This window comes from Sorghum bicolor, chromosome 5, assembly GCF_000003195.3.
Source record: "Sorghum bicolor cultivar BTx623 chromosome 5, Sorghum_bicolor_NCBIv3, whole genome shotgun sequence".
In the NCBI taxonomy this organism is placed as follows: domain Eukaryota; kingdom Viridiplantae; phylum Streptophyta; class Magnoliopsida; order Poales; family Poaceae; genus Sorghum; species Sorghum bicolor.
In genome coordinates, this window is record NC_012874.2 from 70,129,581 (window position 1) to 70,254,365 (window position 124,785).

The 124,785-nt window shown below is 43.8% G+C and overlaps 15 protein-coding genes across 19 annotated transcripts; 7 read left to right on the forward strand and 8 right to left on the reverse strand.

Annotated features, from left to right (window-relative positions):
- On the forward strand, positions 1,217 to 4,901 carry LOC8082108 (laccase-15). The gene is made up of 6 exons (XM_002449937.2): positions 1,217 to 1,440; positions 1,726 to 1,877; positions 2,073 to 2,323; positions 2,460 to 2,579; positions 3,095 to 4,126; positions 4,569 to 4,901. Exons 1-6 carry the CDS (start codon positions 1,330 to 1,332, stop codon positions 4,703 to 4,705), a joined length of 1,803 nt encoding a protein of 600 aa, XP_002449982.1. The 5' UTR covers positions 1,217 to 1,329; the 3' UTR covers positions 4,706 to 4,901.
- LOC8083095 (Bowman-Birk type trypsin inhibitor) lies at positions 8,359 to 9,261 on the reverse strand. Its single transcript, XM_002451220.2, has 2 exons — positions 9,101 to 9,261; positions 8,359 to 8,954 (listed from the first exon to the last, which is right to left on the reverse strand). The coding sequence occupies exons 1-2, from the start codon at positions 9,174 to 9,176 to the stop codon at positions 8,698 to 8,700; spliced, it is 333 nt and encodes a 110-aa protein (XP_002451265.1). The 5' UTR covers positions 9,177 to 9,261; the 3' UTR covers positions 8,359 to 8,697.
- LOC8070229 (Bowman-Birk type trypsin inhibitor) lies at positions 24,674 to 25,709 on the reverse strand. The gene is made up of 2 exons (XM_002451221.2): positions 25,513 to 25,709; positions 24,674 to 25,180 (listed from the first exon to the last, which is right to left on the reverse strand). Exons 1-2 carry the CDS (start codon positions 25,583 to 25,585, stop codon positions 24,915 to 24,917), a joined length of 339 nt encoding a protein of 112 aa, XP_002451266.1. The 5' UTR covers positions 25,586 to 25,709; the 3' UTR covers positions 24,674 to 24,914.
- LOC8085979 (Bowman-Birk type trypsin inhibitor) lies at positions 28,148 to 28,919 on the reverse strand. Its single transcript, XM_002451222.2, has 2 exons — positions 28,729 to 28,919; positions 28,148 to 28,602 (listed from the first exon to the last, which is right to left on the reverse strand). The coding sequence occupies exons 1-2, from the start codon at positions 28,799 to 28,801 to the stop codon at positions 28,361 to 28,363; spliced, it is 315 nt and encodes a 104-aa protein (XP_002451267.2). The 5' UTR covers positions 28,802 to 28,919; the 3' UTR covers positions 28,148 to 28,360.
- Positions 34,967 to 35,720, reverse strand: LOC8085980 (Bowman-Birk type trypsin inhibitor). Its single transcript, XM_002451223.2, has 2 exons — positions 35,531 to 35,720; positions 34,967 to 35,404 (listed from the first exon to the last, which is right to left on the reverse strand). The coding sequence occupies exons 1-2, from the start codon at positions 35,601 to 35,603 to the stop codon at positions 35,157 to 35,159; spliced, it is 321 nt and encodes a 106-aa protein (XP_002451268.1). The 5' UTR covers positions 35,604 to 35,720; the 3' UTR covers positions 34,967 to 35,156.
- Positions 41,769 to 42,517, reverse strand: LOC110435383 (Bowman-Birk type trypsin inhibitor-like). Its single transcript, XM_021460881.1, has 2 exons — positions 42,333 to 42,517; positions 41,769 to 42,206 (listed from the first exon to the last, which is right to left on the reverse strand). The coding sequence occupies exons 1-2, from the start codon at positions 42,403 to 42,405 to the stop codon at positions 41,959 to 41,961; spliced, it is 321 nt and encodes a 106-aa protein (XP_021316556.1). The 5' UTR covers positions 42,406 to 42,517; the 3' UTR covers positions 41,769 to 41,958.
- Positions 48,910 to 49,760, reverse strand: LOC8085982 (Bowman-Birk type trypsin inhibitor). Its single transcript, XM_002451225.2, has 2 exons — positions 49,603 to 49,760; positions 48,910 to 49,452 (listed from the first exon to the last, which is right to left on the reverse strand). The coding sequence occupies exons 1-2, from the start codon at positions 49,676 to 49,678 to the stop codon at positions 49,190 to 49,192; spliced, it is 339 nt and encodes a 112-aa protein (XP_002451270.1). The 5' UTR covers positions 49,679 to 49,760; the 3' UTR covers positions 48,910 to 49,189.
- On the reverse strand, positions 50,676 to 51,547 carry LOC110435382 (Bowman-Birk type trypsin inhibitor-like). The gene is made up of 2 exons (XM_021460880.1): positions 51,388 to 51,547; positions 50,676 to 51,240 (listed from the first exon to the last, which is right to left on the reverse strand). The coding sequence occupies exons 1-2, from the start codon at positions 51,461 to 51,463 to the stop codon at positions 50,978 to 50,980; spliced, it is 339 nt and encodes a 112-aa protein (XP_021316555.1). The 5' UTR covers positions 51,464 to 51,547; the 3' UTR covers positions 50,676 to 50,977.
- Positions 54,234 to 55,686, reverse strand: LOC8085985 (acetylserotonin O-methyltransferase 1). Its single transcript, XM_002449940.2, has 2 exons — positions 54,774 to 55,686; positions 54,234 to 54,664 (listed from the first exon to the last, which is right to left on the reverse strand). The coding sequence occupies exons 1-2, from the start codon at positions 55,560 to 55,562 to the stop codon at positions 54,362 to 54,364; spliced, it is 1,092 nt and encodes a 363-aa protein (XP_002449985.2). The 5' UTR covers positions 55,563 to 55,686; the 3' UTR covers positions 54,234 to 54,361.
- On the forward strand, positions 64,355 to 65,825 carry LOC8085983 (acetylserotonin O-methyltransferase 1). Its single transcript, XM_002451226.2, has 2 exons — positions 64,355 to 65,270; positions 65,380 to 65,825. The coding sequence occupies exons 1-2, from the start codon at positions 64,482 to 64,484 to the stop codon at positions 65,680 to 65,682; spliced, it is 1,092 nt and encodes a 363-aa protein (XP_002451271.2). The 5' UTR covers positions 64,355 to 64,481; the 3' UTR covers positions 65,683 to 65,825.
- LOC8070230 (splicing factor U2af large subunit B) lies at positions 69,972 to 75,472 on the forward strand. Of its 5 annotated transcripts, none has more exons than XM_002449941.2 (11): positions 69,972 to 70,163; positions 71,197 to 71,450; positions 71,650 to 71,742; positions 72,136 to 72,209; positions 73,172 to 73,248; positions 73,362 to 73,403; positions 73,473 to 73,532; positions 73,625 to 74,245; positions 74,336 to 74,471; positions 74,819 to 74,886; positions 74,999 to 75,472. In XM_002449941.2, exons 1-11 carry the CDS (start codon positions 70,089 to 70,091, stop codon positions 75,134 to 75,136), a joined length of 1,638 nt encoding a protein of 545 aa, XP_002449986.1. In that variant the 5' UTR covers positions 69,972 to 70,088; the 3' UTR covers positions 75,137 to 75,472. The 5 variants fall into 5 exon arrangements, with proteins under 5 accessions (XP_002449986.1, XP_021317107.1, XP_021317108.1 ...); XM_021461432.1 differs by having other exon boundaries at positions 69,998 to 70,163; positions 72,133 to 72,209; XM_021461433.1 differs by lacking the exons at positions 69,972 to 70,163; positions 71,197 to 71,450 and adding an exon at positions 72,849 to 72,996 and having other exon boundaries at positions 71,689 to 71,742.
- On the forward strand, positions 78,873 to 81,357 carry LOC8070231. Its single transcript, XM_002449942.2, has 2 exons — positions 78,873 to 79,036; positions 79,405 to 81,357. Exon 2 carries the CDS (start codon positions 79,454 to 79,456, stop codon positions 81,044 to 81,046), a length of 1,593 nt encoding a protein of 530 aa, XP_002449987.2. The 5' UTR covers positions 78,873 to 79,036; positions 79,405 to 79,453; the 3' UTR covers positions 81,047 to 81,357.
- LOC8070232 (UPF0481 protein At3g47200) lies at positions 85,628 to 87,274 on the forward strand. The gene is made up of 2 exons (XM_002449943.2): positions 85,628 to 85,720; positions 85,822 to 87,274. Exon 2 carries the CDS (start codon positions 85,825 to 85,827, stop codon positions 86,791 to 86,793), a length of 969 nt encoding a protein of 322 aa, XP_002449988.1. The 5' UTR covers positions 85,628 to 85,720; positions 85,822 to 85,824; the 3' UTR covers positions 86,794 to 87,274.
- Positions 94,905 to 96,694, forward strand: LOC8070233 (UPF0481 protein At3g47200). Its single transcript, XM_002449944.2, has one exon. The coding sequence runs from the start codon at positions 94,995 to 94,997 to the stop codon at positions 96,558 to 96,560; it is 1,566 nt and encodes a 521-aa protein (XP_002449989.2). The 5' UTR covers positions 94,905 to 94,994; the 3' UTR covers positions 96,561 to 96,694.
- On the forward strand, positions 108,522 to 113,045 carry LOC8070235 (splicing factor U2af large subunit B). The gene is made up of 11 exons (XM_002449946.2): positions 108,522 to 108,677; positions 109,375 to 109,416; positions 109,903 to 109,944; positions 110,152 to 110,214; positions 110,309 to 110,368; positions 110,494 to 111,117; positions 111,313 to 111,372; positions 111,449 to 112,066; positions 112,199 to 112,331; positions 112,498 to 112,565; positions 112,661 to 113,045. The coding sequence occupies exons 1-11, from the start codon at positions 108,624 to 108,626 to the stop codon at positions 112,796 to 112,798; spliced, it is 1,902 nt and encodes a 633-aa protein (XP_002449991.2). The 5' UTR covers positions 108,522 to 108,623; the 3' UTR covers positions 112,799 to 113,045.

Consider the following 124,785-nt stretch of genomic DNA (forward strand, 5'->3'; position numbering starts at 1 on the left):
ATGAGGTCGTGCCAATTACAAATCATCCTCACAAGATGAAGCATGTAGAAGCCTGCTTCGATAAGACCAAGACGATGCATTGGATCCGCATTGATGGAGACGAAAAGACTATAGCTAGAAATACTGCATAAATCTATACAATATAATGATCCGCATTTTCGTCAGATATTATAACTATAATTCATTATATTTTGAAGATATATGCACTTGACACTTGAGAGCCATATATATATTTTAGTGTGACACTTAATGTTTGATATGATATGACGTACTTTGTTACATACATGATAGTATTTACATAGTTTTTCAGAAATGGAAGGACAGCATGTTTATGTTACATGAAAGTATTTGGAGGAGAGAATTAGTATGCTAAACATTTGTGTATTAATGTGTTACATTATTTTGTGAGAGCTAAATTGTGAGATTCATTTGTGAAAATTTATTCGTGTTACTAGTTTTAGATTTCACATGTGAAAGTGTTGTGATTAAATGGTGAGAATATATATGAAACATAAAGAAATTCAATAAAAAGAAATGAAAGGATTTAGTGCTTGCAACATAATATGTCTGCTTGGTAAATGATCAATATAGGCGGGAGACATAATAAGTTTGCCTCTGTAAATCTTTTCTATATATATTAATCATTTCCTGGCCCCAAATTTTCCAAGTTCTCTCTGCACATCTTCATTCTTCACCGCGAAGGGCAGCCCAATTTTTTGGCACTGCCGCTGGACTTTGGAGCCAGTTAGATGGCTAAATCTAGGGAATGAATTAGTATGACTAGAAAGGTAAAAATATTATTGTGTTGACAAAATACAAGTCTTGCGTTGGAACTAGTTGGATGGCCAAAATTATCTTGCATTGGTTGTTCTGTTGTTAAATCTTATTGGCTTCAGAGTTTCATGGTCAAAAACAAACTCGAGCAATCTTATAAGTACTTTGATAATAATATGCAAGGGTGATTCACGGGACAAGGCAGTGATTGGTGGCGCCGCAAAGCGTCCGTTAAGATTGATTACAAAGCCACGTTAATTAAGCTGACCTCCGAAATCAACTGTGATTGCGCAGGTAAGTAGGTAACTACGTAGTAGTTTCATCTTGACCGGATCAGGTTGCTATTTATTTTATTTAGTCGTATAGATCATGCTACTTCCTGAGGACGCTACCATGTCTGCGCTGCTATATATTCAGCTCCAACATACATCCTGCCACAACATATCTACACACACCACACATAGAAGTAGCTAGACTGCTCACACGCTACGTAGAAGTAGACGTGCAGAGCATCTTAAACAAAACTATACAAAGCTTCAAACATTGTTGTCCCCCATGGCAGCAGCAGCAGCAGCAGCCATCGCCGTAGTTGCCGCCACCATCATCCTCTCCGCCGCTACTACCATAACGCCGGCGGCCGCGGCGGCTGTCGAGCACACGTTCGTGGTACGAGCATGAGATCCACCACGTACTTCGATCTCTTGTTAGCTTAGGTCTTGTTTAGATGCGATTTTTTTATTTCGTTACTGTAGCACTTTCGTTTGTTTGTGACAGGTAAACTGTGTAATTAGTTTTTATTTTTGTCTATATTTAATGCTTCATGCATGTGCCGCAACATTGGGAAATTTTGAAAACTTTTAAGTTTTTGGGGTGAACTAAACATATATATTACTGATCAATATTTGGGCATGCATGCACGCATGCACTCGTGGAATAATTGATGATGAGCAGGTGAGCCAGGTGAACATGACGCACATGTGCAACGAGATTCCGGTCACTGTGGTGAACGGGCAGCTGCCGGGGCCAACGATAGAGGTCACTGAGGGAGACTCGGTGATCGTGCACGTTGTCAACAAGTCGCCCTACAATATGACAATCCATTGGTAGATATATTTTCTTTTTTTAATTTATTCCTCTAATAATCTTATTATTCCTAGGCTATATAACAAAACAGCAGTACAGTTATTTTAAATACTTCCATCATAACTTAACGTGTATATATTCATAGATATTCAAACTTTGCTAGTCCATCGTACGTACATATATGTATATTTGAGCCCGTTTTCGTTCATCCACAGGCATGGAGTGTATCAGATGCGAAACTGTTGGAACGACGGGGTGCCAATGGTCACCCAACGCCCCATCCCTCCCAACGGCAACTTCACCTACCGGTTCGACGTCGCCGGGCAGGAAGGCACCCTTTGGTGGCACGCCCACGACGCCTTCCTCCGGGGAACCATCTATGGCGCTCTCATCATCCGGCCCCGGCAAGGCGGCGCCGCCGCCTATCCGTTTCCCAAGCCTCACAAGGAGGTCCCCATTCTCATAGGTACATGAATAGTTAATATCAGCAAGCATATATATATATATGCATTTGATGATCTTCACAAGATATATATGTATGTGAGCACATGTATTTAGCAGAGTTTTTGAACTGAGCTGCTGTGATGATGTGTGCATGGCAGGGGAATGGTGGGAGAAGGACCTTGCAGCGGTGGACAGGAATTTTTCCAAAGGTCTATATGACGAATTCTCCAGTGGGTCCACAATCAACGGCAAGCTTGGAGATCTCTTCAACTGCTCCGGTATGGTAGTCAACTCTCTTACTCTTAGGCCATTTCCAAGACTCTCTTGTACATTAGAAACAGTGTAGACAAGTTCTATTCTATAAAACTCATTTCATCCTATCAAATATTTATCATATCTCTTCATCTATATTATGATATGTCACTATGTCAGAATATTTAAATAGCCATAAAATTTATATGAAACACCCACTGAGACCGGCCTTACCTATCCCTTTTCATTCAGGATGTAAATGTTTGGTTAAAATTTTATTTCATTTATGTTGAGAGTAGATATTTGAAAATGATATGAACAAATTTGTGTAAATAAAGCATGCACACTTCATCTATTAAAATGTTTGTTTACCAACATTTTAATTAGTATGAAATATTATTAGTCAAAGTCTCATTTTGTATACGATGTTGTTGTCTAAAAGTCTAAACACATCATTTATTTTGTAACTCAACGAGTATACTAGACACTGAAAAGGTGTATGAACAAATTACTTACTGAAAAGGTGCCGAATTGCATGCAGGTGTGTTTGAAGATGGCTACGTGCTGGACGTGGAGCCCGGCAAGACATACCTGCTTCGAATAATCAACGCCGCGCTCTTCTCCGAGTACTTCCTCAAGATCGCCGGGCACAAGTTCACGGTGGTCGCCGCCGACGCCAACTACCTCACGCCCTACACCACGGACGTCATCGTGATCGCGCCCGGCGAGACGATGGACGCCCTGGTCGTCGCCGACGCGGCCCCCGGCAGGTACTACATCGCCGCCCAGCCTATCCAGGCGCCTCCGCCGGACACGCAGACGCCGGAGTTCGCCACCCGGGGGACCTTGCAGTACAACACCGGCGGCGCCACGAACTCGAGCCGTGACGACAACGTCGTGGCTCTGGCACCTGAGATGCCTGACGAGCACGACACCATCAAGTCCTTCTACTTCCACGGCAACCTGACGGGCCTCCGCCACCGGCGGCAGCGCGCGCGTGTGCCGGCGAGCGCCGACGAGCGGCTCTACGTCACGCTCGGGCTGGGCTCCATCTGCCGGCACGGCCGCAAGACGTGCAAGAGAGGGGACGAGCCGGAGAGCAACCTGGTGATCGCGAACATGAACAACGTCTCCTTCCACGACGCGACGGCGACGCCGATCCTCGAGGCGCACTACTACCACCGCCGCCGCGACGACGACAACGGCGGCGAGGGCACGGCGGCGGTGCTCCCCGACCATCCGCCGAGCGCGTTCAACTTCACCGACACGGCGCTGATCCCGTTCGGCCCCGAGGAGATGCGGCTGGAGCCGACGAACAGGGGTACGGTGGTGCGGCGGTTCAGGCACGGCGCCGTGGTGGACGTCGTGTTCCAGAGCACCGCCATGCTGCAGAGCGACTCCAACCCGATGCATCTCCATGGACACGACATGTTCGTGCTCGCGCAGGGGATCGGCAACTACGACGCGGCAAGGGACGAGGCCAAGTTCAACCTGGTGAACCCGGCGAGGAAGAACACTGTCCTCGTCCCAAATCTTGGCTGGGCGGCCATAAGATTTGTCGCCGATAATCCAGGTTCGTACGTGTTTTTTTTTTCGTGTGCGTCCGTTCTATCACTGGTTCAAAATTTGTGGCATTTAGCGTGACATCGACATATAGTCTAAAAAAATGATACTTTGACCAATTATATATATTCATTATTTAGATGTTTATAAAGAAACCACTAAAATGTTATAACGTAATTTATGGTTTTCTTTAAATATATATACTCCCTCCAACGTCCCAAAAAGAATATAAATCTCGCTTTCAAGGAGTCAAACATTTTTAAGTTTAACCAATTGTATAAAAAATATTAATATTTATGACTTAAGAACATTAATTTGACTTCTCGAAAACAAGATTTATATTCTTTTTCCGGAAAAATGGAATGTGGTCCTAATTTTTTTAATTGGACAAAAAAGTTGAACTCCAAGGATATGATGTTTAATTCATGGTTTGCTTTGTTTGGTATATACAGGGGCATGGTTCATACATTGCCATTTTGAGTTCCATTTGGCGATGGGCATGGCTGCAGTGTTCATTGTAGAGGATGGACCAACGCCAAATACATCCCTCCCTCCACCACCACCGGGTTTCATGGAAGGAAGTCCATGACAATAATCTCCTGTTCCAAGTTATTTCTACCTCATCCAAAAAAAAAAGAACTGCGAACTCTCAAGAGACATGGAGTCAGCGTCTATCTAGAAGATAATCTTCTACTGTTAGTAGTTTCTGAATAAACCAATTAATTTATGAATTAATGATGTATGTATTCTTAGAGACAAATAAACGTATGTGTCATTTTCATGTAGCTTGCTCAAATATTCATTATGGTGCTTGATTGCATGTGTAAGCATCTTTGTCTGTGTGGGGGTATAAAACCCCTATACCCTTACGGCTAGACTTGGGCCAGGAAGCTTGGCCCATTACGAGACGAGTTTAAGGCTTGATCCGACAGCTTGGAGTCTTGCGCAAGGAAACAAGACGTGGAGATCAAGCAAGATTCTAGTCGGTTAGGATAGGAATTGATATCGAACTATCTATGGCAATTGTAACCGACTAGGATTAGTTTCCAGATCTGTAACCCTGCCCTCCGGACTATATAAGGAGAGGCAAGGGACCCCCCTAGATCATCATATTCTCTCAACACAAATCAATACAACCAGACGCAGGACGTAGGTATTACGCCAACTCGACGGCCGAACCTGGATAAAAAGCTTGTCTGTGTCTTGCGTCACCATCGAGTCCGTAGTTTGCGCACCGTCTACCGATAAACTACTACCGTGGGTATACCCTAAGGTAGACTGCCGACCAGCTTTCGTCGACAGTCTGTGATGTGTTCATACATAAGAAAAGAAATACATACATATTTGCTACAATGTTATCTGAAATAACTCTACTTTATAACACCAACTGTGACGGTACAAATGGTGTCTTGCAAACATGCCCGACGCCACGAGAATACACAAACTCACTTGCAGCTACGCCGCTAGCTTCTATGCTTAAACAAATATACTCATAATGACCTCAACAATGTTTACCCTCAATAGTTAGGCAGTCTCAGTCGGGGTTTCACCAGGATGTCATGCACATTTATTAGAGCGCCATATCAGCAAAATTGCACTTTTTGCATTAAACGAAGAGGAGAGAGAAGGAAGTAGTTTCACCATGGTAAAATCCTACTGGCGTTGTTTTCCACGCGGTGAAACGGGATGAAATCCCCACTGAGGGCTAAATCGTTTCACCATTTTGCATGTGATCCAATTATTTTGCAGTAATTAAATGTTTTGCCCAGCCTAAGAAACGTCAAGGTGAAACTCATGCATTGTGGAGGTTGTTTCATTATTCGTTTCATTGATGCCCTGTCTAGCGGATTTATTTTGGAAACAGTGCATTGAAACGGGTCACTGAGACTGGCCTTAGTAGGCAGGCACACCACTGCAGCTAGCAGTATTATCTCCATCCAATGTGGGCAGTTCTAACCCCTCCACACCTCTGCTACTTTTTCATACCAATAAACACTTTTGTCACCATGTGAATTAGATAAAAAACTTCCATATAGATCTAATATATAGGGAGCAATTTCTCTTCCCACATATTAGGTTTTCCTCATGTTACATTAGGGAACAGGCCAAGTAGTATTGCTCAAGCTGAAATTTTTTTTCGAATGCGTGCATTAGCATTGCTTCATTAAGTAGTAGGAAGTTTTACACACTCCAAGGACAGTCGTGGTGAGGCACTATTCACATCTTTTTTAATGGGAAATATAGATTTCCATTACTCAGAATAAGCTGAATCTTCAGCAATTACAGACTGAATAGAAGCCGGTATATATGGAGACCAACTGTGGTTCTTCATCCAGATGACAGACACTACCAAGACTAGCCAACTCGTGAGCTACCCTATTACAAGAACGGGGTCGTTGTTGGACTTGCCATGAAATAAAGTTCCAATCTAGGAGACTTCGAAATTCTTTGACAAGGTTGCAAACATCACTAAGCACATACTCCTCCGAGTAGACAGCTTGCACCACAGCGAGAGCATCCATTTCGACGACAATGTGGCCAACACCAGCTTGAGTACCTTGGATACAGGCGATGAGCTCCCCCTACAACGCATTCATCAGCATTTGTACCCTCCCACGGTGAACGCTGATCACATCACCTGACGAGTCCTGGAGGATGCAGCCCTACCCGCCATTACCCGAAGCCTCGGCATAGGCTGCATCACAATTGACTTTCACAGAATCTCCTGACGACTTCTCCCATCTTGGAGCCCTACCGATCCTCCCCTCACCAGGGTGGGGTGTTTGTCGGCACCACTCTGTGGCCGTGGCTTTGATGCAATGTGCTAGGCTTAGAGGATGTCTTCCTTTTTTCCCCTTCTCGGATTCTATTGCGTTCAGTCCAACACCACCAGAGCGCAATGCTGCACAATGATTTCTTCTCCTCCTTCATAGCCATGATTGTTTCAGTAACCTCCCTTGCCGAGGCTTTTGTGGCCAATAGCTGTCTCTCCTGACTAAGGACTAAATGCTCCCAGACATACACCATGGACCTGCACTTGAAGAACAAATGGGCTTCATCCTCGTCCAGCCTATTGCAGACAATACATCGAGTATCTAGAACCATGCCTCTTCTTTTTAAGTTCATGCGGAGGGGGTGACTGTTATGACAGAACGCCACATGAAGTGTTTCACTTTTTTTTGCACACTAAACCTTCCAAATTTTGCTCCACACCAGACTCTGGGGTCTGGGCAGGATCAGGATTAGAGGAACATATAACACAAGTCACCACTTATGGTGGAAAAGTAAGGTTGTACTGACTAAGTAAATAACTGAGATGGCGCGACAAGAAGGGGTGGATCGTAGGTCCTGCAACTAAATAACTGATGATGACTCAAGCTGCATTTTAAAGATATTTATAATTTCTTTGTTTTTTTAGTTTGTTTTTTCTTTTGTACAATACTAATTTTCTTACGTCCTTGCCGTTAGATTAATTGGGCTTAGCCCATAACTAGTCTAGCAATTAATTAAATAATTTTAAAGGCCCTTTATTAGTGCTATGTGGGAGTGACATGGGAAACCACGATGAATGAGCTCAACTTAAATAAGAAGACAGTGTGCTCCTATTGAGCAGTTGAGAATGAGACTTTTTTTCTTTTTGAAAGTGAGTTGAGAATGAGACATAAGGAGCCACATGCATGCGCGCCACGGTGCCATATATGCCAAGCTGAGCGCATGGCCTTTGCCTTGGCTGGACGTGAGATGATGTGATGGGGCAGCTTTTGGTGTGCTCAGCACTGAGTATTATATCTGCTATAGATCTGTTCTATCTTGTTCGATAGCAGATCAGCATATGCAGTGGATTGCTCCATGTTTCCTTTACCTCATCGTGTATGTAATGTCTTTTTTTTTCTGATTTAAAGCATTGCAGTAAAATAACCAAACTATTCAACACTGGCTCCCATTTTTATGTCGACCGGGACATGTGTGCTATCTCTTTATATTATGTTTGGTCGGATATATATCTATTAAAAATGGTTGGTAAGATAAAAAAGAATGTTTGATGCCGGACCCATTCGTTTCGCTGCAGGGCTGCATACATGTGGGTGCCTCTCTCTGCCCAAGGACCCTTGTTCAGACGCCCCGTGTGACCCCTGTGGAAAGAATGATGTGCAGCATCGATCTGGTGCGTCCGGACATCACAAAAATGTTTTGGCATTTGGCAGATGTGACATCGCATGAAGTTGTGGCAATACAACAAGGTAACAAAGATAATTGTCACGATTGATTCGACACGATAATAAACAGATTCGAAGGGAACAAAAACCAAAGGACCTCACGAACTATATAGCTAGCTGGTAAACGAAAACCAACACCAACAGTGCTAGCATGCATGCATGCATGCATGCATATGACTACTAGCTCTTTATTCGGTAAACACTAAAACACTGACGACGAGCAAGAGCAAGCATACGTAGCCAATCGAGCGGCGACATTTATTTATTTCTTCTCCGACGAAGCTCGATCGAGAGAAGCAAACTCGACTTGGCATGGCATGCCGGTTGCAGCAGATCGACGGCGGCGTCCCATCGACGGATGCCATCAGAAGACCTCACCCAGGAACGCCGCAGCCGGCGCCGGCGAGCAGCGGCGCTTACAGAAGTTTGTGATCATGTCCGCGCAGTAGTAGGCGCGGACGGGGCCGGTTCCATCGTCGTCGCCGGCGGCGGTGAGCGTGTTGGTGACGCACTTGTTGCACTTGGGGTGGCACCCGTGCGGCGAAATGTCATTGCACCGGCACTTCGGCGGGATCATCCTGTTGCAAATACCGCAGTTGTCGCAGCACGGCCATGACGAGCCTGGTGTGCCAACGCATGTTTTAGTCAAAATGTCTAGTAGTGTGCATAACTGCATATGCATATGCATCCTAACAAGCTAGTGATGTGTATAAATCCTGATGAAAATTAAACTAATAAACGGTAAAAGGATTCTGATTATTCGTCACCTTCGCCGAGCGGCAGAGCTGCGAGGACGCCGAGAAGAGCCAGAGTGACGACGACGAGTATCACCTGAGACCTCATCTTTGTTTCTCCTCGCAAGAACGGGCCACAGTGTGCTATTTTTTTTCCTTCGTGTACTGGGTACTGACGATGGCTATGTAAGAGGCTAGAGGGGGCTTCTTATAGAAGGGGAGGGAAGGCTTACAGCGTCACAGATGCCGGCAAAGTTAAATCTGCCCTTCAGAGCACATGCCCTACAGCGGCCGTTGGATGAACATCTCGTGAGGAGTCCAGACTTCACTAGTACTCATTATTTATTTTTTTTGAGGAAACAGGAGGAGCTGTGGCTCCTACTGAAAATGAATTAAAGGAACAAAGGTTACAGACACAAGTTTGTAAAAGAAAAAACAATGAAAAGACCAAGATCTCTATTGGAACTTCTGCTCAGGTCTGATCTGCTCAGCTCAGAAAATTAGGGAACAAAAAAAAGATACTGTTGGGTGAGACTATTTACACAAGCATGGAGAGACAAAATGAGTTCAATTGGATTTCATTTTAGATCCAGGGGTATTTATAGATGTCCTGACCTTCGTTAATCCGTATACAAAGTCTAAAATATATACCCTTAGTGAATTTCCTACAATTCACGTCACATTTTGGGGCACACTAGTCATTACATTTTCGATTCAACATTCTACATCTTCTACTTCTCAAAAAAAAACATTCTACATCTTCTAAATGATCTCTGGTAGAATAATTATCAATAGACAAGCCATATTGTCAACACTTGCCTTCGACTTCGCTCATGACAGCGAAGTGGATCAACTAGCTTCATCATCCTTTAATCTTTGTCTTTGGTTTCCGGCAAAGTGAACCAAATGACTTCACCTCCTTCTTCTCTCTGGGTATGAAGTCCTCTTCTCTTTCATTATGCGAAGACGATATTCCTGATGAGAGGTGAGTACTTACAGAGAATTCATTAGTTTCAAAAACAAAGCGTCGGGGACTGCGTTTGTCGGAAGTCAAATCCCCAACAAATACCGCCAATGTTTTTTTTTTGTCGAATATGCACGAGAGTGCATATCATTGTATTAGAAGAGAAGAGTTTGGAACTTACATGAGTGCCGTCAATATGGAGCGTACTTTCTCAGGTTCTAGTTTTCCATCACCACTGTAAAGGAATTTTTCACCGGCGGTAGTTTTCAACCACCAGAGTGAGGGATGTAAAGTGATGATCATGGTTATCTTCACTAACCACTCATACAAATCAATAAAAAAAACAGAGCGAAGACATAGGAATGTTTTTTTTTTCTGCATCGGACCGTACACTACCGAATAATCCCACATGGCCATGCCTTTCTAGGATTGAAACCCAGAACCTCATCACCCGCTCACGTGAGCCTCCTTACCATCATCAGAATATAATATACACAACTAACAATACACAATTACTCCTTTTGAACCATCAGCGATCTAGTGAACATTTTTCTTTGTACTAATACTTGTCTTTAGCTACTGTGCCGATTCCATCATCACTATTTACGAGGAGAAATAAGGAGAAGGTCACGGGTAATCACATGCGCTATATATATATATATATATATATATATATATATATATATATATATATATATATATATATATATATATTTAAAAGAGGATTAACCTCTGCTTTTTAGAAAGCAAATCGGAACGATACAAAGCCTGTAGACAGGTTCAACATGCGCTATATATATCTTATATTATTTATTTTGTCGTGCTTTGTCGGATCAGCGTGTTTCACGGTGAATCATTATTCTTCGCTGGCGAAGTGGGAACGCATGTCATTGGCATCATTCTTCGCCACGCGCAGCAGCAACATCATCCCTACTGCAGAGTGCAGACGATATATATACACACAACACGTGCATATGCACGTGCGTGCACGTGCTTTCTCTGCAGCAACATCTAGTGGAGACGATACAGTACACAACACGTGCTTGCCGACGCTCTTGCTCGGTGCGTGCGCGCTAGGAAACAAGGCGACGCGCGCTGCTGCAGCTTTAGGTACGACGCTCGAGTCTTTCCATGGACCTTGCAGTCCGCTTCTCCTATCTAGATTTATCTTAACAATAATGCAATGCAGCATTTACATGCTCAGCATTGCTTGTGTTGCTACACTTCTCTCAACTGTGTTCACACTTCTCCTCACTGTTTCACACATCTCGATACATATTTAACGGTATAAATAAGCAATGCCCAGCATGTAGACCTAAAAAACTGCCTTCTTATCTTAAAGGCTCATTTAGTTTGTAGAGTTCCAGTTTTCTCCGGTCTAGATTCTAAGCCAATAGACTAATTTAGATTCTACGAGTTTTTGTTTTCTCGTAGATGCATCGGCCGGTAGTAATACCCTGTATAGAGGTGATGAAGGGTTGAGATGGCGGACTAGAGAGAGATGAATAGTCCTTTCTAAAAATTAAATGCACCGGCTAACTAAGAATATATGTTCTCAAGCATCTTATAAAAGATCCTAATTAGGCAACAAAGGTGCCAGCTATCTAGAGCTTACCTAAACAATTCTAGCTACCAAGATCACACAAACCCATGTAACTAGTACATCAAGCCACGGAGGAGCTCTATTACACAAACTAGTATGCAAAAACAAAAAACCTAAGCTCACTAGCAATTCTCAATAACAAGGCTACTCAAGCAAAATTAGAGAGAGCAAATTACTTAGCTATACAAACTAAGTAATGTGACTAACAAGGCTACTCACGCTAATTAATCGTGCAAGAGAGCAACCAATTTACTACCAAAGCAAACTAGCTACACAAGAGAGCTACAACTTCTAGACTACACAAGATAAAAGTTAACTAGCTAGCTACACAAGCTAACTAATTACAACAGAGCAACTACACAAGCGCAATATATACGAAAGTAAATACAGGCTTGTGTATGCGAAATGCAAACCAATAGAAAGAACAATGTTGACACGGTGATTTTTCTCTAGAGGTTTACATGTTTGTGTTGACCCCTCACTTAGTGATTCGGTGGCTAATTAGCATCACCCACCAAGCCCACACATTGGGCACCACAAGAATATACCCAAAAGTGAGTAGCTCAATAATGACACACGCTCAACTAGAGTTGCTCTTCATGGCTCTCGTAGGGTGAGCACAATACCCCTCACAATCACTTCTCCGGAGCACCGAACAACCTTCCTTGCGTGCTTCGACGGAGACCACCACCATGTCATCTAGGAGGTGGCAACCTCCAAGAGGAACAAGCACCATTGGTTTGCAACTCGATCACCTAGTGCCACTCCATGCAATCTCATGATGCAATCACACTAGAATCACATTCACACTCAATCATATGATCACTATCAAGCATATGTGGGTTAGAGACTTCTCAAACCAAGCACACAAAATGGCAGCACATCCACAAGGTGCTCAACCTCAACCAAGCCTAAGCTCTGCCTCTACTTATAGCCCCCAAGCCAAATAGAGCCATTGGAGTCTTGGAGCAGCTTCCTGTGGGTCACCGAATAGCAACATGTAGCCATCGAACAAGGGGTGGCAGTGCCCCAATGATCGAATTGCAATGGCAAATTTGAACTAGCCATTGGGAAACTTGGCACTAGACAAGGGGGCGGTGCTCCTGACCATGTTCCCCACTCTAAAAAAAGTGGTAGTATGCCATGGTCACCAACAGTCTGGAGATGTTAACTTGCTCAAAATTGATTTCCACCACTTCAAGATTGTTGGGCATTTCATTAGCTTTTTGAAGAGTCCTAGATCATCGAAATCGGAGTTTCAAGCTAAAAGTTATGCCCAAAATACGTGGTGAAAATGGAGCCATCTGGATTTTGCAAGTGTGTAATACAATTTCTTCGCGCACGCTTAACTATTGAGTGGTGAAAGAAGGAGGTACTTCTATCGACATAGGTGGACTAGTTTTTTTGTATCTTTGACGATGGAAAGCTTCTTGTTTTGCCAGAATGATGCGGCGGTGTTGGTGACTGAGCACTTTTTGGAGGTTTTGGTTTTGTTTTTTTGGAGGTTTCATTTGCTGTAGGAGAAGTTGATGCTCAATAGCTGAAAGTTGATCATAAATTTTGGCTTGCATTTCCTCCAACACCTAAGATCGGCTGCTAGATAAGATATTTTTGATGAAAAGATCTGTGGCTGGATTTATGCTAACTTTGAGTGACAACCTGATGGAAGTCTTGCTCAAGGAGTCACCAATTATCAAACCTGAATGGTTTCCTTGTCCTAGAAGGGGATGATTCAGGGACCACCAATAGGCGCATGGTCACTCTTCATCGTCGGCAAGTGGTACACCATGGTTGTCGGGAAAGTTGTACACCAATCTGCATTAGCAAGACATCTATCCAATCTTTGCTAACCCCACTTATGAAAGATTGGATAGATGTAGTGTATATTTGTCCACGTGTAAGCTGGTCCATTACAACCTAGATCAAACGGACCACAATCTTTTATCATACAACAAAATTCAGAGATTCATTTAACATTAGTATGTCTAGGACCCGTCTTCTCATTTGCATTCATAATGTTGTTAAAGGTCTCATAAATAATATAGGCAAGTTCATATATGTTACAACAAAATTTCGAACATGAGCCCATACGCTAGCAGTTCTTTGGTGATGAAGATCACCATACACACAAGCTAAACCAAGCTTCTTAGTTAAGAAGAACAAGTGACTACTCGTATCGACAACATCTACTTCTACTTAATTTGTGCCCGCACAGGAAGCCAGAGAGACCACCCGATTGTCCTTGCGCTGGAACAATGTGAGATCGGTTAATGTTGAAGCAATATATATAATTGACTAAATCAGTTGGAGTAAACTTTGGAATTTATGGTTCCAGAGATAAAGATTATCTACGCTTTCTGGTGCCAAAGCCTGTTGTAGTAGTTCGTGAGTAGGTTGGCTGTATACATGCGTCAGTAAGCTGGAGATGTTGAGAAGAGGAACAGGTGAGCCATCGTGAATGATATGATTTGCCTTTTCTTTGACCAGTCAAATCTGAATGGGTGACAAAGGCCGTGCGGTCAGCGTTTAGTCTGCTGCTCGGGCCGGGCGAAGCCGTGTTGGACTGAGCCCCCTCCTGTAGCTTGTTTTGTAGAGCATGCAACGTGCAATCAACATTAAATCAGGTGGGAACAGGGGGGGCTTCACGGTCAACGTACGTGTGTGGCCAAAACGAGAGGAAAGCAAAATGGAATGGTCAATATTCAACTGTGAAGGGGGGGGAGTAAGAAAAAAAAATGGGACAACAAAATGGTTTGACAGTGTGTGTTCAGCAAAAGCTTAGAGTTGTCCAACAATGGTCGATATTCATATATCGCCCCAATGCAATATGCATGCATCACATTTAGAGCAAAAGCAGGCGATGGATTAGACATCATTGCTATCATTGTTATATCCTGTGAAATTTTTGCAATTTGGCCCTTTTTTGAAACTTTTTTTGCAAAAAGACCCCTGGCGAAACAATTTTCAAAAATAGACCGTTTTTCGGCGTTATGTGACCGCACGCCCAGGATTCGCGTCTCGGCGTTTTGTCAGTTCACGCCTAGGTTATGCCACATCATCGACGACCTTGGTCGTCCAAAACACGGGGATGGGACCTCGGCGTCATCTCAATTGACGCCGAGCCGCGGATGTCGGCGTTAGCACTTGGCACGCCGAGGTCGGGGGCGCGGGGTGCACGGCCCATTTTGGCCTTGCGGCCCAAACAGCTCGGCGTGCTGCCATTTAGCGCCGAGCCACTGACCTCGGCGTTGAGTCGTGTGACGCCGAGGTCGGGGCTATACAGAGCCGCGCGCGGCCTTCTTCCTCCTCCCTCCATTCAGTCTTTCCTCTTCCCACCTCTCTCTCTCTCCTTACCCCGCCGCCCCCTCAAACCCTAGCCATTAGGGAGTGGCTAGGGGCCCAAATCAGCCCCTTCAAGTTGGTCCCGAGGTAATACTCCTTCCCCTCTTCCATTCTATCCGTGTAGATTTTGCTGCATTGCTTGTTTTCGTTGGAAATCCTAGGATGAAGGTGGTGGTTGTTCATTTGGTCATTGTGTTAGGGTTTGTATGAGTTTGATTGAAATGTACATGCTTTGGTGTTGTGGAGAACGTTAATTAGTATGTTGTTATGTTCAAACCTTAATAGGTATTGCTTTTATCATTGTGTTAGGGTTTCTTAGTTATTGTTATTTGTTTTTAATGAAGTAGATATTTATATGATGATATATATATGTATGATAATATTTCGATGTGTGATGGTTGTAGATGGATAAATTAGTGAGGTTGCATCATGGAGGCCGTGTTGTTAGGACAAGAGATGATAGTGTCAAATTTGAGAAAATGAGTGAGCAATTGTTGATTTTTGGTGAATCGCCCACATTGGCCCAATTGTTAGAGGAAGTGAAATTAAAGTTAGGTTGGAATGATGTGGATTTTGTTCAGATTCAAGGCGTGATAGATGTTGGGTCGGCAAATGGTCCACGTATCAAGCGTTTGTTGCCAATATCAAGTGACTTAGAATGGACTCATTACAAGGCGGTTGTTTTGGCCTCTGAAGTCCGTTCTTTGGATTTAGTTGTTAGCAAGGAGTCATCTGTAAGAGTAGAATGCCGACCGTCCCCCGCTCGCGTAGATGTCGGTCCTTCTTTGGAAGAAGAAATAATTGTCACACAACCATGGTATGGTGATAGCCAAGTGGTAGTATCACAGGAGCATGATGAATATGGTGGTGCTGAAGGGCTAGGTTTTCCCGAGCATGGTGTTGGATGGGCTGAGGACGATAGATATGCTGAAGACAATACAATGGAGCATAGAGATGTACAGGGCAACACTGACAATGAGGACAATGATGACTCATATGTAATAGGTGACTCAGAAAATGGTTTAGATGACGCTAGTGGTGATGATTCCATTGATGATGACCTTAGTGATGAGGATGATCTTAGTGCTGAAGAAGAATTTGGCGATGCTCGGGCCACCAATCGATTAGATATCGAAGTAGATGGAGATGATGAGATATTTGAGGATGTGGCGGATGTTGACTCCGATGACGATCGCCCCGTTCGTCGTCTCACTGAAAGGGAAATAGAGATTTTGAGGACGGTGTTGCCTGATAGAGAGCCTTCAATTGGTGATTTCGAGGACCTTAGCCATGGTCATAGGGCTTTTGCTGATGGTGGGCTAAACGAGAGCAGCATCCCTGATGTTAGTGTTTGTCCCATCATACGCAAGGGTTTATTGTTTGCCACAATGGATGAGTTGAAATCATGGTTGCAAGAGTACTCAATTCTCCACCACCGTCCATTTCGGGTGATCAATTCATATAAGGAGAAGAGGTACATCGTGGCTTGTGAGGAACAATTGTGTCAATGGAGAGTATGTGCTAGGAAAACAAGGGCAGGCAAATGGAAGATTACCTCAGTTAATCAACCACATACTTGTGCTAGTGCTGACGCAGAAGACACTCATTTGCAGCTCAACTCTAGGTTCATTGCAAGGCAATTGTCCCCTATTGTGAAGCATATGCCAACCATAACGGTGTCCGCGTTGGTTGAGACAATCTTCCAACTATACAACTACTACGTGAAGTATGGAAAAGCATGGAGAGCAAAGCAGCGTGCATTGGAAATAATATTTGGTAATTGGGAAGAAGCGTATGAGCGCCTACCGGTAATGTTGAACGCAATGAAAGCGGCAAATCCCGGGACGCACTTTGAGTACGTGCCTAAGGAAGGTGAATCAAGGAACGGCCGGGAGGTGTTTGGTAGGGCTTTCTGGGTTTTCGGTCAGAGCATTGAAGCATTCAAGCATTGTAGGCCCGTTGTATCAATTGATGGCACATTTCTTACAGGGAAGTTCGAGGGCACAATGCTTATATGTATTGGGACAGATGCCGAAGACCAGCTTGTGCCGTTAGCCTTTGCCATTGTTCGGAAGGAGGACACCGATAGTTGGTGCTGGTTCCTTAGACTCGTTAGACAAGTTGTAATCGGCCCTGGACGTGATGTTTGTGTGATATCCGACAGACATGCTAGGATTCTGAATGCTGTAGAGGAGGTGATGCCTGGTTATGGGCAAATACATCATCGTTGGTGTACAAGACACCTTGCTCAGAATCTTATACGACGTGACCACACAAAAGACAACTTCAAGTTATTCGAGGAGGTTTGTAGGCAGCAAGAGGTTAAGCTATTCAATGCGAAGCTAGAAGCTCTTAAGTTAGCTACAAATGATGATGGTAGACAGTTTTTGAGTGACTTGATGCCTTCAAAGGAGAAATGGACCTTAGCATACGACACATGTGGTTCGAGATGGGGTTTCATGACAAGTAACATGGCAGAGATGTTTAATAGTCTTCTTAGAGGTTGTCGTGGGCTGCCTGTTACCGCTATTGCCTCATTCACTTTCTACAAGCTCAACTCTTGGTTCGTTGCGCGGAAGAAACATGCTAGATCCCTATGGTTGCAAGGGAAAACTTGGCCACTTCTAGCCACCGAGCAACTAGCTTTCTCTAAGAGAAAATCAAAGCGACAGAAGGGTTCATGTTTTGATCCAATAAGACATGGCTATGAGATTCTTGAGGGAGGAGGAACCAACATTGGTGGAGAGGATCGAGGCGCTCGAAAACATAAGGTCATAATCAATGAAAATAGATGCACCTGTGGGAAACCAAGAATATACCAGAGGCCTTGCTCTCATATGATCACAGCTTGTCGTCTTAGGCGTGTCGACGCTGAGATTCCTCCCCGTATGGCCGTGGAGTTCTCATTGACAAATCTAAGAAGTACATGGCACCCTCAATTTGAGCTATTTCTAGACGAGAGCCAATGGCCCACTTATGATGGACCCAAGTACGTGGCTGATTTAGGGTTACTATGGAAGAGTAGAGGCCCGAGGAGACGGAAGCGGTTTAAGATGGACATGGACCGAGCTACCAAAGGTCGGTCCACTAGTAGCAAGGTTGGCACTCATTTTGTAGAAGACACCCAAAAATCTCGTTGCTCTAAGTGCCACAAGCCGGGTCATAATAGAAGGAAATGTCCACAATTGATAAGAGAGGAGGTACTTTTACGTAGTTTTTATATGTGTTATAATTTCCACAATTGTTAAAATTTCACTACTTTTACATGTGTTATACAATTGTTTAGGTTTCCTTTTTTTAATTTACATAATATGTCTTATTTATGTAATGTTACTTTCATACTAACTTTTTGTTCTCACTTATGTTACAGTATGGATCGAACCCTGCTTGACCCGAGGTTCGATGAGAAACATCGAGCTCGGAGGATCGAGGATGGAGAGGTACCCTTCTTTTACCACTTGTATTACTTGTATTACTTATTACTTGTTTTCATCCATTTTTCTTTTGAATAACTTTCGTTTGTTTCTCTTTGTTGTTTTCATTGCAGGTGCTCCACTGTTTGAGACCCATGACCCACGAGGCTGCTACAAGCATGGTGTACGACGAGAGGTACACGCCCCTATTGAAGAGGGCCAACCTTGCTGCAGTCGCTCGAGTGTGCCGTCGCGGTACTCCACCTTTCAACCCAGCGGCGTTGACAGCTTTGATCGATAGGTGGCGTCCTGAGACACACACCTTCCACCTTCCTTGTGGAGAGATGACCGTCACTCTAGAGGACACAGCCCTGATCCTTGGAGTGAGAATCAGAGGTTTTCCAGTGACCGGAGACACTGAGTCCGAAGGGTGGGAGAACCGAGTGCATAACTTCTTGGGACGTGCACTACCAGAGCTTGAGGCAGGGAAGAAGAGAAGGAGCAGCGGGGTACCACTGAGGTGGCTTCGAGAGTAGTGGCATCAGTGTCCACCAGACGCTGATGAAGCCACAGTGAACTACTACTGCAGAGCATATGTTCTTCACATGTTCGGTACGGTTCTCTTCCCGGATGGCACTGGAGACACGGCTTCCTGGATGTACATCCCGTGTTTGTAAAATTGGGATGACGCTGGGAATAGAAGCTGGGGCTCAGCCATCTTGGCTTTCTTGTACCGCCAGCTGTGCGAGGCTTGTCAGAGGGCTGGAGGTACACATTCTACTATGTCTGGGTGCATGACACTTCTACAGGTACATAATTTGAGTCTTTCCTTTCACTTGCAAGGCATTAATTTCATGATAGACCTATGATACTCAGTTCTTCTTCCTTTTGAATGCAGATTTGGATGTGGGAGAGGCTTCCTGTTGGAAGACCACATAGGATGCAACAGCCACCTGCTTGGTTCCCGGAAGGGGACACAATCGTTGCTCCTACGGTGGCTCACCTCTACGAGCGTACGAGCGGGGTGTACCACGTCTCCCATCACGCTTACATTAGCTACACCAATGAGATGGACACCCTTCAACCACAACACGTAAGTCTACCAGCAATTTATTTGACTTGTAGCAATCTATATGGACATAGTACTCAACGCAATCGTTGTTTTCAGGTTGAGTGGAGACCGTACAGGAGGGAAAGGATCCTTGGCTTGGCACTTAGCACAGTGTGCAGGGCGGATGAGGATTTGTGGACTATGAGGTGCCCCCTCATATGTTTCTACGCGGTCGAGTACCACCTCCCGCACCGTGTCGCCCGGCAATTTGGTAGGCTCCAACCTTGTCCACCGGAGGACTTCTCCACGAGTTGGCAGCTACATAGGTACCTCGCTTAAATTCTCAAAGTTGACTCTTCCATTTCGTTAATTGTAATGGTCCTTGTACTAACCATTTCCCGATTTGACAGGTTGAATCGTCAGCAACAGAAGAAGATTACGAACTGGCAGGCCGAACACCAGAGATACATTGATGAGTGGCTACGTTATGAGCAGAATAACATGAGAATTCATGCCGTGCACCGCGACAATGCGTTCAATGAGTACCTCGCGTGGCTAGGGCCAAGGACAAGGTTGTGCTTGAGGCCTGCATGGACGGAGCAAGACATCGCTGACATTGCTAGTGAAGATGAGGGCGACAACCCCTACGATGAAGCCACCAGGACAGGCCGACAAGTTGAGATTGCTCCTGTGCTGTCTAGAGCGGTTAGTCCTAATGTATTTGTATTTTGTTGACAGTTGTCTTTTGTCAAATGATTTATACTCATAGTATTTATGAGCAGGGTACCGAAATCATGAGGACAGTCGCTGAACAAGGAAGGGCATTGATGATCCCTCCAGGTGCTCCAGATGAAGCTAACGAATTACGAGCAGCCCTACAGGTAATCCAACATCGAGCTCGTATATATTTGTTCGCCCGTATATATTTGTTACCCAATTATAATATGTATTCCATGCAGCGTGCAATGCATGGCCTGCGCAAGGTAGCCGCCCGCCTTGGTTGTCGACAAACCACCGGCGTAGTGGAGCCCCAACAGTTTGGTGGAGCAGGCGGCTCTGAAGGAGCTGGCCCGTCTACCACGCATGGAGCTGGGGCTTCTATAGAAGTTGAAGAGGAACAAGGACAAGGAGAAGGCGACGGTTATGGGGTTGATGACCAAGAAGAGATTGGCATGTCACAGCTGGGTGATGCTCCACAAGGTACGCAGGGTGCCTCTACCTCTGGACGTCCACAAAGGGCGACCCGACCTGTCGAGAGGTACAATCCCGGTTCCCATGCGCTGCCAAGGGAAAGGCGTGGTGGTCGGCGTCCACGTTAGGGTAAAAACTTAAACCTTTCATCCTACATGTTTCTTCGTTGTCCCATATATGTGTGTTCCTAAGGTGCCCCCTACATCTTGTTCACAGGTCACAATATGGATGAGCGGCTTCTTTTGTCTTCAACGAGTTTGTGGATGGCTCGACAATGTCAAATGAACTATGTGCAAACTCTATGTGTGAACGCCAATTAACAATGTGTAATTAACTCATGTATGGACTATGTGTGAACGACTATGTTATGTATGAGCTACTCTAATATCCAATCAAGTATGGACTATGATTCGTGCGCTCATGTATGGAATATGTGTCGATTATTTATTTACGTATGTGCGTATATAATTTGTATTACTATGTGACTATGGTTTTCTATTAACAATTTGTATTAATTTGTCAATGGCTAAAATATTTGGCGAAAATAAATAAAATGCTGAGCCAAGACCTCGGCGTTTATTCATTTGACGCCGAGCTAGGGGGCCAAACCTGACCCTCTCTGAGCTGGATGTGCACGACACGCCGAGGTAGCCAACCTCAGCATGCATCTAGGCCACACCGAGCATGAGACCTCGGCGTTTATTCATTTGACGCCGAGGTAGGGGGCCAGGCCTAGACCTCCCTGAGTGCGCGGTGGTGGCCACGCCGAGGTTGCCAACCTCGGCGTGCAGCCAGATCACGCCGAGCCTGATGTCTTTTTTTAACTTCGCTTTACATTAATTTTTTAGTTACCTTTTCTAACATATGGAAATTGGACTCGTTTTTAGTTACTACTATTTAGTAAATTTTAATTTTACTTAAGTATTTACAAATTATAATATATACAGATTGTTTAATTAGGTTTTATTTTTTCATTTGTTTGGAGACCAAACTATTAAATTTTTATTTATAAATTAACTTATTTAATAACTTCAAATTGGACTCGTTTCCCCTCAACAAATAAAGGCTTCGGCTATAAAAATCCTACCTAATGGGGAAGGAGTTGGCGAAGTCACAAGGACATGTACCACTAATGGGAGAAGCAATCCATGGCGTCGCACAAAAGTCCTCAACATACATAGACATGTACCACTAGTTCGGACTAGCACATAAAGAATCCATTACATCCTCAAATATTATGGACCTCTAACCAGAAACATAGCCAGGTAGCAAATCGTCGTCGTCGGACTCACAAGCCTCCACCACCACTCCTTTTGCCTTTTCCGCCTTTTGCCTATAGTAAGCAGCCTCAATTTCATCCACGGCTTGTGTTAACCATTCATCGTCCTCCTCCTGCTCTACCACCAAATTCTTTTGGCTATAGTAAGCAGCCTCCGCCTCATCCACGGCTTGTGTATACCATTCCTCCTCCTCATCTTCCTCCACCTGCAACACAAAGTCCGTAGCGCGGCTGGTTTCGCCTGCATTGTGCACATGTACATTATGCTCTTGTTGAAACATCTTAGAAGCATCATGCTCAAGCACAAGTTCGGCGAGAGCGTCCAATCTTGAGTTGTCCTCCTCATCCATGTTGTCGTCCGCCTCTTTGACTTCATCCTCCTTCATCTTGTCCATAGCTATCTTCTCCAAATAACTTGAACGAGCCACATCAGCGGCCCAATCTCCGGTGCATCCAATCTCTTAAACAATGAAGTAGCAATTGTTAGAAAAACAAAAGACATGAAACATACATTAAAATTATTATTACTTACTAGCACACAATCTTTTCTCTAAACCCTTCATTTCATCATACTCTTGAAGTACAGCTCTCCAAGAGTTCTCCTCTTCTTTTTGCTTGATACCTTCAAGCCTCCATTTCTCCCACATTACTTTTGCGGGGCTGTTGTGACGGCCCTCTCTTGCTTCACGACGTGTGTCTTCTTTGTAGTACTTCACATAGTTGTCCAACAGTTGGTTCCCGCATCGAAGCTTAATGCCTAGTGCTTTCTTTTGCTCGCAGGTTTGGTAGAAGTCTCTTTTCCCATGCCAATACTCCCAGCCACATTTCCTAGTGCTCTAATGTTGAATAAGAGATGATAATTAGTAAGAACACATATTGTTGTTCTAGCACTATCGAAAAAAAGGAGCTCACCACATCGTAGTCTACCATATGACCACAAAAATATCCGACTCCTAGTTCGGAAGGAAGTAAGCCGTAGCTAGCCTCAACACCACACTTGCATTTAACCGGAGGCGCTGCGGTAATAATCCTGTCATTCTTTTTCTTCTTTTCCTCCGGCCAATGAGACTTCGGACCATATAGCCACTCTCTAAAACGACACTTTTCCATAGAATAATCCTGCCACAATTGAAAATCAATGGACTTCGAGCAAACTATATAAATTACTTGTAAGAAACCAAAAGTGGTATACTAGGAAAAGTGACTTACTGGATGCTTGTTGGGACACACAAACTCAAGACCTCGCGTCTGCTCTACCATAGCTTTGTCACCACAAAAGCACTTAGGAGGGTCATCAAGGCGTCTTGCCGTAGCTACTTCCTTCTCCTCAGAAGTCATTGGTGGGGGGTTTGGTGGTGGCGGCACCCAACGTTTGAAGCGATCACGTGGAAACTTCCCGTGGCAAATACCCGCAAAAAGCAAGAACCGTGGGTCAAACTTGTCGGGGCCGTCGATCCACTGGAAGAAGAAGCACTTCTCATGGTCCTAGAAAACCAACCAAATAAATCATGCAAAGCGTTGGTGCAACCATAACCTACATTTTGAAAATTCAAATACAAATTCATAAACTTACATTGAATTGGCCACATGTGTAGAAACACCGTGCAGCGGTGTCAGGATGCCTAGATTGCATCACTTCTGCCGGCTTTTGACAATCACAATTTGGAACCGGGAGGTCCGGAGGTACCGGGGCATCCACACAAGAGGCGTCCGCATATAGCTCCCTCGGTCGACCGCGTTTTTTCCAATACTCTACTCGATACAGGTTCATCATCTACATAAACAAGTGTTACTATAACTAATGCCACATCTAATAGCACTAAGACATACAACACTAAGAGAGGACATGAACCGTACTTACTAAAAAGTTAACAAAGTGGCCCAATGCACTAAAGAGTAGCAAAACCCTAAAGAGTAGCAAACCCTAAACCATAATCCACAACATACAACACTAAATGAGGACATGAATCGTACATACTATACCATAGTAAACACGCATTTGAGTCAAATACTCATTGGATAAAAGACATTTCACAAATGACATGAACCAAACCATTAATGACATATTCCATAAAAAACCACCACTAAAAACAAGATCCCAATGGATAAAATGGAAGAGGGGAAGGAGTAGTACCTTAGGAAACCGTTATAAGCCTCGATCCAACACCTCTATGCTTGGTTTTAGGATTTAGGGTTCGTGGGAAGAGAGAGGAAGAGAAAAAAGGGGATGGGCACAAAGGCAGAATGAAGAAAGGAAGAAGAAGGGGCCTTAGCTCGGGCTGGTTAGCCAGAGCTCGGCGTCGAGTCGTGTGACGCCGAGCTATGAGGCTAGGCGATAAAGTGCAAAACGCCGAGGTATGTGGGCCGCCGTGCGAATTGGGCCTCTCTGTGTCCAACCGCTGACCTCGGCGCTAGGTCATTTAACGCCGAGGTATGAGGCTCGGCGCTACGTCACTTCACGCCGCGCTCCGGCCACGTGTTTTCGACGACCATGGTCGTCGATGACGTGGCACCACCTCGGCGTTGCGTCATACGACGCCGAGCCACATACCACGGCGTACTGTATGAGAACGCCGAAAAACGGTCTATTTTTAGAAATTGTTTCACGAGGGGTCTAATTGTAAAAATTGTTTTGAAAAAGGGCCAAATTGCAAAAAAACTACGTTATATCCTTTTAGACTCACATATATATATGCTGGGCTTAAAAACATGAGAGTATATGTTAATATTGAAATATGATCAGTTTAGCTATACACAAACAGAGGTAACCAAGATATTGTCATGACTTGACACGATAACTGTGCTTTGAGCATAGAATGCATCATGCATGGCTCTTTATTCCAGAAACAGTACTAATACACTGACGACGTACAAGATCAAGCACCGATCGAGCAGAGCAGCGACATTTATTTTATTTCTTACATTAATTTATTTCATTTCTTTCTCACACGAAGCTCGAAAGAAGCTAGCAAACTCGGTCGACTTGTCGCATGCATGCATTCAATCAGAAGCCTCCACCGAGGAATCCCGCTTCCGGCACCGGCGCCGGCGCCGGCGTGCAGCGCTGCTCGCAGAAGTTAGTGAGGATGTCATCGCAGCGGTAGGTGACGACGGGGCCGTGGCCGCCGCCGGGACGAATTCCGGCACCGACCTTGACGCAGTTCTTGCACTCCGGGTGGCATCCGTCCACCGAGACGTCATTGCACTGGCAGTCCGGCGGCAGCTTCCTGTTGCAAAAACCGCAGTTGTCGCAGCACGGCCACGACGAGCCTGGTTTGCATGCGCCCGGTACGGTGTGGCCGTACATGTTTAGTAAAAAAAGTCTATGTGCATATGCATACATCCTTTAATAAGTGATAAGTGATATATATATATATATATATATATATATATATATATATATATATATATATATCCTAGTGAAAATTAAAAACGAAGAATTTAGGATTGTGGCTACCACTAGTAGAAAAGGGTACAACACCGACGTCCTCTTTTTATACCACAGGCGGTTATAGTTATCACGCGCCTGTGTTATAAAAAGGAGGCGGTTTTCGTAACTGATGGAAATGAAACTAAACGGTGCATGAAAGGATTCTGGCTACCTTTGCCGAGCGGCAGAGCTGCGAGGACGCCGAGAAGAGCCAGAGTGACGACGAGTATCAGCTGAGGCCTCATCTTTAATTTGTTTCTCCTCGCAAGAACAGGCCTGAATTAATCAATGCCAAGTTTGTTGCTTGGATTTCTTTGCTACGTGTACGTGCGTATATACGGCTATATATGTGCATGTATGGTGGAGGCTGGACTGGAACTGGAGGTCTTCTTATAGCAGTGGCGGAGGGCGGCTTCCAGCGTAGAAGCCCGGCCATGCGATGCGATGCGACACGGTCTCAAGCGCGCGCACGTTCCATGAAACAACTCTGCATGCATGCATGTCGTATTTTCCTCATTCCATCATGCGTTGCATGGAAAAAAAAAACAACGTGATGCACGCGTGCGCATCCCTACTAGATATGATATGATGATGGACGCCACATGCATGCATGGATCTGGGCGGTCGTGGGATATATAAGCAAGTCGCCGGTACGGGCGACGGTGACATATATGATGGGAGGAGGATTGCGATGGGAACGATCGAGTGGCCCCGGGTCAAGATGGATAAGCGTCTAGTGGTGCTATACAGAAACGTGCACGTTATTGTCTGCATGCTCTTCTACCTTCTGCTTGTAGCGTGAGCCTTGTTTAGTTCCCAAAATATTTTACAAAATTTTTCACATTTTCCGTCACATCGAATCTTACGGCACATACATGAAGCACTCAGTGGCGGATCCAGGATGGAGACAAAAGAAGGGGTTAAATAGTGAACATATAAGGTTAAAATTAGATATTAATAAGAATTTAAGGGTAATTAACACTAATTTAATGGACAAATCAGACTCGTAGGATCCGCCCCTGGAAGCACTAAATATAGATACAAGAAATAACTAATTACATAATTTACCTGTAATTTGCGAGACGAATCTTTTGAGCCTAGTTAGTCTATAATTGGACAATATTTATCAAATAAAAATAAAAGTGCTACTATTCCTATTTTACAAAAAAATTTGGAAGTAAACAAGGCCTTAGTTTAGTTCAAAAGTTTGTAAAATTTTTCAGATTTCCTGTCACATCGAATCTTGCGTAACATGCATAGAGCATTAAATATAGATAAGTAATTTAGGTTATCCATGATTGGACAACGTTTATAAAATACAAACGAAAATACTATTATGTCCATTTTGTAAAAAAAAAATGGAACCAAACAAGGCCGATGTTGGTTGACCGAGTACAGGGTGCATCACTGCACATGTGTTTGGGGATCCTTACCGGGCCTATTTGATAAATATTATTTAATTATAGACTAATTATGTTCAAAAAATTTATTTTGTAAATTACAGGTAAATTTTATTTCTTTTATCTATATTTAATACCCATGTGATACAAGATTTGATGTGATGAAAAATCTAAAAAAAATTATAAAATATTTTGGGAACTAAACAAGGCCTTGATGTCTTTCTCTATTTGCCTAGCCATTTCAGGTGGGAACGAAAGCCCAGCACGGTCAGCATGCATGTGCTCAGTCAGGCCTCGCCCTGCCACGATTCTCAAAAAAAAAAAAAAACCCTAGAACGAAGGCGACATTCTGTCCTGTTTTAGAGCTGATTGTTGACCGTGGAGCCATGGAGCTGCCGTCTCAACAGTACTATACGAGTTAGCAGCTATTTTATATATAACCATGTTATTGTCACTTCATTATCTCACATGTAAATGATTTTTTATTCTATATTTTTTCTTCTTCTTCTTCTCTTATTCTTTATGTGCAGGCCACAAACTATCTTGTTTTTTCTGAACGAGATAAGCGTAGAGATAAGAGATAGTCTCTTCTCTTTTCCATTTTCTCTCTTTTTGACATCACAAAAGTGCTCACATGAATTCTTATGAGCTAATTAAGGTGGCACTGTTATTGGTACACCCGGAGTAGCACGAGTGGAGAGGGCAGCAAAGTGTAGCCTTTAGCTCACATAGAAGAGCAGACCTGGTTGGGCGATCCGATTGGATTGGATCCCTCTCTACGTGTTCTATAGGTTTAGGAACTCTTCCCAAAAGGCCGAGTTTCTGTCCGAATCGAAATTCGTGCACATTTTCTTTCTTCTTTTCTTTTCCCTAACCGATCTACACAACTAGATGTAAGCAACCTAGCTTTGATACTATTGTTAGAACTTAGAATAGTCTAGAGTGTAGATCTAGCAGGTACTTTACTTCTATTCGGGATAAACAATTTGGAATTTCATAGATCCGAGGAGGAAGAGAGGATGGGGCTGATGGCACTGTAGCAGTGAACCTAGTGTCTTGTGCCCTAGCCCCATCCTCTCTTTTATACACTGCGCGACGGGGCCCACCAGCCAGTAGAAGGCTGAACGTCTCCGGTCAGGACAGGTCAAGGGTCCGGTCCAGTATTTGGACTTGAGCCAGTGGAGATCGATCTAACATGACAGTGTTCGGCAAACTAGATGTAATGCATGCATCACATTTAGAGCAAAAGCGGGCGATGGATTAGACATCATTGGTATCATCGTTATGTCTTTTTGAACTCACATATGCTTCGCTTAAAAACATAAGAGCATATGTTAATAACGAAATATGATCGGTTTACCTAAACGCAAACAGATGTAACAAAGATATTGTCATGACTCGACACCATAACACAGTGCTTTGAGCATAGCGTGCATCATGCATGGCTCTTTATTCCAGAAACAGTACTAATACACTGACGACAACGTACAAGAGCATAAGCAAGCATCGAGTAGAGCAGCGATATTTATTTTATTTCTTACATTAATTTATTTTATTTCTTCTTCTCTCAGACGAAGCTCGAGAGAAGCAAAACTCGACTTGTCGCATGCATGCATGCAATCAGAAGCCCCTACCCAGGAATGCCGCCTCTGGCGCTGGCGCCGGCGCCGGCGTGCAGCGCTGCTCGCAGAAGTTTGTGAGAACATCATCGCAGCGGTAGGTGACGACGGGGCCAGAGCCGACCATGACGCAGTTCTTGCACTCCGGGTGGCACCCGTCCACCGAGACGTCATCGCACTGGCAGTCCGGCGGCAGCTGCCTGTCACAAAAACCGCAGTTGTCGCAGCACGGCCACGACGAGCCTGGTTTCCACCCGGTGTGGCCGTACATGTTTAGTAAAAAATGTCAAGTGTGCATGCATACATCCTTTAACAAGTGATATATATATATAAAAGAAACTAAACGGTGCATGAAAGGATTCTGGGTACCTTTGCCGAGCGGCAGAGCAGCGAGGACGCCGAGAAGAGCCAGAGTGACGACGAGTATCAGCTGAGGCCTCATCTTTGTTACTGTGTCCCGGCAAGAACAGGCCTGAATTTATGCCAAGTTTTTTGCTTGGATTTCTTTGCTACGTGTATGTATATTCTCGCGGCTATATGATGTGTATGGTCGAGGCTGGAGGTCTTGTTATATATAGCATAGCAGGGGATGGAGGTCCAGCGTGCCTAGAGATGTCAATCCCCACACGATCGAATATATAAAATTCCACTACTAGCTAGGCGGCGGCAAGTGCCACAACTTTGCACTCCCATGCGATGCGACACGGTCTGGATGAGTTTCCAAGCGCGCGCACGTTCCATTCGTATTTTTCTCATTCCATCATGCAATGCACATGCCACCTGCGAGGGCGATGGACGCCACCCGTCGACCTTTCCAAAATATTTTGTAAAATTTTTCAAATTTCTTGTCACATCGAATCTTACGACACATGTACAAAGCATTAAATATAGATAAAATAATAACTAATTACATAGTTTGTCTGTAATTTGCGAGACGACGAATCTTTTGAGCCTAGTGAGTCAATAATTAGATAATATTTATTAAATATAAACGAAAATGCTACAATAACAATTTTGGCAAAAATTTTGAGAGTTAACAAGGCCCTGCTTGGTTGACCGAGTGCAGGGATGACGCAGTGTACATGTGTCTGGGATCCTTTCATATACATATATAGAGCATTAATTATAGATAAAAAATAACTAAATATATATTTTGTTTATAATTTAGGAGACGAATCTTTTGAGTCTAGGTAGTCAATGATTAGATAAGTGTTTATTTTGTTAAAAAATTTGGAATTAAACAAGGCGCTGGTTGGTTGATCGAGTGCATCAGTGCACATGTGTCTGGAGATACTTCCTGGATGTCCTCTCTATTTGCCTATTTGCCTAGTCATTTCAGGTGGGAACGGGAGCCCAGCACGGTCAGCATGCATGTGCTCAGTCCTCGCCTTGCCACCTGGAACGAAGGCCTTGTTTAGTTTTCTCCAAAACTCAAAAACTTTTCAAGTTTTCGTGTTATATTGAATTTTACGGCTGCATTAAATATTAACGAAAACAAAAACTAGTTATACAATTTATCTATAAATTACGAAACGAATCTTTTAAGCCTATTTAGTCTATGATTAGACAATAATTACCAAATACAAACAAAAATGTTACAATATTTTAAATTTTTCCCCCACTCAACTGAACAAGGCCGAGCTGATTGTTGACCGTGGAGCCATGGAGCTGGCGTCTCAACAGTACTGTACGAAATTAGCAGCTATATTTTTTTAAGATAAAGGATAGAAACTATCCGGCTTCATCTACCCATAGGTAGAATCAGGCCAAATTAATACAACGGGAGAAAAAAAGAAGATAAATAACGGAAAAATTACATCCCCAACAAGGGCTCAAGTAGTCCTAGGCAACAAACCGTCTTGATCCAAGATGTCAACTCCTATGGAATACGATCGCCAGCGTCAAGACAAAGTCGTCGAAACACGTTTGTCACACCTTAAAAAAGATAGTGAAAACGTTGGACACCGACCACCATTGACGATTGGATGCTTCTTCCAAGGCAACAGCGCAAAGAACTTGGAACAGAGACGGACCTGCCATCCAAACTCCAAGCAGTTATACCAATGAACACCTCCTCCGACAAGAACAGCACGACGGAGAGACGTGGTTCCCGGCCATGACGAACAACCACTTCGACGACGAGCCAACACGTCGCCGCCGGCCTGGAGAAACCAGGCTAGGTTTTCACCAAGTTGTTGGACGACCACAACCGCTACAGCTCCAGCGACACCTTCAACAAGGTGAGTAGCACCGTCAGTACCACCGTCGCCGGCCCGGCGTAATGCCAGGTAGGGTTTTCACCCAAACTGCAGCCAGACGAAGATCGCTGCGTGCCTGGGACTGGCACCCGCCGGATCTGGGACGCCCATCGGATCCCAGTGGACTCAGGGCCCCGAATCTAGGAGGTGCACCGCCGACTTCCAGGCAGCGCCGCGCAGACGCCCACCCCGGCGCTAGCAGTAGGACCCCACTCGGAGAGAGCGGATCCATGTCTCCTAGCACTGGATCTCGCCAGGCACGGGGACGTCATCTCTCCACCTCAGGTGCCATGGAGGCAGATGGACAGAAAACGAAAAAGACGACGCACGAAACTGCACTACCGCCAGGATCGACGAGATCCATCCCGCACGGAGGAGCTTGCAGAATTCCTGGAGAACACCTCGCCGCCGCCATCACAGAGGGTCGCGCGGGCCTCCCGGCGTTCCTCTCCGGCAGCAGCGAGGGGAGGGAAGACGGGGTGGGAGGGTGTGGCGGCTGCTAGGGTTTGGGAAGACGGGGTGGAAGACGAGGAATATAACTCTTATAAAGCAAAACTCTAATATCTATTTCTCTTGACATCCAATGCATCCACCTCAGCAGTTCACTATTAACTCCACTATCTATTTTTCTTAAAATGCAAAGCGTCCACCTCAGCAGTCTACTATCATTCGCTACTATAAATTTCTCTTGACATGCAAAATGTCCACCACAACAATCTACTATCATTTGCATTAAATTTTACTAGCACAAAAATTATGACATCCACATTAGTGAAACACATCATCCACTATGAATATAATTTCTATGATTATGCTAATAAAGGAGTTATATATTTATATTCCTCCTTCATGCCCGCGGCAACGCGCGGAGAATCCTCCTAGTTTTATATATAACCATGTCATTGTCACTTCATTACAGAGTCTCACATGTAAATGATTTTTATTCTTTTTCTCTCGTTCTTTATGAGCAGGCCACAAACTATCTCGTTTTTCAGAGCGAGATAGGTGTAGAAATAAGAGATAGTCTCTTCACTTTTCCATCTTCTTTCTTTTTCACATCAGACGAGATAGGTATAGAGATAAGAGATAGGCTCTTCTCTTTTTCATCTTCTCGCTTTTTCACATCAGAAAAGTGCTCACATGAATTGTTATGAGCCAGTTAATGTGGCACTGTTGGTACACCTGGAGCAGCACCAATGGAGAGGGCAGCAAAGTGTAGCCTTTAGCTCACATAGGAGAGCAGAGCTGGTTGGGCGATTGGTAGCTGTGGGGTTAACTTGAGCTTCAACTTGGTGCATGGAGATCTCACAAATTTTTGTCATCCAAGGGACATGGATATCAAAAAGGATTTGCTGATTGTTCCTATTTTTCGAAGCAGATAAAATTCTACTTTCATGAATCTGACAGTCGAGAGTATTGTGAGAAAAACTTGCACAGTAAGTGTAAATCTTGCAGATTTCCATATAATGGACAACTTTACTAGTACTCTTTAACAAACGAGCAGTGTTTTCAGCTCATATTAAATCAGCATAAGAATGAACATAAGCTAATTTTTTTATGAAATAAGCATAAACATAAATCAAATTTCAGTGAAACGAGCAGCAAGTTGTGGCAATACAAGTACAACAAAGGTAACCAAGATATTGTCATGACTCGACACGATACCAGTGCTTTGAGCATATAGCAGCTTCATCACGAATGGCTCTTTATTCCAGAAACAGTACTAATAATACACTGACGGACGACGTACAATAGCAAGCATCGAGCTGAGCGGCGACATTTATTCTATTTCTTCTCTCAGACAAAGCTCGAGAGAAGCAAACTTGACTTGCCATATGGATGCTTGTAGCAGATTTGCATCAGAAGCCACCACCCAGGAACGCCGCCTCCGGCGGCGGCGCCGCGTGCAGCGTTCTTGCAGAAGTTTGTGAGGATGTCATCGCAGCGGTAGGTAACGACGGGGCCGTGGCCGCTGCCGGGAGGAATCCCTGCACCAACCTTGACGCATATCTTGCACTCCGGGTGGCACCCCTGCACCGAGACATCCTTGCACTTGCAATCCCGCGGGAGCCACTAGTACAGAGACAGACTATACAGGCGGTTGGTAACCTATTTCTACTGGCGTTTTTCAGCACCGCCTGTGCTAGAGGCCAGTAGAAATGGGCCAATTTCATGGCGGTTCCTTATGAGCCGCTTGTAGAAAACATTTCCACAGGCGGCTCTCTTTGGTAACCGTCTGTGGAATTTTTTTTATAGAAAATATGAAATCGCGTTTTTAAAAACAGGGAAAAAAGATTTAATTTTAGGGAAGGCCTACTGGCTAGTCGACCGCTTCGCAGCCCCCAAGTCGCGCATTTTTTCACGTAAAATCGCATGCTACGCGGCCGCTAGTGGGATTCGAACCTAACACCTCGCCCTCGCGCGTAACGTCCTCTACCACTCCACATATCACTCAGATGTGTCTATATTAGAGTTTTGTTCACCATATATTATCCTAAACTCAGCATACATTGATTATTTGAGGCCTTAAACATATTCAAATAGAAAAGTTGTCAACTACAAACTTTGATAACTTTTCAAGATCTACAACTTTTATATTGGTAGTTTCTCCATCCGATGTCATTTATAAAATTTGAATTTCAAATTTGAGAAATTCAAACGTTGTTTTCGACGACAAGATGATCTCAAATGAAAAAAATTATCAACTATAAAATTTCATAACTTTTTGAGATCTACAACTTTCATTTTGACAGTTTTTTCAAACGAGGTCATTTAAAAAGCTCAAAAAATTCAATTTCAAATTATTTTTATAGGCGATTTTCTTAAGCAACCGTCTGTAGAAATATGATTTTTAGTGGCGGTTCCTTAGGACAACCGCATGTAGAAATACATGATTTCTACATGTGGTTTTCTTAAGCAACTGCCTGTAGAAATATAATTTTTAGTGGCGGTTCCTTAGGAAAACCGCATGTACAAATGCATGATTTCTACAGGCGGTTTTGTTAGAAAAACCGCATGTAAAAATACATCTTCACATACGGTTGGTAGTTCTGACACCGCCCTTTTTATACCACAGGCGCGTGATAACTAAAACCGCCTGTGATATAAAAAGGGGCGTCAGCGTTGTACTATTTTCTACTAGTGAGCTTCCTGTCACAAACACCACATATGTCGCAGCATGACCACAACGACCCTTGTGTGCCACTACTACGGAACGCTCTATCACTATCGGTGACATCACAGTTAGAAATGACAGAATCGACAGTGATGAGTCTTCACTGTCGGTTCAAAGCTTTGAGAGGCTTCGAATGATTGAAAAGGGGAAGAGCCGACAGTGATGGACAACATCACTGCCGGTTTGTTACTAGGACCTACAGTGTTGCCTTCTTCATCTTTCACTGTCGGTCCGACACCTGAGCTAGCAATGATATTGGGATATCACTGACGGCTCGTGTCGCCAACTGCCAGTGATATCCCCTGACAGCACAAAAAGCCTGCAGGCTTCCTCTGCTTCCGCCTCACTCCCATCACGAGAACATAGGAGCTTGCACGTGCCATTCCCTCCATTGTTACGGCTGCTCTTCCCCATGACTCTCTCTTTTGGATTTTGAAGAATGGCTTGATCTTTTTACTTTAAGGTTAGTAAGGGCATCCACTTCATCGATTTTGGTGCTTAATTATCTTAGTTTGAAGGCTACATTGCTTGATTCTCATTCTAGTTCTTCCTCCATCCGAGAGAGCAAGCCATTGGATTTTGTGCAAAGCTCCCAAGCAATTTGTGAGGAATATATACATCATCTCCATCATCCATAAAAGCTACATGTTTTTGTCTATATATCATGACCTCATTTGAAATCTTTGGAAATTTCATGGTTTGATCAAGATGCATGATTGTTAGTATGTGATGCTCGAATTAGTTCATATTATTTAGGAGTAGAGTAGATTATTTTACAATTTTGTTAGGAGTTGACACATTGTTTGGTGTTCATGATCAAGTATCCAATTAATTTTGTTCATAATCAAGATGATTGACAGTGTTCGGCAAGAAGCTTAGAGTTGTCGAACAATGGTTGATATTCATATATCGGCCAAAGAAAAAGTAGCCAAATGCATGCATCACATTTAGAGCAAAAGCAGGCGATGGAGTAAACAACATTGCTCTCATCATTGTTATGTCTTTCCAAACTCACATATATGCTTTGTTTAAAAACATAAGAACATATGTTAATAACGAAATATGATCAGTCATTCAGCAATATTTTTCCTCTCAGAATAAATTAGTAAAGAGTAATTTCATTTATGACTCTTGTATTGTCATGACTCGACACCATAACACGGTGCTTTGAGCATAGTGTGCATCATTCATGGCTCTTTATTCCAGAAACAGTACTAATACACTGACCACGTACAAGAGCACAAACAAGCATATCGAGCAGAGCAGCGACATTTATTTTATTTCTTACATTAATTTATTTTATTTCTTCTCTCAGACGAAGCTCGAGAGGAAGCAAACTCGATCGACTTGTCGCATGCATGCCATCAGAAGCCCCTACCCAGGAACGCCGCCTCCGGCGCCGGCGCCGGCGCCGGCGCTGGCGTGCAGCGCTGCTCGCAGAAGTTTGTGAGAACGTCATCGCAGCGGTAGGTGACGACGGGGCCAGAGCCGACCATGACGCAGTTCTTGCACTCCGGGTGGCACCCGTCCACCGAGACGTCATCGCACTGGCAGTCCGGCGGCAGCTGCCTGTCACAAAAACCGCAGTTGTCGCAGCACGGCCACGACGAGCCTGGTTTCCACCCGGTGTGGCCGTACATGTTTAGTAAAAAATGTCAAGTGTGCATGCATACATCCTTTAACAAGTGATATATATATATAAAAGAAACTAAACGGTGCATGAAAGGATTCTGGGTACCTTTGCCGAGCGGCAGAGCAGCGAGGACGCCGAGAAGAGCCAGAGTGACGACGAGTATCAGCTGAGGCCTCATCTTTGTTACTGTGTCCCGGCAAGAACAGGCCTGAATTTATGCCAAGTTTTTTGCTTGGATTTCTTTGCTACGTGTATGTATATTCTCGCGGCTATATGATGTGTATGGTCGAGGCTGGAGGTCTTGTTATATATAGCATAGCAGGGGATGGAGGTCCAGCGTGCCTAGAGATGTCAATCCCCACACGATCGAATATATAAAATTCCACTACTAGCTAGGCGGCGGCAAGTGCCACAACTTTGCACTCCCATGCGATGCGACACGGTCTGGATGAGTTTCCAAGCGCGCGCACGTTCCATTCGTATTTTTCTCATTCCATCATGCAATGCACATGCCACCTGCGAGGGCGATGGACGCCACCCGTCGACCTTTCCAAAATATTTTGTAAAATTTTTCAAATTTCTTGTCACATCGAATCTTACGACACATGTACAAAGCATTAAATATAGATAAAATAATAACTAATTACATAGTTTGTCTGTAATTTGCGAGACGACGAATCTTTTGAGCCTAGTGAGTCAATAATTAGATAATATTTATTAAATATAAACGAAAATGCTACAATAACAATTTTGGCAAAAATTTTGAGAGTTAACAAGGCCCTGCTTGGTTGACCGAGTGCAGGGATGACGCAGTGTACATGTGTCTGGGATCCTTTCATATACATATATAGAGCATTAATTATAGATAAAAAATAACTAAATATATATTTTGTTTATAATTTAGGAGACGAATCTTTTGAGTCTAGGTAGTCAATGATTAGATAAGTGTTTATTTTGTTAAAAAATTTGGAATTAAACAAGGCGCTGGTTGGTTGATCGAGTGCATCAGTGCACATGTGTCTGGAGATACTTCCTGGATGTCCTCTCTATTTGCCTATTTGCCTAGTCATTTCAGGTGGGAACGGGAGCCCAGCACGGTCAGCATGCATGTGCTCAGTCCTCGCCTTGCCACCTGGAACGAAGGCCTTGTTTAGTTTTCTCCAAAACTCAAAAACTTTTCAAGTTTTCGTGTTATATTGAATTTTACGGCTGCATTAAATATTAACGAAAACAAAAACTAGTTATACAATTTATCTATAAATTACGAAACGAATCTTTTAAGCCTATTTAGTCTATGATTAGACAATAATTACCAAATACAAACAAAAATGTTACAATATTTTAAATTTTTCCCCCACTCAACTGAACAAGGCCGAGCTGATTGTTGACCGTGGAGCCATGGAGCTGGCGTCTCAACAGTACTGTACGAAATTAGCAGCTATATTTTTTTAAGATAAAGGATAGAAACTATCCGGCTTCATCTACCCATAGGTAGAATCAGGCCAAATTAATACAACGGGAGAAAAAAAGAAGATAAATAACGGAAAAATTACATCCCCAACAAGGGCTCAAGTAGTCCTAGGCAACAAACCGTCTTGATCCAAGATGTCAACTCCTATGGAATACGATCGCCAGCGTCAAGACAAAGTCGTCGAAACACGTTTGTCACACCTTAAAAAAGATAGTGAAAACGTTGGACACCGACCACCATTGACGATTGGATGCTTCTTCCAAGGCAACAGCGCAAAGAACTTGGAACAGAGACGGACCTGCCATCCAAACTCCAAGCAGTTATACCAATGAACACCTCCTCCGACAAGAACAGCACGACGGAGAGACGTGGTTCCCGGCCATGACGAACAACCACTTCGACGACGAGCCAACACGTCGCCGCCGGCCTGGAGAAACCAGGCTAGGTTTTCACCAAGTTGTTGGACGACCACAACCGCTACAGCTCCAGCGACACCTTCAACAAGGTGAGTAGCACCGTCAGTACCACCGTCGCCGGCCCGGCGTAATGCCAGGTAGGGTTTTCACCCAAACTGCAGCCAGACGAAGATCGCTGCGTGCCTGGGACTGGCACCCGCCGGATCTGGGACGCCCATCGGATCCCAGTGGACTCAGGGCCCCGAATCTAGGAGGTGCACCGCCGACTTCCAGGCAGCGCCGCGCAGACGCCCACCCCGGCGCTAGCAGTAGGACCCCACTCGGAGAGAGCGGATCCATGTCTCCTAGCACTGGATCTCGCCAGGCACGGGGACGTCATCTCTCCACCTCAGGTGCCATGGAGGCAGATGGACAGAAAACGAAAAAGACGACGCACGAAACTGCACTACCGCCAGGATCGACGAGATCCATCCCGCACGGAGGAGCTTGCAGAATTCCTGGAGAACACCTCGCCGCCGCCATCACAGAGGGTCGCGCGGGCCTCCCGGCGTTCCTCTCCGGCAGCAGCGAGGGGAGGGAAGACGGGGTGGGAGGGTGTGGCGGCTGCTAGGGTTTGGGAAGACGGGGTGGAAGACGAGGAATATAACTCTTATAAAGCAAAACTCTAATATCTATTTCTCTTGACATCCAATGCATCCACCTCAGCAGTTCACTATTAACTCCACTATCTATTTTTCTTAAAATGCAAAGCGTCCACCTCAGCAGTCTACTATCATTCGCTACTATAAATTTCTCTTGACATGCAAAATGTCCACCACAACAATCTACTATCATTTGCATTAAATTTTACTAGCACAAAAATTATGACATCCACATTAGTGAAACACATCATCCACTATGAATATAATTTCTATGATTATGCTAATAAAGGAGTTATATATTTATATTCCTCCTTCATGCCCGCGGCAACGCGCGGAGAATCCTCCTAGTTTTATATATAACCATGTCATTGTCACTTCATTACAGAGTCTCACATGTAAATGATTTTTATTCTTTTTCTCTCGTTCTTTATGAGCAGGCCACAAACTATCTCGTTTTTCAGAGCGAGATAGGTGTAGAAATAAGAGATAGTCTCTTCACTTTTCCATCTTCTTTCTTTTTCACATCAGACGAGATAGGTATAGAGATAAGAGATAGGCTCTTCTCTTTTTCATCTTCTCGCTTTTTCACATCAGAAAAGTGCTCACATGAATTGTTATGAGCCAGTTAATGTGGCACTGTTGGTACACCTGGAGCAGCACCAATGGAGAGGGCAGCAAAGTGTAGCCTTTAGCTCACATAGGAGAGCAGAGCTGGTTGGGCGATTGGTAGCTGTGGGGTTAACTTGAGCTTCAACTTGGTGCATGGAGATCTCACAAATTTTTGTCATCCAAGGGACATGGATATCAAAAAGGATTTGCTGATTGTTCCTATTTTTCGAAGCAGATAAAATTCTACTTTCATGAATCTGACAGTCGAGAGTATTGTGAGAAAAACTTGCACAGTAAGTGTAAATCTTGCAGATTTCCATATAATGGACAACTTTACTAGTACTCTTTAACAAACGAGCAGTGTTTTCAGCTCATATTAAATCAGCATAAGAATGAACATAAGCTAATTTTTTTATGAAATAAGCATAAACATAAATCAAATTTCAGTGAAACGAGCAGCAAGTTGTGGCAATACAAGTACAACAAAGGTAACCAAGATATTGTCATGACTCGACACGATACCAGTGCTTTGAGCATATAGCAGCTTCATCACGAATGGCTCTTTATTCCAGAAACAGTACTAATAATACACTGACGGACGACGTACAATAGCAAGCATCGAGCTGAGCGGCGACATTTATTCTATTTCTTCTCTCAGACAAAGCTCGAGAGAAGCAAACTTGACTTGCCATATGGATGCTTGTAGCAGATTTGCATCAGAAGCCACCACCCAGGAACGCCGCCTCCGGCGGCGGCGCCGCGTGCAGCGTTCTTGCAGAAGTTTGTGAGGATGTCATCGCAGCGGTAGGTAACGACGGGGCCGTGGCCGCTGCCGGGAGGAATCCCTGCACCAACCTTGACGCATATCTTGCACTCCGGGTGGCACCCCTGCACCGAGACATCCTTGCACTTGCAATCCCGCGGGAGCCACTAGTACAGAGACAGACTATACAGGCGGTTGGTAACCTATTTCTACTGGCGTTTTTCAGCACCGCCTGTGCTAGAGGCCAGTAGAAATGGGCCAATTTCATGGCGGTTCCTTATGAGCCGCTTGTAGAAAACATTTCCACAGGCGGCTCTCTTTGGTAACCGTCTGTGGAATTTTTTTTATAGAAAATATGAAATCGCGTTTTTAAAAACAGGGAAAAAAGATTTAATTTTAGGGAAGGCCTACTGGCTAGTCGACCGCTTCGCAGCCCCCAAGTCGCGCATTTTTTCACGTAAAATCGCATGCTACGCGGCCGCTAGTGGGATTCGAACCTAACACCTCGCCCTCGCGCGTAACGTCCTCTACCACTCCACATATCACTCAGATGTGTCTATATTAGAGTTTTGTTCACCATATATTATCCTAAACTCAGCATACATTGATTATTTGAGGCCTTAAACATATTCAAATAGAAAAGTTGTCAACTACAAACTTTGATAACTTTTCAAGATCTACAACTTTTATATTGGTAGTTTCTCCATCCGATGTCATTTATAAAATTTGAATTTCAAATTTGAGAAATTCAAACGTTGTTTTCGACGACAAGATGATCTCAAATGAAAAAAATTATCAACTATAAAATTTCATAACTTTTTGAGATCTACAACTTTCATTTTGACAGTTTTTTCAAACGAGGTCATTTAAAAAGCTCAAAAAATTCAATTTCAAATTATTTTTATAGGCGATTTTCTTAAGCAACCGTCTGTAGAAATATGATTTTTAGTGGCGGTTCCTTAGGACAACCGCATGTAGAAATACATGATTTCTACATGTGGTTTTCTTAAGCAACTGCCTGTAGAAATATAATTTTTAGTGGCGGTTCCTTAGGAAAACCGCATGTACAAATGCATGATTTCTACAGGCGGTTTTGTTAGAAAAACCGCATGTAAAAATACATCTTCACATACGGTTGGTAGTTCTGACACCGCCCTTTTTATACCACAGGCGCGTGATAACTAAAACCGCCTGTGATATAAAAAGGGGCGTCAGCGTTGTACTATTTTCTACTAGTGAGCTTCCTGTCACAAACACCACATATGTCGCAGCATGACCACAACGACCCTTGTGTGCCACTACTACGGAACGCTCTATCACTATCGGTGACATCACAGTTAGAAATGACAGAATCGACAGTGATGAGTCTTCACTGTCGGTTCAAAGCTTTGAGAGGCTTCGAATGATTGAAAAGGGGAAGAGCCGACAGTGATGGACAACATCACTGCCGGTTTGTTACTAGGACCTACAGTGTTGCCTTCTTCATCTTTCACTGTCGGTCCGACACCTGAGCTAGCAATGATATTGGGATATCACTGACGGCTCGTGTCGCCAACTGCCAGTGATATCCCCTGACAGCACAAAAAGCCTGCAGGCTTCCTCTGCTTCCGCCTCACTCCCATCACGAGAACATAGGAGCTTGCACGTGCCATTCCCTCCATTGTTACGGCTGCTCTTCCCCATGACTCTCTCTTTTGGATTTTGAAGAATGGCTTGATCTTTTTACTTTAAGGTTAGTAAGGGCATCCACTTCATCGATTTTGGTGCTTAATTATCTTAGTTTGAAGGCTACATTGCTTGATTCTCATTCTAGTTCTTCCTCCATCCGAGAGAGCAAGCCATTGGATTTTGTGCAAAGCTCCCAAGCAATTTGTGAGGAATATATACATCATCTCCATCATCCATAAAAGCTACATGTTTTTGTCTATATATCATGACCTCATTTGAAATCTTTGGAAATTTCATGGTTTGATCAAGATGCATGATTGTTAGTATGTGATGCTCGAATTAGTTCATATTATTTAGGAGTAGAGTAGATTATTTTACAATTTTGTTAGGAGTTGACACATTGTTTGGTGTTCATGATCAAGTATCCAATTAATTTTGTTCATAATCAAGATGATTGACAGTGTTCGGCAAGAAGCTTAGAGTTGTCGAACAATGGTTGATATTCATATATCGGCCAAAGAAAAAGTAGCCAAATGCATGCATCACATTTAGAGCAAAAGCAGGCGATGGAGTAAACAACATTGCTCTCATCATTGTTATGTCTTTCCAAACTCACATATATGCTTTGTTTAAAAACATAAGAACATATGTTAATAACGAAATATGATCAGTCATTCAGCAATATTTTTCCTCTCAGAATAAATTAGTAAAGAGTAATTTCATTTATGACTCTTGTATTGTCATGACTCGACACCATAACACGGTGCTTTGAGCATAGTGTGCATCATTCATGGCTCTTTATTCCAGAAACAGTACTAATACACTGACCACGTACAAGAGCACAAACAAGCATATCGAGCAGAGCAGCGACATTTATTTTATTTCTTACATTAATTTATTTTATTTCTTCTCTCAGACGAAGCTCGAGAGGAAGCAAACTCGATCGACTTGTCGCATGCATGCCATCAGAAGCCCCTACCCAGGAACGCCGCCTCCGGCGCCGGCGCCGGCGCCGGCGCTGGCGTGCAGCGCTGCTCGCAGAAGTTTGTGAGAACGTCATCGCAGCGGTAGGTGACGACGGGGCCAGAGCCGACCATGACGCAGTTCTTGCACTCCGGGTGGCACCCGTCCACCGAGACGTCATCGCACTGGCAGTCCGGCGGCAGCTGCCTGTCACAAAAACCGCAGTTGTCGCAGCACGGCCACGACGAGCCTGGTTTCCACCCGGTGTGGCCGTACATGTTTAGTAAAAAATGTCAAGTGTGCATGCATACATCCTTTAACAAGTGATATATATATATAAAAGAAACTAAACGGTGCATGAAAGGATTCTGGGTACCTTTGCCGAGCGGCAGAGCAGCGAGGACGCCGAGAAGAGCCAGAGTGACGACGAGTATCAGCTGAGGCCTCATCTTTGTTACTGTGTCCCGGCAAGAACAGGCCTGAATTTATGCCAAGTTTTTTGCTTGGATTTCTTTGCTACGTGTATGTATATTCTCGCGGCTATATGATGTGTATGGTCGAGGCTGGAGGTCTTGTTATATATAGCATAGCAGGGGATGGAGGGCGCGCGGCTTCCAGCGTGCCTAGAGACGTCAATCCCCACACGATCGAATATATAAAATTCCACTACTAGCTAGGCGGCGGCAAGTGCCACAACTTTGCACTCCCGTGCGATGCGACACGGTCTGGATGAGTTTCCAAGCGCGCGCACGTTCCATTCGTATTTTTCTCATTCCATCATGCAATGCACATGCCACCTGCGAGGGCGATCTTTTGAGCCTAGTGAGTCAATAATTAATTACATAGTTTGTTTGTAATTTGCGAGACGACGAATCTTTTGAGCCTAGTGAGTCAATAATTAGATAATATTTATTAAATATAAACGAAAATGTTACAATATCGATTTTGCCAAAAATTTGGAAGTAAACGAGACCCTGCTTGGTTGACTGAGTGCAGGGGTGACGCAGTGCACATGTGTCTAGGGATCTTTTTATATATATAGAGCATTAATTATAGATAAAAAATAACTAATTGTATAGTTTGCTTATAATTTGAGAGACGAATCTTTTGAGTCTATGTAGTCTATGATTAGATAAGTGTTCATTTTGTAAAAGAAAATTGGAATTCAACAAGCCGCTAGTTGGTTGACCGAGTGCATCAGTGCACATGTGTCTGGAGATACTTCCTGGATGTCCTCTCTATGTGCCTAGTCATCTCAGGTGGGAACGGGAGCCCAGCACGGTCAGCATGCATGTGCTCAGTCCTCGCCTTGCCACCTCGAACGAAGGCCTTGTTTAGTTTTCTCCGAAACTCAAAAACTTTTTCAAGATTTCCTGTTATATTGAATTTTGCGACATATGAATGGAGCATTAAATATAGATAAAAATAAAAACTAATTATACAATTTATCTATAAATTACGAGATGAATATTTTAAGCCTATTTAATCTATGATTGGACAATAATTACCAAATACAAACAAAAATACTACAGTATTCAAATATTTTCTCTCCAGGCCTTGTTTAGTTCCAAAATTTTTGGCAAAATGACCACTGTAGCAATTTCGTTTGTATTTGACAAATATTGTTCAATCATGGACTAACTAGACTCAAAAGATTCGTCTCGTCAATTCCGACTAAACTGTGCAATTAGTTTTTATTTTTATCTATATTTAATACTCCATGCATACGTCTAAAGATTCGATGTGACGGGGAATCTGAAAAATTTTGCAAAATTTTTGGGAAACTAAACAAGGCCCCACTCAACTAAACAAGGCCGAGCTGATTGACCGTGGAGCCATGGAGCTGGCGTCTCAACTATCTATAACTCTTATAAAAGCAAAACTCCACTATCACTACTACAGAATGAGGCATTGGTCGATGTCCAAAATGGCCCAAAACCTCGGCCTTTTTACGGCCCGGGGTTAAAGACCCCTTTAACACCGGTTCGTAACACGAACCGGTGCTAAAGGGTCCTGGCCAACGGCTACTGACAGGTGTTGTCGGGGCAGGGACCCTTTAGCACCGGTTCGTGTTACAAACTGGTGCTAAAGGGTCTCTTTGAGCACCGGCCAGTGCCACGGGCCGAGGCAAAGCCTTTAGCACCGGTTTGTAACACAAACCGGTGCTAAAGGGTCACCCTTTAGCACCGGTTTTTGCCATGAACCGGTGCTAAAGGTCCGGTTTATATGCCGGATCCCTCCTTCTCTCTGCCCATTTGAAACCGAGAGCAACATTCACCATATCTATTTCTCTTGACATACAATGCACCTACCTCAGCAGTTCACTATCAACCCCACTATCTATTTCTCTTAAAATGTAAAGCATCCATCTCAGCAGTCCACTATCATTCGCCACTACAAATTTCTCTTGACATGCAAGGTGTCCACCACAGCAATCTACTATCATTTGCATTAAATTTCACTAGCACAAGAATTATGACATCCACAGGGACGAAGCCAGGAAAAAATTTAGGGGAGCTGAACAAAAGTTCTACATCGACTTAGCTCTGCTATTATCCCTCTTAAATATATATTAATGATGAAGTTTACAAAATATATCTAAAAAATAAAGTTCTCAACTCACCCTACCTTATAAATTTGTGTCTAAAATTAGAAGGAGGGCACTAGGAATTCCACTGGGCCAGCAGCGGTAGGGGGGGCTGGAGCCCCCCTAGCCCCACTGCTGGCTTCGTCCCTGGACGTCCACATTAGTGAGACACATCATCCACTATGAATATAATTTCTATGATTATGCTAATAAAAGAGTTATATATTTATATTGCTCCTTCATACCCGCGGCAACGCGCGGAGAATCCTCCTAGTTTTATATATAACCATGTCATTGTCACTTCATTACGGAGTCTCACATGTAAATGATTTTTATTCTTCTTCTCTCGTTCTTTATGAGCAGGCCACAAACTATCTCGTTTTTCTGAGCGAGATAGGTGTAGAGATAAGAGATAGTCTCTTCTCTTTTCCATCTTCTTTCTTTTTCACATCAGATGAGATAGGTATAGAGATAAGAGATAGTCTCTTCTCTTTTCCATCTTCTCTCTTTTTCACATAAGAAAAGTGCTCACATGAATTGTTATGAGCCAGTTAATGTGGCACTGTTGGTACACCTGGAGCAGCACCAATGGAGAGGGCAGCAAAGTGTAGCCTTTAGCTCACATAGGAGAGCAGACCTGGTTGGGCGATTGGTAGCTGTGGAGTTAACTTGAGCGTCGACATGGTGCATGGAGATCTCACAAATTTGTGTCATCCAAGGGATATGGACATAAAAAAGGATTTGCTGATTGTTCCTATTTTTCAAAGCAGATAAAATTCTACTTTCAAGAATCTGACAGTTGAGAGTATTGTGAGAGAAACTTGCACAGTAAGTGTAAATCTTGCTGATTTTCATGTGACGTACAACTTTACTAGTACTTTTCAACAAACGAGCATTGTTTTCAGCTCATAATAAATCACTATAAGAATGAACATAAGCTAAAATTTTAATGAAATAAGCATAAACATAAACCAAATTTCAGTGCAACGAGCAGGAAGCTGTGGGCAATACAAGTACAACAAGGTAACCAAGATATTGTCACGACACGATACCAGTGCTTTGAGCATATTGCAGCTTCATCCTGAATGGCTATTTATTCCAGAAACAATACTAATAATACACTGACTGACGATACAATAGCAAGCATCGAGCTGAGCGGCGACATTTATTCTATTTCTTCTCTCAGACGAAGCTCGAGAAGCAAACTAGACTTGCCATATGGATGCTTGTAGCAGATTGGCATCAGAAGCCACCACCCAGGAACGCCGCCTCCGCGGCGGTGGTGCGTGCAGCGTTATTGTAGAAGTTTGTGAGGATGTCATCGCAGCGGTAGGTGACGACGGGGCCATGGCCGCCGTTGGGATGAATCCCTGCACCGACCTTGATGCAAATCTTGCACTCCGGGTGGCACCCCTGCACCGAGACATCCTTGCACTTGCAGTCCGGCGGGAGCTTCCTGTCACAAACACCGCAGTTGTCGCAGCACGGCCACGATGACCCTGGTGTGCCACTACTACGGAACGCTCTATCACTGTCGACGACATCACTGTTAGAAATGACAAAACCGGTGATGAGTCTTCACTGCTGGTTCAAAGCTTTGAGAGGCTTCGAATGATTGAAAAGGGGAAGAGCCGACAGTGATGGACAACACCACTGCCGGTTTGTTACTAGGACCTACAGTGTTGCCTTCTTCATCTTTCACTGCCAGTCCGACACCTGAGCTAGCAATGATATTGGGATATCACTGACGGCTCGTGTCGCCAACTGCCAGTGATATCCCCTGACAGCACAAAAAGCCTGCAGGCTTCCTCTGCTTCCGCCTCACTCCCATCACGAGAACATAGGAGCTTGCACGTGCCATTCCCTCCATTGTTACGGCTGCTCTTCCCCATGACTCTCTCTTTTGGATTTTGAAGAATGGCTTGATCTTTTTACTTTAAGGTTAGTAAGGGCATCCACTTCATCGATTTTGGTGCTTAATTATCTTAGTTTGAAGGCTACATTGCTTGATTCTCATTCTAGTTCTTCCTCCATCCGAGAGAGCAAGCCATTGGATTTTGTGCAAAGCTCCCAAGCAATTTGTGAGGAATATATACATCATCTCCATCATCCATAAAAGCTACAGGTTTTTGTCTATATATCATGACCTCATTTGAAATCTTTGGAAATTTCATGGTTTGATCAAGTTGCATGATTGTTAGTAAGTGATGCTCGAATTAGTTCATATTATTTAGGAGTAGAGTAGATTATTTTACAATTTTGTTAGGAGTTGACATATTGTTTGGTGTTCAAGATCAAGTATCCAATTAATTTTGTTCATGATCAAGATAATTGACAGTGTTCGGCAAGAAGCTTAGAGTTGTCGAACAATGGTTGATACTCATATATCGCCCTTAGAACAAAAAGTAGCCAAATACATGCATCACATTTAGAGCAAAAGCAGGCGATGGAGTAAACATCATTGCTCTCATCATTGTTATGTCTTTTCAAACTCACATATATGCTTCGCTTAAAAACACAAGAACATATGTAAATAACGAAATATGATCAGCCATTTAGTAGTATTTTTTTCTCTCATAATAAATCAGTAAACAGTAGTTTTATTCATGACTCTTATATTGTCATGACTCGACACCATATAACACAGTGCTATGAGCATAGCGTGCATCATTTATGGCTCTTTATTCCAGAAACAATACTAATACACTGACGATGTACAAGAGCACAAGCAAGCATGGAGCATAGCGGCGACATTTATTTATTTTATTTCTTACATTAATTTATTTTATTTAATTTATAGCTCGAGAGAAGCAAAACTCGACTTGTCGCATGCATGCCATCACAAGCCCCCACCAAGGAACGCCGCCTCCGGCCCCGGCGCCGGCGCCGGCGCCAGCGTGCAGCGCTGCTCGCAGAAGTTTGTGAGGATATCATCGCAGCGGTATATGACGACAGGGCCGACCTTGACGCAGTTCTTGCACTCCGGGTGGCACCCATCCACCGAGACGTCATCTCGGTCGTCACGCCGAGAAGAGCCAGCGTGACGACGAGTATCACCTGAGGCCTCATCTTTGTTGTTACTGTGTCCGATCCCGGCAACAAGAAGAGGCCACAATGCCAATAAGTTTGTTGCTTGGATTTCTTAACTAACTACGTGTTAACTCGCGGCTATATATGTGTCGAGGCTGGAGGTCTTGTTATATATAAATAAGCAGGGGATGGAGGGCGGCTTCCATCCAACGTAGAAAATTTAAAGCCCAGTAGTCCCCACACGAATAAAATTATCTCATTCTTCATCATGCCACGTGCGAGGGCGATGGATCTGGCCGGTCTATCGTGGTATATGATGGGAGGAGGTCAAGATGGATAAGCGTCTTGTTGCAGCGGCGCGTGCATTATTACAGAAACGTGCGCGTTATTATTGTCTGCATGCTCTTCTGCCTTCTACTTGTAGTTTCCTTCAAAAATTTTCAGACTTTTCGTTAAATCAAATCTTGTGTCACATGTATAAAAAACATTAAATATAGATAAAAAAATAATTAATTGTACAGTTTACTAATAATTTAGGAGATAAATCTTTTAAACCTAAATAGTTTATGGTTGAATAAGTATTCATTTTGCAAAAGAAAAAAAAAACTAAATAAGACATGGTTGGTTGACCGAGTGCATGGCGCAGCACATAGTCATCTCAGGTGGGAACGGGAGCCCAGCACGGTCAGCATGCATGTGCTCAGTCCTCGCCCTGCCACCTGGAACGAAGGCGACATTCTGTCCTGTTGGCCACCGACTTGAGCTGAATGTTGACCGTAGAGCCATGGAGCTGGCGTCTCAACAGTACTGTACGAGTTAGCAGCTATTTTATATATAATCATGTCACTGTCACTTCATTACGTGTGCGAGTCTCACATGTAAATGATTTTTTATCTATATTTTCTCTTCATGCCACAAACTATCTCGTTTTCTAATCTAAGCGAGATAGGTGTAGAAATTAGAGATCGATAGTTCCTTCTTTTTTTCATCTTCATTCTTTTTTCACATCTGGAAAGTGCTCACATGGATTCTTATGAGCTAGTTCAGATGGCACTGTTGGGGCACTCGGAGCAGCACCAGGAGAAGGCAGCAAAGTGTAGCCTTTAGCTCAGGAGAGCAGAGCTAGTAACGGGCGCGATTGGTAGCTGTGGAGTTACTTTGAGCGTCGACTTGGTGTATGGAGATCTCACAAATTTGTGTCATTCAAGGGCCATGGACATCAAAAAGGATTTGACAGTTGACAGCACTGTGAGAAAAACTTGCACAGTAAGTGTACATCTTCCTGATTTGTTTTCAGCTCACAATAAATCAGCATAAAACTAAATTTTTAATGAAATAAGCATAAACATCAATCAATTTTCAGCAAGATGTGGGCAATACAAGTACAACAAGGTAACCAAGATATTGTCATGACTCGACACGATACCAGTGCTTTGTGCATATAACAAGCATCATGAATGGCTCTTAATTATTCCAGAAACAGTACTAATAATACACTGACGACGTACAATAGCAAACATCAAGCTGAGCGGTGACATTTATTCTATTTCTTCTCTCAGACGAAGCTGAGAGAAGCAAACTCGACTTGCCATATGGATGCTTGCAGCAGATTGCCATCAGAAGCCATCACCCAGGAACGCCGCCGCCTCCGGCGGTGGTGCCGCCGTGCAGCGGTGCTCGCAGAAGTTTGTGAGTATGTCATCGCAGCGGTAGGTGACGACGGGGCCGTGGCCGCCGCCGGGACGAATCCCGGCACCGACCTTGACGCAGTTCTTGCACTCCGGGTGGCACCCCTGCACCGAGACGTCATTGCACTTGCAATCCGGCGGGAGCTTTCTGTTGCAAACACCGCAGTTGTCGCAGCACGGCCACGACGAGCCTGTTGTGCCCACACATGTTAATTGGTTTAGTCAAAATGTCTAGCAGTGTGCATATGCATGCATCCTATAATAACTAATAAGTGATGTGTGTGTATATATCCTGATGATTGATGAAAATTAAACTAAACGGCAAAAGGATTCGTCGTCACCTTCGCCGAGAGGCAGAGTTGCGAGGACGCCGAGAGCAACCAGAGTAACGGCGGCGAGTATCACCAGAGGCCTCATCTTTGTTTCTGCTGGCAAGAACAGGCCAGAAGCTTGGATTTCCTTCCTATGGGTATCTCTAAGAGGCTGAAGGTCTTCTTATATAGGAGGGGAGGGAAGCTTCCAGCTAGCGTCACAGATGATGCCCCGGACTCAGGCCTCCAGACTTCACTACTCACTAGTACTCAGATGGTTTTTACTAATGATAGTATAAAGCAATTAATTTCTGTTAGCAGTTGTTTTGATACTGCTGATGTGAGAACATTTTTATAGTTTGTAGTTTGCAACCGTCAGTTTTAAAGGAATTTACACTGGCCGTAGTTTTCAACGGCTAGTGTAGAGGTCTACGTCCAGTGTAAAAGGGAATTTTCACCGGTGGTCGTTTTCAACCACCGGTGTAAATAGAAGGGATCTAACTGAATGGTCAACTTCAATCGGAAAAAAAACTTGGCGAAAAAATAGGTAAGTTTTCTTTCTACACGTGATCCTACACTACCCAATAATCCCATGGCCATACTACCTTTCTGCGCACCGCTGGGTGGGGAGAGTTTCTGCACCCATCATCTTGGTGCGTAAACCTGTTACCTTATCAATAGCTGTACTACAACCTCATCCACAGCAAGCCAAAGACGAATGCATCGACCTTCTCCTGTGGAATTTGTTCGGAATTTTCCACACGTACGCAACCACACCGTGTTGGCGTGTTCAGACGCCCCGTGACCTCCCCGGCCGTCTGTGTCTACTCCGTATGTCCGAAAGATTATTACATCGCGAAAACGTTTTCGCATTTGGCAGATGAATGAGAGAAGTTGTGGTAACAGAGAACAAAATCAAGGGGCTGTTTAGTTGGTGAAAACTTTTGGTTTTAGCTAATATATATATAGTATTTTTATTTGTATTTGATAATTATTGTCAAATCATAGACTAACTAGGTTTAAAAGATTTGTCTCGCAAATTACATGTGAACTATAAATTAGTTATTTTTTATCTATATTTAATTTTCTATACACGTACGATAAGATTCGATAAACCTTGTAAAATTTTTCAGGAATAAACAGACCCCATGCATGGACATAACGCACTATAGCTGGTATAAACGAAAACCACAATGCTTTGAGCACGGCATGCATCATGCGTGGCTCTTTATTCCAGAAACAGTACTAATACACTCACGACATACAAGAGCAAGCATCTTTCGAGCAGAGAGCGGCGACATTTATTTTATTTCTTCTCTGACGAAGCGAAGCTCGAGAGAAGCAAACTCGACTTGATTGGCTTGCATTCTTGCAGCGCAGATCGACGGCGTCCCGGCCGATGCCATCAGAAGACACCACCGACGAACGCCTTAGGCGGTGGCGCCGGCGCCGGCGTGCAGCGGCGCTGGCAGAAGTTTGTAAGAACGTCGGCGCAGGTGTAGGTGACGACGGGGCCGGGGCCGCCGCCGGGAGGAACGGTGAACTTGTTCTTGACGCACTTCTTGCACTCCGGGTGGCACCCGCGCGCCGAGATGTCGTTGCACTGGCACTCCGGCGGGAACTTCTTGTTGCAAACACCGCAGTTGTCGCAGCACGGCCATGACGAGCCTGGGTGTGCCAACGCATGTTTTAGTCAAAATGTCTAGTAGTGTGCATAACTGCATATGCATGCATCCTAACAAGTGATGTGTGTATATAAATCCTGATGAAAATTAAACTAGCTAAACGGTAAAAGGATTCTGATCGACTTGTCACCTTCGCCGAGCGGCAGAGCTGCGAGGACGCCGAGAAGAGCCAGAGTGACGACGACGAGTATCACCTGAGACCTCATCTTTGTTTCTCCTCGCAAGAACAGGCCTGAATTAAAGCGAAGTTCCTTGCTTGGATTTCCTTCCTACTGACTTCACTAGTACTCAAATTTGAAGGTCTTCTTATAGGTGGGGAGGGAGGCTTCCAGCGTCACAGGTGCCCAGGCCCCAGGCCTCCAGACTTCACTAGTACTCAAATGATTTATTTTTTACTGATGATATAAATCAATTAATTTCTAGTGGCAGTATTTTGATGCCGCTTATGTTAAGAGTATTTTCATGGGTTATACTCTCTCTGTCCCGCAGTGTACTCTAGCATTTAAAATTTATCTATAAATATAATACATTATAGAAGACAAAAACTAATTTTGTAATAAATACTTGTCATTTATCGATCAATCATCATTAATTATATTGAGGATAACATCTGATTAGGATATATAAAATGAGAATACATGCATCTTTTATATTCTTTCTTAATTTGTCTTAAAATTCTTAGAATGTTTTGTATTACAAGATTTTAGAGTAGTTTGCAACGGCCAATTTTAAGAGAATTTTCACTAGCCGTAGTTTTCAATGGCTAGTGTAGAGGTCTACTTCCAGTGTAAAGGGAATTTTCATCGGCGGTAGTTTTGAACGACCAGTGTAAATAAAAGGGATCTAATTGACGGTCATCTTCAGAACACGGCCCTGTTTGGTTGAGGGAGTTAAATTTTAATTCTCATCACATCGAAGATTTTGAACACATGCATAAAGTACTAAATATAGACTATTTATAAAACTTAAAATACAGATAGAGAATAATTTAGGAGACAAATCTTTTGAGCCTAACTAATCTATAATTAAACACTAATTGTCAAATAAAACGAAAATATTACAATACTCATTAAACTTTAACAGATCCAACCAAACACCACCAGTTTTTTCTTTATGCACCTGATCCTACACTATCCAATAATCCCATGGCCGTGCCACTGGATCGGAAGAGTAGAGTTTCTGCACCCTCGACTGACTGTCTGCACGTAGAGTTACCGTGTGTAATGTTGGGGTGATACAGTACATGTTGACTTGATCAATAGCTGTACTACACCTAATCACGGCATGCCAAACACGAATGCATCATCTTGTGGAATTTGTTCGGAATTTCCACACGAAACCACACCATGCATGCCATCCATAGTACCAACCGGCCGGCGACCTTCAACGTCGTCATCAATCGCTGCAAGGACGCGCGCGCTGTGGCCGGCGGCCCTCCCTGCCGCCGCCGGCGCTCGCCTAGACCTAGGCAGGACGTGAACCACACAGGGTGCGCCTTCGATTGCAGCGGGCCGGCGCGGGACGTGGCAGACGGGGACGACGGCTGCAGGTCTGCGGCGGCGCGCAGCAGAACCCCCGCGACACTGGTCGAGTACATGCTGAATAACAACGGCCCGAACCTGCTGTTCGCTTCTATGATAAGTCATGGCTGGAAGTATTATTCGCTGGTAGAAAAAATACGGTTTATAAGACAAACGAGAATGGAACTTACATCAACATATCTGCCACTTCAACGGCTTCAACGTGCCCATATCCTTCCGATGCAATAAGGGACCGAGCTGCAAGGATATACTTAAGCAAGTGAAGGTACATAGTTCAACTAGAGAGCGTCGTGCACCCATCGACCAGGGCGACATTGAGGAGCCTGAGCCTTGGACGCTCGACAAACAGGCTGACGGCACTCGGGGCATAGGATTTCTGTCTGGGCACTAGATCGAACTAGGGTCAAGCTTGGGGATCAGGCTCGGGCCACCATTGATTGAGAGCCCAGGGTCCCTAGCAAACCCTCGAGCCTTGATTAGAGGCCAAGGGTGTGCTTGGGATCCTTTGCTAGAGAGTACACATGAGCGTACCCGATGCGTATAGCCCTTGAGCGATTGTCGAAGGGTAGGTTAGGGGTTGTTTCGATTGGGAGTCTATATCTCCCAGGAACTTCGCATACTCGTATGGTTGATCCTCATCACTAACCAAGGCTGATTTTGCTTGTCCACGGAGGTTTTGAGCTGATCTCTTCAGGGTTTTATGTATAGACAGCATCAACCCCCTGTCCCCCTGTATATACATGAGAGTTTCATAGCTGATGGATCAAAAACACAGTTTATCCTCTTCCTTATTACTTTCCAAATCTACTATTGCTTCTCATTCTTCGCTGCTACTAATGTTTGTTGGTTAAACAACGTGAAGCACAAAGTGATGAGGCACACTATGGCAGCCGGCCAAATAGTTTTCCCTCTCAGGTATGTGGGTTTTCAGGTAAGAGTCTTTGCTGGCTTGTCTTGCGTATCATATATTCTCTTTTTTTTTTGGAGTAAAGTGTAGCACATACTCGCTCTCTCTTTTGAGTAAAGCGTATCACATACTCTACAAAGCTCCCAATGACATGTCTTAACCTATCACACTCATCAGTAGAGGCACACGATAATGACCCAGCTAGCTAGGCTTAATCAGAATTTGGGCCCAGTGTTGGCGAGACCCAGGACGTGGAGCCTGATCCCTCCTAGCTAGGCCGCACTGGAGACGTACACGGCGATCGACAAGATGGCCATATCTGAAGACAATAAATTCAAGCGTCAAGGGCCACGGCCAAGTGTGGCTCGATCGCTGGCTGTCCCGCCTCCCGCGGGCCCATCGTCCTGCCATGTCACCGCTCGTCGTCAGTCCTGGCCGACATGGATGTCTACTCTGCTATATGCTCTCGTACGCACGGGAACAAATTAGACACGACAATAATGATTCGGTTGGATGAAAATTTAGATATGCCGGAAATTTTGCCTCTTTATTATTAGGTACATATATAGATTAAAACAAAAACATATAGGAAACCCACAATTACATAGCAGAATTCGTCTTTAAGGCAAAATTCGTTTCCTCTTCCAATGCAAGTATCAAGGGTAAACCTCGATAACCGAAAGCGGGCCCATCACTGGAGTGATTTTGTAGTCACTGAATCCAGCATCGACGAAAATCTTCTTCCACTCATGCTCCTCTCGCCCCACGCCGGTGATGCACGTGAGGAACAAGCTATGCATCTCTTCAGTCTCAGCAACGTTTCTGTCACGACGAGGCCCGGACCCTAGCACCATCTCTGTGATTACCAACTTTCCTCCGGCGTCTCTTGCAGGGATAGCCTCCTTACAATTCTTAAGAATCTTAACGCAGTTGTCGTCGTCCCAGCAATGCAAAACATACTAATCACACATAAAACATATTAATCATTAGCTCTGCTAGTTATAATAACTATATATTGTTAGTAGCAAAAAGGGTCGACGTACGCTGACACAACACGTACTTAATTACCTTGAGTAAAACAGCATCGGCTGGTGGAATGGACTCGAACATGTCTCCGGCAACAAACTGCACATCATCACCGCCACCAGCGGCGACGGGGGCGTCGGCAACGACGTGGGGCAGATCCATGACGGCGCACTTGATGCCCGGGAACGCCGCCGCAATGGCCTTGGCGAAGGAGCCCTGGCCGCCGCCGACGTCCACCAGCGAGGTGAGCCCGCGGAAGACGTCGGCGTGGCCGCCGAGAACGGCCTCGATCAGCAGCTGGCTCTCGATGAAGGCGGAGACGATCATGGTGTCGTTGTCGGCGTTGGCTGGGTCCCACCGGGTGCGGCCGTGCGTGAGCTCGAAGAGCGACTTGGGGGCCTCCGGCCCCGGCGCCGTCCGGAGCCACGTGGGCATGTCGAAGAACGGGGTGAGCGAGACGGGCCCGCAGTCGAAGCGCACCATGTTGGACAGGCCGCGCGGGCCGACCACGAGGCTGGACGCCGCCGTGAGCGCGTACGACGACGCCACCTCCTCGCCGCCGTCCGCGGCGGTGGCTCTGAATAGCCCCGACGTGGTCAGCAGCTTCATCAGGCACCGCAGGTCGGCGAGCCTGGACTCGTGCACCCCCGTGTCGGCGGCGATCTCGGCGAGGGTGGCGGCGCCGCCACGGCCGTGGATGGCGTCGGGGATGGCGAGCTCCACGGCGCATTTCAGCGCCATCGTCTTGATGTAGCTGAAGACGTGCTGGTAGACAAGGGCGAAAGCTCCGACCATGTCCTCACCCTCTTGCTCGCCATGGACGAACGCCATTCCTTCTCCTTCGCTAATAATTGGAGTCTTCAACTACGTACGTACTGCTCTCAACTACGACTGTAGCTAGCTTGTTTGTGTCGTGTTTGTGCTGTACTAGCCAATACAATACGCTGGTACTTATAGGGAGTCTGGCCTTTGTGTTGGAAATGTCTTTTTTTTTCTCCTGGATGTCTACCATTTTAAAGCATATGAAAATTGAAGCCTTATAACGACTATTACTCCAAAGACATCTTAAAGGATATGAAAAATTCAAACCTTAGCTTATAACAACTTTCAGTTTAGAATAATAGAGTAATATTCAACACAGTTGCGACTATTAGTCAGCTAGCTAGCCTGTGTGTCCTTGTCAGAATTTTATACAGCTGCAGGTCCCTACTTCGTGACATCCTAGCTACTAGCGATGGCAAGCCATCCATGCATGACCGTGGACTTGGAGCAGAGACTTTTCCATCAGGTTTGGGTTGGGTCAATAATTCTGCGTTTGTTTAGCAATTCATCGACACCATGGATGCATGGATGATTGCACTCCGTAAGTAGAAATAGCTCCAATCTTATTGGTATGTGTGATGTGTCTACGTCCAGCATTTAGCTGCAGGTTACTCATAGATAAGATTTGGGCACATCTCAGTAACTTCAAATAAAATATTATGAACTAGCTAGTATTTATTTAGGGATCCCAGAGAGCTTATAAAATATATCTCCATCCAACTTCATACATTGAAGCTGATACTTAATTTCTGAATGCAATAAGTTCCAAACAAAGTATTAGTTCTGTCATAGATAAGATTTGAGTTAGCTCAATTAGGTTTGTCATAGATAAGATTTGGGCACATCTCAGTAACTTCAAATAAAATATTATGAACTAGCTAGTATTTATTTAGGGATCCCAGAGAGCTTATAAAATATATCTCCATCCAACTTCATACATTGAAGCTGAGACTTTATTTCTGAATGCAATAAGTTCCAAACAAAGTGACTGTTGTCATTCCCACAATTTTGTGGAGTAGTTCAAGAGGATGATGTTTGACCAACAAGAATGTGACTGTTGTCATTCCCACAATTTTGTACTTGGAAAACCCAACGAATGGAAGGCCACTAGTTAGCCCGCAGGACAGTGAATAGTATATGCCCATCCTTGTTTCGCGCTGTCGTTTACCCTCAATTGGATAGATGTCGTCACTAGCTGGACCACAAGGCACGGAGTAGTACTCTCAGCCGCCTTTTTGTCTGATCTACTTATGGAAAACCGAACGAATGCAAGGCCACTAGTTAGCCCGCAAGACAGTGAGTAGTACGCCCATCCTTGTTTCGCTCCATTGTTTACCCTCAATTTGATAGATGTCGTCACTAGCTGGACCACTAGTACGCTCAGCCGCCTTTTTTGTCCGATCTACTTATATTATGGAAAGCTGAACAAACGGAAGGCCAATAGTTAGCCCGCAAGACAGTGAGTAGTACGCCCATCCTTGTTTCTCTCCGTTGTTTACCCTCAATTTGATAGATGTCATCACTAGCTGGACCACAAGGCACGGAGTAGTATGCTCAGTCGCCTTTTTTGTCCGGTTAGTTGTAGGTCTCAGATCATCACTATGTTAAAAAAAATAATTTACAGACATGTGTTTAAGCGCATCACAGACGCGCCAGCGCGCGTCGGGATAATAAAGCAGATATAAATATTGGAAAAGAGGTTGGTGAATACAATTATGAAACCCTAGTCATCTTTGGGCCCAGCTATTTACTCACCTTACCCTTTGCCTCGGGATTCCGGCTGGGTGAATCGCCATTTCCAGCATTGATGCCCACTGCATGTTGGCCAAGCAAAACCCATGATGGCAAAAAAAGAGAGTAGCCTCCACCAAGGCGATAGCAAAGCCCGTGGCAAGGGGAAGACCCAGTCTGCAGTTATTAGTAGTGATGGGTCTGGTGGTAATTATGGCATAATGTGTGGGTATCAAGAGACTCTCTGGATAGAAACCACCATAGTCTGATTAGCATTCACAAAATCTCAAACTCGGTTGCACTCATGAAGCGATCATGAATAGAGCTGATGAAGGAGCCCACAGAACGAAGCATTGCATTTTCCTGGCTAGCATGTGGACATGTTCTATGGGTCATCATTGCGGAACCTATGCATATACCTCTAGGGAAAAAAGTTATGTAGTTGATTTTGTCTTGGCGACGCGTGGCGACTCAAGAGATGTCTCCTTCCCTGGCGACTAGGGTTTTGTTCCCTGGCGACTAGGGTTTTGTTTCTTCCATCTCCATTCCATCTACGTGCCTAGATCGGATCCCTCATCCCAATCTGATCGTCGAGTACACCTTCCCATCTACCCCCTGTGTCCAAAGTTTGATCTCCGGTTTGGAGCCTAGCCTTCATCTGCTAACCTATTTCTGGTTACTAGGAGTTAGGGTTTGTGTTTCTAGCTAGCAGAGGTAGGGATCCCATGGATTCAAAGGGGGATGGTGTGGCTGGTTTAATGGAGAAGTCGAAGTTGTCAGAGAATGAGAAGAAGGGCATCAAATTTGGGGGTCAAGGGCGGTGATCCGGGGGCGTAGAGATCCCCAGGCGGTGGCAAAGGTTTTGGCGGATAAACCTGTCAGAGCGGAGGATTTGGAGATTTCACTAGGGAGGATCTAGTGTCCCCTAAAGGGAGTGGATTGCAAAGATCTAGGGAAAATTGTTTCTTGTTTACTTTCTTGCAAGGATCTAGGAGTGCCGGTAGAGAAGAGCCAGAGGTGATGAGCCCGTTAAAAGAGGCAAAATCTCTCCCCAGCCTTGGCGGAGGGCTCGAAGAAGGCTCTCACCTTTGATTCTGAGAAATTTGAATCCGAGAAAGGTGAAGGAGCTGAGCCAATCGGTGAATCTGCTGGTAGCTGCCGATGGGCGGACTGAGGGAATTAGTAGTGATAGCAATAGTACCATGCAGGCGGCGGTGGGTGAGCTTGTGCCATGTTTGGAGAAAAATAAGGGGGGAGTGGCACTAGGAGGGGTTTAAGAAGATCCCCGAGAACACATGAAGGAGTTGAAAAGGGAGAAGTCATTAGGTGGCTGGATAAGAAAAGGACACGTGACAATGAGGATATGGACATTGATGAGATGGTTAGAGCTTCAAAACTAGGGAAGAATGAAGGTGAAGGCTCGTTTGATGATTTGAAGAAAGCGGGGCCGGCGGACTGGTCCTGCAAGGATCAATGAAGCTCTTGGCTTGGAACTATTGGGGGTTGGGAAATGCGCCGGCAGTACATGGGCTTCTTCGGTGTCGTAAAGTCGAAGAGGTTGATGTCCTTTTCTTGTTAGAGACCAAATTAGATGAGAAGATGATGACAATGTTTAAAAAGAAGTTGGGCATGGCAAACATGGAGGTGGTGGATTGTGAAGGTAAAGGCAGGGGTCTTGCTGCATTTTGGTGGGGTGGGATTGATGTGGTTTTGAGAAGTAAATCAGAAAATCACATTGATTTGGAGGTCCAGGAGACCGGCGGGGACAAATGCCATGATACAGGGATTTATGGTGAACCCCAAGCTGATTTGAAATATAAGACTTGGGAAAGGTTGGTGTGGTTGAGAGATCAAGATGACGAGCAGCTGCCATGGGTGTGTCGTGAAGATTTTAATGAAATTCTTTTTCATCATGAGAAGGAAGGGGGTGTTCCAAGATCTCAGGCTTGCTTAGATCGTTTCAAAAATGTCCTGGAGGCTTGTGAGTTGGATGACCTAGGCTTCTTCGGTGATATCTTCACCTGGAGAAACAAACAAATTACGGGCAGTACACATATAATAGAAAGACTTGACCTAGCGGTGGCAAACCTAGGTTGGCGAGTGAAGTTCCTACTGATGCAAGTCAAAAATGGAGATTCTTATCACTCTAATCATAGACCAGTTGGGTTGTTAACAAAGATGCTCCCCTAGAGGAGATGCGGTGGTGGGGGGGGTTAAATTTGAGGCAAGCTGGATTAAGGAGGAGAGTTGTCGAAGGGTGATAGAGGAGGCTTGGGATGCTAATGATAGTGGAGAAGCTAGTATGACAGCGAGTTTGAGTGGGGTAGCAGCTAGTCTGAAGGACTAGAGTGTGAATGTTCTAGGTGATTTAGAGAAACACTTAAAAAGGGCAAAAAAGGAGCTGGAGAAGTGGAGAAGGGAGGTTATTAGTGATGACTTAGTTAGAAAGGAGGCAGCTTGGTGGATAGGATGGAGGAACAAATAGACCCCTATTGGAGACAACGAGCACATTTGAATTGGTTGCATATGGAGTCTGTAACTATTTTTCCACCATATGGAGTCTGTAACTATTTTTCCACCCTTTTCAGGTCTAGTGTGGATGACTTAGTTATTGCTAACTATTTTCCACCCTTTTTAGGCCTAGTGTGGATGACGGTGGGGAGCATCTGCAGCAGCTCCTGGCTGCAGTGCAACTCAGCGTTAGTATAGAAATGAATAATTTGCTGACTGCTGAATTTACGGCAGACGAAATAAAAATGGCACTAGAGGCTATTGGTGACCTCAAGGCCCCTGGCCCGGACGAAATGTTGGTCATCTTTTTCAAGAAATATTGGGACATTGTCGGTGAACAGCTGATCAAAGAAGTACAAGTTGTGTTGTGGGCAGGCGAATGACCCCAAGGCTGGAACGACACAATTATTTCAGTGATCCCCAAGGCTGAAAAACCCCAAAAGGTGACTGATCTTAGACCCATCAGTATGTGTAATGTGGTTTACAAAGTGGTGTCAAAAGTTTTCACGAATAGATTAAGGGCTATTCTTCATGATAATATAACCCCAAACCAGAGTGCATTTGTTCCGGGCAGGCTAATATCTGATAACATCCTAATTGAGCTAACTCACTACCTGGATAATAAAAGGGATGGAAATATGGGCTATGCTTCCATTATACTAGATATGAGCAAAGCCTATGATAGGGTGGAGTGGAGTTTTCTAAAGGCAATGATGCAAAAGATGGGTTTTCATAACAAGTGGATCTCTTTGATCATGGAGTGTGTCACAACGGTCAAGTACTAGGTAGAGGTGAATGGGGATCTGACAGATAGCTTCAAGCCAGAAAGAGGGTTGTGGCAGGGGGGGCCTCTTTCCCCTTACCTTTTCCTATTATGTGCTGAAGCCTTTTCTCCCTTGCTAAAAAAAGGGGAAGAAGATGGTTTAATTGCTGAAGTTAAAATCTGTACTGGTGCACCAAGCATTTCACACTTATTGTTCATTGATGATTCTTTAATCTTGATTCGGGCGAATGAGGGGGATTGCAGGCATCTACAGAGTATTCTACAAATATATGAGTCTTGTTTAGGCCAAGTCATTAACAATGGAAAATCGGCTATATTATTCAGCAAGAACACAAAAGTAGAGCAGAAGAGAGTGGTTTGTGATCTGCTGCAGGTTACTAAGGAAACCATGAATGAGAAATACTTGGGGCTACCGGTGCATGTGGGCAAGTCCAAAATGAATACATTTGCTTATCTGAAGGATCGTATTTGGAAACGGATGCAAGGCTGGAATGAAAAATTCTTGTCATGGGCAGGGAAAGAGATTGTGGCTCAAGCGATACCCGCCTTTGCAATGGGATGCTTAGATCTCTCAAAAACTCTATGCGACCAAATTGGGTCTATGATTTGCCGGTTCTGGTGGAACCACGAGGAAGGGAAGCACAAAATACATTGGTTGAGTACGGAGCAAATGCTTAAACCAAAAGAGGAGGGGGGGGGGGTCTTTGGTTCAGAGACATCCACCTCTTTAATATGGCCATGCTAGCGAAATAGGGATGGAGATTGTGGCAGCAACCTGATTCCCTTTGTGCTAGAATTTTGAAAGCAAAATATTTTTGCTAATTCTTTTGTGTTGGAGGCTAAGCCAAAGTCTGGTCTGTCGTACTCCTGGAGAAGTATACTGTGGGCAGTCTGGATGTTGTGAAGAAAGGCATGACATGGAGAGTTGGAGATGGTGAAGGAATCAAAATTTGGTCTGACCCTTGGATCCCAAGAGATTTTTCTAGGCGACTGATTACTCCAAGGCGTCACTCCATCCTAACTGAAGTAAAAGATTTAGTTGACCCCCCACACCGAAAACTGGATGATGAACTAGTTCGCGATACTTTTTGGGCCAAGGATGCTAATCTAATCCTTGCTCTCCCTATCCATCAGGGCCAAGAGAATACTCTAGCTTGGCACTTTGATAAGCATGGTGTCTTCAGTGTGAAAAGTGCATATAAAGTTGCTCGGGAGGATCGATTACGGTGTACAAATAACAATGGCAACTAGGGGAGTAGTAACAGGAACCAACAAAGTTTGTGGAAAGCAATATGGAAGTTAAAATGCCCCAATAAGATAAAGCATTTCATCTGGCAATTTGCTCATAATAGTCATCCTTTGCGGTGCAATTTGGTGAATCGAGGAATGAAAATTGATATCCGATGCCCAGTCTGCAATCATACTGGTGATGATGGTGCTCACCTGTTCTTCAAATGCCAGCCTGCTGAACATCTATGGGGATTATTGGGACTCGAAACCGAAAGAGCACAATTGGCGATGATTCGGTCCGCCCAGGAAGTTGTTGATGCTATACTAAAGGCCACACAGAAGAGGAAAATCTTGATGATCATCGCTCTGTGGTTCACTTGGTCTGAACAGAATGCAATTAGGGAGAAGGGAAGGCGGAGAGGTCCCCATGCTACTTGCTAGATGTGTGGAGCAGTATGCTAAAGAGAATGAGGTACCAACCACTACTGTCACTTCTCTGAATCAAATTTGTATCAAATCCGACAACAGAGAAGATGGGTCAGACCACCAACACACTGAAACTCAATTGCGACACTGCTTTCTTCACTGAAACACACAGTGGCAGTTGGGGAGTGATCATTAGAGGTGCTGATGGTGATGTGGTGAACACAGGAAGGGGGAGGGTTAATCACCCCCTTAGTCCGTTCCATGCAAAACTCATAGCATGCCTCTAGGGGATACAGTTAGCGGTGAATATGGGCATTGGTCAGATCATTGTTGAAACGGATCCGCAAGAGGTTGTAAAAGCCATGAGATCCATGGCATATGATGATTCAGTTGTCAGCCATCTTATTGCTGAAATTAAGTCGCTGTTAGGATTAAATTATCTTAGACATGAGTGTGTGTTTGTGGGTCGTGATTGTAATCAAGCCGCTCACAAGCTGACTGCGTTGGGGTATTTGTGCACTGAGGGTGAGGATTTAGTCACTTGCTCCTTACCCGAAAGTGTATCTGTAATTGTTGCTAAGATTTGTTAGCCAATGAGTAACGAAAGTACCCAGTTTCAAAAAAAAATTATGTAGTTAAATATTTCTTTGTGCTGAAAATCATAGTTTTTAAAAATACTATCCTTGTACGAAAGAATGAAAATTATGATGCTTATTATTTGAATGGCCAAACATATATATATTTATAATAAACTAATAACCTATCTGGAGATACAATTGCTAATAGTATTTTTTATAAATATAAACCTAGTAAAAGTTTGATTTAACCTAAATTTAAAGTGATATTTTTAGACAAAGGGACTAGTATATATCACAATAACTTTTTTTTGTAAAATTATAATGATTTGATAGGTATAGTCAGTCTAGGCGGGCAATGTAATTAAAATTAGCCTTGCTTGGATGGAGGAGTACACGATCAGATCCTGGTTGTGAAAGAGTTAGTGATAGACACGTCGTTGTTAAAAGATGAACATGGACACATACGAATTATGAACCAACCCTGACCCAATCGACAAGTCTGCTCCACGGACCACGCTCACGATGGACGGCTTGACCCAATTCTTGTTGGTCAAACTCTTGAACTATTCCACGAACGCAATGGCTTTGTTTATTATCAGTCAGTTGCCATCATGCATCATGACTAATATTTTCCGAGTTGTATAGTTTGCCTGGTTTTAGCCAGAACTAATACTAGCTTTGTATAGCAGGTTCCAAGTTTGGAGCTTATTCCCTTCAGAAATAAAGTCTCAGCTTCAATGTATGAAGTTGGATGGAGGTAAATTTAATAAGCTCTCTGGGATCCCTAAATAAATACTAGCTAGTTCATAATATTTTATTTGAAGTTACTGAGATGTGCCCAAATCTTATCTATGACAAACCTAATTGAGCTAACTCAAATCTTATCTATGACAGAACTAATACTTTGTTTGGAACTTATTGCATTCAGAAATTAAGTATCAGCTTCAATGTATGAAGTTGGATGGAGATATATTTTATAAGCTCTCTGGGATCCCTAAATAAATACTAGCTAGTTCATAATATTTTATTTGAAGTTACTGAGATGTGCCCAAATCTTATCTATGAGTAACCTGCAGCTAAATGCTGGACGTAGACACATCACACATACCAATAAGATTGGAGCTATTTCTACTTACGGAGTGCAATCATCCATGCATCCATGGTGTCGATGAATTGCTAAACAAACGCAGAATTATTGACCCAACCCAAACCTGATGGAAAAGTCTCTGCTCCAAGTCCACGGTCATGCATGGATGGCTTGCCATCGCTAGTAGCTAGGATGTCACGAAGTAGGGACCTGCAGCTGTATAAAATTCTGACAAGGACACACAGGCTAGCTAGCTGACTAATAGTCGCAACTGTGTTGAATATTACTCTATTATTCTAAACTGAAAGTTGTTATAAGCTAAGGTTTGAATTTTTCATATCCTTTAAGATGTCTTTGGAGTAATAGTCGTTATAAGGCTTCAATTTTCATATGCTTTAAAATGGTAGACATCCAGGAGAAAAAAAAAGACATTTCCAACACAAAGGCCAGACTCCCTATAAGTACCAGCGTATTGTATTGGCTAGTACAGCACAAACACGACACAAACAAGCTAGCTACAGTCGTAGTTGAGAGCAGTACGTACGTAGTTGAAGACTCCAATTATTAGCGAAGGAGAAGGAATGGCGTTCGTCCATGGCGAGCAAGAGGGTGAGGACATGGTCGGAGCTTTCGCCCTTGTCTACCAGCACGTCTTCAGCTACATCAAGACGATGGCGCTGAAATGCGCCGTGGAGCTCGCCATCCCCGACGCCATCCACGGCCGTGGCGGCGCCGCCACCCTCGCCGAGATCGCCGCCGACACGGGGGTGCACGAGTCCAGGCTCGCCGACCTGCGGTGCCTGATGAAGCTGCTGACCACGTCGGGGCTATTCAGAGCCACCGCCGCGGACGGCGGCGAGGAGGTGGCGTCGTCGTACGCGCTCACGGCGGCGTCCAGCCTCGTGGTCGGCCCGCGCGGCCTGTCCAACATGGTGCGCTTCGACTGCGGGCCCGTCTCGCTCACCCCGTTCTTCGACATGCCCACGTGGCTCCGGACGGCGCCGGGGCCGGAGGCCCCCAAGTCGCTCTTCGAGCTCACGCACGGCCGCACCCGGTGGGACCCAGCCAACGCCGACAACGACACCATGATCGTCTCCGCCTTCATCGAGAGCCAGCTGCTGATCGAGGCCGTTCTCGGCGGCCACGCCGACGTCTTCCGCGGGCTCACCTCGCTGGTGGACGTCGGCGGCGGCCAGGGCTCCTTCGCCAAGGCCATTGCGGCGGCGTTCCCGGGCATCAAGTGCGCCGTCATGGATCTGCCCCACGTCGTTGCCGACGCCCCCGTCGCCGCTGGTGGCGGTGATGATGTGCAGTTTGTTGCCGGAGACATGTTCGAGTCCATTCCACCAGCCGATGCTGTTTTACTCAAGGTAATTAAGTACGTGTTGTGTCAGCGTACGTCGACCCTTTTTGCTACTAACAATATATAGTTATTATAACTAGCAGAGCTAATGATTAATATGTTTTATGTGTGATTAGTATGTTTTGCATTGCTGGGACGACGACAACTGCGTTAAGATTCTTAAGAATTGCAAGGAGGCTATCCCTGCAAGAGACGCTGGAGGAAAGTTGGTAATCACAGAGATGGTGCTAGGGTCCGGGCCTCGTCGTGACAGAAACGTTGCTGAGACAGAAGAGATGCATAGCTTGTTCCTCACGTGCATCACCGGCGTGGGGCGAGAGGAGCACGAGTGGAAGAAGATTTTCGTCGATGCTGGATTCAGCGACTACAAAATTACCCCGATCATGGGCCCGCTTTCGGTTATCGAGGTTTACCCTTGATACTTGCATTGGAAGAGGAAATGAATTTTGCCTTAAAGATGAATTCTGCTATGTAATTGTCGGTTTTCTATATGTTTTTGTGTCAATCTATATCTATATCAAGCTATACCTAATAATAATAAAGAGGCAAAAAATTTCTGGCATATCCAAATTTTCGTTCAACCTAATCATATTGTTGTATCTGTGTCTAATTTGTTCCCGTTTCCTTCTCCAATTTCATCTCTTTTTTATTTCTCTTTTTTTTCCCCTCTCCCTCTGATGGTAGGTTGGGCTCCCTATATATGCTCTTTCAGTTTCCATATCCCAAACAAAAAAAATTCTAGTCTGATGCGCACATAGTGTAGGCCGAGCGACGTTGGTTGCAACAGAGCTGGGCGAAGAAGGATACATGAGTGGCTCTGATCCTTCGTGACAGGACGGCGAGGTGAGAAAAGAAGCAGGGTGCGGCTTGGTGCCCATTCTAGTCGCCCACGCGCGTGGTGACCGCAAACTCTGACTCAGTGACATCAACGGAGAATGAGCACGCTTCTTAAACCCACCATTGCTCCAGCACGAGAGGGTTGAGGTTTGGCCAAAGCTTCTGTCCTCAAGCCGACACTCCTAACGATCGGGAGAAACCTTTGCCACGACCCAGGAGTGACCAGAGAGTTGGATAGGCGAATGCCAAGGTGAGCTCGTCACTGAACATCAGTGCACGAACATAGAGCCCAAACAAAGTTATTGACGTGTTCTAGGGACGAGGCTCGGACAATTTTTATGAGAGCAAAGCAATACTCCACAAACATACAACCTTTACCAAGCTCAAGCACTCGCTTTGATGCAAACAACTATGCAAAAACGTAATATAAGTGCTTAGGTATTTTTGTTAAATTTTAAATGTCAAAAGAGCATTGTCCACTATGATTTGGGACTTAACGAATTTAAGGTTTCCGCTAGAACTAACAATCATCAACACTTTTGACGCAATTTTTAAAAGGTCTAAACCTTCCTCATTTCAACTATAAGTATTTCATACAAGAGTCCACACTTTATACTAACTCATAGAAACAAAACATATAGACATCACATGATAATTCTCCAAAAATAGATCTTTTTAATCATAGACCATATTATTCTCTTATTTATAAAAATAGTTTTTCATGCTGAACAATTAAAACACTTATTTTATTCTTCTTATCAGGATCTCACTAGAATGTTTGGTGTGGCTTTGGAAAGCTCTAGGTCCACCTCCTTGCACACTGTGCAGCTCTATACACTCTTATAGCAAAAGAAAAAAAGCTCCGACTCATACGCAGACAAGAGATGAGCAAGAAGAGCTACACTTGGGAGGCTTCTCCTGGCTCCGCTACAGTGCGCTACACTAGCGGAGCCGGAGCTCCTTAGAGCCATGTCAAACATAACCTTAGTGTACATGTGATGATATACTATGATGTATTTAGTGATGTTTACGTAATATATATATGATGTTCTATAATATTTTTAGTGATATTCTATGGTGTATTTAATCAAGTTCACTTAGTATGCATATGATGTTCTATAGTATATTTTAGGATGTTTGAAAAGTATCCATATGTTATTCTTTTATTTTTTGTCTGTTATATAGTTTCTTTTTTTTCTTATACTTTGCTTTAGATCTTATTAAAAAATACCTTACCGTAGGTGGAGCGCTTGCCGGGGCAGACCTAGGTGCATCGGGGCTGGAGCTAGGTGCGAAACGATGGGACCCGTTCGTGTGGTGACGGTTGAAGAAGCACACGAAAAGGAGAGGCAACAGAGAAAGAATATAAAATAACTCGAAGCGATATGTTTGTGTAACAAGGTAGTGATGGGTATTCTGTGCTAATATATAAGACATAACCACCTCGAGTTCAAAAACCAAAAACACATTTAATTCTCTTTCAGAGCACATACATCATTAATGCATGAGATATAGAGCACACCGATATTATGAGACATGAACACAAGTAGTTACACCTTATATATTAGGATAGAGTGAGTAATTTTCATTAATTCTATGAAACTAGAGTTTTTAGAGCACTCTTTGAGGTGCCCCATAGTTTTGGTGGATCTCGAAGCTAGATCCACATCTTTTTTACAGATCTAGAGTTTACGGAACTAGAGCGTTTGGGCTGGAAAAAAAAACAGAAGCAAAGCTGTTCTTTTGGATCTACAACTGCATGGACCTATGCCAAACACCCTCTAAATGCACCTTATTTCTCTATGAAATCCTGGATCTAGAGATCTAGACATTTCAAATTATTATAATAAAATATTTAGATATCTTTAGTTGTCGTACAAACTAAAATCTACTCCTAATTGTTAGAGCTATACGCAAGAATCCTTTTTTTTTTATCACAGAATCCTTTTTTTAGTTCAGTTTGGCCCTCTTGGCCTTTCATTAACAAACGTAGACTTGACGAAATCATGATGGGAGTGACTACGCAACTTTCAGTTGATTTTGTTTTACTAAATCAACCAGATTTTTAACCAACCAAAGACTGACACGTCACAAATCAAACTGATATAAAATCTAGAAGATACGGGGCAATAAAACAACCAGAAATTAACCAACCAAGCACAATAAAAAAACGTGATTGAAAAACTAAAACCGCTAACAACCAGATCTCAAACAATGAGTGGATCACATCCTACTACCGATCTCCACAAGATGTGATCCATTCACTTGAGAGAAAGGAAAGAGATACATCACATCCTCATGTGAAACATAAAAAATCAACTTGACCGCCAGGAAAAAAATGATGAAACAAGAAAACCAAGACAAAACTTTTAAGGATTAAGAATAGTTGAAAGCAAAACAAATTAAAAATTATACTTACCCTTACAAATGATTTAGCAGAATCCAAACCACCAAGAATTTTGTTAGCGTATTTCACAGGTGCATTTATGGGGTTATTTTGAATAACCTATATTTTTTTAAAAAAATAAACACAATATGAAGCCAAATAAATTATCAAACCATCCAAAGTGAAATCAATTTTCTCAAAGTCTGAACAACTAGGATAAAATCCACAGAACTTTAAAAAGGTTAAATTAGGTTGAACTGACCAATAGAAACAAGGAGAGAGAGAAAAAACATTGCTGATAACATCAATGCCATCCTTCTCAACTTCTTTTCTACTTAGAGGATGAATTGGATTCATTGGGGGCAAGTCTTGCCTTAATCTTTTCTACAAAGACGTCGCATGTTCTTAATTTTTTTTTTAAAAACACCTCGGATGAAGAAAATAAAACATAAAAGAATACAACATCTTTGTCTGCCTCTAGTAGATGAGAGAAGAGGAGGGAAATAGAAGGAGCAGAGGGGTTGCAGCTCTTGCCTTGGCAACTACATAAGTTGGGCATTGGATTCTTCCCAGAGCTAAACCTCTGCTCCCCATCAAAAATAAAAATAAAAGTGAAAATGAAAAATAAAACGAAACACTAAATCTTAAAACTCATTGAAGAAATAACTTGACTAAACAAAAAAACAACTTCTGAAACTCAACCGTTGACACAACTAGTAACAAATGGAATCCGATTACCAAAAACTTACCCTCTGCATAAAATAAACTACAAGTTAATGGAACCATCCGACTAAAATATACAAGACAAATTTAAAAGATAACACAAAAGACTACACTCAAAAAATAAATGGCAATGGTACTAGGTAACAAGTTTTATTTAACTCCGATAAAGCAAGCTTTCTAAATAACATAAATATTGAACCATTGACACTAAAAAAAAACAGAACTGAAACTGAATAAAAGAACAACTGACAAATGAACCAGATACTGAAACAGATTACTGAATTCTCATTTCATTTACAAATGGCAACGTGCTCAAGCAGTGCTATACTTATTTATCAGGATCCAACCATTTTTTCCCCACATTTTCACATTGCATATCTGCATACAAGCACTATTCCAAAAAAAAGTCTGTACAAATTTATGGTTCTACCTTGTAGGGAAACATATCTAGTATTGTCCCAAGATAGCACGAATGACAACAAAATCACAGCCATAGAAAACTGATTGATTAAAAGACAAAACAACAACCGATAGATGAATAGAAATCCCGAATCATGATCAGGAAAAAAAAAAAACACACCTTTTCTCTTCCAGATACAATCAGGCTCTTGACCGTGCTTTTAAAGGCCCATCTAGGCCTATATACCAAAAAAGAAAAAAAAAAACTTGCGTTTCACGCGGCGTGGTCGACTGCGACCTCGCAAGGCCCATCACGTGCACGGGCCGCTAGGAGCAAAAAGAGGCCGCGGCATCCCTCTCGTCTCGCGTTATTATTAAATTAAACAAAACAAGCAGATCCCGGGCCGAAGAAGCTCCCGAGCAAGCCGGCGAAAGCCCCCCAAACCCTCCCCTCCCGACCCTAGAGCAGCGGCGCACGAGATGGCCGACGACCCCACCACCGGCGGCGGCGGGGGTGAGGGCGGGGACCGCGTCGAGGACGTCGTCCGAGCCGAGGTGAGCGTCCGTCCCCCGTGTCTCCCCTGATCCTTGCCTTGCGTGGTGACCCGATCTCTCTGCCTGCGGTCCGGGCGTCCGCCCCCCGTTCCGCGTCGGCCTGGCTCGGCTCGCCCCGATCTGTCCCTGCCGGCGGCGGCGGCGCCTCGCGCGTGGTTCAGTTTCGGGTTAGAGATGTCGGCGGCGTGGTGTTTGGGCGGGGGGAATCTAGGGGGCGAGGCGGATTGGTGCGGACGCGGTGGGGCTGATGCGCGAATTTCTGCCCGTTTCGTTTCGGGTGCATGTATATGGGGACTGGGGTGGCCTGATTTGGTTTATAACGTGTGATTCTCTGCTGGGTAGCTTATAGTTATTGTCAAGGTAGGGTTTTCAGTGGTGCTGACAGATCCATTGCAAATTAGCAATGCCCACTGCTTGTCTAGCAGGAGACGTCGATTGGTTCGGATTTGAGCCTTGGGATGTGCTGAGTGGTTCACATAGCTTCACTATTGATTGAGCTTTTGCGCTCAAAATCAGATAGGAAGTGAGACTGGGCCTTGTTCAGTTCGCGAAAATTTTTGGCTTTGACTACTGTAGCACTTTTTGTTTATATGTGACAATTATTGTCCAATTATGGAGTAACTAGGCTCAAAAGATTCGTCTTGCAAATTACAGGCAAACTGTGCAATTAGTTTTTGTTTTCGTCTACATTTAATGCTCCATGCATGCGTATAAAGATTCGATGTGATGGGAAATCTTGAAAATTTTTGGAAACTAAACAAGGCATTGCTGTGCCTTTGCTGTAGATGTCAACTGAAATTTCCTCAATAATTCACCTACCCACTTGCGGCAGCCATCCCAGGTTCCTTAAGTTGGCTGAAACTAGTGTGTGTGTGTGTGTGTGGATGTGCCGACTGCAGATCTCTTTGATTTCAATAGCTCATAACTCTTTTTACATTTACTTTGCCACCAAACTGTCAAGCTGCTTTTCTTTTTAGCCTGGTTGCTGTGGTGGTAACAACAAGCTAATATTGCTACATACTCTTATCTCTAGGGTGAAACGCAACCTCATGATGATGGCTCGTCGAAATCCAAGGATAGGGAGAAAGATAGAGAAAAAGACAAGGACAGAGATCGTCGCAGGGACCGTGACAGAGATAGAGGGAGAGACAGGGATCGTGATAGAGATAGAGATAGGGATAGGGACAGGGATCGGGACAGAGACAAGGATCGCCAAAGTAGGCATCACCGTGAAAGACGGGAACCGCGAGACCGTCCTGATGATCACAGAGGCCGTGATTCTGAAAGGTGCGATTGTTAACATGCACCTTATTACGCTATGCAAAACAGTATTATGTTTGCGAATTGTAACAATGTCCACTTTTGTTCTTGTGGATGCATGAGATGTTTTTCATTTATATGTTCTGCAGACGGCAGTTTTTAGTGAGTGACTTGCATCTGTTTTATTTGATTTCTTGTGTTTTTTTTTGAAAAATACTAAAAACAGGAGAAGAGAACGTGACAGAGATGGACATCGTAGGCATCGTTCTCGGTCTCGTTCAAGGGGTAGAGATCGAAGATCTAGGTCACGTTCAAGAAGGTATGAAAGTGAAGTTCCTAAGTACTACATTTTTTTTTACATTTTGGTGAGATTGATATCCAGATAAATATTCCTGCTCCCCCTTCCTCTTTTATACTTATTATCACGTTGAAGTTGCTCATTGAAACAAGTGTACCTTTGCATATTTGTTGTTTTGACGTATATTGTGTTTTTTTGTTTTCTTTTGTCATCATTTCTTGTATCGACTCTTATCCTTTTCAAAACTTATTTGAGCCATGTTTTGAATATGCTAATTGAAGATTTAATAGATGGCATCTATCTCTTTGTTATATATGTGATCAGTTTTCTCTTTTGGTATTCAGTTTCCAGTTTCCACTTTAACATAAGATTATCACTAGTGAGTAGTAACTGATACAAATTTTATTGAAGCAGCAAGCGAGTTAGTGGATTCGATGCACCACCCCCACAAGCCATGGGTTCACCATTTCCAGTTATTCCAACCCCAAGTATGCTCTCATCTCTTAAGTTAAATATTTTATGTTTTCATCTTTGCAGTTTTGTTTAGTTTATTTGTACTTAAGACTTGCCAACCACTCCTTTTCATCATGATGCTATAATGTAGTCACGTCAACCGCTATTACTACGTTTCCGTCATATCACCTTCCAATACTAACTTCTGATTCAATATCGGTTAACACTGAATAATGTTTGGCACTACAAAGCTCTCTATTCCTTGATAAATCATCTCCAGTAGATTCTCGTGTAGTTACCATATACCCCTAACATCAATACAGAATTGTGCAAATATGCCTAGTAGGATCCACCTTGGATGGTCCACCCTTAAGGTGAAATGCAAGGATATAGTAAAAGGGACTAATTGTTCTAGACCTTTAGTTAGAACTTTTTGTTGGATGCTTGAAAAAACACTTGTGTAAAAAGGTATACATTAAGAGAGAGTGCCCACAAGTGATTGTTTCTCCGTAGAAGCAAGTATCTTCTGGGGATACTCTTTTTTGTGCGATAATGTCTTCTCGTACAAATAAGTTTAAGTTTACATTTTACCATTGCTTATCTGATAACTGAGCAAAATTTTCTGCTTTTGTTCTTTGTTGTTTGTCTGTTTTGTGTATGTGTATGGTAAGAAGGCAACCATGTATGGTAACAAGCCAATCTTGGGTCACTTGCCCCACTTCTGCCAGTGGAATGAGCTGCCTACTGTAGCTTTAATGTACAAGGAAGAATCAGTGCGCCGGTTTGATATCGTCCTGTTCATCTTCAACTAGCTAGTACTAGGTTACTAGCTTCATGATTATTACATATTTATACCTGTCCTTGCACGTATGTTGTTAAATCTTTGGCATGATTACTGCATAGCTGGTTCTTGATCTATACAAGCCTTTTAGGAACAATACCTTACTAATTGCTAATTGATTATGCTTCCTACTAGAAATTTATTGATGTCTTGCAGGTCAGTTACCAGGCACTTCCCTTCCCAACATTGGCGGCATGTTTCCAAACATGCTCCCTTTTGGTGTTGCTGGGCAGGTAATTCCTTTCTTCCATGTCTTCTATTTAGTAAAAACCTTCACTCCTTTTTTATTTTTATTATGCCTGGACTACTCTTTGTTGTTTTGTGATTGTGCGTTTGTTTGAATCAGTTCAACCCCCTTGTCATCCAGCCACAAGCAATGACTCAACAGGTATGGTTCTCTAGTTCTTAATATTCTGCAGTTATCGATAAAAATTGTACCAACACCATTTCCTTTCAGGCTACTCGTCATGCTCGGCGTGTTTATGTCGGCGGCCTTCCTCCATCTGCTAACGAACAGGTCCATATACTTGAAGTCACTTAATTTGCAACACTGGTGCACGCATTGTTTGCGACTGTTTGTTCAATTTCTCTCTCTCCTTTTTTCTACAGACAGTGGCAGTTTACTTTAATCAAGTCATGGCTGCTATTGGTGGAAACACTGCTGGTCCAGGTGACGCTGTTCTCAATGTATACATAAATCATGACAAGAAATTTGCTTTTGTGGAGATGAGATCAGTTGAGGAAGCAAGCAATGCAATGGCCCTGGATGGCATTATGTTTGAAGGGGCGCCTGTGAAGGTCAGAAGGCCAACAGATTACAACCCTTCCCTTGCAGCTGCACTGGGCCCAAGCCAGCCAAGCCCCAATCTGAATCTTGCAGCAGTTGGCCTAACAGCAGGATCTACTGGAGGGCTAGAAGGTCCGGACCGTATTTTTGTGGGTGGCCTTCCGTATTACTTCACTGAAGCTCAAGTTCGGGAGTTGCTTGAATCATTCGGTCCTCTTCGAGGGTTTGATCTTGTGAAGGACAGGGAAACCGGTAACTCAAAAGGCTATGCATTCTGTGTTTACCAGGACCTCACTGTCACTGACATTGCTTGTGCTGCACTAAATGGTATCAAGATGGGTGACAAAACCCTTACTGTCAGACGAGCAAACCAGGGGGCATCTCAGCCCAGACCAGAGCAGGAAAGTATCCTATTGCAGGCACAGCAACAGGTGCAGTTACAGGTATAAACCAACTATATTTATTCTCTTTGCCAATTAGGTTTTACATTGACTGTTCTAGTGTTCTGTACCTGATATACCCTTTGTAAACAGAAACTTGTGTATCAAGTTGGGGCGCTCCCTACAAAGGTTGTTTGCCTCACCCAGGTGGTAACAGCAGATGAATTGAAAGATGATGAAGAATATGAGGACATTATGGAAGACATGAGGCTAGAAGCAGGCAAATATGGTATATTATCAGCCGCTTATTACTCCCTCCATTCCAAATTATAACATGTTTGAGCTTTTCTAGATACATAGTTTTTGCTATGCACTTAGATATATACTATGCATAGACACATAGTGAAAGCAATGTATCTAGAAAAGCTAAAACGCCTTATAATTTGGAATGGAGTATCATTTACTCTCTTGTTTTGGTTGCTACATTGAGGCCACTGATCACCCACTGAACAATGTCTTATTTCCACATCCATGTTCTGCTTGTCTTTACCCATAGTTGAATCCTGTAGCTTTATTTATTTCTTTAGAACTTGAAGTTTAGACCTGTTATTTTGTTCCCAAATATTTTTTCATCAGGTACTTTGGTGAAAGTCATCATCCCACGTCCTGACCCCAGCGGACAGCCAGTCGCAGGAGTTGGGAAGGTGAGTCTTTTAACTCTTGAGTTGTACTAACTAGAGAGGTTCTCAAAACTTTGCACAAACATTTGCATTCTATTGAGTTATTATCTCTGATGCATGACATTTCCTATTGCAGGTGTTCCTGGAATATGCAGATATCGATGGTGCGGCCAAAGCAAAGACAGCATTGCATGGAAGGAAATTTGGTGGGAACCCTGTGGTCGCTGTCTGCTATGCTGAGGACAAGTTTGCCAATGGGGAATATGATGGATGAAAACCTCCTGAACTATAGCAGTAGTTGGTCTCTGGCTCGTCGCTACCTGTTTGTTTAATCGCAGCAAAGATGAAGGGTCTCTCATCTAAGCTGAACCTGTATTGATTGCCCTGGATTTTTGCTAAGCCACCTGTTGTGATTTGTGAAACATTGGAAGAATAGGTTTCTGTGTTTGAATTGTTCCTTTGTTCTGTATCTTGTTTTTTTGAAGCAAATCTGTATCTTATTTGACTATAGTTTCCGCTGGATTTCTTGTTTATACTTGTATGGGCAATTTGGCTGGCTGTTGCAGCAAGCTAGGAATATCATAAAAAGGAGATGGATATTCTTCGTGCATTGTGCATCACTAATTTTTTTTGTGTGACGCATGACTTGGTAAAGCAGGGAATCATCTCTTAGTAACTTTTTATGCTTTCGCAAACAGAACATGTCCTTATTTCTCGAAGGCAGGTCTTACAATTAACCTAAAATGTATGTAAACTTCTAAACGATTCATGTACAAGGTTTCATCTGTTAGATCGTATTCTCGACATAGTGATTATTTAGTAGTTATGGTTTTAACTTTTCGACAATGCTGAGCCTGCATGGGCTTCAAAATTAGTTTTATTATTATCCAAAAAAAAGGCCAAGGATTCTTTATGTTGTACGGACCGCTTTCAGTGTAATGTAATGGACGCACATCAATGAGATATAAAAAGGCAACAAGCAACATGGTTGATCCCACATCTGGCGAGCACAGGCACAGCTAACAAAGGAAACAAACTAAACATCGATATACGATTTTTCTAAAGTTCAATCCAAACTTCGCAAAGATAATATTGCGATGATCCAAGTCTTCCAAATTCTACGACCGTGGGTTGCTCCTCCTTATGCAGCAGGCGCCGATATTGGATTCAGTAAGTCACCCATCTTTTCTTCTGTTTTTGTAAGTTGTGAACCTTTATTTTAATAAATCGATCTCTGCAGGGGCGAAAGCCCCTCCAGTACTCTAAAAAAAAAGATTTGGCTTTGTTAAGTACCATATCATTTATATTCAACCATAATGCCCAAACATAATGCAGATGTGAGCTCTCATCTATGAGCTCGTGTTCTTGATATGGTTTTAACTTTCCCACAAAGCTGAACTGTATGGCCTTCCATATTAATTTTATTATTATCCAAAAAGCCAATGATTCTTTATGGTTGTACCGACCGTTTTCAGTGTAATGTAATGAAGGTGCGTGCTTCTTTGCATGCATGCAACGTGCATCCACACCTTTGTGCATTATATAAAGAATTCACTATGCTGAGCTGCCTGCACTGAGCTTCTATCTAGCCAGCTAGTTTGTATACATATGAATTGTAAAATTTTATATTTACGTGCTGGATAAACTATCTAGAAATCAGTTTAGTAGCGCCTGCTAGGTGGAGGTGTCAAAATATGACTTACCATATTTACATCCACCACTACTGGACTAGCATGCTTTGCCGAGGGCCAGAGGCCAAAAAACTTGATACGAGTTCCTAGATAGGGACTCAACATACACCAAACACCATGAATAATATTTTTCAAAATACTACATTGCATTATTTCATGCACCTGCAGTTCAGATTTGAAATATCCGAAAAAATCAAAAAAATGAAATAAATTAAGAAAATATATAAAAAGATTCAAAATTGGACCAAATTTTAAAATTAGGTTCAAAAGAATGTATTGTGGCACCACAAAAAAGATGGCTAAAAAACAAAAAATAAAAAAAAATCTTTGCCGAGGGCCTAGCCCAGCCCTCGGCAAAGGGGGTCTTTGCCGAGAGCCTGGCATGTGGCCCTCGGCAAAGACTATTTATAAAAAAATAAGAGTAAAGTCCATCAGCGGTCCCTAAATTTGTTCGGATGTGTCATCCCGGTCCTTAAACTCGCAAAATGACCGTTTAGATACCTAAACTTGTTCGGTTGTGTCATCCTGGTCCCTAAACTTAAAAATCTTCCATATAGGTCCTCAAACTTGTTCAATTGTGTCATCCCGGTCCCTAAACTTGTTTTTAAGTCTTATCTGGGTCAAAACAGGACGAATCTAAAAACTCTATATTGAAAAATAATTCATAACTTTTTCATATGAACTCAAATGAAGATAAACTTTATATCAAAATTGTAGGCAGCAACATGATCTACAACTTTGCAGTTGAAAAGTTTTTAAATTAAAATCGTTTAGGTTCCCAAAATATTTTTTATAAGTTTATAGATTTTAAAATTTAAAATTTAAAATCAAATTTTATAACACTAAACGACTTTAAATAAAAAACTTTTCAACTACAAAGTTGTAGATTGTGCTGAGGACTATAACTTTGGTATAAAATTTGTCTTCATTTGAGTTCATATGAAAATGTTATGAATTATTTTTTGATATAGAGTTGTTAGATCGCTTTGTTTTGACCCAAATGAGATTCAAAACCAAGCTTAGGGACCGAGATGACACAACTGAACAACTTTGAGGATCTAAACGGATGATTTCTAAGTTTAGGGACCGGGATGACATAATTGAACAAGTTTAGGGGCCGAGATGACACAGATGAACAAGTTTGAGGACCTAAACAATCGATTTGTGAGTTTAGAGACCGGGATGACACGACAGCACAAGTTTAGGAACCAGTAGTGGACTTTACTCAAAAAATAATTTTGGGTCTAAATATGGGATTAAAAAAACTTTGCCGAGGGCCTAACGGCCGTCCCTCGGCAAAGACTGACGAGCCTCGGCCGTCGTGACCCAACGGGCCAAATTTGCCGAGGGCCATGGCCCTCGGCAAAGATTGTCTTTGTCGAGGGTCTTTCTTTGCCTAGGGCCTGGCCCTCGGCAAAGGCCTCTTTGCTGAGGGCCAGTCTTTGCCGAGGGCTCTTGGGGCTGGCCCTCGGCAAAGAGTGTCCTTTGCCGAGTGCCCGAGATGTGGCCCTCGGCAAAGCCTCAGGCTCTCGGCAAAGCCTCAGGCTCTCGGCAAAGGACGCGTTTCCAGTAGTGCACACCTGGTATCTAATTTTAGTTTCACATTTTATGTTTCCTGAACCTTCTCCTCCTCCGAATTCTTGCTTCTTGCTTTCCCAACTTCTGTAATTCTGTACTTTGCCCTTGTTTTGTTTTAATAAATTTGCATTAGGAGGCACTGGCTCCTCTTGATTCCTAAAAAAAAAGTTGCACATGTGAAGTCATGGATAAGAGCTTCTTAAGCACAAATAGAGAAATTGGTGTAACGTATATCTATACGTACGACTGTACCAACATATGGATGTAGAGCAAACATTTTCAGGTCAGCCACACATGATATCCATCTTGTAAAGAAAACTTTATTATGTCTATTACCTTGTCCAAAACGATTTTCTTTACGGGTACAGAGTAGTACTGTCACGCAGGGTATGTAAAGAACCCTTATTATTTCGTAATGCAATACTATGTAAGGAAGCTTTATTAATTTTAAGATCAAGTTGATAAATAAAAGGACACTCACTATCTTTAAAACCACTAATAACAATAAAATATACCCTCTTCTTTTCTTTACAGTTAGAGTAGTGTGTGGTGTTTTTCATTCATGTGTCCATAATGGACTCTCAGTAGCTCGATGCCTCGATAGAATGTGGGCTGGTTGGCGGTTGGTAGCCGTAGATCTCGTCGTGAGTGAGAGCAAATATATATAGCAGCACCAACCATACAATAATGTGCTTGCGTGCATACATCGCGACCGAACTATATATACATAAACGTTTTTCATTATCGACCAACTAGGCAATGACAGATGTGACGACATTCGGCCTTAAGAATTTGACGAAGCTCTGTATCTATATAAGAAGAGCTAGCGTCCATCCGTCCACTGTACCGTCCACAAGATATAATTAAAGGCTGTGCTTCTTCCGCCTGGTTGTAACAGACTAACAGTAAGTAGTCTGTTTTTCTCTCTTCGTTTGATGTGTTATTGAGCATAATTAGTATATATATACTAGTGCGCCAAGCCATGCTTAGTACCTATAAGAAAATGACAAGAGAAAGCACGAAGTTCAGATACATAAAACTCACGAAAATTTCTTATATATGTGTCCGGGCTCTCTCTCAGTTCATTTTCTAATGCCATCTCTACATGTTGTGATGAACTTACCTATATGATTTTTGTATCCTTATGTATATGTTTTCTTCCCCTACATGCTATGACACTTAATGTGTCTATAGATAGATAGGTAGTCCTCCTGATGTGTTATTTGTAGTTCTGTTTTTTCACACTTCACTATTTCCAATTGTTTTGGTGCAGGGCTTATTGCTGCATCAAATTCAGTGAGCTTAACATACGGTGTGATCATATGGTAATGGAACCTGCTGCAGCATGGGGACCTTCTTGCGAGTTTCAGCTAGCAAACTGGACCGTTGAAGAACCAGCTGCTGAAGTTTGGGCTCCAGCTGTTGGCCTCCCTCTGGAGTATGCATCCAGCGACATATTTGGTACCTGTCCCCAGGCATATGTGCCTGAATCGATCGGAGAAAAGCAACTGGTTGAGTTTGAGTACAACTACTCTTCAGCCTCACGGCATAACTTGTCGCCTGAGGCTATCGTCGTTGATGGGCAGAATCGGCATGAGGTTGTGGATCCGCAGAAATTGGAAACAAGGATTGTCGTCTCCAACGACAGCTATGCTACAAATGTGTTCAATCAAGTAGAGCACGCGTTCAAGGTTGATATAAACCTGATGGCAGAGAAGATGCATAGATACCCTGCCGGACTTGGAGATACTATCGGTGAAAGTTATACCGTGCCAAGGATTGTGGCCATCGGCCCTTACCACCACCACCGAGACCATCTCAAGCAGGCAGAGAAGGTGAAGCACATGGCTGCCATATGCTGCGTCAAGGAATCTGGACACCTATTGGAGGAGATGTATGCTGCAGTCGCCTCCATAGCGGACAATGTTCGCTGCCTCTACGACAAGGATGTGATGGCAGGTATCAGCTGTGTAGACTTCCGAGATATGATGTTCGTTGACGCTTGCTTTTTGGTGCAGTACATGAGTATGCGGAGTCGCCAAAAAATAGATAACAGCTTGCATGGTTTCCTGAGCTTTAACCGCAGCAACATCCATCATGACATCAAGCTGCTCGAGAACCAGCTTCCATGGAAGGTGGTTGAGGTGGTGATGAGGTTCAGGCCCGTGCCCTTGCATCGCTTCATGGCTATTTTGAAAGAATATCTGCAGGACCGTAAGCCTCCCAAAGAAGAAGATCCTGTGTTCATTTTGGATAATAGCTACAGACCACCACATCTCCTTGGCCTCCTCCACTACTACACTGTAGGAAGGAGCAGGTACACTTCCGATCGGACAGTGAGACCCAAGGGCCAATCGGATTCCGTCAGTGCACTTGAGCTTGCCAAGATTGGCATCACGATCACGGCCAACGAGTCAATGGAGCTCATAGACATGGGCCTCAGCCAGAAAGGGACCCTCTTCGCGGAGCTCTCCATGGCGCCCCTGACACTGGACCGTGACCGTGCAAGCTACCTCCTCAACATGGCAGCTCTGGAGCTATGCATGGTGAAAAGCTTTTCAAAAGCGGCAGTCGAAGACTCTGCTGTCTGCTCCTACCTCTTGCTCCTGGCCAACTTGGCACATAGGCAGGAGGACGTGCACGAGCTACGGGTGAGTGGTCTCCTGCAGGGAGGAGGAGGCCTCACCGACGAGGAGGCACTCCGGTTCTTCACTAATCTTCGGAATATGCGCCATGGAAGATCCTACGACCGTGTCATGGCACAGATCGAGGTTTACAAGGAGAGCAAGTGGAAGGAGGCCAAGGTCTATGCGTTCTATTACAAAAACAAGAAAACCATTGCTGCGTTTGTCACCGGCATCGGTGCACTTGTTGGGATCATAGGGACACTCTTGTCAATCAAGAAATCTTTATGATATATATTAGCAAATTTGTCCGTGCGTAGTCAACATGTGCAGCGAAATGGAACTGAAATGCTATAGTACAAACATCCGGCGTAGTCAAGGTGTGGCTGTGGCCACAACTTTAATTTGATTGTGGCTCTGCCCTGAGACCAAGTGTGTATATGTTGTCATAACCTATGTGTGCAATGTATGATGTCGCCCATCTGCCACAACTTTAATTTGATCATAGTTTGCCCTTCTTCCTGAATTTCCATGCTAACATTCCCACATGGATTTTATCATAGTTTATCCTTGTGCCTGAATTATATATTGCCCTATTCAAATACACGCATATCCTTGCTTTTAGCCAAATTAATACCGAATTCGAACTCTTGATGAAGACCACCAGCATTCTACAGGCCTGATGAACCACAAACTAGTCATACAATCAAGTCATATGTGCATATGAGTGCAGTGAATGAAATGAGTGATAAGAACGATGGTGATAAACTGATAATAAAGGGTGATGACTGATGGTGAAGATCTAGTTCTACATTTGCTCCTTGGGGATAACATACCTCCCTAATCTGAAAATAAGGATTTGGATACTTTTTCTTTCTTTTGGGACTTTTGTCCTATTTGTTTTCTTTTCTTAGAATAACCAATCCTTTTAATGCACAACTGAAATAACTGGAGCTTTATTGGATAAGTAGAAAAAGACATAATAGCACTGAATATTTTTGGGAGAGTACAGAACCATGATAAACATTCCTCGTCGTGAATGCGCGCTTTAATCTATGAGATTGTATACTTGATATAGTGATTATTTAGTAGTTATAGTTTTAACTTTCCCATAAAGCTTAGACAGTATGGGCTTCCATATTAATTTTATTATCCAAAAAAGGCCAAGGATTCTTTATGTTGTACCTACTGCTTTCAGTGTAAGGTAGTGAACGTGCGTGCTTCTTTGCATGCATGCTATGTGCATCCACACCTTTATGCATTATAAAGAATTCATAATGCTGAGCTGCTTGATCCTTGATCTTGCTAGCTACTAGTTTGTGTATATATGAATTGTAAAATTTATATTTACGTTCTGCATAATCTATCTAGAAATCAGTTTAGTAGCGCCTGCTAGGAGGTGTCAAATATATGACATCAAATTTACATTGACACCCGGTGTCTAACTTTATACATTGATTGTGATGAAAGAGTTGCATGTGAAGTCATGGAGAAGAGCTTCTCATGCACAAATAGAGAAACTTGTGTAACATATACCTATACCAATATATGGATTTAGAGCAACATTTTCAGGTCTCGGGCATACATGATCCGCCCGTGCCCTTGAAAAGAGCACAAATGAACTTCAGAGGTATTTATTATTATGTTTTCATAGCTCCATTAATCAAAAATTTGTATATGGGTTTAGCAGGAGATTACTTTTTGTTGGAATTGGGGAAGCTTCTGGCTGGCTCAATCGCCTAGCCGGCTAGCCCTGACTCTCTCTATTCTTATCTTCATAGTTTTACACATAGACCCTTTTATATTTCCATATTTTACACCAACACTTTTATTAAATCAATCGTAAGCAAGGAGATAGTTGTTAAAAATTAAAATACGTTGGATGAATAAAATAGAATTATATGTTGAGTCATGATCGGGAATCATCCAATACTCTAGTTTATCCAAAAGTTCGGTTGAACATTTAATCGAGTCATTATATTTTGTCACACTGACAGACACCATCAGAACACTGGCAGGAGCAGAAGCAGGAGAGCGAAGATCACGTAGGTGGAAGCGCTACAATTGTGACACTCAAACTGCGTGCTGCACAGGACACACGTGAGCGAAGAACACGTAGGAGGAAGTGCTACAATCCTGACATTCAAACTATTCCACAGGACACACTCACGAGCGAAGCAAAAGACAACGGGTATCAAATGACCAACGCAAGAAGCATTTTTATAAGGACTATGGTGCAGAATAGCACTCGCCTTAATTTTGACCCATCAGTTATAAACTCCTACCCTGCACATCTGAAGCCACCCATACAGGCTATCCAAGGATTTGATAGGTCAACCATCTTAGTTACTGGATATGGTTACATAGATTGGTCCCGGAGGAAAGCTTAAACATGCCCTGTTACTTCCTGACTCCACTAATCTGATGTGCCTTGGCTAGCATACTCGGGATTACCCACTGAAGGTAGTGTTCTATACAGACAAGTTCTGGATTGAGGGGCTTCAAAACCGGGAGAGGACTGGGGAAGGCCATCGGGAGGACGTCAATCACTATGTGTCGTGGACTGTTTCCAGCGAGACAGTCTCCTTATCAACAAAAGAAAACTGTCTATGAAGAAAGCCAGGCAGTATACTCGTTGACCACCGCAGTGATAATTTTTCGGGACCGGTGGCTGAGCTTAGTTTTGTTCATTTAAGCAAACATGGAGTCTTAGGTCGTGTCTCTCTGACATGGTGATCCTGGCGCGGATCAGAGTCACCTGTTAGGATGATTGTGCTCTGTCCTGTCAGAGTCGTCAATAGGAGACACAGGTGGTGTTGATCAGCTTCTATGCTGATTTCCTTTTTTGCTACAGGTTGTACTTGGATAACTTCTGCTGTTCATGTGAAGAGGCCTTGTTTAGTTCACCCTAAAAATCAAGAACTTTTCAAGATTTCTTGTCACATCGAATCTTGCGGCACAATGCATGGAGCATTAAATATAAATAAAAATTAAAACTAATTACACACTTTGTCTGTAAATCACGAGACAAATCTTTTAAGCCTAGTTACTTTATGATTGGATAATGTTTGTCAAATAAAAACGAAAGTGCTATAATATCAAAATCCAAAATTTTTTTGATCTAAACAGGACCTTATTAGGGGTCCGAAGAGGTATTTGAAGCATTACTATTGCTTCCGTGTCTACCAAATTGTATTATTGTATCATTCAGTATGGTTGTGATGGCAACCTTGAGTGAATTTATCATTGTGGCACATAATTTATGTATGGTTGTGCCATAGCTGTCATTATTTATGTATGCTTGTGAAGATGAATATTTTTGTAGAAAATGAGTATGAAATGGTGTAAAGGGACCATGACGTCGAGGGGGGGGGGGGTGTTGAATTAGGCAACTTAAAAACTGTTTCTAACTATGGCCTCTAATTTCAACCTAAGCAAAAGTGTTATATAACCTAGATTGTAATCCTATCAACTAAGCTATAAGAAGGTAATGCACACAATCAAGACACACAATATAAATATGGAAGCTTAAATGATATAGAGATGGAAACTCCCATTGATGACTCGATCTGGTATTCTTACCGAAGTATATGGAGAAAGGCACAAGTTCTCCCTAGTTCTCATTGAAGCCCCTCATGGAAAACCAACCTCTCTAAAAATAACTTTTTAGTAGCGTTCAAGGAACAGGATAGGAGAGGGAAGACCTACTTTTAGATCTAATCACGTTTATCCTCCAGAGATTAGCCAATGTCATTAGTTCTACGTGTTAGTGCCGTAGCATTCGTTCTAATCTAACATACACATACCAACACCATGTGGTACGTACTAGCTAGAGGCCTAGAGCTTGCGCGCGCGATATCGATACAAATTTTTGCCAGCTCAGTCAAATGACCCGTCCTGTGATGTGTGAATGTGTGGTTAGTACGCCTAACGCACATGCATCTATAGTCTATATGTAGCCACTTGCTTAATAGAGTGAGCATCAAGAGTGTCGGCATGATCAGTTGGCTGTATATGCTGTATGATAACATATGTGTATCTGTCCTTGTACGTATGATATTAATTCTTTGACATGGAATACTGGACGGCTGGTCCCTACGGTTTTTTAGGAGCAGTACATGGGTTGGAGCAATTGATTATGCTTAATTAGGTGGCTCCTTCACTTTGGATTGTTATTGTGGTGGTGGTGGTGTGGTGGTTATCGTGTCCACCGTGCAATTATTTGTGTTGAGTATTCTCTATTTTTATTGTTGATTGCTTAGAGCAAGCCTAATAGAGCCAAGTATTTGCATATTAGCCAAGTTGTAATTGCCAAACTATATAATAGTGGTCTCTTAATTGTCTGAAGGGAACTTTTTAATTGTTTCTTTTACCTATGTCCCACTTTCTCTGTTCTTACCCTTCTCACATTTACTTAATATATGGGTCCACCACTGCCTATACTTTTGTATCCAGCTTGTTTTCTTCCATGAGAGTCAAGCTCTCCTCTCTCTCTCTCCTCTCTCTCCTGTCTTTTCTCCTCCGCATATGTATTTGTTTGGCTATAAGCCAATTATTGTACTTGTTCTTAGTGAAGTCTTGCATATATCATTTATCAGGATCTTGTCTTGTAGGTATTGGTGGCCAGTTTCCGAATCTCTTTGATAAGAACCATTTACTTCTCTGTCTTTTTTTTTTTGTATTTTATGGTTAGCCGTATAGCAGCTGTACATCTTGTCGATCGTAAGTGAGAGCAAGATAGTAGCACAAACCTGTACATGCATGCATCAAGATAATACTATACCTAAACGTTGTCATAAACTAATATTGGCCAACGTTATAGATGACATTCTGACAGTGGGACTTGAAGCTCTCTCTCTCTATATATATAAGGTGTCAACAAGCTAAGAAAAAGGCTGTGCTTCTTCTGGCCTGTCTGCAAGTAGTCTCATTCTCTTCTCATTTGGTTTCTCAGTTCTCACTAACGTACGTGTTTGCATGTATACACGAAACATTTGTAGTCTCTGTATGATGTATTTCTAAGATTTATTAAGTGTATGACTTCATTTCCATTTGTTTTCCTGCAGAGCATGGAAGCTGCTGCAGCATGGGACGGACCTTGCGAGTTTCAGCTGGCGAACTGGACCAGTGAAGAACCAGTTGCCGGTCTCCCTGTGGACTATGCGTCCATCGACATACCTGGTGGTGCTTGCGGCCTCCAAGCATATGATGAGAATGATGTGCAGCTGCAGCTGCAGCAGCACCTCGTTGAGTACTATTCTGCAGCCTCACAACACAATATTACTACGAGCTGTGAGAAAGCCAAGGTCTCGGACGACAACAGTGATGCAAGGTGTGTCGCCAAACAAGTAGTGGACCAGTTTAAGGCTGATATGAACATGATGAAGCAGAAGATACATAGATACCCGGCATGTCTTGGAACTGTCGATAAATCCTATACCGTGCCAAGGATTGTGGCCCTTGGCCCCTACCACCATGGCCTGGAGCACCTCAAGAAGGCGGAGGAAGTGAAGCACGTTGCCGCCTGCCACTGCACCGGGGAAGGCAAGTTACTGAAGGAGATGTATGAAGTGTTCATCCCCGTCGCAGACTGCGCCCGCCATTTGTACGACAAGGATGTGATGGAAGGTATTAGCGAAGATGACTTCCGACATATGATGTTCTTTGATGCTTGTTTTTTGGTGCAGTACATGCTTATGCGGGCATCAAGTCGTTACAAAATTGATAAGAGCTTGAAGGGTTTCTTGAGTCCTAACCGCCGCGACATCTTCCATGACGTCATGCTGCTTGAGAACCAGATCCCATGGATGGTGGTCGAGGTAGTCATGACATTCTTGATGCCTATGTCATCGATATCCAAGAACTTTGTGTATAAAATGAGACGTTGTATGCTACCCAGCGACCATCGTGAGCCTCCCGAACCAAAGCCTTTTATCTGGTATGAAGACTACAAACCACCTCATCTCCTTGGCCTCCTCCATTACTACATTGTTGGACCATGCACAGCTCTGCTTGGCACCGGTGTCCCTGGACCGTGACTGTGCAAGCTACCTCGTCAACATGGCGGCTCTTGAGCTGTGCATGGTCCGAAGCTTTTCAAAAGCCCGGGAACAAGACTCTGCTGTCTGCTCCTACGTCTTGCTCCTAGCCAATCTGGTATACAGGGAGGAGGAAGTTCAGGAGCTACGGGAGAGGGGTCTCATACAGAGAGGAGGAGGGCTCACCAACGAGGAGGCGCTCCGATTCTTCACCAGCTTCCAGGGTCTGCGCATGGGACCACGCTACTATCAAATCATGCGAGACATCGAGATTTACAGGGACAATAGGCCGATGAAGACCAAGATGCATTCATTTCTCCACAACCACAAGAAAACTATCGCTGCGGTTGTCACCAGCATTGGTGCGGTTGGCGGGATCATAGGGACACTCCTATCTATCAAAAGTTCTATTTGAGATGTTGTATCTATGCTTTAGTTGTAATTTTTCTATCTATATATATGATTCCTCTGTCTACTCAAATTGAACATGGTGTTTGTGTTTTTTTTATTAATGAAGCATTTGATTGAACTCAGGATTAAATACATCGAGCTGATACAACCACCTTGAGATAACTTATAAAAACACAATCTATAAGAGTTCTTTTAATGTACAAACTAGCTAGTGACTATCAAAGTCCATCGCTAGACCATCACCCACACGAATGGGCATTGACAGTGTGAGCTGATGATTACAGCTTCAGTTTAGTCCGCAAAAGATTTAACAACACAAGAGATTCATTAATTTGCTGTCACTATGCTAAATTTATCTCTACAAAGTACAGACTACTTTGCCTGCAGTCTGTACCCTGTAGAGATAAACTTAGCATAGTGATAGCGAGTTAATGATAAATAAACTTGCCGGGATTTATTAGCTAAAGCTAGATGGTAGCACCAACCATGTGGTTAGTGTAGTGTATTTTAATGTTCGGCAAACAAGCCTCTTTGCCAAGTGTTTTTAGACCTTCTTTGCCGAGTATAAAAAAAACATTCGGCAAAGAAAATTTCAAATAAAATTCAAGCCCTAAACGAATTCAAATAAAAAAGATTTCAACTACAAAGTTGTCTAAATTCTTAAGATCCATAACCTTTATTTTGGTCATTTCTTCATTTGACAAAGTGAAATAAATTTATTCACAAATTTTAGATCTCTCTTATAGTTTATGAAACTACAAGAGAGATATGTAAGATTTGTGAAAAATATAAGAATCACCATGTTGGATGAACAAATGAACAAACAATCAAAATAAGCTTTGTAGATCTTGAGAAGTTATGAAATTTTATAGTTGGCAACCTTTTCATTTGAGTTTATCTTGTCATGTAAAACTGTGTCTAAAAACTTTAAAATTTGAATTTTTGTGAAATGACCTCGGATAGAAAAAAATTCCTAAATAAACTCTGTAGATCTCAAAAAGTTATGAAACTTTGTAGTTGATAACTTTTTGATTTTAAATCATCTTATCATGCAAAAAGGTACGTTTGAATTTCTCAAATTTGAAATTCAAATTTTACAAATGACTTTTGATGGAGAAACTCCCTAAATAAAAATTATAGATGTCCAAAAGTTACAAAACTTTATAGTTGATAACTTTTTGATTTAAAATCGTTTAAGGCCTCAAACAATCCATTTACACATAATTTGGTATAATATATAAGGAATCAAAATGCAATATAGACACAAGTTACAGTGTGGTGCAGTGGTTAGGGAGGGAAACATGTGAGAGGTTGATCAGGTTCGAATCTCATCGGCTGCATAGCCGTGTATCTTGCGCAAAAAATGCAGCAACTTGGTTTGAATCTCACCGGCCGCGTAGCCGCATATTTTGCACAAAAAATGCGGCAACTTGGTTTGAATCCCACTAGCCATGTAGCCATGTATTTTGCGCGAAAAATGCTACAACTAGCCATTGGGGGCTTCCCAAAAAAATCTCTATTTTTGGGGGTTTTTTTATACTGACCGAAAAATAGCACTCGGCAAAGATCTCTTTGCCAACCAAAAATTTACCATATGGTCTTCACTGAATGTGATATTCGACAAAAACTTTACCAAATATATTTAGACCTTTACCGAGTGCCAGGGACACTCCGATAGTGTATAGGTTAAGGGAGTGGCCTAAGTATGGCACCTGCCATGGCATTAGTAATTAACAAGCCGTGCGCTCGTGCCTAGTTTAGTCTAGGGCCTTGTTTAATTCCATCCCAAAATCTAAAATTTTTCAAGATTTTCCGTCACATCAAATCTTTAGACACATGTATAGAGTATTAAATATAGACGAAAATAAAAACTAATTGTACAGTTTGGTCAGAATTTATGAAACGAATCTTTTGAGTTTAGTTAGTCTATATAGTTAGACAATAATTAACACAAACAAATGAATGTACTACAGTGTCCCAACATTTTTTCGTTGAGGAACTAAACACGGCGTAGGCCAATATCCTGGATCATATGGGCTGCTTGTGCCTTCTGTCCATCTATACATGGCAGATTTGGTGAGCCATACAAATTCGTATTTGAGTATCCAGGAATGAAAAGAGGGCCAAACTATATGGTAAAGACGGGGAAATAAGAGAACAAAACTCACGTTAGTCTTTATGAGAAGTGCTAGGAAAAATTTTAAATTGAAAAAGTTCTCAGAGTAACGACAAATGTCTGAACATTAATATGGCGGTTCCTAATTATCATTGTGAATGTTTAATATTGTCAATGTTTACTGTACCCATTTCACAAACTGATCATAGATCAGCTGGGTTCCTTATGGTGAAACCCGTTCACCCGAGTTCAAGTCCACGACTTGGCACGAGTATTCGTATTTTCGTGGATTTATTCTATGATTTAATGGCGCTATACTTTGCTTTCAGTGATAGACGACGTCCCCGTCGACAACAAGACGCCTATGATGACTTTGTGAATCTCGTGATGTGCTGGCTCAATCCTTCAGAGGTGCTCACAGGTTTAGAGTTTACATACCTGTGTTCATAGAGGTGTCGACAAGATGTCTATGATGACTTTATGAATCTTGAGATCTGCTGGCTCAGTCATTTGGAGGTGTTCATAGAGGTAGGATTTACATACATGTATTCGTAGGTGTGAGTCTGCATGCGTTGTGAGTGTCTGTATTGTACTTTAAAAAAAATTGCCCACCTCTTCTATTATTATGAATATTGAAATTAATTCTGAAATTTACTTTGAAAATACATAGCTCCACCGTTATTAATAGTATCTTACTTCATCTAAATTACTTATTTTGCCAGTGACAAAATTAATACAAAGTAATCAAGAAATTATATCTTAATTACCTGATCTATCATTATGTAAGATAATACAAAATAATGACTAAAATTTGTATAATGTATAATGTATAAATTACCCGACATGTGCCTTAAAGAAACTAAACTAAAATTTTCCTCAAAATCTACATTATCTTTTACCATACAAATCCTGCACCAATATTGGCCAGGTGGATCGGGCAACGTCGCCCATTGCGAGCTGTTGGATTGAGCCATATAGTCCGTTCGAATCATAAAAATGGATTCAAATATATTTGTTTAACACTCATATTAAAATCTATTGGGACATGCCATATTCATATAAGCCAAGTCTGCTAGAAAAGGATGAACTAGCGCCATTAGAATGCATCCAAAACTCACTCCTAATAAGGAATTGTATGTAAATTTCTGCTTACCTATATAATACTAAGAACATGAGGACAAGGGGGACTCTCTTCTCTCCCACTTATTTTTCATAATAAACCCTAGCCACCGCCTCAGTCTCTCCTCTCGTGCGCTGCGACTTTTGTCACAGTCTTCTCCACTGAGCCTCCACCGTGGAGCCTTCTCCATGGAGCTCTTATACAAAACAATATTTCGTTAGAGGCCTTTGTTCTAGAGCTTCGCCCCAGACCTCCTTCGGGAGACCTTCCTCGGCTGAGCCTTCATTAAGAGACCTTCATCAGGTACCTTCATCTAGGACCTTGGTTAGGAGACCTTCTGAAAGCCCAAGTTTGGTTTTGGTAATTAATGACACCAAGTTGCTAATGCCTTGTGTTTAAGTGATTTGAGTTAGGCATAGCAACACATGTGATGAAGGTGCATGGTGGCATAGAAAGGTGGCCACATGATTACAAAGAAATGAAGCATGATGTGGAGATCATGATGATAGACGAGGAGCAAAGTTATCAAGGCAAAGGTATAAACATAGGGTTTTACTTTTGCCGGTCTAAGATGAGTAGAGAAGTGATTGACCGGGTTTAGGATAGATAGCCGACTATCAAGAGGAGAAATCACGGTCATCTCTCGAATCAAGTGCTACTAGGTTCACTTCTTGAGCCTCCTTTGGTGAAAATGTTTGTGAAAAGCTAACACACATGCACCTTGGTGGTGGACACTTGTTGGTGTTAGCACATTTGCAAAGGAGGTGGAGTTCCTAGGGTTTTCGATGCATTTTAATGGCGCTAGTTCATCCTTTTCTAGCAGACTTGTCCCCAAACACTTGTCCGGTGAGTGTTTGGGTTCGGCGCTTTTGAGAAAATTAAGTGTATATTTTCTTTTGCGCCGGTGGGAAATTTGGAGAAGTCGCGGAAGTGTTTCTCAGTTGGAAACACTCACCGGACGCTCAGTGCGGAGGCACCGGACGCTGGCCTGAGCGTCCGGTGTGCTGTCAGAGCTTGACTCTGCTAGGGTTGAGCACCGGACGCACTCTGGTAGTGTCCGGTGGTTAGCGTCCGGTGTGAGGGGTTTTTGCAACCCTCTCTGCGCACGAGTCCGGTGAGCACCGGACCGTCCGGTGCCCAGCGTCCGGTGAGGTCGCGAGTTTGACAAACTCTCTGCGCATGAGTCTGGTGTGCACCGGACACGTCCGGTGTGGACTTGCAGAGCGTCCGGTGTGTTGCAGGTAGCCGTTAGAAACTGACGCGCGAGATTCAAAGAGAACACGTGGCCTATCCCTGAGCACCGGACGCTGGGGGTCGAGCGTCCGGTGATCACTTAGTAGCGTCCGGTGCCCCCGTTTTCAGCCCAGTGAAAACAGCCAACGGCTAGTTTCTTTGAGGGGCTTATAAATAGTTGGTGACCGGCTTTGGGAGGTTCTCTCTTGCACATTTGATTACTTGAGGCATACTTTGAGCTAGAGAACACTCCCTCCACTCATCTCTTTGCTTGATTGTTAATCCTAGTGAGATTGAGTGAGATTCAAGTGCATTGCTTTGAGAGTTGCATTTAGTGGCACTTGATTCTTGAGTTTGCTGCGGATTTCTTGTTACTCTTGGGTGTTTCCCGACGCCCTAGACGGCTTGGAGCAGCGGTGGTGTTGAGCTCGTGATTGGAGATTGTTTCGAGCCTTACCAAGTGACTTGTGAGGGGTTCTTGAGCCTTCCCCGCGGGAGATCGCAATTGGCTACTCTAGTGGATTGCTCATGGCTTGGAGGATCCCCATCTTGTGAGTGGATGTGCGGCACCCGCTGAGGGTTTGGCTTTGGATTGCCAATTAGCTCGTGATCCATCAAGTGGGTGTATCGCCACAACGAGGAGTAGCTTGCCAGGAAGCAAGTGAACCTCGGTAAAAAATCTTGTGTCATCTCTTGCCGAGGTTTCTCTTGTGATTGTGAGTGATTGATTGGATATATCTCTACTCTACAACGTTGTATAACAATCACTCTCCTCTCTTTACTTACTTGCCTACCTTGTTAGTTTAGCTTGTGTAGCTTAGTTCTTGTTAGTTTAGAGTTGTTGTGTAGCCTTCTCTAGTTGTTGTGGTTTAGTGTTTAGCCTTCTTGCTAGACTTGTATAGGTGGCTTGCATAGCTTAGTTGTGCTAGTGCTAGAATAGCTTCGCCACTTATTTTACTAACTCACTTGTTTAGTAAAGTTTGTAAAATTTTAAATAGGCTATTCACTCCCCCCTCTAGCCATTTGGACCTTTCACCTTCTCTCGCTGGCTTTCTCCAGCCGGCCTTCGTCGGCAGCCTTCTTCTGCCAGCCTTCGCCATAAGCCTTCTCCTGCCGGAAGCCTTCTCATGCCAGCCTTCTCTAGCCGGCCTTCGTTGGGACCCTTGTCCCAACAAAATCGATACGGACATGGATATCCATATTGACCCTAATACCGATATAAATGTTAATCTTTAGGATATCCGGATCCGTTCCTACTTCATATGGACACGCAATCGCGCTGCCTGCCGCTGTTGTCATGCATATATACTGTACATTCAACAGGGCATCAGGGCATTGAATGTCATTCATGTTGATTTGCTACCTTTCCTTTCGAGCACATACAACTTTGGATATACTAGACTTGTTTATATTGACATAGCAGACATCGGCCTGAGCTTGCTCAAAGCTAATCCTGGACGTTGAAATATATATACAAATAGCTAGCGTGGATATGAATCCACCTACCTCCATGATTGGTGATACCATCTGTAGCCCACACTCAATATAAGATGTCGAGCTACGGCCAAACACATAATATCGTATAAACTCATTAGAAATTAGGGGGGCAGGTACGGTGGAGATGACTTGAAGACAGAAAAATGACAGGATTAGCAAGCAACATCATTGTATAGCTATATAAGTTAGCCTAATGATGTATACCAAGAGTTTAAGACACCGACTAATAACTAATCTCCCATATGCAGGTAGCCAATGCAACAATTAATATTCAGTCACAAAGTTAATTATTTTAAGCCTGTCTAATAACTCCTCATTCTATGCTCATATCTACATTTATATATAGTTCTAGATCAAAACTTAATTATTGATTCAAGAACTAACTATTAGACCATCAAATTGAGACATGGAAGCTAAATTATTTTCCCTACTCAATTTACCCTAATTAAGGCCTCTAAAGATTTATGTAAATTTCAGGTTAATTGCTGCAACGATGCATGGAGAGAGAAATGAAAAAACTAATTAAGAATGTAATCTAGCAGTAAACTTTAAAAATATATTTGGAATGGCATACACTTGCCTTTTAGAGTCACCCATTCCAATGAAATCAAGAGCTGAACTTCCCGCCACTCTTGTGATGAGCTACCCCTTCTGTTTCTCGGGATGCAGTTCTATTCCAAGGAGGAAAAAGGGGGCTTCTTATATTCGGCCCCTATATTTTTGGAGGAAGCCAGTTGCTTTACATTAGCCATCCTTGCAAATCAGTTTCCAAGGGCTGCTGCTGTTTCTTGACACCTCTAGCTAGAAATGACCCATATTTTAAAATAGCAGATGGTATTTCCAAGCTTCCTGCTTGCTCCTAAGGCAGAGGGCATTTGTTGATGGATCCAGCTCCAGAATAAAATAAGGGCCATATGAAAATCATCGCTATAGTAGCATACGCTAGCTAAAGATGAAGCAGAAGATTAATATGGAGCGAAAACTTTAATCGCCAAGGACATTAACAGTTGGAGCATCTCACAGCATGGTAGCTAGACCAGTGCACGTTGGGAGTTTTGAGCGTCCCTAACGCTCTGTTTAGATTGCTGATAAAAATTTTTTAGATGTCACATCGGATGTGTCGGAAGGATGTCGGAAGGAGTTTTTAGAAACGAATAAAAAAACAAATTACATAGCTCGTCAGGAAACTGCAAGACAAATCTATTAAACATAATTAATCTGTCATTAGCACATGTGGGTTACTGTAGTACTTAAGGCTAATCATGGAGTAACTAGGCTTAAAAGATTCGTCTCGCGATTTTCAACCAAACTGTGTAATTAGTTCAATTTTTTATGTACATTTAATGTTCTATGCATGTGTCTAAAGATTCGATGGGATGGATTAAAAAATTTTGGAAGGCAAAGGCCGTATGACAAGTGCAGCAATGGCCGATCGAGATGACAGCTAGCGGCTATGGTTTTTACGTTCCTCTACACACAAACACGTGCATGCACCTGCCACCTTGCACACTACTGGTCCCCATCTGCAACTTGACCTTGTAGCTGTAGATTTTGTCGTGACTGCAAACTAGATATATAGTACCACCAACTATATGCATGGGTGCAAGAATATATCAACGATGTCATACATAATCTGACTTGGCAACGATAGACGACAGCGGATCTGCCACATGAATTGATGCTCGATCTATAAGTGGGGAGTCGACTAGGCTGTTCTTCATGCCCTGCTGTAAGTTTTTCTTTCACTTTCTCTCTTCGTTGTCTTTGAGTCACCACTATTTTGTGTTTCTAATTAACATGACATTGTCCTTTTCTTTGTGATCTATGTATAGATCTTTTTCATCTAACACTTCCAACTTTTTGTACAGTACTCTTCATCTCACTGATTGGATCATGGAGCCAACTGCAGCGTGGGTACCTTTCAACGTCCAACTGTCGAACTGGACCATGGAATATGCAGGATGGGATCCTGGCTACCCTGTGGAGTCAGAGTCGACTGAAATGGTTGAGTTTGAGTATGCAGCAGCCACAGACGATGATTCCGTTGACAAAGAAGATCAACAAGAGTTTGAGCCTCACTTCCATAATATGGGAATGAAGATCCCAATCAATCCTATTCATGTGTTTGAGGATGCAGCACGTGAGTTCAAGGTTGATATCGACATGATGAAGATGAAGATCCATAAGTACCCTCCGAGCATCCAAGTTTTCGATAACAAATTCTTTACTGTCCCAAGGTTGGTGGCCATTGGGCCTTACCACCATGGCCAGAACCAGCTCAAGCAGGCTGAGAAAGCCAAATATGTGGCTGCCTACCACTGCATCATGGAGTCGGGTCACTCAGTCCAAGACATGTATGATGCCGTTGTCACCGCCGCATACGATTCCCGCAGCCTTTACGACAAGGATGTGATGGCAGATATCAGCGAAGACGACTTCCTTCATATGATGTTCTATGATGCTTGTTTCTTGGTGCAGTACTTTGCTCTCAGCACGAATGGTTCGAGCACCATGGACCCATCGTTGCGTGGCTTCTTCGACTTCAACCGCAAGGCCATCCGCCATGACATTGTGCTGCTCGAGAACCAGATCCCCTGGCGTGTTGTAGAGGCTGTCTTGAGGTTCAGGCCCGTGGATCTGAAAGCCTTCGTCGCGTTCTGGAAGAAGTACCTGCAGGACCGCAAGGTTGTCGTCGAAAAGCCTCTTGTGTTGGATGATAGCTTCGAGCCACCACATCTCCTTGGCCTCCTTCGGTTCTACATTGTGGGAAAAGGCAACACCAAGACACCCATTGAAGTGAAAACCAACACGATATCATTTTCTGTGAGTGCCATTGAACTTGCTGAAAATGGCATCAAGCTCAAAGCCAATGAGGAAGAAACAACCGAGCTCATCCACATGGGCGTCAACAAGAGAGGGATCTTTGCTGAGCTCTTCATGGCGCCGCTGTCGCTGGACGACGAACGTGCCAGCTTTCTCATCAACATGGCAGCTCTCGAGCTATGCACGACCTCGAATTTCCAAGAAGCTGAGCCTGAAGAGTCTGCAGTCTGCTCGTACCTTCTCCTATTGTCCCTGCTGGTGCACAGGGAGGAGGACGTGCAGGAGCTCCGGACGAAGCATCTCCTGCAAGGAGGAGCAGGGCTCGTCAACAAGGACGCTCTTACATTCTTCACGAGACTTCAGAGCCTGCCCCTACGTGGATCCAACTGCTATGTCCGCATCATGATGGAGATTGAGAAGTACAAGGTCAATAGGCAGATGCAGATCAAGGTCCATGCGTTTTTTTACAAGAACAAGAGAACCATCTTCGCGATATTCTCCGTAGTTGGTGTACTTGTCAGTATCTTAGGGACCCTCATGTCTCTCAAAAAGCGTTCTATGGTTTAACTGCCTACTTCTTGGTGGAATTGTCGGTGCACGGCTCCAATCCCTCAAGGGTTCAAATAATACTGATATGCACCTATATAAGTAGGTGATTGATTTTCATTTTAAGGTGCTGTTTGGTTCACTTATTTGTAACATCATCCGATTAATTAATACGCTGGTAACAGAGATTACGTGCAATTGTGTTTGTTTCAGTCCGACTTTATTTAAGTCATGCATGCTGCAATCAGATACCGCACTGTAAAAATTCTTTGTTACCCTGCAGGCTGTGCGTCTTTTAATTCTCTGCTCCGCATGTTGGACGAGGCCCCACTCAAAGACGTCAGTGGATGGCTTGCGTCAGCCTCTATCCATTTCCATTACCGTGTGGAAAACAAATAAATCGAGTGATTTATTACTTTATTAATGTTACATGTCTCTTTCAATAACTTTGGTGTTCGCGTTAGGGCACTCTAATAGAGTATTAATGGTAGTTTCTATCCATAATAAATAACTAGCCAGCTTAGCAAAATGCTGACATGGCAGGCTAATTAATGAAGAAAGCGGTTGGCCATCTCGCTCGCTCACCTGCACTGCACTGCTGCGCTCCATCGCCGGTCACCGTCCTCTCTCGCCCACACCGCTACGCGCCTACGCTCACTCGCCTTCCAAACTATAGACAGTGTATTTCGTATTTTGGTCTAGGTGTGGCCGCACCCGGTATGATCCGCCGCCTATGGCTACGCTCACTCGCCTTCCGACGTTGACGTACTTGGCTGCCACGGCAACGGCATACTCAGTTGCACGGCCGCCATAGTGCTTGCCGCCTAGTACATCATACGCAGTGATGTGTGTGGTGCGACGTCCACAAGCTTGCGGAGCAGCCGGTCAAAGTTGCTTAATTTCTAGCTTGAGAAGTACACCATACGCGGCGACGGCATACTCGCTCGCCTGTGCGGCCGTGCTCGCTCGCCGGTGCCGAGCAAGACGATGGACTTAGGAGAGAGAAAGAAGAAAAAAAAAGGGGTAATATTTATTTGGGAAAGAAACCTACATTGGGTGAAATAGTTTCTGTAGATGATTTCTTGTTGACGTGGCACTCGGGAAACCGTGGATAGTTTCAACCATTGGGACTGCCTACAGCTTCTAAAGCAAACACCATGTAAAATAATATATACAAAAGTAATAAATGTCTAGGCGCGGATGTTATATAGTCCCTCTTTCCAAATAACAAGACGTTTTGGCATTTTTATATACATTGTTTTAACTATATATCTTTATACATAGCGAAAAAATATGTATTTTGAAAAGTCAAAACGTCTTATAATTATAATTTAGAATGGAAGGAATACTATATTCCTCCGAAAGATTCGCTGTATTCAAATCAATTTTATATTGTGAAATGCTGGAGCTATCTCTTGTACGTATTGTGTCAGTATTGTCTTTTTGCCTATTCATCATGGAATTTGGAACTTAGTGGTATAAGGGATTGGTCATACATTGTCTCTGTTATATTGAATTTCCTTATATTTAGCATTTCATTACTCTTTTTGTCCACAGAAAAGTACAAACGCCTAGCGAGGCTAGGTGACGTCTAGAACAAATGCTAGCAGCTAGACAGTGCCCATACAATGCCTAGCATATATTCAAATAGTGCCTGTTGATACTAAATCTGCTTTATACTATATTGAGATGGCACTCCACTGCACCGTACCTACCCGGCACGAGCTTGCTCAAAACTAGTCCGAATTAGGTCATAACATCGTTTAAGTACACTTTTTGTCTCGATGCAGCACTTACCTCCCACATGGGGTTCTATAAATATACGGTATACAGTAGTGCTCAGGATTGCTAAGGCCCTGTTTAGTTTATTCCAAAAACCAGAAACTTTTTAAAATTCCCTATCACAAGGCCTTAGTATATAAGATGTACAGATACAACGAACTACATTACTTTATGTCGTATCCACTCATTAGATTTTGTAGCGAGTTGTTGTTTCTTAAGGGGTGTGGGTGGAGAAGGCTTGAAGAAAAGACAATGAGTTGGCAGGCAACACCAGTGATCTAGATCTGTGAATTACAAGGGAGATGGGTAGCGAGTGACCAACTTGCATGTCCAATGGCCAAACAATTAATAATATAGACAACACTGTCAAAACACACTGGCCAAACATTCTCAGAAGATTATAAACAGTGCAAACATTATAGGACCAAAGATACCTGTAGCACTACGTACAGGCGGCTCAGTAGCACACCCTTCCTTTCCTGCACATCACCCACAGTGCTGTTGGGAAATGCGTTCTACACCTCCTAACAGCACGTTGGGCGAGGAGACTGCTCACGCGCGGCAGTGAGCAGCTTTGTGGTTGCAATCAATGGGCTCAGTGCCCAGAACAGTAGGTAAGAATCGTAAATGATCTCTAGGCTATCTCTCTCCCTTAAAAGCAGTTACATTCCCTTTATATAGGGCACGGATGTCGACTTGGGCCTATTACGCCCCGTGACGGCGGGGGAATATCCTGGCATATTCTTTCGCTGCAGTCTACTAATCGTGGGGTCATTCAAGTAATTTCGAACCACGAGCTCCACGTGCGCTGTCTGCTTGGGACTCGAGCTTGCCAAGGCTCGATCCTCCGGTCGGCCGCCGATCCTTCGACTCAGAAGTGCCGAAGGTTCCTCGTCGACACCGTGACCCTCGCGTCGTCCTTGGACATCCTTCAGCCTATCCTCCGCCACAGGAGGATCCGAAGGTCCCCTCCTTCATTCCTCGCGGTCTCCGCCGCCAGCTCGGTTCCTGCATCACAATACATCACACGAGACGCGTTATTGTTAGCTTCGCCTGGGACCTTCGTATTCTATCGTCCAAAGGTCCGGGGGACGAAGGTTTTCGGCGACGGCAGGTCTCAGATGCGGCCAGGCAGGGGAAGGCAAGGTCAAGCCCCCAACAAGTGCAAAGGTACTAAGTGAGCCTCCCAGCTGCTCGCTCACTTGAAAACTACATTAAGATAGTAATTAAATGTAATCAATTTGCAAAGAAGCCATATGCAAATAACCTAACACTACTATATAAATGATTTTGCGAGACACAATCCAAACATTAAAGAGACGATCACAAAATTTGTCTGTCTTATAAAGTACTCCCTCTCTCCCAAAAAAGTGATGTTCTAGGATTTTTTAAATAGATTAGTGAAGAGAAATGTCCCCAATACCCTTAGTATATCACACATGATTCGCTTAAAAGATGGGATGTTGTATGGTTTACTTCCTAATTGAGACGCGTTGTATGCAAGCATGCAGAGACCTGAGGCGAGGCAGGAAACAAATAGTACTCCATCTCGATTGGTAATTTGGCGTTGGATCAGTGGACCAACTGCGTGTTTAAAATTCACGTCATTTTTCTGGGACAAATTTTAAATCACAGAACTTCACTCTTTTGAGACTGAGGGAGTACTTGAGAATTTTTAGATGTTGTCTTACGGAGTCGGTCACAAATTACTCGTCAGTCAAATTGTATTTACAGAGGTGGATATTTTATTTACAACAGTCACAAATTGCCCATCTCCCAAAATGTCTTTATAGAGACAGTCACAAATTGCCCGTCTCTCAAAATCCATTAACAGAAGTGGACCTTCAAAAATGTAGACCATTTTTGTATGATGACTATTAAGAGGCCCGCCTCAAAAAACCTGATGGAAGCCCACCATTCCCAATATGATGGTCATGTATATCATCAGAAACTAGGGTTTGGAATTCCTCCCCCGCACACCTCTCATCCCCTCCTCAGCGCCCTCCCCCACGCCTCCCTCTCCTCTCTCCCTCATCCATGAGCACAGGAGCAACAACGTGCTGACTCGGCAATAGCCATGGAGAGGTTAGGGTGGCACGTGTTGGGCTCCTCCCATTGATGCACAAGGGTCGTAGATCCGGGTGGCGGCAGCCGCACAGACCTTAGCAACGATGATGAGCTGCGTGTAGTCTCGCTGGTGGGCTCAAATATGGGCTCACTGGCAAGCCTTTTTAGTTTTCTAAAACTATTTACGCAAATGGGCACTTCGTCCATCTCGATTCTTCGGGGAGGCATTTTGGTCTTCTCTATGAAACTCGATTAACACAGGCATTGTATTCGAGGTGGATGTGATGCCCGCCTAGGAAAATCATTTTTGACCGCCTAGGAAAACTATTCTTGTGCTAGTGTAAGTAGCGGTCTAGAGGGACAATTCGACACAAATCTAGGATTCATTTTCCTTTGGCAGCGTGACATGTGATTCCATTAACTATTGTCGCGATGTCTAGGCCTAGCTCCACCACCGCAGCACCACTAGTTCAGCAGCCATGCTCCCATAAGCAACAAGCAGACAGAATGGAAGCTAAATCGGCACTGATGAGCCCCCTCATCACTGCTGATTTAGCTGTGTCGGTTGATAAAACCGGTAGTGATGGGCATTTTGAGCTGGCAGTGATGTTAAATCTATAGTAGTGGCTGCAGATTGTTCTCGACTTCTGTCTCGCCAGGTGATTAGCTGAACTGGAGAACTGATCCCTGATCATCATCGCAGCATTGCCCTAAAACACAGAGGCAGACCAGTTTGGTTCTCTTCTCTCCCATGCAATTTCTCAAGTGAGAATCGTATCTATCCATTAAGGTACAGTAATGTACAATGTTTTTCCAACAGATTGTGTTAATAAAACCAATCATGTAATCGTAAGACTAGTATGCATTAGTCATTATTCAAGTTCTGATTGTGAGGTAGCAACCGGTAAGATAGGATGCAGATACTAACTATAACAAAAGTAAAAGATCAAATTATCTTGTTGTGTTACTTTTACTAAATATCTTATGTTTCTCCAAATTTCAGTGTCGTGAGAAATGTGCATGCTTGTGGGAGTGAAATAAAGGGGAAAGAGAGATCGAGTAAATGAGTTGATAGAATCCCAAAGAGGGTCCATGGACAGATTTTTTAGGAGCAACACAAGTACTTCAAGAGCACCAGATGATGGTGGCTTCAGCTGAAAAAAACCTGAAAATTTAAATTGCCGGGGAACCATTTGTGATCTACAATGTCTAATGAGAGCTTATGGTTTGGCAACATTATGCAATGAGAAGAAACCAAATTGCTGGGGACCATCTACAATGTCTAAAGAGAGCTTACGGTTTGGCAACATTATGCAATGAGAAGAAACCATTGGACGAGATTGATATGATACCATCATTAGTGACTTTGCATCGTAAAATGTTTGACAAAAATTCTAATTCAATTTAGTATATAATTAGGATGTGAATATTTCTTTTGGATATGTGTTGACTATGGTAACATTTCATGTATATACGTATAGTTTGAGTATTATTTTTGTCACACTTGGTTAGGTATAGGTCAAAAAAAACCTAGGACCGAGGCTGGATCAAACCGATTGAAGAGGTGTTAGGCCACCTAAAGGGGCACTCAGATTTAGTTTTATAAAGAGGATCTCATGGTGGATGCAGAATGGGTTGGAGATCCGGAAGTGCAATTCCCCAATATGGATGAATCTTCCTATCTCTAGACTAATTTTAGTGAAACTTTCCTTGTCGTATCCATTGTTATTTTTGCATAGGATATGGTTTATTACAATGGTAGATCTTATGGTGATGGCTGCTAGCTGGCCTTGATAGGTTAGCCAATGGCATGGGCCTACGGCCGGGTTAATATATGCAGATATAACTAATGACATGATATGCATGGTACTACAGCATGGTATTATTCTACACCGCAAGTCAAAACTAAGTAGAAAAAATACTGAGCAGTACTGGAGAGTGTTCAGTATCAACTTGTCCAACACTCAGGACCATCAAAAACTGAACAATACTGAAACACGAATACTGAGCGATACTGAATTTTGCTCAGTACAACAATTTGGTGTAGAATAGTATTCTACACCTAGGGTGTAGAATAGCACTTGTATATATATATATATATATATATATATATATATATGTGTGTGTGTGTGTGTGTGTGTGTGTGTGTGTGTGTGTGTGTGTGTGTGTGTGAATAAGCATCCATGAGACCATGAGGTAGTGCTTCTTATGCCCCGATGTATGTATATGTTCCATTCTCTTCTCTCTTCCTAGCGACAGACTATTTTTGATGAAACACATTTGTCCATTCTTATTCTTGCATACGATACTGATTTACAACCGTATAGTAGATCTGATGGTAATGGCTGCTCACCTCAGAGAGTAGCCCATGGCATACGTCTACACCTACACCCAGGTTAATAAGCACAGAATGAAGACGACGACATGCATGATTTTCAAGATATGGTATACTAGAGCGTGTGATTCCAAGTTTTGCCAGCTCAGGGTTCAGCCATGGTGTGAACGTGTAGTAAGTATGCTGAACACATGTACATGGCCACTTCCTACAGTAAATAGATACAAAAAACTAACTATCATGGGACACATAACCGGTTGGTTCTGGTCGTCTATATAATGTTCTATACACAAGAAGCATATCCACAAGGTAGAGCTTCTTCTGTCCAGATGTAAGTCTTCAATTCCCTTCTCTCTTCAGTACACATTAGTCCTGAGATCCTGACTAGTACAAGTTTTCTCCGTGAATCTGTTTTCTAGCTGTTTTTCATTCTTCTCATTTCCTGCTTTTAAACTACTTGCATGCATGCAGTGATAACTTTCGGAAGCTAAGGCCAGTCAGAGATGATCATGGACCAAGATGCAACATGGGGACCTTAATTGCCAGTTTCAGCTGGCGAATTGGGACGTTCAAGAACCAGCTCCTGAAGCTTGGTCTTGTGCTGCTGGTGGCGTCCCAGTGGAGTATGTGTCTATCGACATGATTGGTAACTGCAACCTCCAACCATACTTGCCTCAATCTTGTCAAGGCCATGGAGGACAGGAACTAGCTGAGTACTACTCCTACTATGCTGCAGCCTCACTGCCTAACTGGCCCATTGCAGAGGTCATTAATTGGCAGAATAGGCAGGTAATGGGCATCTCGAGCAAACAGGCTGTTGAATTACAGAATGAAGAAACTAATAAGATCTCTAACAACAGTCTTGTTAGTGCTGTGTTCGAGCAAGTATCAGACGAGTTTCAGGCTGATATCGACCTGATGGAACAGAAGATGCATAGATATCCTGCTAGCCTTCGAGATCGTCTCCATGAGTCTTATACGGTGCCAAGGGTTGTCGCCATCGATCGGCCCTTACCATCACCACCAACCCCACCTCAAGCAGGCGGAGAAGGTCAAGCACATGGCTGTCATAAGCTGCGTCATCGAATCTGGCCACCTAGCGGAGGAGGTGTATCTCGAGGTTGCCCATGTAGCAGACAACCATGCCCGCCGTCTCTATGACAAGGATGTCATGGCAGGTATCAGCTGTGCAGACTTCCGAGATATGATGTTCGTTGACGCTTGCTTCTTGGTGCAGTACATGCGCATGGACTGTGGCATTGCAATAGATGAGAGCTTGGTTGGTTTCTTGCGCCCAAACCGCCGCGACATCCGCCATGATCTCATTCTGCTCGAGAACCAGCTTCCCTGGAAGGTGGTGGAGACGGTCATGAATTTCATGCCCGAGCCCGCCGTTCCCTTGACGGAAAGCTTCATCTCTGTATGGAGAGGCTATCTGCAGCACCATAAGAAAGAAGAAGACGAGGAAGATCAGGATACTACTTATCTATCCACTTTGGTTAAACACAAGAAATTCAAACCGCATCTCCTTGGCCTCCTCCGATACTACACTGTAGGAAGAAACACAAACGCCGACGACGACGACAACAAGCGGGAACCCAAGAACCTAGCAATTTCTGTTAGTGCCATTGAGCTTGCCGAGATTGGTGTCTCTCTCACAGCCAACAAGACGACGAAGCTCATCGACATGGGCCTCAACTACAAAGGGACCGTACTTGGTGAGCTCTCCATGGCGCCTCTGTCGCTGGACCGGAACCGTGCAAGCTTCCTCTTCAACATGGCCGCTCTGGAGCTATGCACGGTCGAAAGCTTTTCAAATGCGCCGGTCGAAGACTCTGCTGTCTGCTCCTACCTCCTGCTCCTGGCTTTGTTGGTATCCAGAGTGGAGGACGTGAAGGAGCTGCGGGCGAGGGGTCTCCTGCAGGGAGGAGGAGGCCTCACCGACATGGAAGCGTTCAAGTTCTTCACAACCTTCCAGGGTCTGCGTTTTGGAAGGTGCTATAACAGCGTGATGCAAGACTTCGAGTTATACAAGGAGAGCAGGCAGATTCCGAGCAAGGTGTACGCTTTTTATTACAAACACAAGAAAATCATCGCCGCAGTTTTGGGAGCCATTATTGCAGTTTCTGGGATCATAGGGACACTCCTGTCAATCAAGAACAACGTTTGATTTGATATGTATACCCATGATATGCATGGATGTGGGATAGATGTTCTACACACTTTTATATGTGCTTTAGCTGTCATGATTTCTTTGATAGTACTCCCTCTGTTTTAAATATATATGTCAGTGTTGAACATTGTATATTGGTTTAATTTGAACATTTGTATATTTTCTAAAATTACGTATTTCTGCAAATAGACGTACAAGCATATGTACGTAGGTTTAGAGTTAACCGTGTTGTCTATTTCTCTGTTGGCTGCCATTGAATTTTCGAACTCCACATATAGCCAGGTGTGTATACCCAGACTGGAAACTATACTTTTTTATCACTGAATTGGTATGAAATGTCAGTGCCATATAAATTGCACCCCAACCAAATTTATATGGCCAGGTAATGCACATGGGATTGGTTACTCGGTGCTGTCACTAGTTCAATAATTTTTAGCTACAGATACAGAGACTGCTGCAGTGTGCCTGCTAATGCGTTTTTCTTTTTATACTCAAACTGGTCTCCACCCGGCCCACTACTAATTTGACAATGCATTTTCATTGGCTTTTAACCATTTTAGAGCATATATACTATGTATTTGTGGTAGCTGTACACATCTTGTCATATCCGTGAGTGAGAGCAACAGAAGTAGCACCAAACATGTGTGAGTATAGACTTCAATCATAGGGCTGTTTGCATCATATTATTGACACAGTTTGCAGTTGAAGTGCTTCGACTACATGGAATGCATATGGATTGGGATCGCTAGTTTTCGTCATTCCTTTACAAGCAAATGTTTTTCCCTTCGCCTTGTTACCATGCATTACTGCAATATACTCCTTTCTGGAGGAAGTGTACAATGCACACCTCTGCTAGTGATGAACAAACAAATAAAAACTTTATGAAGCCCACTCCTGCCCGGAGCTTCCTTCATCTTATCAAATAATTTTAGTCCCACATAGAAAATTGATGGTGGAGGACCACAAGTACAAGGTTGGGGGTAGTCCTCGCCTATCATACTAGTCTTTTGGCTCATCGAAAATTGCTATGCACTTTGAGCAATTATTAGGTGTAAAGGTAAATTTTTCATAAAAGTGAGATCTCGTGCTCTAGGCAAGCTAAGAATTAATTGTGACATAAAATACGGGCATCTTTTTGGATGCAAGCTAGGTGCTTACCCTTTTTGTTACCTAGCCCTCCCAATGCATTATAGAAAACTTAATAACAAAGGTTGAAAAGTCATCGAAGGTAGGATTGGAAATACTGTTTATGTGGTCGTTCGTTGTTGGTTAACTCAGTTTTATCAAATCTACCTATGTTTATGCTTTTTATTGTCCTCAATTAGTGGTGTCCTTAAGAAATTGAGTACTATAGATCATTGTTATTCTAGCAATACAATCAATAGTAAAAGATAATTTAGTGTGAAGGAGTTGGAAACAAGAGCAAATTATGTACTTTACTTTCTACTTGAAGAATGAAACAATTCAATATCTCTTCTCTGATTGTTTACATGCTAAATTTCTCTAGAGAGTGGTTCACTTTGTGGTAGGATTGACACCGCTAAAGCTGTCCATGATGGCATGATATTCTTTACAGGTGGTACGAGCAAGGGGAGCGCGGTCCACATGTGTAGCCTCTTTTCTAGACAATATGACTTACAAGTAATGAAGTTTTTGACAAGTATTGATTGAAAAGATTTTGGAGGAACACTAGGTATGCCATGAGCGCAATTACAGTGGGGTGAAGCAAATAAGCAACATGTTATCCAAGTATGCTAAATGCTAGAGAGTAGAGACAACGGCAATGGATTCTTTTTTTGTCATTTGGGCCATATAATGTTAGAATTGAGTTTTGAGTGGGGCATTTATGTGGTTACACAGTATTGTAATAATAGGTGGTTAGCTGCTCTTTGCGATTAGAGATGAAGCCATGATTTATTCCCACTATCTAAAAGGACGTTCATCTTTTTCTTTATTTTAATACTTTTCTTTGGTTTATTGTTTACATTCACTTATGTTTTCTTCAGTTTGTCCATGTCATATTTTTTCTTATATTTTCTACCATGTTCTTTTATTTCTTTTTTTCTGATTGTCATGTTTAATTTTTTTATTCTTTCGATCCTTTTCCAAATTTAATATTTTTTCTCATCTAGTAAACACTACTATTTTTCTATATTTTCTAATATAAATTTTGTATTTTTATGGCCGCCTTTTTTATTTTCACAAAATTAGGTTTTTAGGAGCAGGTTATGTCACGGACCGTGCCTATAAACCAATGTATTATCTTCACTTCATTCTGGGCTATAATATAACTTTCTTCGGCAAGAAAACTAATTAACTTGAAATATACGTAAGCACAGTTGGAGCCTTTCGAGAGAGCGCATGGTTCTGATATTTGGTCACAAACAGGTAAAAAAATTAGCTTATATATGTACATGCTAAATATAATAAATAATAATATAACTATTTACAATTTTGTTTTTTTGATTTATAACTATTTATTAGCAATTGGAAAAAGTCTACTTTAGGTCCCTCAACTTTCGCGAAAGTCTGATTTTCATCCCTAAACTCTAAAATCGGATAAAATACATCCCTCAACTTTTAAACCGTGCACATTACATCATTGACCTGGTTTTGAAAGCGGTTTACCTTTTTTTTATTTATTTTGGCTGATTTTTTTTGAAAAATCACAGTAAATCAGATAAAAATCATAAAATAGAAAACTCAATTTTGTTGGACTTTAGATCAGTATATCTACACATTGAATGTATAATATAGTATGTTCTAGTACAAATTGTTTTTGATGCATCTTTAGATCTATATTTTTTTGTAATTAATTAGACTAATTATAGCTACATTTTCTATGGTCTAATTGTGATGAAATTTATATGGTGAGCTAATTATCCTATGATTGAGTTATAGTAAAAATTTTATACTCATTGAATCATGTATTACTTAGTTATAGATTTATTTAGGTTTATGCTTGTTAAATTATAATAAATCTATAACTAAGTTATACATGATCTAATGAGTATGAATTTTTTACCATAGTTTAAACATATAATAATTAGTCTAACATAAAAACTTCACCACAATTGGACCATACAAACTACAGCTATGAATTATTCTAATTAATTATAGAAAAAACAGTTCTAAAGCTACAATAAAAATTTTATACTCAAGCATACTATATTATATGTTCACTATGTAGATCTACTTATCTGGAGTCCAACAAAATCATATCTACTATTTTATGAATTTTATGTGATTTACTATAATTTTACAAATATCCAGCCAAAATAAATAAAAATGAAAAAGACAAAACTGCCTTCAAAACCGCTCATAACCATGTTAGGGATGTAATATGCATGGTTTCAAAAATTGAGGGATGTATTTTACCCGGTTTTGAAGTTCAGGAATGAAAAATAGACTTTTGTGAAAGTTGAGGGACCTAAAGTGGACTTCTTCCTTAGCAATTTATAGAGAGGACTCTCTGCAGCTGATCGATTTCGTTGTGGGCCGAAACTCGCATCCGAACGCGGGCCTGTAGTGAAAAATTGATGGGCCGGCCTGCTCAATGAATTCGGACCCTCCTCGCAACTGGAAAACCGTAACCGAATGGAATCGGCATCGGTGGCTCCTTAATTTGAGATTAAAGAGTTCGCGAGGGTCGAATCCCCAAATTCCTCCTCCAATCCAACCCCAAGGAACGAAGAAGGAAGCCACGATCTGCGCGGGCGGGCGGGCGATGGGTGGCGGCGATGCGGATGCGTTCCGCCGCGTCGAGCGCGTCCGCCGGGAGGTGCGTCTCCATCAATCCCCTGCCGCCCGCCCCCCTTGTGTTTCTCTTCCTTCTCGTGATGCCGGGCAGTCGACCATGGTTTCGGTTAAACAAGTACTCGCGCGCGCTACTGCCGCCCAATCGAAACTTCCTAGGGCAAAAACAAAACAACAACAGTAATAGTGTAGACTTTGTCAGTGCCATCGAAACTAAACCAACCATATGTTGTTTAGGGTTCCCTTTTTTTTTTTTTCTGATCGATACACACAATGTTCAAAGTTGTGAACCTTCTTGTAGGGTTTCATTTACTCCCTCCGTACCCATAAAGAAAATCGTTTTGGATAAGTTTGGGTCAAACACTAATCATGAATAACTTTTAAGTTGTTGAATTTGGAAATGTGAAAACCATATAAATAGATTTGTCTTGAAAAATACTTTCATAAAAGTATATATGTACCACTTTTTGATAAATATTTTTTATAAAAACAAGGAGTCAAAGTTAGGCTTTGGAGATCGTGTCGTTGTCATAAACGGCTTTCTTTATGGGTATGGAGGGAGTATTTGTTATGGTTAGAAGTTAGAACTGTGAATTCAACAAATTAGTAAAGGGTTCAAGCGAACATGGACTAATTGTTTTTTGTGTCTGTGTGGAGTGCATTACTTGCTCAGATTTAATTTAACCATATTAATTAATTAATCTATTTTTGCAACGGGCCAGTTCAATCGCCTCCACATCCAGCCGCAAGGGACGACTCAACAGGTGCGAGCTATTGTATAAAGTTTAATTAGTCTGAACAATTAGTTATTGTAGATTACCTATAAGTTAAGTTATACACCAGTGAAATATTTTTATCCTGCAAATATAGCTTTGCCTTTTTTAAGCTTCCTTTATTTATGTATGGACTGGATTATTTGATTTACTGCTTTCTAAACTTACTCATTTTTTTTCTTTGAATTAGTTCAATTCCTCTTTCATGGATTTACATGCTATGCCTATGTGTTTTTTTCTGTTGTTGTAATAGTCTAGTGTCAGCAAATGTTGGTAACCACAAACTTTATTTCATAACAATGAACATTAACAGATTACTAACTTACAAATATAGTTTGCACTGCCATCTTTGTTAAAAACGGTGAAATATTTTTATCCTGCAAATATAGCTTTCCCCCTTTTACCTTCCTTTATGTATGGGATCGATTATTTGATTTACTGCTTTCTAATCTTATTGTTTTTCTTTTTGGGAATTAGTCCAATCCCTTTTTCTTGGAGCCACAAGCTATGCCTCAACAGGTATGGTTTTTTCTTTGTTAATAGTCTATAAACAAACTGTACTTCATTATAAACATTCTAATATCTCTAACTTGCAAATATAGTTTACACTGCTGTCTTTAATTTTTAAGGACCCTTATCTTTAATTTGCCTTTACATGTTTTTTCTGTATTTATGCAGACTTAGATGTTTAGTTTGTTGCTGACCATATTCATTTGTGTGCATCAGTTTGGTTGTTTCAATCGCCTTGTGTTCCAGCCACACACTACGACTCAACTGATGACTCGAGAGGTATAACTTCTCTTTTTTTGTTGATTATTTGCTCTGTGCCTGCACTTATCACGTATTGATACAAATATCGTGTAAACTTTCATTTTTACCTCAGGCTACTCTTTTCACTCGGCGTGTTTATGTTGGTGACCTTCCTCCCTCTGCTAATGAACAGGTCTGTACTTTATTTTTTAACCCCAGAAGGGGAAAAACAACTATACATATACTGCCTAAGTAAACAAACTCAAACACCATTCCAAATATCTGCGACCGTTGGCTAAATTTGAGTCCATTCTGCAGACAATTGGAGTATTCTTCAATCAAGTCATGGCTGTTATTGGAGGAAACACTGCTGGTCCCGGTGATGCTGTCTGTGGCATCTGCATGAACCATGAACAAAGATTTGCTTTAGTTGAGTTCAGAATGGCTGAGGAAGCAAGCAATGCAATGGCTCTGGATGGCATTTTGTTTGAAGGGGTGCCAGTGAAGGTTAGAAGGCCAGCAGACTACAACCTTTCCCAGGCAGCTGCCATGGGCCCGACCCAGCCAAGCCGCAAACTGAATCTTGCTGCAGTTGGACTAACAGCAGGATCAGCCGGAGGAGGGTCAGAAGATCCTGACCGTATTTTTGTGGGCGGACTTCCCTATTACTACTCTGAAGCTCAAGTCCGGGACTTGTTGGAATGCATTGGGCCTCTTCGAGGGTTTGAGCTTGTGAAAGATAGGGAAACTGGTAACTCAAAGGGCTACGCGTTCTGTGTTTACATGGACACCACTGCTACTGACATTGCTTGCGCTGACCTAAATGGCATCAAGATGGGAGACAAAATCCTTACTGTCAGACGAGCAAACCAGAGTGCATCTCAACCCAGACCAGAGCAGGAAAGTATCCTATTGCAGGCACAGCAACAGGTGCAATTACAGGTATAGACCAACTATATTTATTTTCTTAGCCAATTAGGGGCATATTCTTTGTTGTTTTGTGACTGTGGGTTTGTTTGAATCAGTTCAATACCCTTGTCATCCAGCCACAAGCAATGACTCAACACCTATGGTTCTCTAGTTCTTAATATTCTGCAGTTACCAATAAAAAAATGTACCAACATCATTTATTTTCAGGCTACTCGTCATGCTCGGCGTGTTTATGTTGGTGGCCTTCCTCCAGATGCTAACGAACAGGTTCAGTTTAATTTACAACACTGGTGTACACATAGTTTTCAACTGTTTGTTCAATTTCTCTTTTTTTCTTCTGCAGACAGTGGCAGTTTACTTTAATCAAATCATGGCTGCTATTGGGGGAAACACTGCTGGTCCAGGTGACGCTGTTCTCAATGTATACATAAATCATGACAAGAAATTTGCTTCTGTGGAGATGAGATCTGTTGAGGAAGCAAGCAATGCAATGGCCCTGGATGGCATTATGTTTGAAGGGGTGCCAGTGAAGGTCAGAAGGCCAACAGACTACAACCCTTCCCTTGCAGCTGCACTGGGCCCAAGCCAGCCAAGCCCCAATCTGAATCTTGCAGCAGTTGGCCTAACAGCAGGATCTGGAGGGCTAGAAGATCCAGACCGTATTTTTGTGGGTGGCCTTCCGTATTACTTCACTGAAGCTCAAGTTCGGGAGTTGCTTGAATCATTCGGTCCTCTTCGAGGGTTTGATCTTGTGAAGGATAAGGAAACTGGTAACTCAAAAGGCTATGCATTCTGTGATTACCAGGACCTCACTGTCACTGATATCGCTTGTGCTGCACTAAATGGTATCAAGATGGGTGACAAAATCCTCACTGTCAGACGAGCAAACCAGGGGGCATCTCAGCCCACACCAGAGCAGGAAAGTATCCTATTGCAGGCACAGCAACAGGTGCAAATGCAGGTATATATAGACCAGCTAGTTGATTGCCATACTAGGCACCTAGATAGTTTATATTCTCTAGTGTGCCATTTACATTTACGATGTGCCGTTGTTGTGTTCTGACACAGAAATATGTGTGTGTTTTGTGTACAGAAACTTGCCCATCCAGTTGGAGCGGCCCCTACAAAGGTGGTTTGCCTCGTCCATGTGGTCAGTGCGGATGAATTGGAAGATGAAGTGTATGAGGACATCATGGACGACATGAGGGAAGAAGCACGCAGATATGGTATATCATTTATTACCTTTTTTTTTTGGTTCAATTTGGTCTCCGTCCTACATCGACTTCTGCTAGTATTTTATTTATCTGCTATTACATCAATTTCCTAGGAATTCTTGCATGCAACTTTGTTATGTTTATGCACTAATCACAAGAAAAATTACCTTTTGATCAGGTAATCTGGTGAAAGTTGTGATCCCACGTCCTGACCCCAGTGGACCCCCGGTCACTGGAGTCGGAAAGGTGAGCCTAGTGTTGCACCGACTTCTAATGTTCGAATTTTGCGGATCTTTTGTATGATAGCAAATGATGTCTGATGCAAATTTTCTCTGTTGCAGGTGTTCTTGGAATATGCAGACGTCTACAGTGCTACCAGAGCGAAGATGGCTTTGCATGGAAGGAAATTTGATGGGAAGCCAATGGTGGCCAACTATTATCCTGAGCTTAAGTTTGCCAATTTGGATTTCGATGGATAATTGCACCAAGATTCTGGAAGGGAGAAAAAGGATGATAATTGCCACGTAGATCTTTATGTATGTAGACATACTGTTTGCGCGAATAATGGTTTGTTCTCTTACAGTACGAAACCGACATTTTGACCGTGGATTTATACGGATCCACAAGAGGTTGTGAATATGAAGCCAGTGGATTGCTCAAATTTTGGCTAGATTTTTACTTTCTTAGTTACCTTCAGTTTGATGAGCTTGGCTGTTTTGCTGATTTTGTTTTCTGGTTTTCTAAAATGTATTTTTCTCCTTGGGCAGACGACATTGAGATGATGGTATAGTTTAGGATGCAATCGCCCAGGTACACTGCGACACTTGATTACCTGTATGCCATTATAAAAGATTGACCAAACCACCATGTCATTAAAAAGTTGTTTCGCACCGCTGTGTCCAACTTCATCTTCGACTATACCCGTGTGCCATTCCGTCCCCATTCCGTTTGTTTTTTGACGTTTAAGATGTCTGGCACGTGGGTCCAGGGTAGGAAAATGTCATTTTTGCCCTTCTTCCCCTCTCGGGCTGGACGGCACCGAGCAGAGCGCGCTGAGCGACGACGTCGCGGCGCCGGCGGGGGTGCCGCTCCGCGACTGCTCCTGGCTCGCGATCGGCGTCATCTCCGTCCCGACGTCGCGCATCGACACGGACACGGCCACCGCCGGCACCTGCGAGTGGTCGAGCGACACCGGGCGGCGCTCGTCCAGCATCCAGTTGTACACGCGCACGGCGCCGCCGTGCGCAACGCAGCACCCGCCGTCGGGCGACGAGCGGATGGCCGTGCTGTCCCCGGGCGCGCGCCCGGGCACGGACGCGGCGAGGCGGAGGCGGTCGCTGTCGAACGCGCCCCACCGCGCGGTGCGCACGTGGACGAGCAGGCCATAGTAGAGCGCCTCGCAGTAGAGCAGCTTCTCCGGGAGGTGCGGGGGCACGTGGAGGCTGCACGTGCGGAGCAGGTCCAGCGGCACCGCGAAGCAGGCCGGGTTGCGGTTGACGAAGTACTCGGCCACTCCGCCGCCCGGGGACGAGGAGGAGACGTTCGGAGGCGAGTAGCGCGCCGAGCATGGAGTTCCGGCCGGCGTTGGCGAGCGTGGTGGTGGTCGTCTCGAACAGCTGCCCGCCCACGTTGAACTGCACGCGCCCGTGTTAGCATGGAGTCCCGGCCGGCGTTAGCGTGGTGGTTAATCATTGCATATGCAATTGGTTTTGAATTAGTTGACATCTGATCCTTCTAATCGGCATCATGCTAGCCTATACTACATCTGCTATGCCAATTAATATTTGTTGGAGTTTGATGTTTGATAACCCTTTTCCTCCGTTGCAACACAGGATTTAATAGAGCATTGTCATATTATTACCAATATTAATTTATTTATATAAAATAAATTATAAAATAGAAATCTATCAAAACATATATCTTTTCGTAGCTTATTTCTCCTGTGGCAATGCAGGGCATGTTTTGCTAGTATGAAACTGAAGAAGTATAATTTATTTCATGATGACTTTGGCATCCATAATTTAAGACAATGACGGCAATAATTTGATAATGTTTTGGTCAAAATAAAATAATTTGACAATGTGCCATTGGAGAGACTAGATTTGTCAGCATAAACATGAAAGAAGAGAATTCAATTCGACAAAGAGTAACCATTTGCCATGGAATAACAAGCTGCAAATGACAAGCTTTTCTAACAAGCTGCAAATATTCCAAAAGAAAATGCATGGCAGTGCCTACCACACCGGATCCTTTTCTATTTTTGGTAGTAAATCATTAAATTTTTGCCGGTATATGAAGGTGTCTTCTCGATGGGTCGGTCCAGGTCCATGGCAGTGCTGCCAGCAGCACCTTCCTCCTCATGTCGACCTGGATCATCCATGCGTTTTGGTCCCCGCGATGGCTCCTGCCGACCTTGAAGCAGACGACGTCAGGGTTGTCCAAGCTAACGACGGGGGACTGCAGGTGCACGTGTGGAAGACCCTCATATCCCGGCATCGCCCAGAGCTCCTCACAGTCAGAGGCAGCAGCAGCAAGGCACCTTCGTCAGTGGCATTGGGGACAAAAATTTGTTTGTTCTCAAGACCAAGTGGCCCAGGGGTATTGAAGTCTATTGCCAGGCCACTTAACTGCCGTTAGGCTTCAAAATGGACGGAATGACACACGGGTATAGTCGAAGATGAAGTTGGGCACAGCGGTGCGAAACAACTTTTTAGTGGCTTGGTGGTTTGGTCAATCTTTCATAATGGCATACAGGTAAAAAGCTCTCGATATCTTGTGCTGCAGAGTCCATTGGTCGTCGCTGACCAGTCGTGGTTCGGCAGCGGCTGCAACAGAGACAGCCGGCCGTCGAGGCGGACTGTGCATGTCCCTTCTCCCGAGGTCCGGCGAGCCAGTACACAGCGTCCCGGCTGACCACTATGGTGTACATCAACAGCTGATGACCCTTGTGTAGACAACAAGCTCCTACAATTTCCCACCTCTCCTTCTTGCATATGACTCGCTAATATTGATGAAAGCGGATACGAAAAATGTTGAGGCCTTGTTTGGGTGTTGTCGGATTCACCTCAATTCACATGTGTTGAAGTAGATTGGGGTAGAATTTAGTTCAAGTTTCACTCCAATCCACCCCAACACATGTGGATTGATGCGAATCCGACTACATCCAAACAAGGCCTGAATGTTTAGCGGATATTTAGAGTACATATTGTACAAATTCAGAGCAAAAGAGAAGTGAAGCAAAGTCCAGTATTTATTTTTCAAGAAAAAAATAGAAGTCTGCCAAGTGCTAAATATTATGACAGAATCATTAAATATCTGGGGCTCCCAGCTTTGGTCGGAACAGATTGTAGTGACGGTTTCCGCCCATTTGATTGATAGGGTGGTCACCCGAATTAATGGATGGAGGAAGAAGACACTAAGTCTGGGAGGGAAGAAAACTCGTATAAAGTCTATCATTCTATATGTGATGATGGTGTTTCATATTTTAAAAACTATTTGTAGAGCAGGTTACACGCGAGGGGAAGAACACAGGTTCAAACCCTACCGACAGCATAGGCACCAATTTTGCACGAAAAATGCCATGACTTACGACTTGCAACGGAGATGGAGGGCGCTGGCCAACGAGGGCCTCCCCGATTTTTTTTTTTTTTTTTTTTTTTTTTTGCTATGGGGGGGTTTGCTGAGTGTTTTGGGGGCTTAGCCACCATTTCTAGTAGTGTCTTAAAATTTTGTTGTTTCCTTAAGTTGTCTTAAAAGGGTATATACGTTATTTTATTGTTTCCTTAAGTTGTCTTAAATTTTTTATAATGCACTGTATTATAGAACAGAGGGGTAGGTTCCATGGTATGCAGAGACACATTTGCTAGTAGTAATAACTTTTATTCCTAATCAAAACTAAAAAAACTCATAGTGGTGATTAAATAGAAAAGGCACTGAAGTTTATTAAAAGTCCAACAAAGAGCAAATAAGTGCTCAGGAAACAAAAAAAAAAAAGATCGGCAATAATGGACTCGTACGGCCCACGGGAGATGGAGGCGACCCAATTGACTTCCACGACAATATATAGGAGCTAGTCAACATCTTGGATCCATCCGGGACGTCGAGATGAAGAAAAAATGGGGAATCGCGGACGACGCTTGGGCGTCGCTGCTACCCGACCTCCTCCTGGACATCTTCCGCCGCCTGGAAAGCACCGCCGTCATCAGATGCGCCGGCGCCTGCAAGCCATGGCGGCGCGCCATCATCAGCAACGCCTCCAGCCTCCGGCCCTGCCCCGATCGCTTCAACCCAAACCTCCTCCTCGGCTTCTTCCACCGCACCTGGGACGACGACGAAGAAGGAGCAGCGGACGCGCGTCCACGGGCGATCGTCTCGGTGACCGCCGTCGACACGGGCCACTGCGAGAGTCTCTCTTCGCTCCTACCGGCCGCCTCCGCCGCCGGCGTCGACGACATGGCATCGTCGTCTCAACGGATCTTGTCTTCGCGTGATGGATGGGTACTGCTGGTGCTCCGTCGCGGACCGAACCAGCAATATGAGCTCTGCCTCTGCAACCCCATGGCGGCCCGCCGGGAGTGCACCTTCTTCCCCCTGCCGTCGATCATGCAGACTTGCGATTTCACCTTGCTTTCTGCAGACGATCTCTCTTCGCCTGGCAATGGCAACAGAGACGAACAAAGATCAGTACGGATACTCGCCAAGGCAGGCACGCTCGTGTTGTGCACCGAGGATAATCGCCTGACCTACCAGGTTTTCTCTTGTGCCGGCGGCGCCGGCGGCGACGGTGCGGGGATCTGGGGCCCAGTGCGGCGTTCCGACGAAGTGGACAACGGTCTGCAGATGACCACGTACGGGCACGCGGTGGTCGCCCGTGACGCCGTGTACTGGCTCGCCGCGCCCAAGTCGAGTCCAGGCCTTATCACATGTACAGTCGGCCTCGACATCTGCACGGGCCGGGCATGGTCGACGCAGCTGCCAAGACAACACAAATTCTTCGTGACCAACATCACACCGTACGTCCTGACAACGTCCGGCAACGGCGGGCTCTCTCTGTTGCAGCCGGTGCCGGACCACCACCGCGACATCCAGGTGTGGGTGCTCGGCGACGGCGGCGGCGGTGGCGGCGACGCCGCCATGGAGTGGACTGTGCAGCACAAGATATCGATCCATGTGCCGGAGCACCCGGCCGATGACAACCCGGGGTTCCTTTGTACGATTGCCGTCTGTCCAAGGAGCGGGTTTCTGTTGAACGTGTTGTTGAGCGGCCGGCAGCAGCGCATCAACCTCGACAGCCGTGCGAGTGAGTCAGCCTGTGCAGCATATTGGCAAGAGAGGCCGATATCAGACTGAGTTCTACCCGTACGAGATGGATTGGTCGACGTACATCTCCAACATGAAGAATTTCATCAATGTCAGAAACCCTGTTCCCATCCGGCGGCAAGCTGAAGCCCTAGCTATAGCTAGGCGAGTTGGCTGGAAAGCAAACCAAGAAGAGAAGGCTGGAGGAGGAGATGAGAGCTCTCGCCATGGTCGTCCAAGCGAAGGAAAGAATCTCACAAGAGGAAGGAAGACCAATCCGAAGTACTTCGGGCCTAACTGGGTTGCATGATCGAGAGGGGTTAAGAGCAGTGGAGGAGAGCATATGGGAGAGATCATGGGGAAGAAGAGAAGAGAGCAGCGGTGGGCAGAAGCTCGCCGGCCGATGTAACTTAATTACTCTTATTCGTGTTAAACAAACTCTTCCCCAATCGCTACTTTTATTACTATATCGTGGAACTATACTTCTCTGAGTTTCAGTGAGATATCGATAGAGTTCACATTCTAGCTAGTTCTATACTAGCTAGCTAGGCAGTACGTATACACAGGCTCTAGCTAGTTTTCTGTTTTGGTTTAGTAGTAGATTAATTATGTGTAAGAGAACCGTAGCAAGTTTGCAACGAATTTATTGTGGTGATCGTTTGTTTGATTTATCTCAGCTAGTTCTATACTAGTTTTTTTTTTAAGAAACTGGAGGAGCTGTAGCCCCTACCGAAAATATATTGAAGAAACTAAGAATTGACAAACTTAGAAGCTTAGTAAAAATCTAGAGGGTTATAGGGAAAAATCAAGACACAAAGGAGACAAAAAAAGATAAGGCATACGTATACAAGCTTTGCAAGTTTTGTTTAGTATGCATTGGATCTCCTGTTGCAACAAATCATCATTGACATCTGTTTCCGAAGGGCAAGAAATATGTATCAGTTTTTTCAGGTAATATGCAAAAGTTGTGCAGACCTTAGCCTCGAGCAGCAACATTAGTGGCTGTTAAGGGTACTCTCAATGGAAAACCAATCGTAGTTTTTATAGATATTGATTATACTACCATGTAAGTGTTTTACTGATGTGGCAAGTTAGTTATTAAAGACACGATCATAGAAATCAGATTTAAGTTAGAAACCATATCTACACGAGAACCAAAACATGTAAGGATGTGATTGGTAGAGAACAAAGAGAAAATGTATGTGATTTGTTAAAAAAATATTCTGTAGAAACTATCTATCGAGTGTTAGAACTCAGGAACAACTAGGAGTAGATCTAGCGGGTACTTTTTAATTTCTCGGGATAAACAGAGGAGAGAGAGAGAGAGAGAGAGAGAGAGAGAGAGAGAGAGAGAGAGAGAGAGAGAGAGGGAGGGAGGGAGGGATAGAGGTGAATACACAAACCATTGTTGGAGGGCATGATGGAGGATCCAGAGCCGGCTATGGAGTCATTGATCCTCTGCGCTATGGGCAACGATTAGGCTATTGGGTTTAATCAGTGGAAGATCAATCTAACATTCTCCCCTTAATCTCAACTTTTATTTTAACCTTTAAACTTTGACTTAAACACTTTTCTCTTTACTCATTCCATCACAGATAAGTAGAACATGTTTCATCGTCACGGTCATTCGTCGATAGATTTGACAGCTACAACACACATCTTTGATCCGAAATAGTTACTTTAACTTTGAGCCCTTTAATCGTCCAGAAATCATAGGATTTCTCTTAAAGCCATGTCAGCTATATGTTCTCTGAACACGTTGGGTGGTAAGCCTTGGTAATTAAACCTTTAGTAAGCGGGTCCACAAACATTTTTTCAGTTCTTATAAGCTCAAGAGTTATGATTTGATCCTAGACTTTATCTTTTACAACGTAGTACTTTATGTCAATATGTTAGGGGCGTTGCATATCAGAGGGCTAGTGGACGGTGCCGCGAGGGGCTGGGCGGCTGGCAGACTAGGGTGCTTTCAAAGGGGGTGCGTTGGGGGCGTGCTCTTGGGCCGTGGGGTGGGACCAAGGTGGATGCGTGCCGTGTGCCGAACGTCCGGACGCTAGCCATGCCATACAGTTTTTTTACATACCATGGTATTCTCGAATTCAATGAAGTCAGGATACAGAATGAAATAGGTGACCCCAACGATCTATAATTTTACATCACAGTTTCACGCCGCCCCTTCCAATTAATTCCGTATCTGAAATTGGCACGTCTATATATATAATGGAATCGATTCGATTGATCTGGATATGAGCGACCATATCTACTACGTCATATACGCAACAATGATACGGAAGTTATCCGGTTGGCTTGCACAATCCAATTCCAAGCCTGGATCGTCGTCGTCATCCTCTCTTAGATCGCCGCCGGCGCCACAAGTCCAAGAACCTCGAGACTCCGACGACGTGGATGTCGTGGACACGTGGGCGGCGGCATCGCTGCCGATTGATCTCATCATAGAGATCTTCCTCCGGTTGGAACCCGCCGCCATCTTCTGCTGCGCCGGAGTCTGCAAGCCGTGGCGGCGCGCCATCATCGCCAACGCCTCGATCCTCGGGCCTCACCTCGACCGCTTCCTCGGCCCCAGCCTGCTGCTCGGCGTCTTCCACTGCGACACAACGTCGGCGTGCCTCCGCCGCACGCCGGGGCCGTTCCAGTCTGCGCTCCCGTCGAACGGCGGCGGCAGCAACGACGACCCGGCGGAGGTGCGGATACTCGCCGTGCACAGAAGGGCAGAAGTTAGTATTATGTTTCTGGATGAAGAAACGCTAGCGTACCAGCTCTTCTCCACATCCGGCGACAGGGCCTGGGTGTGGAGCCCAGTAGTCCAGTGTTCCGGCGATCACCTGGAGCCGCGTAGTCTCTGCGTGCGGATGGATCGCCGGAGCACGGCGGTTGGCCGGGACATCGTGTACTGGCTTGCCGGACCTAGACTTGAGGTCACATGGGTCTTGGCCCTCGACGTCCGCACTGGCCGGACATGGACAACCCAGCTGCAAATGGAATGCCATCCTTCCATCCTGGGCATGTCCGGCGACGGCCGGCTGTTCTTGGTGCAGTCGCTTTCCGGCCCCAGTATCAAGGTGTGGGTGCTGTCCGGTGACGCCCAGTGGACTCTGCAGCGGACGATATCAATGGCGACCGGCGACGTCGTCCCATGGTCGTCGATCTCTCTGAGGGCCTTCTGCCCGCGGAGCTGGTGCGTGGTCGCGCTGTGGTCAGACCAGGAGCTCATCATCGACATCGATTGCAGTGGTTCAAGTCCACGTATCAGGCAAATTGGCAAACAGAAGGCATGTCACTGTCGCTATTGCCCATACGAGATGGATTCCTCGTCAACCTACATCTCAAAGATGAAGCACTTTTACTATCTCCAACAGCATGAACCTAATAAATAGAAGACCCATTTGATGTTTTGGGTCACCTTGTGGCAAAGAGTTACAAACCTAAAAGTTCTCATTTCCAACAGCAAACGCAAAAGCATGACAAAAGTAGTTTCGAGCGGTATGAGTGGAGCCAGAAGCAGCATGCAGCGTGACCCATATTTGCGTTCCCTACTACAACCTACCCAAAATAGGTTTGTCCTTTGGGTCCTCATTTTCTTCCAATAAAGTGATATCAAGTAGGCATTTTGGGTTTGGTTGCCGTGATACATCACCTGTTGGAGACAGTAGCGTGGCCGGAGGCACGAGGCGTTGTCGATGATGGCGCGCCGCCATGGCCTTGCACACGCCGGCGCAGCGGAATGACCGCGGTGGATCCAAGGCGGCGGAAGATGTCGACTGCTTATATTAATAGTGTGCTAGTATTAATAGTAATTTGCAGGGACTGTTTCCAATGCATGTTCTGTAGATTTCCTCTTCATATTCTGCTACCGTGCTACGATATATATATGCATATATATTCTGTTTCCAAATTTTAAGAGGAACGTACAAACGAAAACAAACTGCACAACTTGCCTTATTACCGCTTTCTTCCGGACCCTCCTCCTCGCCTTATTGGACACATACTGGCATCTGCGACAAAAAACGATCCTCGTCGGGCGGCTCGAGTACGCGCCGATGTTACCGTCTGCCAAGAACCTGCTCGTGGATGATGGCTTCGTCGACGTCAGCCTCTACGGCACGGCGTTGGCATCACGCGACGGGTTCCTCCTCCTCGGTGGAATCAACGACGATCTCTGCCTGTGCAACCCCATGACCGGAAGCTGCAGTTTCCTCACCGCCGCCCGGCCCGCTCGGTGATTCGTCCTCGGTGCAGTGTACTTACGTCTTGGCAACCGGCTACGACGACGACGACCACTCCCAGCCTGACTGCGGCGACGGCGGCGGCTTGGCGCCGAAGGTACAGGTAGTCGCTGCGGTCGGGAAGCAAAACATTATGATGTACCGGGTCTTCTCCTCCACCTCCGGCGACTGGGGTCCTGTCAAACATTCGGCGAAGCTCGGCGTGGACGTCGTGAAGGTGTACATCCATGTCCACACCGAGCCCAAACACGTGGTGGTCTGCGGCAGCGCCGTCTACTGGATGGTCGACTTGTTTACAACGGACAAAGGAGAACGAACATGTATCTTCGCCATGGACCTGCGCACCGAGCGGACATGGACAACGGAGCTTCCGGAGGAATGCGACGTGAGGCACTGCTTGACATGCGAGCTCGTCCTGGCGACGTCCGAGGATGGCCGACGGCTCTCCCTGATCGCTTCTCAGGCGTCCCGGCGTCAGATCGAGGTGTGGGTGCTCATCGGCGACGACAGCCGGTGGATCCTGCAGCAGACGATGGAGTTGCAGAGCTGGCTGCTGCCCAATTGCCGAAGCCTGACATACATTGTTCCTAAGGGATTCTGCCCGAGGAGCGGTTAATTTCTTGTTCGGCGTTGTCATTGATGACCAGCTCCTCTACCACAAGTTCGTCGTCAGCGTCGACGGGAGCTCACCCCGGCTGATGCAAACTGTCGACTCCAAATATTGCTATAGCTTGCAGTACGAGATGGATTGGTCAACCTACATATCAAAAATGAAGTATTTCTAGCTTCTAGTCGACTACTTATATAGTTATATATATAAGGTTCTTGGAAAATTAAGCCCTTGTTTGACCACAATCAATTTTCAGACTGATTGGATCGATGGATTGTGCAAAAGCTTAATTTTAATGTTCATATTTTGGTGACCTCAATTTGTGATCAATTGAGATTTTAGTGTTAATTTTAGCAAAACTTAATTTTATCTTTTGCTGAACTTCAGATGCATGGGGTTCTCGCCAGTTTGGACTTTTGGTTCATATATGGGAAAACATCATTTATTATCATTTGTTGTCGTCCATATATCCGCTAAATGTAAATAAATAATATTATAAACTTGTCCATCTAAAGACAAATCCAAGATAGCGCATGATGAGCAATGGTCCTAAGGGGTGGGCAGGAGGTACGACGCCGAGGGTCCAAGCGGGATGGGACCCAACCCCAAGTATATAAGATTTCATACCCTTTAGCTATTAGGATTTAGGACTAACGAGAAGGTGCGGCGGCTCATCAACAAAAGAAGTTTTTGGCCTCTTTTTTTCTAGGAGGCGAGGAGCCAAGCTGCCAATGTCCGCAGCCCCGCACCGCACATAGCGATCGCGACTTCTCCGTTTCGCAATTCGGCATTTGGTGAGACGGCGAGACGTAGGCACACAGCACCGATCAGATCACTACACGATTAGCATCATCAGCGCCGATCACCAACGTTTCGACACCCAAATTCTAGAATCTAGACAATGACGTTCTAGACAACGACGGTGACTAGGGAGCTGACTAGCTAAGACAACCTTTCAGCTGAATCTGCTAGCCATTCAGCAATATTTTTCTCTTATAATAAACCAATGAATAGTACTTTATTGGAGGGGCTGCCCTCTGAACATGGCTATTTTTTCATATAGACTAGCTGTCCTATATATTGTTCATACGTGTATACCCTTGGAATTGAATGTCTCCTCTCGACCTCTATTCTTCCAAAATTGTCTAAAAGTTTGGTCCAATAAAAGTGTCATTTCTGAAAGAAAAGGTTTTTGTTCTAAAATCTTTTTTGCGCTATAGAATAGAAACCAAGTTGATGTCAAGAATATTTTTTTTCCTTTACATAAAAATGTAGTTTTTCTTTGTACCGGTTATTAAAAAACATAAAGAAGACGTAGGCGGAGAACAGGAAGAAAGGAATACCCGATACAACGTCTCTTGCCTTTTCCGAGTACGTATCAATCCAAACAACTTGTCAAGCTTATTTATCCATGCATCAAATTAAAGCAACGTCTCCCAATTCCCCAAAAGAGCACGATGAAGTCGGATATGTGGGCAACATCGCTGCCATGCGACCTACTCCTCGACATCTTCCGCCGCCTCGGATCCACCGCGGTCATCCGCTGCGCCGGCGTGTGCCGGCCATGGCGGCGCGCCATCATCGACAATGCCGCCAGGTGCCTCCGGCCTCGCCCCGACTGCTTTCTCCCCGACCTCCTCCTCGCCTTCTTCGACTACTACTGTCATCTCCGGCAACATACGACGACCATCGTCGGCCGGCGACCCGAGTACGTCGTACCGTCGGCTGAGAACGTGCTCGCCTTGGAGAGCGTCGTCGACGTCGGCCCCTACGACCGGCCGTTGGCATCGCGCGACGGCTTCCTCCTCCTCAAGGTCTGGGATGAGATGTTGACCAAGAGCCTCTGCCTGTGCAACATCCTGGCCGGAAGCTGCCGATTCCTCTCCATACCCGCGGTCGACAATTCTTCCGCGCATCCGTGCTCGTACGTCTTGGCCACCGCCTACGACGACGACGACCTCCCTGACGGCAGCTCGGCGGTGCGGATACTCGCCGCGAGAGGGGAGGGAAACTGGGTGACGTACCAGATCTTCTCCTCCACCTCCGGCGGCGTCTGGGGTCCGGTCAAACGCTCGGCGAAGCTCGTCGACGAGGACCTCGCGAAGGTGTGCGTCTTCTCTGAACCCAGGCACGCGGCGGTGGTCTGCGGCGGCGGCCCCGTCGCGTACTGGCTCGTCAACGTCATGTCGTTCGCCGTGGACGAAGAAGAAGAAGAAGAAGGTGATAGTCATGTTCGCACGTGTCTGTTTGCCATGGACACGCGCACGGAGCGGACATGGACGACGGAGCTGCCGGAGGAATACACAAACGACATGGA

Excerpts from the sequence above, each read along its gene's own strand:
- LOC8070230 (XM_021461432.1), top strand. The coding sequence starts at position 70,089 with ATGGCCGACGACCCCACCACCGGCGGCGGCGGGGGTGAGGGCGGGGAC. Across the intron at positions 70,164-71,196 it reads AGGACGTCGTCCGAGCCGAG|GGTGAAACGCAACCTCATGA; the intron begins GTGAGCGTCCGT and ends TCTTATCTCTAG. Across the intron at positions 71,451-71,649 it reads AGAGGCCGTGATTCTGAAAG|GAGAAGAGAACGTGACAGAG; the intron begins GTGCGATTGTTA and ends TACTAAAAACAG.
- LOC8085979 (XM_002451222.2), bottom strand. The coding sequence starts at position 28,801 with ATGAGGCCTCAGCTGATACTCGTCGTCACTCTGGCTCTTCTCGGCGTC. Across the intron at positions 28,603-28,728 it reads TGCTCTGCCGCTCGGCAAAG|GCTCGTCGTGGCCGTGCTGC; the intron begins GTACCCAGAATC and ends GGTGGAAACCAG.
- LOC8085980 (XM_002451223.2), bottom strand. The coding sequence starts at position 35,603 with ATGAGGCCTCAGCTGATACTCGTCGTCACTCTGGCTCTTCTCGGCGTC. Across the intron at positions 35,405-35,530 it reads TGCTCTGCCGCTCGGCAAAG|GCTCGTCGTGGCCGTGCTGC; the intron begins GTACCCAGAATC and ends GGTGGAAACCAG.
- LOC8070232 (XM_002449943.2), top strand. The coding sequence starts at position 85,825 with ATGGAAGCTGCTGCAGCATGGGACGGACCTTGCGAGTTTCAGCTGGCG.
- LOC8082108 (XM_002449937.2), top strand. The coding sequence starts at position 1,330 with ATGGCAGCAGCAGCAGCAGCAGCCATCGCCGTAGTTGCCGCCACCATC. Across the intron at positions 1,441-1,725 it reads CTGTCGAGCACACGTTCGTG|GTGAGCCAGGTGAACATGAC; the intron begins GTACGAGCATGA and ends GATGATGAGCAG. Across the intron at positions 4,127-4,568 it reads ATTTGTCGCCGATAATCCAG|GGGCATGGTTCATACATTGC; the intron begins GTTCGTACGTGT and ends TGGTATATACAG.
- LOC8070233 (XM_002449944.2), top strand. The coding sequence starts at position 94,995 with ATGTATAGATCTTTTTCATCTAACACTTCCAACTTTTTGTACAGTACT.
- LOC8070235 (XM_002449946.2), top strand. The coding sequence starts at position 108,624 with ATGGGTGGCGGCGATGCGGATGCGTTCCGCCGCGTCGAGCGCGTCCGC. Across the intron at positions 109,945-110,151 it reads CACAAGCTATGCCTCAACAG|TTTGGTTGTTTCAATCGCCT; the intron begins GTATGGTTTTTT and ends TGTGTGCATCAG. Across the intron at positions 110,215-110,308 it reads CTCAACTGATGACTCGAGAG|GCTACTCTTTTCACTCGGCG; the intron begins GTATAACTTCTC and ends TTTTTACCTCAG.
- LOC8085985 (XM_002449940.2), bottom strand. The coding sequence starts at position 55,562 with ATGGCGTTCGTCCATGGCGAGCAAGAGGGTGAGGACATGGTCGGAGCT. Across the intron at positions 54,665-54,773 it reads CCGATGCTGTTTTACTCAAG|TATGTTTTGCATTGCTGGGA; the intron begins GTAATTAAGTAC and ends ATGTGTGATTAG.
- LOC8070231 (XM_002449942.2), top strand. The coding sequence starts at position 79,454 with ATGGTAATGGAACCTGCTGCAGCATGGGGACCTTCTTGCGAGTTTCAG.
- LOC8083095 (XM_002451220.2), bottom strand. The coding sequence starts at position 9,176 with ATGAGGTCTCAGGTGATACTCGTCGTCGTCACTCTGGCTCTTCTCGGC. Across the intron at positions 8,955-9,100 it reads AGCTCTGCCGCTCGGCGAAG|GCTCGTCATGGCCGTGCTGC; the intron begins GTGACGAATAAT and ends TTGGCACACCAG.
- LOC8070229 (XM_002451221.2), bottom strand. The coding sequence starts at position 25,585 with ATGAGGCCTCAGCTGATACTCGTCGTCACTCTGGCTCTTCTCGGCGTC. Across the intron at positions 25,181-25,512 it reads AGCTCTGCCGCTCGGCAAAG|GCTCGTCGTGGCCGTGCTGC; the intron begins GTAGCCAGAATC and ends CATGCAAACCAG.
- LOC8085983 (XM_002451226.2), top strand. The coding sequence starts at position 64,482 with ATGGCGTTCGTCCATGGCGAGCAAGAGGGTGAGGACATGGTCGGAGCT. Across the intron at positions 65,271-65,379 it reads CCGATGCTGTTTTACTCAAG|TATGTTTTGCATTGCTGGGA; the intron begins GTAATTAAGTAC and ends ATGTGTGATTAG.
- LOC8085982 (XM_002451225.2), bottom strand. The coding sequence starts at position 49,678 with ATGAGGCCTCTGGTGATACTCGCCGCCGTTACTCTGGTTGCTCTCGGC. Across the intron at positions 49,453-49,602 it reads AACTCTGCCTCTCGGCGAAG|GCTCGTCGTGGCCGTGCTGC; the intron begins GTGACGACGAAT and ends TGGGCACAACAG.
- LOC110435383 (XM_021460881.1), bottom strand. The coding sequence starts at position 42,405 with ATGAGGCCTCAGCTGATACTCGTCGTCACTCTGGCTCTTCTCGGCGTC. Across the intron at positions 42,207-42,332 it reads TGCTCTGCCGCTCGGCAAAG|GCTCGTCGTGGCCGTGCTGC; the intron begins GTACCCAGAATC and ends GGTGGAAACCAG.
- LOC110435382 (XM_021460880.1), bottom strand. The coding sequence starts at position 51,463 with ATGAGGTCTCAGGTGATACTCGTCGTCGTCACTCTGGCTCTTCTCGGC. Across the intron at positions 51,241-51,387 it reads AGCTCTGCCGCTCGGCGAAG|GCTCGTCATGGCCGTGCTGC; the intron begins GTGACAAGTCGA and ends TGGCACACCCAG.